Here is a 143,446-nt window from a genome sequence, read left to right as displayed (position 1 = left end):
GTAGGCAGCATTTTAGTAACATCAGTGTCTTTTTATATAAACCAACAGAGCTGAGTGCTTCATATCTTTTTGTTACTGTAGTCTGGACATTGATACCGAGTACAAGGAACTCTTTTTATCCGTGAATTGTACGTCATATCACTGAGCATGCATGAGCACAGTATGTCCAATCTCTATCATAAGTTCTGCTGAGAAACCAGACCAACAAGTAGGTCTGATCTAGCTGTACCCACAAACATAGCAGGTATGTAACAAAAAATTCTGCTTTTAATTGTGTCCAGCAGCCTCCAGTGTTATTTTACAGGGATAATCAAACACGGAATTTGGCCTACAGCAATTTGCTTTTAAGTTGCATTCAAACATCAAGATTAATAGGTACCACAAAAAAATAATCATAACCCTAAACTCTGGACTAGTATTTTATGTCTTCCAAAATTATCTCAGATACATTGCTAAAAATCATTGCATTCAGTTCTTGCTCTCCACTTTCCCCCCTTTAGACTGGCTCTATTCTTTCACTCTTTAAAGGACACCCGGCTACATCACTCATCCATCCTCTTTGCTGGTATTTCCTATGTAAGCAGCACAGCAGCAGCAAAACAGGAAACCACAAACCCAGGCTGTGTAAGAAGGGAAGCTGATTTCATTTTAAAACAAAACTAATTTCATTCACTCACACCCTCATATCCACATACTCACAGGCACCTAGATATGCGTGTCCAAGTAGTATGTGCAAAATTCAGGTGCCAGATTCCTGAATCCAGGAGATCTGTATAAGACTCCTTGTGACAACACAGAGAAAAAGGGACACCAGCCTTTGAGTTCTTACCATGTTGGGCTCCTCTGAGGTTGGCAACTGCATGCTGGTTTTGGCCAGGCCTTTTTGTAACTTTTAGGAACTGTCAATAATCAGTCTGTCCATCTTGTCCTGCCTCCAAGAGTCATCAGGATTTTCCCATTTGCTCAGGTCCTTTGCCTCCTGATCACCTGCACGTAGACACATTAGGATTTTGATGACCTGCTAATCTAAGTGACTTCAAACGCATGCCATTCTTATAGCCCTACTGCTGCTTTTGTTCCTTCTGGTATGTCCAACCTCCAGACATTCCCATTCATGCAGGCCTTAACATATCTATTACAAATCCCCAAAATTTCAGTGATCACCAACCATGGAAGAGAACTATATAAATCCTAACCCTCCACAGAGAAAAGCAGAGAAACAGTTTCAGTGCACAGCAGAATTGCACAGTTTTTTAAGGAAAGCAGTGAACTAACCAAAATTTGGCCAAGGTTATAGGCAGGTTGTCTTCCATAGAATCATACAATCAACTAGGTTGGAAAAGATCTTTAAGATCATCAGGTCCAAACGTTCTCTCTCGAGGGATTACTATACAATGAAAAATGTTATAGAAAATAAATTTAGAAGAGATTTATTTCTAAGTATCACAAAAAAAAAAATCCATAATTCTCATCTGCTTTACTCACTAGCTCATCTTCCTGCCTTAATAATGCTTTTTAGAAAAATAAAATAACTAAACATTTGGGCTAGCAGTATGTTGTATTTCATGCAACTGACCAAAACTGATCAAAAACTGATCAATTAAAAAATAATATACGCTATCTGGAAACCACAATGCCCACTGATGCCTTTCATCCTCCTCCTCCATTTCAATATTCTGAACATTAGCCAAGTACCTGAAGCATTGAGCCTAGTACAAATTAGCTGGGACATCACAAATACCACATTTCTGAAAGAGAAAACAAAGGGCATTGTCCATTTGCTTCTAGTCTAGTAGAATTCCACCACAAAGAGGATATAGTTAATTCAACATATGGAAAGATGAAGTTTCTTGTTCTGCAGATAACTGCAACATATGAAAGCTCTGGTCTTTGTGCTATCCTCAGGAAACCACAGGTTACCTCAACAGTCTAAAATAAATACATGACCAGATGAATAAATTCCTTACCCCTTGTGGGTCTTAATTGTAGTGGCTGTTTAAGAGAATGATTTTTGGGCACCTCAGGGCAAGTCTTCATCTTCATAACAGAATTTATATATAAATTCTCTTGAGAATTACAAGATGCAAAATCAATATCTGAAGTTTTCAGTTTAATACTAATTTAAGAAAAAAAAAAAAGTACTGCTAAAAATGACTGCACCTCTAAATCAGTAAAAGAATCACTATGGTAAGAAAAGAGGTTTTTTTTTTCAAGTTCTATTTTGAAACTTACACCACTTTTGAAAGTTAGGTCACTTTGGAAGAAGGCCTTGAGCCTCACTTTCTCAGGTGGTTAGCACGCACCCTCATGTCCAGATTAGAATCAAACATTTTTCAGTTAAGCAAACAAATATTTGGTTTGTTCAAAGTAAAGCATGTTCAATGACATACTTAGAGAACATCAGTTTCACCATGCAACAGCTCTGCTGCCATGAGACTGAATTCCTTTTGTACGACAGTAAAAGTATGGGTTTGCAAAGAGGGTCTTATTTCCTATACTAGGTCCTAAGTTGTTATTTTCTTTTTCTCATTAAGAATAGGCTCACTCTAAGAGATAGGGCTCCTGGTGAGAACTGTAAGAACTAAAGCTGACAAGATTCTTTACTTTATCCTCTAGGTCAAGTAGAGGAACTGCAAAAAAACACCCAGTCTTCTGATTCACAGGAGCAGGCTGCGATTGTCCAATTAGAGCTGTAAAACTGCCAGCTAGGAGCAGTAGCCATATAATACCGCCTGGGGGAAGAATGTCAGAACTCCCACGCTACCTTTATATCCCATTACAACTTACTGCAGCCCTGAACTTTGCTGGCAACCAACGGTCTCCAGAATGATTTGTTAGCAGCTCTATTACTTACCCTAAAGGTATAGTTGAATGCATTTTGTTTGCTTACAAGTGGGATTTCTTCTCTTCTACTTCCAGAGATGGTGCTGTGGTTTGTTTTTTTTTTCTTAGAATTCCTCCACAGTGGAATCTCCATAGAGATACCTATGTCATTTTGCATCTGTCTCCTTGAAACTCACCCTCTGACAGCTCCTTTCACCCCCTCTCCTCATTCATATGCATTCTCCTTATTGGTTGTTATGAAGTGATCTCTGGTGAAGTCTTCCCCTCTCCTAAATGTTCTTGTTATTACTACCATTGCTCCATGGCACAAGCTAAACCAGCTCTTCCCCCCTAAACCAGTTTGTGAAGCAAGAAATTAGTCACAACTCCAAAAGCAACAGCCAGCTTGGTGTAGCAAGAGATCTTCTTAGATAATACTGTAGTATATAACAAGATACAAAGACAACTCTACAGATATTAAATACAGGCCACAGAAACTTACTAAACAATTATGACATATTGTCATATGTCAAGGCTTACATATGGGCTTCAAGCTTTATCAAGTACGTTTTTCAAAGCCAAGCAGCATCAGGAGCAACCGCAGGTATTGTTACAAAAATATACACCCCTTCTCCCTCCTGCAAAGCAAAACAGTTAACTAAAACAAGCTTTTGTTCACTATTTCTCTCCATCCATCTTTTTGCTCAGCTGAAGTCATTTATGAAGGCAGGTGCGTGCAATGAAATACATCTGTGTAAGTAGGAGACAAAAGTACCATGGCATGCCCAGGCTGTGAAGTTAAACAGCACCAAGTGCTGAAAGACCAAAGAAAAAACTCGGCAATGTGGCAAGTTTTGAAACCCTAGAGATCAGTCAGAAAAGGCATTGACAAGAGATCTGGAAAAGGGATTACACAAGGTGAACAGCAGAAAATAAAAGCTGACCAAGATCTTCTGAAAAACTAGAAATGCCACATACAAAACAGGTAGACATTAAAAAAGAGGCATCAGTAAATGACTCTTAGAAGACCTAAAGATTAGTATGACAAACACTATATTGTGTACATACTTGATGAGAACATACAAGTTCTTTTGCGTACAAAACAGCCAAGGAAGAATGAGTACTCCCAGCAGAAAAAGGCTTACTTAAGCATTAAAAAAAAGTCAGCATTAAAAAAAAAAGACGATGAAGAGATCAAAGCAGCAAGTGAAATCATTGCATCCAGACACCACCAAAATCCTGAAAAACTTCTAGATCAAGTATTTCCCATCACCCTTTTGAAAACAGATCCATAAGCACACTACAGACACATTTATTATTACAGAAATCTGGAAGAAAATACAAATAATTTTGACAGAAGGATCAACAATGTGATCAGAAGCACTGACCTAAACTAGTGCAATCGTATAATGTCACTGTGAAATGCACAAAGTGCACATGCACTTATCGCAGCCAGAAACAAAAGTTCCATTGATTCAAGTATATACAAGACTGGACTAGAAAGATGCATAACCACCTTAACAAGATTTCTGAAGGGCATGCCCCTGTGGCATGGACACACCTGCTATCAACACAAATTCAGAAACAATAGTGGGCAGGAGAGATCTGATTTCTATATGCCCATGGGCTAAAACTGCTCAGCAGAAAGCACACCAGAACAATCGTTTCCAAGCACTGTAGTGTGACAATTTTTAAAGTTAGGTCAGAAGAAATAGTTTCCTGGAAGGACACAAGGCCAGGCTTAAGCTGAGTGGGTTTTGTTCTAGCTGCAATTTCTCATCAAGAGTAACTGCTCTATGAAGAAAGCCCACAGCACTTTTGAATGGGCATTTCTGCTCCTTCTGTCCTACAGCTTTTCATTGTGCCTTCAACCTTCAGCATCTGTTAGATGAGAACACTGAACAGCAAGCAGATGAAAAATGAAAAAATAAGAAGTCTCAGAACTGAACAGCTTTGTTTACAAGGATCTTCCTCAAACAGTCCAAAACCTTCACAAGTCCACTTTAAAAACCAGTAACTTTAAAATGGCATATTTCAAAACAGGACAAAGATGGCAAGCCTGGTATATGACCTCTGCAATGCCAAACAGCAATTTCAGATTTCTTTATTTATGAAATACAGAATGTAGCATATGCATAAGACCTGGTCCTCTTCACAGATAGAAAGTACACTCACTGTTTTGAGGGAAGATCACACATTTAGCAGCAATTATTAATTTAAAGAGATGAGTTTTGAGTAAGTGAAGACTGACAGCTAGTAGGGAAGAGAACATTTTAAATTACTAAATGCTGTTTCTAGCTGCTACTACTTAACACTCCATCATTCCTACAGAAATTAGCAAGCAACACGATCATGCTGAAGTCTATGCATGACAAACAAAGCTACATCAGAATAAAAAAAAATATACTCTGTTGTAACTTTAAATTTTGTTGTCTAACTAGTCTTATGCTGATCTGAAAGCTTGTTAGTCATACTCTTAAATTTCAGCTCTACAGGAAGCTTCTGTACCCATTACTAGAACATGAAGTCTGAAAGAAAAGAATTCAGTTCTGAATTTTGTTGTTTTTAACATACAAGTTCATTTTATCTTAACAGTATTCAGGACTGAATAAGTTAACTACAAAAAACATCATTTGGTATTTCTTTTTCTCCTCATCTATAAAAAACTGTAAATGGAAAAGCCCCTCAAGGAAATTCAGTTCATACCAAACCATGTGCCAGACAAAAAAAAAAGGTCAGATAAGTGCACTCTAGAACACAGTCTTAGCTGAGAATCAACACAGAACTCTGACGCACAACATCCTACTACAGCTGCTTGAGTAGGTACAGGGTACATCATCTGAACAGCTTGAAGTTAGGTTACAGTCTTGTCCCTTTCCCAAAATAAAAGCCTATGTCAAGGATCCAGACTTGATTCACGTTCTTCAGTTTCATCAGGTAGTTCTTCAGCAGATGCACCACACACGTTGTCCTGGTTATCTGCAGACTGATTTAGCTCATCAGGTTCCCCAGCTGCAGTCTGAGTTGTTTCTTCTTCCTCTTCTTCCTCAGCTTCTCCATCATCTTCCACATCCATCTCAAACACCCTCACATGACGGAGATTTGAACTTAGCTATGGAGACATTAAGAAGTTTCCATTAATAAATATTTTCTTTAAAAAAGCACCAATATCATCTTAAATGTCAGCCATGAAAATGTCCTTTCTTTGAAACAGAAGTACTGAGGAAATTAGCAACTTTTTAATTGCTCTGCAGGGTGAAAAGTAAAGCAAACAGATACATCAACTTCTGTTAGTCTTCCATGCTGTGTTACAAGAGAGGTATGACTGTATCCCAATACACTTATAACAGAACATAAGAGAATAACCTATTTATAAATATTTTAGTATTCATTTACTATTTTATTAATTATAAAATATTATTGGTTATTTATTATAAAGAAATGTTTTCTTTTTCTTTGCTAATTCTTACTAAATTAGCAGACACAGGTTATCACTCTCTCCAGTCATAACATCTTTTGTTTAACAGTTTACAAGCTGTTTCTCAGATACTGTACTTACCACACAGGAAACTTTCCTAATGCCATTTACAGAAACATACTGAGCTTTCATATTCTCAAGTACTCTCCACTGATTCTCCAAGATGACAGTACATGTGGGTATCTCACCACTTTGCTCATCCAGCCTGCACACACGAAGAAGGAAACACAAAGCTAGTACATAAGAAACCATTCCAGTACTAAGACAAATCTCAGTCCAGGGTTTTTTTTATGTCTAAGTTTTATTATACCATATGCAACAAGCAGATTATCATTTGAAACCACTCTAATGCTGCTATGGATATTCTAAAGAGGGGGATCCAACTGCAAAGACACAATGTATTTCATCTGAAGTAAAAGACTACAGCAGGTGAGAAGGGAGCTGTAAAGCCTGATCTTCCCACAAGTAACAGCTACCGCAGGAGGATGAGGATGGCATCCTTCAAAAGTTTCTTCTGCAAGAGAAGGCGTTTCTGAACAAAGTCCTGTAGGCAATGCCTTCACTTACACAAAAGTTTAGCCTCCATGACCTTTCGAAGATGTTTTATTCCAGTTTCTTCCCATTCAGAGAGCCTGTGTGAAGGGCCTCCTGCCTACTACAGTGGCCAGGATTAGTGCGAACTTACTTTTAGTATTTTCTGTTAATTCTTCAATACACAACTTCTTTGTGGCATAAAAAGAAATATTTACAGTTCAGTATGTCTCTTTGTTTTGAAGTAAAAATGTCTTTTAAGCAATCCACCAGATACGCATAGCGAGAAAAAAGAAAAAGCAAGTGAGGCTCAACAACTAAAAGATCGGATTCACCACTTGAACAACACTGGTCTTTTTTTAGGTGTGTGTCAGTTCACTTCCCCCAGATGCTCTTCTCTCCCTAAGCCAACACAGGCATCAGTTTTTATCTTTTGGGGCTAAGACGACAATAGTTGTATGTGTGACTACCAGGGAAAGGATGAAGAAATATTTGCATATCCTTATTACAAGGCAGAAATATATGAGCAAATAGGCTGAAAACACCCTAAATTCAAGTATTCTAACTAGCAAAGTTAGCATCCTCTAAAGAAAATATTACCTCTGAATCTACAGGATGTCTTCATTTGGTTCTCCCATTTCACAAAAGCCATATGCACATGTAGTATTCAGTCTCAAAAAAAGCAAAACCAATCCCAACCCCCAAAAACCACAAACCAAATTTTTAGGAAGCTTCCATCTCTGCATCCCACTCCCCTGGCACACAACTTTTGTCTTTAAAATGCTTACACACAAGGCATGAGCAATTGTACACGATTAGAATAGTTCTTTAATCTGCTTTTCAGTTCTACATTTTCAGACTTGCTCAAAGTTTTTCAGTACCTTCTAGCAGAATCCCAGATTAATTCCCTATCTTGGTCCTCATCAGTGTATACTGAAGATAAAGGCAACTGAGCCAACACTCTCTCCTTCCCTTCTTGTTCCATGCTCTCCTTCAGAACTACAGTTACAGTTTCATCATCATAGAAGTGTGCATCTAAACAACTGTAGCATCTATAGGAAAATAATTTAGAAAGGAATAAAGTCAGAACTAAAATATTTTAAGTTACACAGCATTCATGTTAAAAATTATTCAGTAGCTAACAGTGCCCTTTACTGTAAATGGTAAAAAGGTCAGTCATGCAGCTAAGACACTGAAAGACAGTTATAAACATGTCAGACTCCTATGTGATGCAGGAAAAAATATTCTGAAGGGAAAAAAAACCCAAACGAACAAAAAAACCACCCCAAACCAACACATAACCTCCTCCCCCAAAAATAGAAGAATTACTAGTAATCTTATTTTGTCTCTGTTCAGGTGAAGTGTAAGGAACAGTAAACGCAAACACCAAAGAAAATTTAGAAACACATCTGAAGACACTGAGGGCAATCACATCTGACCTTTCTACATGAAAAGGATGAGCTTAGTCTGCCATGCCTTTTAGGATGCTTTCATTTGGGCATATCAAGTGTCTCTCCATCTTACTTAAAGAATACCACAGATAGAAGCAAAATATGTTTCCAGCTAGCTCACTTTCTTGTATGTGTGCTAAAAACTCTAGTTTTCAGATAGAAAACTAAAATATACTTGATCTTGTGATGAAATGCAATTTCACAAATGACTCTCAAAATCCTGCACCTTCATGCACCTGTGCCATCTCCTACAGCCCAACTCACCCAAGGATTACAAGGTGGTCAAGCAACTAAAGTAGTAATTGCAGGATAAAACCCAAACTATAATGTCTCAGAAGTTAACTTAATGTGAAGGAACATAAGAAAACATGGTTCTGCAAGAAAAATCAATATACTGACCTGGAGTCTGAGCTCTCATGTATACTGTTGCTCAAGAAGTTTCCAAACTCTACTGCAAGAATTCCATTACTGACAGACCTAAAATAATAGTGTTCATTATCTCAGTTGATAATTTCTTTTCCATTCATAGAGAATCCAAAATCTCTAAAGGCAACTGTCATAAGAGATGGTGTAAGCCTAGCTAAGGTTAGCACAATACCAGTCTACAACCCAAAATGATGCAACTGGTGGATAAGAACCTTTTGATTTCCTCTGCCTTCACCAAAATACGATTAATGGAGTCAAACAGGAAACTTGAGTCTGGCTTGTGGGATACAGTTCTTCTCTGCTGAACTCGTTTCAATTGTCCTAGTCTCAGGTCTGTTGAGTTACTTGATATTCAAATCTACAGAAAACGAGTTTAGACTGTTTTAGGTAGGGAGGGAGGAAACAGGATAGGAACTACACTACAAAGCTGTAATTTTGTCATCATCATCTCTCAACTGAAAACACAGAAGATAACTTCACCATGCATTTTCTTCAGCAGTAAATTTGCTTTTAAAATTCCCACCCCTACCACAGTTCATTATCTCCTCAAATTAAATGACATGGATTATAATAATCAGTATTTTATGAAGGAGGAATTTCTGCTGTTTTCTAAACCCAGATCATTTCAGTGATCCCACTGGCAGAATGCATCTTAAAGAGGTGTATCAGTACAACTAAGCAGTGACAAACTGCATCTTGGACACGGAAGCTCTAGAAGGTCCACAGAACTACACCCCAAAGACGTATTTTATTTGCTGCACTACCTCCCATTTTCCCTAGAGTACTGAAAGGTGTTAAAGGTTGCAAGTGGTTAATTAAAAAAAAACCAACATTGACAGTAAGACAAAGCAACCCTGAAAGCACGATTCCCTGTAATTTTCCACAAGTTTGCATAGGTAATTCTGTGAGGAGCAAAACTAAGGGAGTCTGATTTCTTTTCCTAAGCCTAAAACCATCTTCGGTCTTATAAGATTTTCTGTGTCTAACACAATACAAACTCCTGCTGCGGATTCCTACTGTACTTCCCAATGTCTTCCTCATTTTCTCTAGTAACCACGAAAAATTGTATTCATGCTGCTTATTCCTTCTTTTTACAAATAAATTTGAGTTGTGATTGCCTGTGTACATAGGTACCAAACTTCACAAACCAATTTTACCCTCTTACCTAGAAGTATCAGTATGTCTTCTCAAAATGTATATTTTAGAAATAGAATCTTCTAACATGGTGAAGAGAACATAATGTATATTGGATGTTTTATCATTCCACCTGTAATGTGAGGGAAGGAAATGAAAATGCAGATTAAGTTTTAATAACTGGTAAATAACATAGGACAAGGAATAGCAGCATACTTACAGAAATGGTAATTTAAATAACTGAGGTGTGGAATCTTCACTGAAAAGAAAAAAACAAACTAGTTTATTAAAACTTGCTGTAATTTTGTGCAATTGAGCATTAGAAATAATGTAAATAAATACCTTTGAGAAGTTTTGTAAAGAGACATGCAGAATGCTTGATGCACTGACTTTCCAATTACATCCTAACAAAACCAATGAAAATAGGCAAAAAAATGCAGCCAGTTATTCATAATTGTATACAATTTTAAAGAAAAGGAAAAAAAACAAACCCAACCAACCAAAAACCAACCAACCAAAACCACCTGAGTACATCTGAAAAAATCCACCAATATTTATGCTGGAATAAACATCCCTATTGTAAACACTACTGTCCCTTGATACACTAGGCGTTGATTAACATCTTTGCTGGTGACACAAACAGCAGGATTGAGTGTGCCCTCAGCAAGTTTGCCAACCACACTAAGCTGTGTGGTTCAGTGGATACTCTAGACGGAAGGGATGCCATCCAGAGGGACCTTGATACACTTGAGAGGGGGGCCAATGCAAACCTTATGAAGTTCAACAAGGCCAAGTGCAAGGTTTCTGCATAATGGTTGGGGCAATCCCAAACACAAGTCTGGGCAGAGAACAGATTAAGAGCAGCCCTGAGGAGAAGGACTTGGGGGTGTTGGTTAATGACAAGCTCAACACTGACCTCAACAACACCAACACCCGCTCGCAGCCCAGAAAACCAATTGTATCCTGGCCTGCATCAAAAAAAGCGTGACAAGAAGGTCAAAGGAGGCAATCCTGCCCCTCTACTCTACTCTTGTGAGACCTCACTTGAAGTACTGTATGCAGTTCTGGTGTCCTCAACATAAGAAGGACGTGGACATGTTGGAGGGGCCTCTGAGCAACTTGACCTAGTGGAAGGTGCCCCCACCCATGACAGGGGGATTGAAACTAGATGATCTTTAAGGTCCCTTCCAACCCAACACATTCTATGACCCTATGATTCTTCATAATGTACAAATTAATGTATTGCCAACTAATACATTTATCTAGTACACAGCACATACACCAAGTTGATTAACATTCAAAATAGACCCCAACAATGTGGGAACGTAAGACATGAAACAAAAAATCCCCAATTATGGTCTACCCGGCCAAAGGCTTGAGACATCCTGGCAGCAATGAAGCTGAGCTGCATACTACCACCTAAATCGCAGGCACTCAAAGGCAAAGATTAAAACTTTAGGCCTTACTAAGCACGACTACTACCTTCAGTTGACTGCTAACCCTAGAATAAAGTTCTAATTCATATAAATTGAACTTACCGCTGGCTTTAGTAAACACTGATCAATGATCCCTTCCATTTGCCTTTTGACAAAATGCAGTGATTTCTCAGGATAGTGGGGAAACAGAAGTGGACTTTCTGTAAACAGATAAAGCTCATGTGAAAAATGCCTGTATCTCTGTAAAAACTGTAATACACTACTATTAAAGTGACAAATTGGAATGACCCCAGTGGAGGGTCAAAGAAGATGGTCACAGGGCTAGAGAGCACATGCTTTATAAGAAGTTGAGGAAGCTGGGTTCATTCAGCCTAGAAAAGCAAGGGCTATCAAGGAGGAACCCACTGGTCTCTTCAGCTGCCTAAAGGAGGCATTACAAAAGACATCATCTTCAAACTTAGGGAGAGGAGAACATACAACAGCCATAAGCTCCAGCATAGGATATTCCGGTCAGATATAAGGAGAAGAGTTTTGACAATGACTGGTTAGTGCTCATGAAAGGGCAGCGTGCCCAGAGAGGTTACAGAGTCTACCCCTGCAGATGCAGAGGACCTGATTGCATAAAGCCTTGAGCAACCCACTTTAGCTTCAAAATTAGCCCTTCTTTGGTTGGATTAGGTGACTGTCTAAACTATTCCCTGATTATAAATTCTAACTCAAGTAACCAACTGGATTAGAAAACAAATTTGCAAAAAGAAGGAACTGCATTTACTTGAGATCTAGAAACTGAGTTTTCATAAAGTATCTTGTTTAAGCAAAACTATTTCCATATTTTTCACAGTAGCCCTGATTTGGCTTTTATAGGGATGATTCATTCTTACAAAATGAATAATTTCGTAAGAAGACATTTAGCTTTGGAGATAATCTCACAATTTATTTTAGGTACATAACTTGTTTTTTTTCCAATGTTTAGCTGGAAAAATGACATAAATTACATCAAAGAAAGGTAGAAGGTGTCAACAACAGAAGCATTACTTGTCCTATAATCATCTAAATACTTGCCAAATTAATACCAAGAAAACCACTTTGAATTAAATAGGCAGAAAAAGGCAGCTCTAGCAAATTTTATTACAAGACAGCTTATGCTGTATAAGTTTCACAGTCTATGGTTTCTAAAGTTAAACAAGAAATATTTTGCCATCAGCTTGTTAGTCTCTTACTTCTTTTTCACAACTATTAACAAAAAAGCCTCAGACTCCAGTGAGAGAGAACACATAAGGACAATTCCCCCATGTATGACCTAAGCATAATTATTACTTCCTTGAACTGGAATTAAGATCTCCTAAACGAGGCTTCTCCTGGGATACCTTCCAAGCAACATTTCTGAGACTGGTACATAAGAAGGTAGGAAACTCCTCATACCCAGAAAATGGCTAATTGACTGGGTAAGCCACTACATAAAAACTGTAAAATAACAAGGACCATTTATTTTATTCTGCTCAGATGAAGACCGATGACCAACACTATAGAAATAGAAATAACTCATAAGCATGAAAAAACAGATTATTCTTCCTCATTGGTTACATTCTACATGAATCTTTGTTAAACTTTTTACTAAAGCACAGGTTACCTTTAAGATGAGTAGTGTTTTTAAGAAAGTTAAACCACTGGTTTCCCTCTGTATTAGGTGGTGATACAAGGTCATCATCTTCATCTTTCAAGTACTAGAAAAGAAGCAGACATTTATTTGATTGCATTTTAAGAATAAGGGACATTAGAATTCACTCCAACATCACCCCTCACAAGTCTGGTAAACATTTCATCTTAATTTAATATTAAGTCTTTACTTAGTCTTAAGTGTAGTCTTTAAACTACTTAAACTCAACCCCTTTTAGAAACAGTGAGAAAAATCAACTATTGTCTGAGATCACAGAGTGATAGTTCCATAGGAAACTGATTTTTGAATCAAGTGTTTTGAAATACAGCGATTAACGGCATAAAGACAAACACATTTCAGTTTTATGTTACTATTGCTGGCTGTAAAGAAGCTTCACTTTCCCTAAAAATACAGTATGTGTAAGGTAAAAATATAGGATATGGTTTTAAACACTACTTTTCCTAATAATAGGTGAAAACAATTAAAATACTCTCCATTACCATTACTGGAATATGCAACACAGAGCAAAAGGGACAAAGATGAAAACTGGACACAGCTTTAAATCTTCTTAATCTAAGGATTTTCTCATTTATTCTTTTGCCATTTATTCCCTAGTTCTTTACCTGGCCAACTCTCTCCACATTGAAATATTTTCCCTTACGATTGTAAAGTTCTGGTGCCTGAAAAAATAATACAAACAAACCCATTATTTAAACTCAAAGTTACTGAGAAGTAATGTACAAAAAGGTGATTGTGTAATTTTATTACAAGATTTTTCAGCTGGAAAAAAAAATACAGTCAGATGCTGTACCTGGCAAACCAGTAACTTACCTCATTAAAGTGTTCAGTAAGAAAATCAGCAACAAACGTGATATCTTTCTGAGTCATCTTAAAGGAAAAAAAAAAAAACAAACAGTGAGAAAAGCATAGGATAAGAAATACACAAGAACACACAAGGTTCCCCCGCCTGTCCTCAAAGAACACATGCTTCAGGCTCCAACCTGCTTGGGAGCCCTCTGCTGAACTCACTCTAGTTTATTCATGTCTGTCTTACATAGGAGGGCCTCAAGCCAGAGAAAGTATTCCAGATGCAATCTGATGCGTGCTAAGTAAGGAGGGTCCTGTCCATGCTCCTGTTAGTACAGCCCTGTTTACTTGGCCACCTTTGCTGCCAGGGCACACTGCTGGCTCATGCCCTAGGTCCATCCCAGCAGAGCTGCTCCTCAGCCAATTGGGGCTCTGCTGTGCAATTGCAGGTGGTCACTCTTACCCAGGACAAAACCTTGCATTTGTCCTTGCTTGTCCCCACCTGTGCATTCCTCCAGCCTATTTATCTGTTTTCCCTCTGGAAGGCACCTCTGCCTTCGAGTGTATTAACTGGTTCGCCTACTGTGATGGTGTCTGCAAACCTGATGTACCTGTATTCCACCTCCCCTAAAAGGGCACTGGTAAAGATGTTAAAATTGTATTCCGATTATGTTAGTCATTCAGAGCATATAAAGAGCTGCTGTACAGAGGTCTCAAATTCATGCAGCGTACTAAAAAAAAGAGTAGTATTTGCAATGAAAACAGAAAAAGTAATTCATGTGAGACAGCATATTAGTGTGAATCTACAGGCATCAACTTTCTCAAAGAAATGACAGACACTATCCTTTAAGTTTAGGAACAAAAATAAACCTTTAACCTTGCACTCAAGGCAAGCAGAATACAGAATATGCCACCATTTATTAGAAAAAATTACTACTACCTTGTTCAGCTCTGGAAGCACATGATCTTCTGACATCCTCAACATGGCTGAGGGAAAAATTATATTTTTACTGCATTAATATTAATATGTTTTCTTAATATTCTTAATTTTCCATGGCTATGTAATAAACCACTGTTAATAAAATAGGAAAGATTAATACATCAGAAGCAAAAGTCTGGAAGGAAGAATTTGTAAAACTGAGACTGAAATTAAGCCTCACTTGCTCCACTAGCTTACAATACAAGTCTTGGCAAATATTTATCTTTAATGTTTTCCAACTGCACTGTAGCCTGTACAAGACTGAAAATATTAGAAAAGGGGTTCATAAGAATGTATTCATGTACATAGAGTAGTAAAACAGACATAAAACACATGAACAGTGTCACACCCAGAATAATGTGTTTTAAAATTTTAAATCAGTGAGGCTTAGATAAACAGTTCTCTGTTTAGTTTCAACACAAACAAACACAGTGAACATTTAAATAATGAAAGTTCTAACATTATGACAGAGAACTCTGATAGTTCTACTTTCTGCAATTTTAAAAAATTAATTATTTCATTCTTGCTATTAAGTGCTAACATGGCATTCCTGGTGCTTTTACAGTATCTGCTAAGACTGCTTAAGTTTTTTGTAAAGTAGCTCTAAAAAGATCAATTAAACATTATAAACCTATTCATAACCACTTAACAAGAATAGGCTGGCTAATATATAGCAATTTCTGCTGACATCTTACCTACAGCTACTCAGCTACAACTGGAAGTGACTATTAAGTGTATCCCAACATTCAGAGACTGTTTACATGTATGCATAACCATATGGTTAACTAGGTCTCCCCAGGAGAAAACAGCAAGTGACAGAGTCAGGAGAGTTAGACTATACTTCAAATATGGTGTAATCTATATATCAGTTTAATTTCTCCAAGTCAAGACCAGCAAATCGCTCACGAAACAGACAACAGTCTGGAGCATCATTACAGCATAAGTATATATTTAATACCCACTGTTCACACAGTAAGTTTAATTGAGAATTATCAAATTCCAATAATAATAATGATAAAGGAAATAACAAGGGAAGAGAATACAACACCTTAGCACCAGCTGACCAATAACTCGCCCCACCAGCCCAACCAAGTACCAACCGATACCTCATCGCACCCTGCCCAGTCCTAGCCCTTCTGATAACTCACCCCCCCAGCCCATGGTCTACCGACTGAGCTAGCCAGGCCACCCTGGATTCCCAGGCAGTCTCCGGCCCCGCTCAACCCTTCAAGCCCTTATTTCCTTTATCATTATTATCATTGGTGGTAGCAGTAGTGATCTGTGTTATACCTTAATTACTAAACTGTTCTTATCTCAACCCGTGGGAGTTGCATTTTCGATTCTCCTCTATGACCCTTCAGGAGTAGGGGGAGGGCAAGAAGGGGGGGAGTGAGTGAATGAACTGGCTGGCTGGGTTTAAACCATGACATACGTATTATGCAATATTATAATTATTTGACTGTAACCTTTTAGACATTCAGAAATTTTGTATGATAGAAATAAACAGATGATCATATCTAAGGCTGGTTTAATTACTTGCCAACATTTCAATGCTTACAGTACAAAACAGATACTGGATGCTTACTGTGTCATCAAGCTTACCAACATACAGCCATCGAAAAAATGCTTTGAAGTTTTTCATACTACTGTCGATAACCCTGAATAAGAAGCGAGAAAAGAAATTACCAAATGTCATAAGCTGCTCCAGGCTTAAGCCCCATCTTTACTACAGAAAGGTCTGCAAGCACTAGCAGGGTTTTTAAGTGCCCAGTGCAACCTTCCAAGTAAGACTGCTCTTGGGGTGTGAATCATTGAGTTGCAGTGAGACAAGATATAAGCTCACCACCAACAGAGAAGCCTTGGTCTCTCAACCTCCTGTATTCCCAGCCACATGCTTTTCCTTAGATACAAGACTCAATAAGCATATTTTATAAACTCTCCAGACATTATACTTACTGTAGCAGCTCATTTGCTTTCAGGATGAAAGAACCAACAGCAGTGATAGCCTCTGCAAGAAGAGCTAACCATTATTATTAAGCTTTCAAAAGTGAAATCAGGGTTGGTTAAGTAGCACACACATTACTGTACCTTCAATTCCAGACGCATCCAATCCCAGAGACTCATATTTTTGTTTCCATAAAGCCATTCCTTTCAATTCACTCAAGTGGTATAACAGTGCCTCAGAGCCACTAGGAATGCAGAAGAAAGAATAATCATCTTTTAGCACCCTTTGGAAATTCACTGCTTCACTACATGCTATGTTTTCATCATTTATTGTGCAAAGAGGAGAGCTTTGCAGAGAGTGGTGGTCGGGCACGTAAAATTACCACTTCACAGAAAAGCAAATACTGTCCTAATGATTTTAGCTACCACACAAAGTTGGTGTGAATATTTTGCACATGTCCTGTAAGCACACCAGGCAGTGACATACAGGAGACATGGCATGAAGATTGTTCAAAATACTTCAATAGTTCTCCATGGCTATGTCCTTTTCAGGAAAGACAGGCCAGCCAGGAAGGGTGGTGGGGTTGCTCTTTATGTGCGGGAGGAACTACAATGCACCGAGTTCTGTCCAGGGACAGATGACGAGCGAGTTGAGAGTCTGTGGGTGAGAATTATGGGGCAGGCTGGCAGGGGGGATACTGTTGTAGGTGTCTGTTACAGACTACCGGATCAGGGTGAGGAAGTTGACAAGGCCTTCTACAGGCAGCTGAGAGCGGCCTCACAGTCACAGGCTGTGGTCATCGTGGGGGATTTTAACTTCCCTGATGTTTGCTGGAAGGACCACTCGGCAACCCAGCCGCGGTCCAGGAGGCTCCTCCAGTGTATGGATGATAACTTCCTCCTGCAAATGGTGGATGAGCCGACCAGGAGAGGAGCGCTGCTGGATCTCATCCTCACTAACAAGGAGGATCTGGTTGAAGCAGTAAGGGTTGAGGGCTGCCTTGGTTGCAGCGACCACGAGATGGTGGAGTTCAGGATCTTGTGTGGTAGGACTAGTAGAATACCAAGTAGAATTGCAACCCTGGACTTTAGCAGGGCAAACTTTGGCCTTTTCAAGCAATTGCTAGGGGAAATCCCATGGGCAAGGCTGCTTGAAGGTAAAGGGGCCCAAGATAGTTGGTTGACATTCAAGGACTGCTTTTTCCGTGCTCAAGATCGGAGCATCCCGACACGTAGGAAGTCAAGGAAGAGGGCCAAGAGACCTGCGTGGCTAAATAGGGAATTGCTGGGTATGCTCAAGTGGAAGAGGAGAGTTTACAGGTCATGGAAGGAGGGGCTGGCCACTTGGGAGGAATATAAGGCTGCTGCTAGAGGATGTAGGAAGGCAGCTAGGAGGACTAAGACATCCTTAGAATTAAACCTGGCAAGAAGGGTCAAGGACAGCAAAAAGAGCTTTTTCAAATACATGGCAGACAAAACTAACACCAGAGGCAATGTAGGCCCACTGATGAACGGGATGGGTGCCCTGGTGACAGAAGATACAGAGATGGCAGAGTTACTGAATGCCTTCTTTGTCTCTGTCTACTCTGCTGCAGGCAGTCCTGAAGAGCCCTGTACCCCTGAGACCTTAGATGAAGTCAGGTCAACGGAGCGGTTTGCCTTAGTCGATGAGGAATGGGTTAGAGACCAGTTGAGCAATCTGGACATCCAGAAATCCATGGGTCCAGATGGGATGCACCCGCGGGTGCTGAGGGAACTGGCGGAAGTCATTGGTAGACCACTCTCCATCATCTTTACCAAGTCTTGGGAAACGGGAGAGGTGCCTGAGGACTGGAGGAAAGCAAATGTCACTCCAGTCTTCAAAAAGGGCAAGGAGGACCCGGGTAACTATAGACCGGTCAGCCTCACCTCCATCCATGGGAAAGTGATGGAACACCTTATCCTTGGTGCCATCTTAAGGCATATCAAGGATAAGAAGGTTATGAGGGGCAGTCAACATGGCTTCACCAGGGGGAAATCATGTTTGACCAATCTCTTAGCCTTTTATGAGGAAATAACACGGTGGATGGATGATGGCAGAGCGGTGGATGTGGTCTACCTTGACTTCAGCAAAGCATTTGACACAGTCTCCCACAGCATCCTCACGGCTAAAATGAGGAAGTGTGGACTGGATGATCAGGTAGTGAGGTGGACTGCGAACTGGCTGAAGAAGAGAAGCCAGAGAGTTGTAGTCTATGGGGCGGAGTCTAGTTGGAGGCCTGTAACTAGTGGAGTGCCTCAAGGGTCAGTACTGGGACCAGTATTATTTAATATATTCATCAATGATTTAGATGAGGGAATTGAGTGTACTATCAGCAAGTTTGCTGATGACACTAAGCTGGGAGGAGTGGCTGACACGCCAGAAGGCTGTGCTGCTATCCAGCGAGACCTGGACAGGCTGGAGAGTTGGGCAGGGAGTAACTTGATGAAATATAACAAGGGAAAGTGTAGAGTCCTGCATCTGGGCAGGAACAACCCCAGGTTCCAGTATAGGTTGGGGAACGACCTGTTAGAGAGCAGTGTAGGGGAGAGGGACCTGGGGGTCCTAGTGGACGACAGGATGACCATGAGCCAACACTGTGCCCTTGTGGCTAAGAAGGCCAATGGCATCCTGGGGTGTATTAGAAGGGCGGTGGTTAGTAGGTCGAGAGAGGTCCTCCTTCCCCTCTACTCTGCCCTGGTGAGACCGCATCTGGAATATTGTGTCCAGTTCTGGGCCCCTCAGGTCAAGAACGACAGGGAGCTGCTGGAGAGAGTCCAGCGCAGGGCAACGAAGATGATTAAGGGAGTGGAGCATCTCCCTTATGAGGAAAGACTGAGGGAGCTGGGTCTCTATAGTTTGGAGGAGACTGAGGGGTGACCTTATAAGTGTCTATAAATATATAAAGGGGGAGTGTCACGAGGATGGAGCCAGGCTCTACTCAGTGGCAAACAATGATAGGACAAGGGGTAATGGGTACAAACTAGAACACAAGAGGTTCCACTTAAACTTGAGAAGAAACTTCTTCTCAGTGAGGGTGATGGAACACTGGAACAGGCTGCCCAGGGAGGTTGTGGAGTCTCCTTCCCTGGAGACATTCAAAACCCGCCTGGACACATTCCTGTGTAACATTATTTAGGTGTTCCTGCTCCGGCAGGGGGATTGGACTAGATGATCTTTCGAGGTCCCTTCCAATCTCTAGCATACTGTGATACTGTGATTACCCAAAAGTAAAACAGCACATTTTGTCACAATCATGGTCTCTGCACCAGCACACCTACTTACAAAGAACCACCAATATGCATACTGTTTTTCAGCAAGGCAGATAATATGCCATTTTGTCTATAATTCATTGGATAATCTGTGACCTACCTCTGCAAATGACTTATAACCAACTTTTGTATACTGGAATAGGAAGACTCTATGGACTGACCAAGTTTTTTTAAGCCCTGTTACAAAAAGAAACACAAACACATAGTAACGTTATGTTAATTTAACAGAATAGTGATTAAAATATATTGAACTAATTATCTGAATATGTTAAATATTAACATACCTTTACCGTCAGTTGGTTCATTAGTAACGCCTGAAGCTCCAGACTGTACGGGGTGGGAGACAGAACCAAATATGCATTCCTTTTGTATTTCAATATCAAATGCAAATGCATACTCAGATAAAACAACAGTAACTACCTTGCTTTGCCCCATAACAACAGCTGCATAAATTCATCCTGAACAGAAGTGGTTGTATTCTTTTCCTGTCAGTCAAAATGATTGAAATAGATTGGTGAAGAGATTAAATCCAGGCTACCAAATAATCTCACAAACACTTGAATTAAAGTATATTGGAATACCCAGCCCACATCCTTGAATGCCGAAATCAGACTACTGATCTCTGGAGATTTTCTAGTATTTTAAGTTATTTTCAATTGTATTACCCAGTAAAAATTCTAAGAGGTTTGCCACCACCAATAATCTGCTCTTAAGAAAATAAAGAAATTATTTGATTCTATTATTTGATAGCCACAGTACCTGGACGAACTTTGTTAGTCGTGAGTCCATCTGCATCAGTATTTCTTCCCATGCTTCACACATGCATGTCAACGACAACTTTATATACTGTAATACAGATACAGACATCAGTGTTATTCCCTTTTTCCTCCCTTAATACACATGCAAGAACTGGATGTTATTATACCAAGTGAAGCTATACTATAACATTAATTACCAAATTCCAAGTTAGAAGTCTACATTTACTTAAAATCAACTTAAGCTTCCTACTAGAAAACATTTATTTTACTTGCATTAAGAATACTGAGGCTGGTAGGAACTGTGATATTAAGAGGATACTGTAACACAACTGTACCTGTAACAGAGTTGAAATATGAGTAAATTTCCGGGCCATTCGAGTTACCTCAGGTAAGTAACTTGATAACAGACTAGTGTCCAGCTATAACAAATGAGATAAACAACAGTTTACAGATGATTATTTGTCTTTCAAGAAATTTTAGATCACAGAAATTAAAAGACAGATAGGGAGAAGCAGCAGAAAACCTGCTATTTCTCATTTCCTAAAGTTTAAGAGAGAAATAAATTTAATTCGAAGCGACAATCTATAAAAAACTCTTGATAAGGTTCATCATTTTGGAGTTGTAAGAGTTATAGTTTCAAGGATGACTGTTCTGGGTAGACTAGATAATCAACAGAACTACTGATATGCCTTTGTATGCAGAATGAAGAAAATCTGAGTAACTGTAATTGAATAAATGAATGTCTAATTTAAACTAATATTGTAAAAGAATGCCTCAGATCAGCAGCATCAGGCTCACTGGTGAAGCTGCAGGTTTACATGATAAATCCAAAAGCTAAATTGTGAATTTCAGGAAGGCTGGAAATAGTAGTTAGGGTTTTTTTTTCCCCACAAATAATGAGAAAGCAATAAAGATACCAGAAAGTAATTAGAAAAGCAGTTTCACTTATAAAGAACATTTTAAAGTTACTTTACTTGCCTGAAAATATGTTATCTCAGCTTCACTGTCTGAAGAGTCTCGAATCTCTGTAATAACTGACAGTGATTTCAAATCACTAGACAAACATAGTCCACGACAAGAACCTGCCACCTGAAGGATTCCAGTTTAAAAGTTAATGAAATATTGCATTTCCTCTAAGATGTGTGTACTGCTCTCACACATACAAAGACAACTGTGGTCAACAACATGCAAAAACAAAGCAGAATTTTCAGCTACTGTTCAGGAGCAAAAACACTCATTACTGTGGCCTAACACTGAACTTCGTTTCATTTGAAACAAGATGTCAAAACCACCAGGGATCTTTCCAACAATAGCCACACAACCCAATCAAGAGAAACAACTATTCTTTCCTTTAAAACTCAGCAACCTGCTTTCACTTATATGTAAGCATAAACATGTATTTTTTTTCATTCAGTTCAGCTATAGTCTGGTGTATTATGAAACACAGATACAGAAAGGAATGTAATATACCCCAGTTACTGTAGCAATCTTGAACATTCCATAAGCATAAATCTCAATAAATCCACAGCTGCCACCAAGGACCAGAGCATTAAGCCTATAAAAATAGAAGAATGTGTTGATGAGCACAGTGAAACAAATTATAATGCATACAAACATAATTCTTTACACTTAAATTCCATCCCTTTACTAAAGATCCTCTAAAGAATCTCTGAACAGAAAGAAACACTGTGCTAATGTCAAGAAGTTTAAAAACAAAACAAGTTTCAGTGCCATTGATAAGACCTCCTCTAACATTTACAGAATGAGTAACTACTAAATTAACTGATACAATAGGGAGAAAAAAAAACAAAAAAACAAAAAACCATACAGGCAGACAAGTCCTTCTTCACTAATGTTACATCTTCCAAAAGAAAAAAAGTAGCAGTTTCTAGCAGCAGCTCACCTATCAATACAGTCTTAAGGAATAACTGGCGATAGACAGATGCCATTATTTTTTTATTTTTATTTTAATAAGGAGGATGCTTCTCAGTGGTGAGACTGTAAAGAACAGTGAAAAAAGCAAATGGAAAAACAAGTTACTCCTCAAAAATGCACCGCAAACATGCCACAAAACCAGTCTCGGCCTGCTAAGCTACACTTTCTCCAGCTTCTCCTGTTTCCCAGTAAGCGACATTTACCTTAAAGTAACCCTAATACAGCTGATTTCAGAGCTAATTTTAACTTTGTCACACTCGTGCAAACTCACAGGAATTTGCCATCTGTAACAAGATTTTACTAATGTCTCGAAGACCAGCTTAAGTAACACAACATAGCCTTCAAATGCAGCCCAAGAAACTTCTCCGAAGGAAAAGAATATATGGCACCAACAGCAGCTGCTGATAAAGCGCCTTATAATCCCTCTAAATTGAAGAGGGAAAGTATAAACTGATAGAGGCTTTAATATATTTTTGAACTATACCTTTGTACATGAAAAAAAGAGACATTACATAACCTTTCTCCAGGACCCTTAAATACAGATTATGAATAACATAAAAGTAACCCCACTAGTATCCATTATTTTATAGCTTTAAATAAAAAACCCCAACAACAAAACAACCCCACAACCCACATACAGAATTTACCTTGCATCACCCAGAAGCTTCATAATCTCATCCGACTTTTCTTCACTGAAAACACAAAATGTATGATTAGGGTTTATGCAGCTTGTCTCAACACCAGAAAAAATAAAACAAAAAAATAGGGAGATAAAATGCCAATTTCTTACCTGAAAATTTTTGCAGTAGTACTGTAACTGAAAATAAAATAAATATTTTCAGTAACAGTGAGCAAACCTCTAATCCAAAGCATTCATACTCATTAGAGACGAATAACCAAAACAAAGACAAGGAACAACAAATTGTATTTTCCCAGACTTATTAGTATAATGCTTACTTTTTTGGTAGTGCTGGCAATTTAGGCAAAAGGAGATTTGACTCATCCTCAGCATTGTAAAAGGAAGTGAGAACACTGAAAAAGAAGTAAGACTGTCTTTATCACCCAAGCTGTAAAATGGGGGGAAAGAGAATTTCTAACTTCAGCATTACAGTATATAGTCATTAGGTCGTATATATTAGTTACAAATATCAGAGGACGATTCCTTATGGAACCTTTAGTAATTTATCAAACGATCAAACTAATAAAAGAAGTCTGAAAATCTCTTTTTTATTTCCACCAAAGAAGAATATAAAGTTTGTATCTGCTGACTCAGTAGCTTGCCATCAAATCCTTCTCTCCTGTAACACAGTTACTGACCAAGGCTTTCTGTTTAAACCCTGTACAACCCTGCAGTATAACCCACCTATACTTCAGAAAAGCTATAGGCATATTACAGTGAGAGGAAGACTACACTGCAATACTAAATACCATAACCTCGGACATGCCAGAAGGATGAGATTCTGCATAAGGAGATAAGTCTAGTCCCATCAGGAGAAGAATGACTTAAGATGCAGTTATTTCCCTGACATTTTAAGACTGGTGTTTTCTGGAGGATGGTGGGATCTAACATTACCTCCCTTTTTAAAATCAATGTTTTACTTAATTATTGTCTAGTACTGCAACAAGGTGCTTATCAGAGGTTTTTGTAAGGCCACAGAAACAGGGACCATGAATGCCACAGAGCTCATGGTCACTAATGGCAGTCTGACTTCCTGAAGCAAGTAAACCCACAACAGAATTGCCAGTGGGGTTGAATGCAACACCAAAGGCACACTGTGAAAGATACAGCACCAAACTAAAGATCTTGAAAACACAAGTGAAGAAAGATTTCAGTATAATACTTATTCTAACGAAACAGATTAACATTATTATTATTAATTATCTTAATAAATTAATTGGTACTGAAGCAAAATGGATGTACAAGCTAACACTAGAATGAGGTGGACACTCAAGATCATACTGCAAATTTTGTGTATAACTTAATGAACTGTAAGACTAAGATATCAACACTAAAAATAAGTGTACGAAAATTTCTAGTCTAACAAAAAGGAAAATTTTTAGCCAAATGGTAAAAAAAAGCCAGAGCTATGTAACATAGTATTATATGACTGCTTGTAACATTCCAAGCACAAACTATTAGCAAGGTGGCACTACATAGCCCATAATCTACTTCAAGGGTTTTTCAGACTCACCTGCTTTCCTCAGTTACTTCCATCCAATGCATGTATGTAATAGATGAGTCCACAGAGAAAGAGTGCAAGCTTTCAGGTTTTTCTACATCACACAGAATAATCCGCTTGGTATCAGTAAGGCCAAAAGCCAGAACTAGAGAAAGACAAGTAAAATGTATAAATAACCAATGTGCAAAATTTAGTGCTTCATACTGAGCTAGAAAATGAAGCGTCTTCAAAGCCAACTTATGGGCAGAATTTTCTTTGTCTATGTACAGTCCTTCCAAATTCTCATTTGAAACCTACTTACTAGAATGGAAGTTTGAACTCTTATCATATTTTAGGTGATAAATTTAAGTCCAAGGCCTGATTTCACAATTATCTATCTACACGTTGAACAGGCTGAGGAAGTTGGGGCTGTTCAGCCTGGAGAAGAGAAGGCTGCGTGGAGACCTCATAGCAGCCTTCCAGTATCTGAAAGGGGGCCTATAGGGATGCTCATTAGGGACTCTTCATTAAAGACTGTAGTGATAGGACAAGGGGCAATGGGTTAAAACTTAAACAGGGGAAGTTTAGATTGGATATAAGGAGGAAATTCTTTCCTGTTAGGGTGGTGAGGCACTGGAATAGGTTGCCCAGGGAGGTTGTGAATGCTCCATCCCTGGCAGTGTTCAAGGCCAGGTTGGACGAGGCCTTGGGTGATACGATTTAGCGTAAGGTGTCCCTGCCCACGGCAGGGGGGTTGGAACTAGATGATCTTAAGGTCCTTTCCAACCCTAATTATTCTATGATTCTATGAACCTGCTTCTAAGACTTCTAACAGCTGTTCTGACACAGCAGAAGCTTCAGGTTTTTGCAAATTTACATAATTACATATAAAGACTGTCCACCAAGAAGGTTTGGGGTTTATTACAACAGAATAAAATTTTAAGACTTGCTAAGCAACTTGTGCATCACCTTCTTCTTAACTTTATTCATCTGTAAAGCATATGGCAGGCATAGGTTTCTGTGCTTGCTTCCTTGTAATCACAGACAACTAGCTTAAAAACAAGTTTCTTAAACTCCACATATTCCATCATAAAACAATATGAGTAGTTTTCACCCACATCACAGAAGATTGTTCCCAATCTCCCATCAATATTGTGTCAAAAAAAAAAAAAACAACCACGATTTCCCCCTAATAATTTTAGCATTATTTCTGTTGATAAGGAAAAGGGCTTTTTTTTTTCCTTCTTCTGGTTTATTTTTAGAGCAATTGTAGCCTCTGCAGTTCAGCCCATGTTAAATAAGCTAAGCTCTCCAGTCAATCCTGACCAGCCTCTTGCTCTCACAATGAATTTTGTACTACATACAAAAATATTCTGCTTAGTCAGGACCTCGAAGTTTTCCTGCTCTTTGAAACCACGTAAATCCACCTTGCAAATCTGTTTTGCAATTGATTTCAACAGTGTAAACCTGTTACTTTGAATAAACCTACATAAAATTAAGCCATCATTCCCTTCAAACACAAGTTTACTTAAAAATTTCCTTCACAGACAGGAGGCATCATCACCACAACTTTCACTGATTTCCAGTGGGATTTTTATTGCCTCGTATCACCTCATATACTTGACATTACTTTTGCCATCTGGTCTCCAAGCAAGAGTAGTCACTTCTTTTCCAGTATTTTCATTTGGAGGCAAACTCCACACTCGTTGAAAGTTTGCAAGCCGATGGAGTAAAACCTACAAAGCAAACACATTCAAGACAAGACTAGTCCACATTCTTCCACTAATATCAGTCTGTAAATCAGTTCAAGATGCACTTCTTTTACCACTTCTTACACCTGTGGCTTAAATATTGTGTGCTCCTCTAGTAGAGTCACTCCTATGTGGTTTTGGAGGGCAGTATACTGTTTACAGCAACAGAGAGAAACAAGATGTACCAAGCTGTACCTGTAACCAACAGGGGTTTATCCACACCTCCCTAGCCGAGGACAACTGAAAGCACACTCTTGTCTTCATGCATGAACAGCAGTTCCAGGGGGAATAAAAGAAATATAACTGAAAATAGATTTAATCTAAATAGGAAATTTCATGTGCTTTAAAACCCCAGTGCTGCAGACAAAGCATCAGTGAATTTGTTTGGAAACAAGGAAGTAAAAACGGAAGGTAAAGTATCGAGAAGCTTGATAAAAAAATCTACTATTCCCAGCACCTAGCTTATCTCCCAGCACTATGACACAGCAGAAGCAGCTCTTTCCTCCTCATCCCCCTCAGTGCCTCCCCTCAGCTCGGTCGCCATGCACTCACCTCGCCCGCCCTATTGGCCAGGGCGATGAGGTCCCTTTTGGGGGACCAGGCCATGAAGACCACCTCCTGCGGCAGCTGTTTCTCCCCGACCTGCCGGAAGGCGGGCATTGCGGCGGGGCGCTCCGGCCGTGCTCCAAGCGGCTATCGAGCCCCTTCCCCTCCAATAGGCGCCCCTGACCCCCGCAAACCCGCCGGTCTCCGGCTTCCGGAGGCGGTGCTTCCCGCCCCGGCGCGGATTGGGCCTGGTTACCCTCAGCAGCGTACTGCGGTGCTTCCCGCCCCGCCCTCACGGCCGTGGCACCCGCCTGCTGTGGGCCCCTCGCTCCCCGCATCGGAGCGGCGGTGCGGTCCCAGGCGGGCCAGGGCCCAGCTAGGTGTGGCTGTGTGGGGGAAGCCCAGCCTGTCCTCCCTGCAGTGCAAAGCAACGCTGCTCCTACTTCAACTAACAGCACAGGAGGTTCCTCCCCTTCTACTGCAACACAAAACCTCGTTTTTCTTACGCTTACACCCAAAATAGCCTGCACTGGCACCCAGTCCATTTTTACAACATACCCTACCTCTGCCAGCAGTGACACCCCCTAACACCTCACCACTCAGCAGAACTCCTCCCTTAACTTCAGATTCCCAGTAAATCAGGCAGCTAACCCTGAACATACACATTTATTACACAAACACATGGTAAGTGTACAGGTTACTTAGCACTTTTTTTTTTTTATGCCAGTAATGATGTACAATGAAAGAACTGTCACTTTTAATTGGTTTTATTTTATTTTGGATGTTAATATTAACATTATTAGAAAAAGGAATCAAAGGCTGGCCATAATAAAAAGTAACTGTGTCAGCAAGCAAAGTCAGGCTTTTGGGGTTTTTGTTTTGTTGTTTGTTTTTTTTTTTTACTTTTTTTCCTGGAGAATATGGCATGCTTCACAGCATATTTACCCTCTTCAGAGTTCTCTGCCTTTGCTTTTTTGTCAGCTCTGTAAAGCAAAAAAGGAACATATAGATTAAAATGTAGAACGTACCTCTACATTTGCTAGCATTTTAAATAATCTGTCCATGGACGTGTATGACCCGAGAAGCTCACAGACTCACAGAAAGTACAAGGAACATTACATCTTACAATGTTATGACATCTAATCCTCCTAAAACTGTCCATTTTACTGCCATTTTTCACTTACATATTTATTCAGCGTTTTACCTTTAAGCCAATATGAAAACAGTAAGAAATGACACTCACCAATACAAAAAAGCACATACAGACTTTCATACTCAATATATAATGCACAGATATATAACAGAAAGGCTTAGAAAAAAGTACAGAGAGCTTAACTTTATAAAGACACCTGCAAAAAATACAGGACCTAAATCTAAGTAGCAAGTGGATTGTTTTCAGCTTCTGAGTTTCCCTTTCCCCTTTTGAGTTAGTTCCATCTGAAGACCATCACACACTATTTTTTTGGTCCTTTGATACATACAACTGTGTGCTTGTGTTTGTTACAGAGGCACAATCACGGCAGAATAAAAGCATTTAATGTGACCCTCATTAATACAGATTTTATATGGTGGGGATTTAGACTGTACAACGAGAGCACCTGAAATATCACAAAAAATACCCCCAAAAGATGCCATAACAAAGCAAAAGAACAGGAAGCAATGAAAAGAGCATAGTAGTGACTCTTTTCTCTGCCCTTTCATGAGGAATCTAATGAAGGGGATAAAAGTGTTTCATTAATTTTGAATCTTCTTGACAGAGCTATCCCATGCACCATACACCAAATTTGGGATCTGTATACATCAGCTTTGGAAGAAAAGCCACGGTTAAGGAATTGGGAGACACAGTAAGTGACTCGCCTTTTTTATCATCCTTTCAGTATATACACCCCAGAGATACAGCAAATGGGCAATGGTGAAAGCTGTCACCAGCACCCAAAGGCAAAAGTCATCTCTTTCTAGATCATTTGTATGAAACAGGATCTAATCTCATTTGAATGCTATCTTTATTATATTAATGCAGTACCACACTTACTGACAAGCTCTTCTGGTGTGGAAAAGACTAGGACAGGTACTGCGTTTGTGACCTGCCTTGCCACAAACAAAACAACCAGCATCAGTCTTCTCACAAGTGTGGTTTTGAAGAGCACAGCAGTTGCAACTGTTGCAGTGAAACCAAGCTGCAAAGTAAAGTAACATGATTTTTAGAATGATCATTCTGAAACTAAGCTTTAGATATAGGCTATATTGCCAGGTTTTTAATTCTGTTTTAGTTTTACAGAGATGGATGCAGTCAGTTTCTGGTCCCTTATTACATTTTGTAAGGCAGCCAAGTAGACAAATACACTGTATGACTATTCCAATATAACTGAATTATTTTGCCATTAGAACTATTATCCTGTATGCAATTTTAAATGAAAAAAAAAATCCAGATGTTAAAATGGACTTATATGTTGCAATTTCTGTACCAGTAACAAAAATGATTGCTTCAGCTACTTAAACACAGCTATAAATACAACTGTATGTAATTTGATCATGCCCTCTCAAACTTTTTAATAGTTGCCTATTTGTTTATGAAATTCTAAAGGAAAAGTTAACAACATCAGGAAACAAAAAAAAAAATCAAAATATTTAAGTTTTCCTATAACAAGTATGAATGGGATTTAGTACGGCTTGACAAAAAAATTTATCACATTCCCACGTGGTACAAGTGTACCTTAGTTACTGAGTGGCAACTCGTGTGAAATTGAGATTTTTCCTTTACTCTGTGTCTTCTGAGAAATTACATTTGATTTCTTTTACAGAGTATTTTCTGGTTTGCAATCTCAGTTTCTTTGGTCTATAGCTTAAACAAGAAGTGTACTTTTATTTAGAAAAGTGTTTTTCTATACTTACAGGGTTTTACACATTTTTTGCAAAGAACACAATGTTTCCATCGTCTACCATCCTACAAAAGATGAATACAGTGTTTATTTCTTTGTTTCATGTTTAACACCCCCACCCCCACCACCCCACCCCCCCGCCCCGACTGTAGCTTAAAACTGAACTACTGACATATGATCCCCATTATTTACAGAAACAGGTCCTCCGCAGGAAGGACTGTAACTTGGAAACAACAGTCCTGAGAATCTGTGACAACTGCAGCATTTTGAAATTAACAAGTTCTACAACTTCCGAAACATAAGAAATGTATGTGTCAACAGACCACTGATGAATAAGGTATGGTGTAAGTCCCAAACTTTTCCTGTCCTTTTTCCAACACAAAGGAACTGGGGAAAGAGAAATTAATTCCCAGTGGACTATGAATGATGTCCTGTGAAGTCAGAAAGCCTAGGAAACTGAACTGTTTGGGGTTTCCCAAGGAAGTCAGAATCAGAATAAGTTTTTACCAGAGCAAATATAACAGAAGTTACTATATGACTACTGCTAAAACTGCTACACAGAAAGAAGTCAAAATACCTACCTTTGATGTACATGAATTGCATATCTCACAGTGCTGGTTACCAGAACTAACATAGCGCTGACATACAGCGCAAAACCTGAAAAAAAATTTAAATGTACTAGTCCACTATTTGCTCACAAAGCAATATAAATTAATTTTATACAAGCTCAACAATAAATATAAAGACTGCATAATCATTCTGCTAAATTAAAGATGATGTTTTTGATGCATAAAATCATCACTTCGGCCATTTAAACACAGTACATCCAAATAATAAAATTCAGGTGTTTGAATCCACATTAGCCACACTATTAGCAGTAAATCAAACCAAATCTATTCCTTTGTCCTTGATGCTTCTCTAAATGCTCATTTTATTAACTACTGTCTCAACCAAGATGATAATCAGGCACGGCTCTAATACCTCTCGTAGGTGTACACATAATTTCCTACAGACAAGCTGAGGAATCTCATCATTCCACACTTGAAAATATAAACTTCCTTTTAGGTTCCCAGCTCTCTTACATGCTGTTTACAGAACACGGAACCTTAAAAATGAGTGACAGAAATGTGCTCTTCAGCCTGACATCCAAAAGTCAGGCAAGAAAATACTGAACAGTACCACGTCCCTTGAGTGTTAATACATCTTACCTATAACCCTCTTCCACAGGAAGTACAATCATACTTGGGGTGAGGTTTGTGAAGATACGGACAGGAGACTGTCTACGACCTGTCTTGCCATGTTTATAAAGTGCATGATTATCATAGTCTACCTAGAAATAGAAAACCACAGAGTCTTAAAGTGAATACTAAGCACAGGCAGAACTATTTACATATTTATTATCTTTATATGTGCCTTATGAAATTTTCATTTTTATACAAAATACTCTAACCCCAAATTAGATTACAAGTATTTTGTCTCATTTACTTTTAAATTTGTGCAAACACAGCATCAGGCTAGATTCAAGAAATTAAGTTCCCAGTACTACAATAATCCTAGTCTACCTTTTTGCTCTTTTGCATGGAGTATCTAAGATAACGTTGCAGATGTTCTACAAAAGAGCAGCCCATTTAAGAACATGGAACTACACAATTTGGTCACTCTGGCAATACCAGCTGACCTGCATTTTACCGGATCTCAGAATAATAATAAAGTTGCAAATTCGATCAGCACTGCTTTTTCCAGCACAAAAATTCTCATCTCTTAACATGAGGCAGGAATGTGGAGTCTAGCCTAGCAGGAGTTTCCATTTTTTTTCCACAAATTTCCATTCTACAAGATACAAATATGTTGTTCGGAACACCATGTCAGATTTTACATAGAGTTGTTATATGAGAAAACAAAACTCTAACGTCACGAATACCCATGGCTGAGCTCTCAGAAGTCACCGATGTGCACACTGACATAACTAACGGATACAATACTGGAGAAGCTGATGCCAGATTACGGCTTTATCACCGACAGCTTGATTTATTATGTAATTCCAAAAACCTCCATTGTTGTGATTCTACTTTGGTCCTGGCAGTTTTGGAGATGACAGACCTTATTTATTTATTATTTATTTAATTTTCAATCTTTTTTTACCAGGGATGGGCATTAACCACTAAGCTACTGATATTTCAACAGCTGGGAAAAATGACACACTCTTCTCCAAGCTACCACTCACTTCTGAAATATGCACCTGTCAAAATTAGTGCAAATTCTGTCACACTGAAAACACTGCAGAAGAAATGAGTTAATCCACAGATGACAGGTAAGTTGAAGGTACCTAATAAACTGTAGGAGGGAAACAAAAATTATCAAAAGTATGACTAATAGAAATACAGAATCTGGACTTCACATGATGAGAACCACAGGGTTTGCAGCAGTGCCTCCAACGCTGTCAAAACTAAAGTCCAAGAAGGTGGCCCACCTCCAGACAAGTGCTACCACTGTATCTGCTTTCATCTCCTGTTCACAATGCACACGTCTGAAATTTGGCAGATTCACTGGGTTCAGTCATACCTGGTAATCCATCATACTAAAGCTTGGGAAGAACTCCAGAATACGAGACTCAAAGAAGTATGGAAATATCCAGAACATGGGCATCTCTTGGTTGTTATGACCTAGTAACGAAAAGACTTAGATGTACATTAAAGAAAAACGAGGTACACGAAGCATGAAAAATGCTTCATGTATATTCTGAGTATACATGAAAAAAGCATTCTGAATACATCTATGTCATGCTGGGCATAAGAACTAGCTCTTTCAGGCCACAGATAGTTTTGGCATGTCTTATGTATGTGGAGCTGTAAGCTCCACTTCACTAATTCCAACCCCCCTAGGTTGGTAAGAAATAGTATTGGTTTGATAGCAGCTTCTTCTCTACCTTTAAAGTCCATTTTAATTGCTAAGAAGATTTATAAAAAACCTGTTGGTTTTTAAGACAGACTTAAAAGAATTAGGTATTATTAAACTGTAAGTATCAGGAGAGTAAGTTAGATCTATAGTAGTTTATCTTTAGAAACTATAACATGAGTGTGTTCACATTCATCTGAGCAGCAAGAATCAGAGACTTTTAAATAGGTACTTTTTCTTCCAGTGATGTTACATCTCAACCCACTTATCTGGCTGCAATACCTACCTCCTTTTTCTGTCTCCTTCCACATTGCCATTAGTTTTTTAAAACTAGAAGCCAGTGCTTCCACTAACCCTCCAAATGGGGGATCAGTCACCATAATGACTCTTTCACCATTGTCTTGATACAAGAATTTCCTACAAGTTTCACATGCAGCCTGTAAGAAACAGAGGTTAATTTCCAGAAATATACATTCAAGAACTGCAACAGTACTGTCTTTAGCAATAAAATGATTATTTTAGAAAGGTTACCTTTAAAGACAAAAGTTATTTCCTCTTGGGTAGTAATGAAAAAAAGAAACAACCCAAACAAAAAACTATACTTGGAAATCTGAAAACAAGTGCCCTGTTCAGCTAGAGATAATGTACCACGGGCAGATGCAATTCAAGCTTCTTAAGGTAGTCTTCCTCCTAAGGGTATTAAATTTAACTGGGAAAAAAGATGTTATAGCAAAAAAGCAACTTTCAGGCTTAAAATATATTTTATTTGTACCTTTTAAGTTGTTTTATTTGGTAAAGCATTTTCAAAGTAATGGGAACAATTCAGTCCACTGAAAACCAATTCAATCCATACTGCTTATGAAAACTGTTCAAATTTTAGCAATCCAGCCTGGACTCTATTATGAAAGTAAATGTAAAAAGCTATGTCTTCCCTGCCATTTCACAGTGTGAAACAGATCTTCTCTCATCTGTTACTTAGATTCTATTGCATTCCAAACACAGATTTCTAACATCAATATGCATTCAAGAGTGCTGCATTCAGTCCCTGAATACACGGCAATAAGGTGTCATTAGAGGTGTCACTTTTTCACACCTTGAAAAGAACAGCACAGTGTTTACAATGCAGAGGAACAGATTTTTTTCCTTTAATTGAAAAGCACAAAACTTGAGTACAGTGACAGATTAAAAACCTCAAAAGTAAGGCTTTTAGACCAAATTCGCATTTAAACCTAGGTGATCATTTTTCAAGATCCCATTCAAAATTAGCTTCTGGAATGGAAAAGATCTTAAAATTATCTACGTAGTATGAAAAGTATTGCAATAAATCAGTTTATGCAAATCAGTAGTGGCTTACTAATAATGGCAGAAGAAGAACTAAGAGTGAATGACTATACTATAGGGATAAATGTTTGAAACTAACGTTTGGAACTGAATTACACTGTGACTGTACAAAGCTACAATAAATGTCCTACTACAACTGCAGGTTTTTTAATAAAGTCAAAATTAAGCACATAATGTAACATTCAAAAAGCATCAAGAAGCACAGCATTTTCTTTAACCATTATACTAATCCAATTTCATTTTATGACAACAAGGTTAACCTTTTGACACTGCTTGCCTTGAATAAAGCAGAAAAACCTCCTTTTTCCTCCCACCTCAATTACCAGTGAACAAGACTTATGGCACCCACTGGGCTTATAAGGGCTGTTGTAGCAACAGAAGAACAGTGCTAACGAATACAACAACTCACACCAAACTGTCATTTTAATAAAAGCAGCAGTTATAATGTGTAAGTAACATTAGTTAGCATAAATTCAACAGGCAACTTTATCTTTGCATCAAGTCAGAAAGAATTACTGAAGAGGCACTGTTATTCTTTCATTTCCAGTACTGTTGACCATTTTTATCTCACGACAGACGTTTTCCTTTAGTCTAGCCATGACCTTATTACAAAATTCTGTATCAACAACATGTACTTGTTTACAAAGCACTCAAGAAATACTTGGCCTTACCTCTCCACCAAAAAAATAATGATTAAACATGTTGTAGTGGCAGAATTCATCCTCTGTGTAAAACTGTGAATACCTGTAAAATAAGTTTTAAGGGCAGTAGGAAAATATAACCAACTTCTTGTCTGCACTTACGGGCATTTACATTGAAAACAAGACCTTAAGAAAAACAACTGGGCTATGATTACTGACAACACATACCAATACTAGGAATTATTATGTATTATTACTTTTCTCATAAACTGGATGTTACTTGTGTATGTGTGTTAAGAACAGACATGCAGAGACAGGAAAGGGAAACTAAGCACCAATTTATCTTTAAAGCAGTAGGAACACAAGCCTCGCACATACTCTTCAGACAGACAGACATTTGTCAAAACCTACCTGAAATCAATATCTAGCAGAAGGCTTCTAACCCTGAAATCTTCTCGTGATGCTTTTGACTGGATCATTTCATGAAGCCTGAAGTACAATTGGAGCAAAGAAATTTAACACATAATCAGTGGCTTCAAAAATTATCTTGCAAGACAAGACAAGAATGCCTGGTATTTTACTAAACCTAAAACCAAACAGATAAGAGAAAATGGAGTAATCTGAATCTGGATGATTCTGTGTGGCTAATATTCAAAGTTAGAAAAATTAGTCTTAAAAGATGAAAAGTCAGTGAAGCCTACAGGATCACCATGAACAAACAAACAAAAACCCCAAACATAAGCAAACAAATTCACTGTCACTTCTGTAAGAAACAACACAGAACATTTAAAGTGTGTGTGTTATTTGCAGAGCAGCTATAGTCTTCTGTATCTTATAAGCTCAAAGCAAGATCCCACTAGATGCTTAGATAATTCCAACCAATTTAAGCACAGAGAACCTCTTACGATGGCACAATCCTTGATGATTTAAATCTTAATAACCTGCATGGCTTCCAGGGAAATATATTATTTGAAAGTGTAACAATTCTCACTGACGTACCTGGGTGTTCCAACAGAGAGCACTCGTCTGAATCCTAAATCAGTAATAAGATCCAGTAGGAACTGACAACTTCTGTCTGCAAATAAGTACTGTGCATTTGTTTTTTTATTCTCGAGAGGATACAGAAGTTGACTGGGGCTTTTTAACTGGGCAGTGGAGATATCACACAGGAACTGGTGAGCCGAGTGTTTTTCCCATTCAGCTGGCAGTAGCAATTGCTGGCATTCCTGGCAAAACCTCCTCTTTGATAACGGCAACAGAACAAAATCCTTGTACCTTTAAGACGATAGGCAACAAACATGAATGGGGCTATGAAGGAGGGTTCATTTTTTTTTAGTTCAGACGTTTAAAGAGGCAATGTAGCATAAACCGCTCTTGAAAAAACTCCACTACCTACATATGAATGAAGTTGTATTTATGAAAAGATGTTCAAAGGACACTTTAAAAAGCTTATAATATACGAGCCAAACATATTGAGAGTGCCCACAAAATAACTGGATTAGAAAGTGAAGACTCCGTATCAACTACCAGCAAGCAGTCCGGTATGTTTATGCACAGAACTAGGATGTCATTTATCACACTATCACCTTTGCTTCTTTTCACAATGTTAAGCCTGTTACTTTTGCACCCTAGAGTCAGGAATAATTTTTTGAACTGAAGTTGCTACTGACCTGTTGTTAGCACATTATGAGCACTAATGTAAGAAGAAGTACATATAAAAAAAAGATAGATACAGTTCCTGGGTTGAAAATACCATGCTCTAATTACAGATTTCATGCTATTTCCCTCTTGCAAGTCAACTAATTCTTATTTTTCAAAATCCCTCTGGCATGTTTTCATATTTTAAAGATTCCTGAAATACTATCTCTGCATTCAAAGTACTTAAAGCTGTATTACTTGATTTTTACTGAAGAAAATAGCCATTAACAATACCTTTCCACATTCTGTCTGTGTGTAAAAGAAGGCTGGTGATTTCTATTGTATACTTCACGTGCTGCGAGCCTAGTTTCTGACACCTGTAAAATTTATAAAACGTTACAAATCCAACAGATATTGTTCTGTATTAAATCTCAGTTATTAAACAAAAAGGGTGCATCAAAGGTCTCATGCTTTAGTTACTCTGCATAGCAAATTATCACATTGTTTGGGTTGTTGCAAAAGAACAAGCATGACTGCAGAACAGAGGAATGCTGCAAAACACTACAAGTCTCTCCTTGTGAATTTAAACCGTAAAAAAATAGAAACATTTCATTCTTCTACCACATGTGATACTCAGGGGGAAAACTCAAAACTTGGTTATGATGAAGACAGAAAGAGGTATACTCTTCATTAATGCGTGACAGCAGTTGCACTCTCTATGAAGAACTATGATCTGATCCTGAACAACTGATGACAGCAGAAACGTTGCCCAAGTCTTTCATGTGTGATTATTTTAAAGGCATAACAGCTCTTCTCTGAGTCTTCTACTTTGTTCCCACAAAACATATAGTTTCACAGTGCTTCAAGACATCTACACAAAACTTAAGGAACTGAGTTCTTTAATGGGGGAGGACAGGAAAATTCAATAGAAAAAAAACCACCATTATACCAGTGACATTCAAAATACCATTTAAATCTACACAAGCAAGTGATTAACTACCTTATTTTCTCTTTATATAACTTTTCAGTAGCAATCAGCACAGCAATGAGCTGCTAATGAACACAATTAAACTCCAGCCTGACAAGCCGCTGAGGACAATGACAGCAACACAAGAAACATTTACGAAACAGAAAAAGCAACATAAAATGCAGCGGACAAAAACCACAGCAAGCTCTCCGTGAATACATATCAATCCCTGTTTTGTCACCCTACAATTATCTGCCCAAAGTTTTGTAGACAAATTGCTGCAGATGTTCTACTGAGCATCATGCTAATCCCCACCATCTGTTTTACATATCCCATTGTTTGCCTGTATCCACCAGATTTCCTGTCTTAATTGTGGAAGATGAGGACATCTTGAGATCAGAACTACCCTATTTTGGTCAACATTGCATGGCATTTACAAACATCGTAACTTGAATACACAAGTGTTTTGGCAATACAGTAACAAATGCCGGATTTACTCACAAATTATTTTAACTTTCTTTTAAATAGAAAGATTATCCCCAATATTTACCATAGTCCTAAAGAGCGCCCTCTTACCTTCTCATCCTCCCACTGGAAAAAGTTACAATCTTTTCTATCCCTACAGGCTGAACAAGCATAAAACCTTCTTCCTTCCTCTCCTCCTTGGTTGGTCTTTACAAATAGAAGAGCAGGACCTGAAGGACAAACATCACCATACATGACACACGGGACACCAAGAGACGCGTGCAAGTGTCAAGCTTCCAGAACACGTTAACACAACTCCTGGCGGGGGCCGGGAAAGGGGCTGGGAACGAACAGAGACGCTGTGGGAAGTGTCACACCCCACCCCCACCCCCCTCCACGGAAACCGCGGCCACCCCAATCCCGGCTTGTCAGAGACCCCCCCTGCCGCTCACCGTGCGGGCAGAGGGGCGCGCCGGGCACCAGCCCGAGCAGGGCCAAACCGCAGACATCCACCCCGCGCCCGCCCTCCCGGCCGCCTGCGCCGCCACCCGCCATGGCACCGCCTGCTTCCCGACAGCCCCCGCCACCCGACAAGCTAAGGGAGGACAGGGCAGCCAAAGCTGCGGCTCCCCCCAGCGGCGCGGCGGCCCCAGCGCCGAGGGAGAACACGCTCCTTCGCGTGGAACTCCGAAACAGGGTCTATCGATAGACCACCACCGACAGCCGAGCCCGAACCCTGTGCGGTTTAGACCGTGACATTTGTTTTCTTCAGTGGGTATGTCTGGTACATAAACACCATCTTAATTTTTTTTAAATAAACTGTTTGGATAAAAACATTCATGGAATGTTTATAACGGTGATCATTTCAACTCAATTTTAACTCCACCATACAGTGAACTTTACCGTTAAGACTTAAACATTTTAGTTAGGCATGCGAAGTGCTGACAAGCTACATTAACATTTAAATCCACTCAAAATTACATAAAATACAAGCATTTTATTATTTTTGTCCACAGTATTGCTTAGAATTACAAAATACAGCAATGACTGAAATACTGAAGCTTCCATAAAAGCATTTTTTTTTTTCCTTTTCCTGGTCTTAACTGTCCAGAAAATTACTAAAATAAAAATATTTTCCATTTTACATAAGCCACAAATCTTGAAACATGACAATCAAGTCCTAAATCATGTAACTTATGCATAAAAGCAAATGGCAAAAGCACATGACACTGCTAAGGGCACGGTAAGAAGTTTCTGTGCTCTCTGTATCACAGTTTTTGTCCTTTTTTTTTTTCCAGTAAAAAACAAAAACAACTGTGTGTTTACATATAAATCTAGAAGGCAGACTGGCTTCGTGCTGAACACATCAGTGCTCCCATCATTCATAGTGCAGAACCACTTTGGTGACTACTGATGAACACAGTTATAGGCATATGGCAAAGCAAACCTGCAACAACATGCTGCAATTCCTTCGCTGTGAGGGATCTATAAAGAAATATCACAGTTTTCCCTAATGTGCTTAAATACACTAGTTCTAAAAGCTACACATGAAATTTCAACCTCTGAAACGTACATTCAGTTTATTCTGTCACTAGGAGCTGTGAGTACTTCACTCAGTTTGAACTTCACTGTAATGCAACTGTTTAGCTATTTTTGGTCCCAGTGTGCAAAAAACCTACTTGAAGCATTTCCCCCCCTCCTCTCCCTCCCTCCATTTTTTATTTAAAGTGCGTGACTTCTCAAGTAACTAGCCTACAAAAATCTAACAGCTTAAAATACCAGCAAGAAATTCCAGGGAAAAGCATTTGCACAATCAAAGATAACATTCTGCAATTTTTAAAGACCATATAAAAGAAGTCAATAGTGTACAGGTTCTCACATTTATATGAAACAAAAAAAATTCCTGTTGTATTCAAAAGTAGTTTCTCAGCATACGCAAACTGTGTATCTTCCCTTATTCAGAATACATTAATTTAGCCTATAAAAATACAGTATGGACAAGTTCTTCTCATCCCCGACATAAGAATTCACAAAATTTTGACACTAAAATTGTAAACTTTTATTACATTCAAAATACATTTCTTAAGTCTTCAGAATTTAAGTTTTGAGGTGGTGGCAGTCAGAGCTCTTGTTGTACAGCAGAAGTATATTATTGCAGAGCTTTTACACAGAAGTAGCTTTCTGAACTCGAGAAACTTACTCTTCCCATGTACTTTTGTTGCTACCAGGAGGAAAAGAAAGGCTTCCTGCTATGAAAGGTCTGCGTGAATGCATTACTCAGCTGAACAATTCGGCCCTGACCTCCAGTGCTACTTCGCTCCACAATCACACGTGGCATCTGAACAAGCTGAATGGGACTCTTTTCATCTTTTAACGCCTGAGTAAGATTTAATATCTAAAAGCGCAAAAGCATACAAATAAAACTGTGGTTAATGGGTTTATAAATTTTAGATATCACTGAAATAAATTCTGTCCCTACAGATGTGATGTCAAATAAATTATTTTTTAAGCATACTCTATTGCAAGTAGAAATACTTTATTCATTTGGTAACATAACATCCCACCGCTGACCACCCTTCTGGTCTTTTCTTGACTATTTCATGCAATGTTCTCTGAAATGTTGGAAAATGTTAAGAGATAAAAATCTGAGAGCATTTTCAATTTAGCACATCTCTTACGAGCGCTGCATACTTAATTAAAAAAAAAAACCAAACAAACTACAAGAAAGCAATCAACATGTATTTAACATAGGATCTACCAGGAGTTGTAGCTACAAGTTATTTTCATATCAGAAGATACAAAGCAATATCATTAACCCACACCAGATACAGTGCCAAGACCTTAGCTCCCAGAAGTATGTTATCTCCTTCCAAAACCTCAGTGCTCATGAACTGCCCCAGTCATTTACTCCACATTCAATGTTAACCTGCTGAAAACTGAGGCAAGTGTTCAATTTGCAGCAATCCAGTTTCCAGCAATTCCCTACACAAAAGTATTACATTTCCAACAATTCAAACCTGACTGCATGTAAACAAGTGTGACCAGCAGGTAGGGGGAGGTGATTCTCCCCCTCTGCTTTGCTCTCATGAGACCCCCACATTAACTAGTGTGTCCAGCTCTGAAGCCCCCAACACAACAGGGATGTGGACCCTGTTGGAGTGAGTCCAAAGGAAGGCCATGAAGATGCTCAAGAGGGCTGGAGCACCAGTCATATGAAGACCAGCTGAGTGTTGGGCTTGTTCAGCCTGGAGAAGAGAAACCTCTGGGGAGACCTTAGAGCAGCCTCCAGTGCCTAAAGGGGGCCTACAGGAAATCTGGAGAGGGACTTTTGACAAGGGCATGTAGCAACAGGACGAGGGCAAAGGAATTAAGCCAAAAGTGGGAAGATTTAGACTGGATATGAGAAAGACATTCTATATTGCAAGGGTGGTAAGACACTGGAACAGGTTGCCCAGAGAAGTTGTGGATGCCCCATCCCTGGCAGTGTCCAAGCCAGGGTTGGATGGGGCTTTGAGCAATCTCTGCCCATACAGATGCAGACTGGAAATGCCTTCCAACCCAAACCATTCTACCATTCTATGAATTTAGTTCTGGTGACACACTTCAATTACCCTTAGTACTGTATTTTTTCCCTGCACAATGCCCCTTTCTTCCTTGTGAACTTACTGATCCCCTGCTCATTCTGCACTTCCATGGCTGAAGAACCCTGATAGTCTTTTGCATGGCTTACTGCAATTCAGCTCTTCCAGCAATTCCACTGAACATTTACATTTTCTAAGTTCTAAGGCAATCCCCCTTGTAGATCTGCATTACCTGGCTTCTTAGTCTCCATATTCTTGAGAGAACAGCTTATCTTGGGTTTGAAACCCTTTCCAGTATTTCACACACACACACACACACACACACACACACACACTTCACAAAAATATGCAAACTACTTTTGGTATCTTAAAGATCTCACCCCTAACATGGAAGATGCATTTCTCTTCAGCCTCTATCCACTAGGTTCTTAATTTTCAAATCAAGTTTTTATTTTTAAGGATGCATGTACAGATGTTTTGGCTACCCTGCAAATTCATCTTAATTCTTCTATAATGCCCTTGTAACATGCTTTGGCTTTACACCAAAAGCAAGTCTAAAATCAGTGCTAAAACGCACAATTTGCGGATGTATTTCCAGTCACATCCAAGAATAACTCATCATCCTTATTTCTTCCCTAAACCCATGCCTGAAAACCTGACATCTCCCACAGTGAAACCATTCTCATTCAGCTACAGAAACATTTAAAATAAATTTTCTGCTGAAATTCACTTCAGGGAAAGGGTGTGAAGAAAACATCCAGTTGCAGCCTTTATAATAGGAAATCTATTTAGACAACTTTAGCTAGATCTCTCTGTTACATAGATGAGTTTTTCCTTAAACTTCTCATTAACTGATTCCCTGTAGCCAATTGTCTCATCACAAAAAAGCTATTTAACACAGATTAAGATGGATGAATCCTTAAGAATTGATCTTCCAGTGACTGCACATACTTCTCAGAAATGTTTTCAGAAATAATTCCTATAATTTAATTCAAGTAAGGATTGTTGGCTTTTAGCCACCACACCTAGTGTTAACTGGGATTATGCTTTGACTAAGCAGAGCTGCAATCTTGTGCAAGGTACTACTGACACACAAAACTCTACAGACAAAAGGTATGATTAAGCTGCTCTAAGAAGTGTGAATACTGGGGTTTAAACTATCCATCTTGAATTTATGAACACAGAAATCAGTTTCAATAAGATCAGTGCAAATGGGACTATTAATTTATCTAGCCCAATTCCCTTGCATGTTCATAAATCACTATTTTATGCCTATAATGAGCTAAATAACTTGTTCTTAGCTAAAGCTTGCTTTCCATTATCTCACACCAGTCTTAAATTTTAAAACAGCAAAGAAGATGATGAAACCCTTCTCCTCCCTTGCTTCACTGTGAGGAAAAAAAACCAACAAAAACCCAAAGAAACCAACCTAAATCAACAAACCAACGTTTAATCATCATCAACTTTCAAATCTGAAAACGACTGGATTGGTTCCAAGTATGGCTCTGATACTTGCTAAGATGAAGAAATTTTATTACCTAATATTGTTTCTTGTGAGAAGCATTTCAATAATCAAGTTAACTCTCCAAAATAAAGTCAATAACATAATGAAATTACCCACCAAACCTTCTATTCGAGTTTATGACTCTTCTCCAGTGTTTCATTTTTTAAATACCTTCTATGAACATACAAGTATTATGTGAACAAACTCCAAGAAGAAGTTTAGTCTTCTCAGATGAAAATACCTTTAAGTGTCTTCCAGTTCAATGGGAGTCAGTTTTTGTAGCTCTAAAAGAAATAGCTGACAAGCACTGGCAAATTAAATACATAAATGAAAATGTAAAAAAGCAGTCTTACCTGCCCCCTCATAACAGACATTTGGTTTTCAAAAGTAGCCTTGTCAAATCCTTTATCAGTCTTTAATAAAGAAAATAGTTATTATAAGAAATGACCCATTAATTTCTAGCTATATATTCAGTATGCAAATTCAGCAACTTAATGCATGCATAGTCATGCTTACAGATATCATAAATTTTGGATGCTTTAAATAGTCACAGTATGACACACGAAGGTCTGTTTACTGTAGCAAATTTATATATGTGGAAATGAAGGATGCTCCACATCATAAAGTACATCAGTAGATATACTTTATCAGTAGATACTACTTTAGAACACTGATAGGTATGCCTAATACTGTCACATCATGTTACACTGCTCTCTCACCTTTACTGACAAAAGAATACTTCCTCCTTCAGATTTATTAAATAATCAACTTCCACCGGGTTTAACAGACAACCCAAAGTCACTTTGAATACAGCTGAGTCAAAGACCAAACAGTGCAAGTGTGTTTCAGGATCTAGTTTTAACATTACAGCTGCATTTTCATTACAAGTTTAAAATTTCCATTTCTTTCCATCCCGATCATTTGGATTATTTCACTTGAACATCCAATAGAATTGTTTACAGAATGTTTCAGAGAAGGACACTTCTTTATATCTCAATATTGTAGCACAGTTTCAGTATCTTTAAGGTAAGTTTGACTTAAACAGGGTCAAGATTTCAGCACCAATTTCACATGCTATATATATATATATATATCTAAAATTAAGTCTATGAAAGGTATGCAGGTCTTCAAGTTAAATACATGATTTCCTCAGGTTGCTACAGTTTATCTTCAGTTATACATACCACACAGGTATGTTAACTTGAGCTTTTTTCACAGACCTGCGCTATGAAAGTTAACTAGCTTTAACTGATCATGTGAAACTTAGGTATTTAAAAGGTAATTCTGTTTTCAAATAAGCTACTATCAATTAGCCACATTAGTGACAGAATCCTCTTTATCATATATTCCCTTTCTACCCTGCCAATGTTAAAGCTAAAAGAGAACAGTATCATGACATACAGAAGTTAAACTCATCTAACTGTTCCATTAAATGTATTAGCTATTGCAGTAATGCTTAATTCAAAGAAGCATCCAATTCACCTTAAATAGTTCATGAAGATCTTCACAAAGATCCTGTACAAAGTTCATATCAGAAATGCGAGGAAGAACTAGGTCTCTGGTCTCCTGGGAGAAAGGAACTTTTGCTTGTGAAAGCCAAGCCCAGTGAAAGGGATCTAATGCAGAAAAACAGTACACAACGATTAACAACAGGCAAAAATACATTCTCAAGTGCTTATCACTGACACAATACTCTGCTGCCTACTAATTTCTCAGTAACACACCATTTTTCTCAGCATTGTTACCCCATATACTTCTTGTGGCTACAGTTACAAAAGCAGCTTTACAGCTACTGAGCGTTTTATCTAAAAGGTGAAAATAATATTTTAAATAACAAATATTTAGTTGAAGCAGTAGGTAAATTACATATATAAATACTGTAAGCACCAGTAGCGGCCTTCTCCTAGTTTAGTAATGCAGTTTCCTTTGGAATAAAATAATGGCTGCAATCAAATAGAAATCTTTCAGATGTCTGACACCTATTGAAGAATTAACAAAAAAGTAGCTACTATTTTTTAACATTATTTTTCATTAAAATGCCTTCTAAGCATGCTGAGACAAAACACTCTCAACTTCTCCCATAATTGCTATTAAACAGCTTTTTCAAGAGATATTGTTAAGATTATTACCAGATGCTAAAGACACCAAACAGTATCAGTTGCAGGAACTCAGCAACACCTGCAGCAGGCCGCCCACTGAAACTTCCTAACAGGGCTCACAGCCCTTCGCACCTGACAGCCCAGGCAGTTTTCCACTCAGCTCAGCCTGTTTGTCTAGTTCATCTCTCAACATTTCTCTACAACACTATGAGAGACTACACAGGTGGCCTCACAGAAGTCAAGGAAAAAAAAAATCAGTATTCACTGCCTCATCCACTAAGCAAGTCAGCATTAAAAGCTGTCTAGTCAGTTAAGCAGTTTGTCCTTGCTGGTTTCCCAATCACCTCCTTGTTCTTCATGTGCTTGTACACGGCTTCCAGAAGGATTCATTCTACAGTCTTCATGGGGACTGTGGTTAGGCTGGCTACCCTATGATTCCTTCTACTCTACATCTTGCCCTTCTTGAAGATGCATGTGATACATTTTCCTACTCATCAACAACCTCCCACATTAACTACAGTGTTTCCTGAGTGCTGAGCAAACAGGTTCACATCACACAGCTCCCATTGTGTTTTCAATGCACCCTATCTACTCCTATAAACTTCTGTTTTGCTTTGCGTAATTGTCCTTCCCAGAGGCTCTGCTTATGAGCTCTGAGACCCAAGAGCCAAAAGATCAAATCTTACAGGTGAGAACTGAGAAAAAGTAAGCAGTAACTTGTTCTTTCTTACGCCTTTTGCCTTTAAGTCTTTGGTGCACTTTTCTTCAGTCCCACTCTCACTTCTAACTTACTTAACCCTTCTGCCCTTTATGTCCTCTGCTAGCTTTATACAGCTGAGCTCTGACTTTCCAGACTCCATCCTTGCACTACAACAACCTAAGCAAAAAAGAAATACTTAATTTGGAAGTTACTTTCCCAATAGGAAGATGACTGAAGAATGTAATACTTACATGCCCTCCACTCATCAGGATGCTTAAAAGGAAATGCTAAACCATTGTCAATTGCAGCAATCTTAATAGTAGATTCCTTAGTTACAGTCCATTGGCTACCCTATAGAAGGAATATTTCAAAAACAAGTGATACCTATGTGCTTACGAAACTAGTGAAATACATTAAAAACACTAAATAATATACTATCTTCACACTTAAAGTCAACTTAAACAATATAAAGGAGTACCCAAATCAACTCCAGCATGTGTAATTCTTACTCTACCATCATTAAAGAGGAGCCCTTGCCCCAAATACAAGACAAGAAGAGCATATAAACAGCTGAAGAAATGTGCTTGAGCAATAGTGGGCAGTTTCATTATTACTATAGCTCAAGCTGGTAAAGAAAAAAATACAGAATAATAAAAATACCTTTTAGCACTCTTTTATCCAGACTAACCTAATCCAAATACCTTTTCCATTCACTTCCCCTAGAATAATTTGAAATTATATTTCTTGAGACCATACACCATTATTAAAGCCATGCACTTAACCCCCTGCAAGATCAAGCTACAAAACTGAACAATTTAAGCAATATAACTTTCAGAGTACAATTTTCTTACCTTATCTGACAGATCAAGTCCATCATGTTGTTTTTCATACCTGACTAACCAGTTATCGTTACCTCTGTCTTTAAACAGGAAAATGCATGTCACAACATGTCATCTATAAAGAAATCATCATCTAAAGTGATAGACAATGACTAATATTGTAAATTTACAGAGAATTTACCAAAAGAGTCAGGCAAAACTGTTCAAAGAGTTTTCTCCATCACAATATGTTTTAGCTTTACTGAAATGTATGAGGCAACTGGAAAGACCAAAAATCTACCAAGTGTTCTTAGGTATTTATTACTGCTTTAATCTCCCCAGCTGGCTGAATATACAGCAAAATACCAGGTAAGCTAAGAGAAATTATTTTCATCCATTTTATGCAGAAAAGACTGGCTGTAGTTTGCACTTCTCCTGGGGAAAAACTAGCAGCAGCAGTACCACGATGACTTAATTTTAAAGCTTATTTTACTGCTGACAGGGTAAAAGAGAGGCCCTGCAAAATTATATACAGTGTGATGTTCAACTACATGGAGAAAACAGACTCTTCAAAGATTGGGAGCAGGCGAAGGAGGGGAATGAAGAGCTTTTCAGAAGCTGAAAATGTCTGCACCATTTACACAAAATTGAGACACTGGAGGCTTTGACAAGGTCTTTCAGATAGAAAATGACTGCATGGATTTCTAGGTCATCTTGAGGTGCTCCCCTAACTTTAGTTAAACATCCATCAGAAGTTTTTCATGTTCTATCATCATTAAATATAGTAGATGAAGATAAAACCATTCACATAGTGATGTTCTGCATTTTGAGTATTTTCCTTACAATTTTAAGAACATCACAGGACACACTAATTGTTTGGAAACATTGGTATCTATTTGATAAAGCTGACAGACCACAGCTGTGGCTAGAGAGTATTAAGTACTTATGAAACTTCAGTTTGTTTCTAAAAAGCCACAGGTTAAGTGACCTATTTTCAGCTGGATTCCTTTATAATAAGTGAATTTAAGAAAAATTAACTAGGGCCGATATATGTCTGAAGAAGAGTAAAGATGCCCACCTCAGACAAAGCAGCAAAGGAGTGTATTTCAAATATAAATCTGCCTTTGGAACACCTACATAGGCAACAGACAAATCCTAGCTTCTGAGTGGAAGAAACAAGAATGCAGGAGAACCAAGATTCACACACCACAGTTGTACTTCAACGCCTAGTCAGAATGAATATGAACTATTTTGTACTGATGCAAAACTGTGCTGTTCTCAACTCCAGCTTAGCATAAAAGGAATGGTAGTCATGGCTTGTCCTACGGTTCCTGAAACCTCACCATCCCTTACCCTAATCAGGGGAAGCAGTTAGTTAATAGCCTACTTACAGCATTAAAGCATTAAGGGAAGTATTTGTTCTTGAATTCTTCCATTGCTTAAAAATATCAAGTAACAGCCAAAAAGGGTTGTTTGGATTTTGCAATATTTAATGCTTGAATCTGAAGTAATTTTTTTTTTAAGTTTTAAATGCAACATTCTGGCCTTCAATCATGAGAAAAGTATCTGAAATACATTAAAAGCATTCAGCAGCAGCAGCTTGCAGCAAGCACTGCTTACCATTTCTGCCTCATTAAAGTAGGTAAGTATCAAGACATTAACAAATACCTGTATTTCTGATGACATAATCCAAAATAACCAATCTTTCAAACTGTGACTGAAATTCTTTCCTTGTATTCTCAGGTAAAGGATCAGTTTCAAACTTCCTGAGCCAGTAGTCAGCTTCCTTATATCCTTCAACAAACAGCTGGAAGGAGCCAACCTGAAACATTAAGTAACGGTATTTGGAAAATGCACTTGGCCTGGTCACATAACTAATCTTAACAGAAAAACTTATTATGTACTTTCAAAATACACAGGAAATATGACATAAAAAAAGATTACTAAGTGGTTTTCTTACATTCCCAAATTATAAAAAAAGGAAGGGTCAAATCATGAGGGCTTTTTCTGTTTAGTTTTGGGGGAGAGGGAATCTTTGGTTGTGATTGTTTTGGTTTTTTTAGTATTTGTTTAAGCATTCACTGAGTTTACCAGAAACAAAACATAGCCCGGCAGCTCAGCATAAGTGAACACTCAATATTATGAGTAATACTTGAAACAGAGAAAAAGAAGTAACATAGAATCACAGAATGGTTTGGGTTGGAAAGGACCTTAGGATCATGTAGTTTCATCCCCCCTGCCATGGACAAGGATGCCCCACACCAGACCATGTTGTCCAAGGCTCTTCTGTCCAACCTGGCCTTGAACACTGCCAGGGATGGAACATTTGCCACTTGGGGCAACCCATTCCAGTGCCTCACCACCCTCACAGTAAAGAACTTCTTCCTTGTATCTAACCTGAACTTCCCCTGTTGAAGTTTAAACCCATTCCACCTTATCACTACAGTGCCTGATGAAAAGCCCCTCTCCAGCATGCTTGTAGGCGCCCTTCAAATATTGGAAGGCTGCTATGAGGTTTCCATGCAGCCTTCTCATCTATTTTTTTTTTCCATTGGTTCAACAGCCCATAGGAAACTCACCAAAAAAAAAAAAAAACCAAAAAAAAAAAACGTATACTGGAGCACTTCCTGTATGAAGACAGGCTGAGAAAGTTGGGGCTGTTCAGCCTGGAGAAGAGAAGGCTGCATGGAGACCTTATAGCAGCCTTCCAGTATCTGAAGGGGGCCCATAGGGATGGTGGGTAGGGACTCTTCCTTAGGGACTGTAGTGACAGAACAAGGGGTAACGGGTTAAAATTTAAATAGAGGAAGTTTAGATTGGATATAAGGAAGAAGTTCTTTACCGTAAGGGTGGTGAGGCACTGGAATGTGTTGCCCAGGGAGGTTGTGCATGCTCCGTCCCTAGCGGTGTTCAAGGCCAGGTTGGACAGAGCCTTGGGTGACATGGTTTAGTGTGAGGTGTCCCCGCCCATGGCAGGGGGGTTGGAACTAGGTGATCTTAAGGTCCTTTCCAACCCTAACTATTGTGCGATTTTACGATTCTATGATTCTATGAAAAGTTCCTGTTTCCTTGATGAGAAAAGCAGCATTAGCCATTTTTTCAAGACAAACGCTTTTCACATGAAAATGGCTGAAATACATTTCTCAAAAGAGTCCAAGGAAGAAAACTACAGATGGCATCAGCTCTGTACGTGTGGACAACAGGGAAGATCCTCAAGATTAAAATCCAAACGGAGACTTATATTTGAGAAGTAAAATGCAAATACATGCACATGTGCAGAGACATGGATAAACACAGAGCATGTGGAATAGCCATGCTGATACAAGCTTGCATAACACATGTCACATGGATCAAAACTGCTGAGAACTGACACAGTGAATTACCCAAGCTGTATGTAACTTTTTTAAGTTCAGGAGAACACCACTGTGGTGGTATTTGGTGCTTTCTTAGCTTGCTAGCCAAGAAGGATGTGGGGTTTTCGTCACTGGAGTACTGCACACAAGATAAAAGCAAGGTAAGATACCTAAAATAATAAAACAAATAGAAAGGAAAAAAACCCACAAGTGTTTAGGAAAAATTATGTAACTAGATAAATTACAGGGGAGAAAATGTGACAAAAGAAAATGTGAGCGAAATGAACTAAACAGTTAAGAAAAAGGAAAAGGCCAAAACAGTGAGAGATGCACAACACTAACATATTACTCCTCCAGCAGAAAGCTAGACTACAAACTGAAACAAAAAGCGGCAAGATTATTAAAGCAGTTCAAATGAAGAAACAATGAGTGGACAGATTTGCATATAAACAGTCATATTTATCAAACTTCAGTTATCCAGAGATAGTTTTCAGCAAGCAACAAGGTTTTTCTTCTCCTGTTGAAGTTTATAAATTTTTTTTTTTTTTAATTGAGAGGTTTGTGTAAGAATCAGCAAATGCACAAATTACTTTTTCCCATCTTACCTTAGGAGGTAGTCCAATTCGATTAAATTTTTTAGCAACTTTTGGCACTTTCTCTAAAGCGTATTTTTTTCCTCTGGACTTTGCGCGATCTATTGCACTGTAATTAAAGGTCTCACTGACAAGCCAGACAACCTTCAAATATGAAAATCAAAAACACAGCTCAGAATTCCTTATTATTTCAATTATAAATTTACAATTAAATTTATGCTTGGCTGTCAAAAAAGCAAAAAGGAAGCATGAGGCATTTCCAACAGAAAGTTTACATAAAGTAGCAAATATTCACTTTTTCATGTATCTCAAAAGAAAAATGGGAATCCTTATATGCCAATTTTTGCAATTTTGCTTCTCACCAAAAGCCAAGGAAATGAAAGTGTCAGGAAATGATAGAAACTGAAGTGGTTCCAAAGAAGAAATTCAATTCAGATCTGAAACTTATCCTTTAAACCAAAAATCACAGTCACTATAACAAACTGTGCCTTCGGATTTGTAACAGTTTATACATGAATTGGGGATAATGATATACAAGCATGTCACCACAAGTACAGTCCAGAGACTGACAAATCTGCCACTATTATTTTTCATTTAATAATTTATGTATTTTAACTTTTACCTTGGTTTTAGGTACAACTCCTAGCCCCAGCTTGTCATCCACAAGATAGGCACCAGCTTCAGAGAGGTATCCCTGATTTGGAACGAGGCAGCCTCTGCCAAAGCAGCAAGGACAACAAACTTTGTGAAAATATTTGGTCCATTTTGGATTTAGATGTCCATAAGGCTCTTCAGATTTTGGTTTGAACACTCCAATAGTTTTCTACAATAAGTAATATAAAATGAAAACATGAATACTTTTGAGTGGCAAAAGATTAAATTTATTTTGAAAATTAGTTATTTGAAAGTATTGGTTAGATACTATACATTGCACTTTACAGTTGATCTTTTTGGATGATGAAATACTAAAACTAACAAACTGATATTCCAAATAAATTTACTGGACAATGCTTGTCTAGAAGAAATTCAAAATAAACTATTCATAAGAGAAAAATCAAACCCAGCTAACATGCACTACCTTTTCAAAATTAATGAGGACTGCATTTTAGAATCATTTGGTTTCTATTCTAAGTTTTCAAATAAGGAGGTTTTAAAAGTAGCTTTAAAAATCATTTTCAGCCCACCATTATACTTCAGACAAAGAGATATAATGGTTCCAGAAAAGTGATAAACATACAGAAAGCTAATAATCCAACGTTACCCTTTTTCTATCTACTTTATTTACTGCTTTAAGTTTAAATGGATCAAAATGCATCAAAATGAAAATCGCATTTTGCAGTTCCAAGAAGTGGTGTCATTTACCACTGCTGTAGAATCCTCAAATGAGAGCTGACAATGGCTCACAGTGTCAGCCACCATTTACACTGGAGACATGTAGCAAAGCTTAAAAGTACTCAGAATACTGTGTTCCAACTTTGGGCGCTATGCTTCAAGAAATCTGTTAATGAACTGAAGAAAGCTGAAAAAAAACAATGAGAATAAACACAAGAAAAAGTGGATAATGAAAGACTGTATGAACAGGGATTGTTTAGCCTAAGAGAAAATGAGGCAAAAGGAACTACACAATTGGTTGCTATAGAGAAAAAAGGAACAGCAGTTACTGTTAATGAGCCGAGAAACTATAGGCTTGAATCACAGCAGATGAATTACAAAGAAAAAATCCTTTTGAATCTTAAGAGCAGCTCAAGACCAGAACAGACTGCCAGGTTCAAGAGTCTCCAAAACAGGATGCCACTAACAACTAGTTAGACAGACATTCATCAGGAATCATGTTAAAACAATCCTGCTCCTCACCACAGGCACTAAAATAGATGATTTCTCAAGGTGCCTTTCTTACACGTGATTCCGTATTTGTTAACCTCAAAACACAGATTGTTACCACAATAAAATATACAACCTTCCACTGATAAACTTCAGCCTACTGCATGAAGTCCATGTAATGACTCTTCTCTAGCTCAAGTGAAGTGCTGTATTTTTCATTCCTTCTCACAGAATCATAGCAAGTAAATAAAATTCTAATAAATATCTAAGAAAACTATTTAAGAAGCACTTTCACACAGTACTTTCCTGAATCCTTATCAAAAAAGAGAATATCTCAATAAGGTAAAAATTGCCTGCTGCTCACCAACACTCATACCTAATTTACACTCAAGTCATGAACGATTTTGCTGACAGTCAGAAACCAGCATTCTGCGTCAGTAACTGCCAATTCAGCCAGATTAGGGAGAGGACACAAGTAGGTGACCTTCAAGCTTATGGAGAACTTTAACCCACTGTGTCCAAGACAACCCAACTACTCCAAGATTGTTCAAGAGAAACCAAATACAGAGAACTTACTTCATGCAGTTTGTAAAGAGATTACACAAGACACCAGGCATTAGTAGCATCACCTGTCTTGTTCCATCAACTACCAGGAAAAATAAGTTACAAACCATTACTATTTCATTCATCCTAGAAAATAAATTTCCTATCAGCAGGACAAAACCAAATTGACAAAAATTCTCTTGTTTTCGGTATGCTGTTAGCTGTGATTCTAAAGTTACATTCAAAATCATGAACAAGTTCTATGCAACTGCACATACACAATTCAATTCAGACCTACACAAAAAGTACAATGGATATATTATGCAACATGAAAGCCAGGATGTTCTCTTGCCCTACTTTTTTTCTTTTTTACATCACACCGCTTTGAAAGCTGAATTCACTTTGTGCACCAAAATTCTCACATTATGTTTAGAGTTGTTAAAAAGTTACTTACTTTCTTCCTATTGGAATCACAGGTACCTGACTGCTCGGAACAAATCCAGCAGCTTTTCATTTCCCAGAAATGTCATGGTGTATTAGTACTATATTTTAATATCACTGTATTATTAATGCCAAGCCATTAACTGTTTCTTTTCTTTGGATAATACTTCCTACAAACTGTCCCATTTTAAAAAAGAGCTTAGCTCCTTACATTGCTTGCCCAGGCTGTACTGTACTATAGTATCAAATCTAGATATGGTTTTTAAGTTTTCACTGAAGCTAGAAGCTTGCCAAATTTTGCAGCGCCACTGCTGTTGAGGACCAGAGTAGAACTAGAAAGCTCAATTTGTAGACAAGGCCAGTCTTAATTTTGCAGGACTCCACTAGCATTACCAATCAGCCAACAGCTAAACTGTCAAAAACATGTTGCAGAACAGTCTGTAACAGACACAATGTCTTTTGCTTTTCTGGTTACACAATGAAGAGAAAATGCAGAAATATTCGACACTTCAGCAATAGTACTGCTTAAGTACTGAACTGCTTTATATCAGTATACAACTACAGCAATAAGCACAAAAAGTTAATTTTTATTAGACAACTTTAATCTTTCTGATATACCCAAATTAGCAAATAAGATGACCTAGCAGTAGCAGGCTGTTTTACCTATAACTTGGCATTAGTGTGGGTAAACACTTCAGAAGCTGACCAGCAAGACAGCTTAGCATGTCTTTAATAATCTCCTCCTCCTTATGCCGGGAAAGAGCTTACGTAAGAAATGCAGGAGACAGCAAGTCACAAAACTGGTCTGAAGTAGAATGATGCAATACTCTGTCCAGCAGGATGTGAAATCCATTCTACAAATGGGAGCTGCACTACTGACAAAATAGGTTTCATCAGACCTTTAATGTGGAAACCAAGTTTAGATAAGCTCTAAATTTAGTGCACAGAACAAAAGCAAAATTCAGAGTCAGCTAAGAACTCAGTATCATTATTCTCAGTCCCATATTGGCAAACACCTTCGTGTATTTTGCAATTAATATTTTCTGGAACCCACAAAAAAAGGAATTTAGATCTTCCTTTCTCCTAAACAAATTCAAATCAATGATCTGCATAAAGGGGGAGTGCAAGTCACTATCACAAACTTAACTAGGAACAAAACCACCTCACACAAAACAGAAGTAAAACCAACAGAAAAATCACCACATAAGAAATAAGGAAATAAGGTGCTCCATCCAAAATACTGTAGTTGCAAAAATGGTGTGTAAGTAATTTCTCATTAGTCCCAGGGTAAAATGAGTCTCTCAGGCATTTGCCAGTCACCAAAAAAACCTGCAAAATCAGTCTGCAAAGGCTTCAAACAAAATAGATTTGCACATATTGAAATCAAGAACAAGTATGTTTTTTTTGTAGTAACTTTCTAAAAATAAGAGACCCCGATTGCACAGCATTAAGAAGAACTCTCCCCGCAAAAAAAAACCAAACACCTAGTTTTAAAGCATTTGGGCGTAACATTGTACTCTTTAGACATATCATGCCTTAGATTTTTGAGAAAGTATTCATTTAAACCAGTACTCTGTTACTCAGATTTTTTTCTACTGCATATTAAATATCATCCTAATTTAAAGTACATCTTTAAAAACACTATAAAGTTTGAGTATCCATATATAAGCATAAACCCTGAAAACCCCCAGAGAACTAAACTACTGGAGTAGGGAAGTGACTTGAAGTTTAAAAAAGTCTGCAGACACTGTGAACAGGTTTTCACATTAACAGCATTAGATGTGACAGCAAGAATCTCAAAAAACAGTTAAGAGAAGATTTTCTACTACCAGTTTGAAACAGATACACCTTCCTTCCCAACCTACTTTGGCTCTCCTCCACTAGAATGAAGTGGGTCATTACTAACAACTACTCCTGGAACACCACAGTATGAACTGTGATGTGCAGCTCTTGGAAGATTCTGAAGGGATAGTTCTGCCACTTTCCATTTTAGAAATAAATTAATAAATTAATATATTTGTTTGTATTGAGTCAGGCAGCTATTCTAAAAATCACTCGTTCAATAAAGTATAAAAACTATCAACAGAAAAGCAGCATTAAAACAAAATAAACACCCATGAAAATTAACTGACAAAACAGTAATACATGCTGTAATGATCGGTAACGCAAATAAAAGCTAAACAAAACCCATAACACTTGCTAAACAAATGGAAAATTACCATTTTGGGGATGTTGGGAGGAACAACAGTCTTGAATATGTTCCAAAAACATAGGCACTTGAAGTGTTACAACTTCTACATCAAATATAACTGGGGTCTTCAGGATTAACAAACACCTACAACTACCTAAAACCAGAAGACTGCTGACTTACCTTAAATACCAGATATGACAAGTTAACAAAGGTGTGGAGGTTTGGAGTCTTCTGGAATAGGTTGCTAATCGAACAAAGTACTTCTAATTTAAAGAAAACAATGTGCAAGTATGTCTTTAACTAAACAATGCTAACCAAATGTTACTTTCCAAGCAAGATATTCAGGTGGCTGGATGATGCTAGAGCGGTAGATGCGTTTTTTCTTGACTTCAGTAAGGCATTTGATACTGTCTTCCACAGCATCCTCACAGATAAGCTAAGGAAGTATGGGCTTGATGATCAGGTAGTGAGGTGGATCAAGAACTGGTTGGAAGGAAGAAGGCAGAGAGTTGTGGTCAATGGGGCAGAATCTAGCTGGAGGTCTGTGACTAGTGGAGTCCCTCAGGGGTCAGTGCTGGGACCAGTGCTGTTTAATATTTTCATCAACGACCTGGATGAGGGAACTGAATGTACCCTCAGCAAGTTCACTGATGATAATAAACTGGGAGGAGTGGCTGACACACCAGAGGGCTGTGTTGCCATTCAGTGAGACCTGGACAGGCTGGAGAGTTGGGTGGGGAGAAACTTGATGAAATTCAACAAGGGCAGGTGTAGAGTCTTGCATCTGGGGAAGAACAACCCCATGTACCAGTACAGGTTGGGGGTTGACCTGATGGACAGTAGTGAAGGGGAAAGGGACCTGGGGGTCCTGGTGGACAGGAGGATGACCATGAGCCAGCAATGTGCCCTTGTGGCCAAGAAGGCCAATGGCATCCTTGGGTACATTAGAAAGAGTGTGGTTAGTAAGTCAAGAGAGGTTCTCCTTCCCCTCTACTCTGCCTTGGTGAGGCCGCATCTGGATTACTGTGTCCAGTTCTGGGACCCTCAGTTCAAGAAGGACACGGAATTGCTTGAAAGAGTCCAGCGCAGAGCCACAAAGATGATTAAGGGAGTGGAACATCTCCCTTATGAGGGGAGGCTGAGGGAGCTGGGACTCTTCAGCTTGGAGGAGACTGAGGGGTGACCTCATCAATGTTTACAAATATGTAAAGGGTGAGTGTCAGGATGATGGTGCTAGTTTTTTCTCAGTGATGTCCAGTGACAGAACAAGGGGCAATGGGTATAAACTGGAGCATAGGAGGTTCCATGTGAACATCAGGAAAAATTTCTTTACTGTGAGAGTGACAGAGCACTGGAACAGGTTGCCCAGGGGGGTTGTGGAGTCTCCTATGTTGGAGATATCCAAGGCCCGCCTGGACAAGTTCCTGTATGATGTACTCTAGGTTACCCTGCTCTTGCAGGGGGGGTTGGACTAGATGATCTTTTGAGGTCCCTTCCAACCCTTGGGATTCTGTGATTCTCTGCCTCAGGGTAACCTTAGGGTTACTTCTTTGATGATCACAACTCAAGGTAGCATTTACCACTAAAGAAGGGGAAAACAAGTCTTCTAGTTATGATTCAGCAGACAAGTACAAAGGTAGATCTGTTTATATCACTCTTTTTGCCTGTCAACCAATTATATCAGAGGAAGAAGTCATGACCTAAATAAAAGACTATCAAAACAAGATGAGAGATAAAAATACAGGAGGCTTGGCTAAAGAAAGCTAAACAGTACCCAGATCAGAAGCTCTGTTGGGTGAAAAATCAATTAAACATAGAAGGTACAAAATGTCAGATTCTGCAGAAGGGAATTCCTGAATTGTTTTCAGATGTTAAAGAGGCCCTTTTATTTTCTCCATATTCCTTTGGAGCAGATAATTCAAAACATGGTAAACTGCAACAGAGAAATAATTCTCGCATTTTTGGCTTAGCTTATGCTGCAAGACATAATTAGAAATTTAAGTATTACCTGCATGGATTTTTCACAACAAAGATTTTCCCATACCATAAATTATTAAACAACTCATTTAAATGAATTTCCATTTAAATAGAACTTTAAAATTTCCATTTTAATCTCACTGCTGATAGAGTCTCTGACTTTGCAATAATATGCTCACCCCTTTTTGATCCTTGGCAAAGTAACTCCCACTGGATCCTTGAGAGATTCTTTCTGGAAAAACTCCACACTCTATAGCTTGTTCTGCTCTCAGAATAATCTCTGCAAATTCTGGATCATCTAAAAATATATTCATATCAGCAGTATGTCCTGTATGCCCTGAAAAATAAAAAAACAAGCAATCTTAAATGTAATTTGTACTCTTAATTAACAGCCTATGTACACACACTGAAAAGCTCACAGCTTTGCCTGCTAAACTGGTAATTTGTAAAGACCACATCCCACTGGATCAGAATCTGTTAGACTACTTCGTCAATACGCAAAACCCAACCCACAATAACCCTTATTTTTATGGACTTTTACCTCTCGAATCAGTGGTTCTTATTCCATAACAAAACCTTAACTACCTCTACAGAAGAAACATCACACCACACAGCTGAGCTGCAACTATTACACATATTTTGTCAGTGAAAGCCAAATCAGAGTTATGCATTATATTGTTACCAAACAAAATGCAACACCCATATTAAGTTGCTCTGCACATTAATCTTCCAGATGAAGAGGATCTACAAGTGAACTTCCTATCACTGAAGCTGTCCATGCAGAGAAGACAACTGAGAGGTCAGGTTTTAATTTCTAGGCATTCATTCCATAACCTAAACCCGTAAGAAGTCTTACTGCCTTGAGGAAATTCTTCAGCTGTGTCTTTTGTAATGTAAGAGATAACTGCAAGAAAAACATATTCCACTAAAAATCAAATTCAAATCAAACAAACCACATTATGCTGTATGCTCAAGGAAGAGAAAAATAATTTGGGAAACTTATTTCAGTATTACTACTGTGCTGCTAGAAAGCCTTCTGTTGCTACAGTGACATAGCCATAGAAAACACACAGGCTGAAAACAAGAAAACTCGCAGTTTTAAAAAGTTTTCTTTCAGTTTATCAACACTAGCCAGAGGAAAATAAGCCATTTTCATTGAAGCTAGTATTAGCTGAATGTGGCAGGGTTTCCTAGGTTGGTTTCTTCTTCAAAAATTACTTTAATCAAGTTTTTCACTATGAAAGCATGTTATGGTCACAACTCACTCCCTATAGAGACTCTAAACTTACAGTTAGAACTAACCCAGTGTTTTCTTGCAACCACTCTTGCGAGCTACTTTTCTCCTTAAACTCCCATCCAGGAAACTAGAGCTCACACACACATAGTTCTAACTACCAAGCTCTGTAAGCTTTTTCAAAATCATGTGGACAAGGCCTAAGGGTTGTGAAGCTGCTATATATGGATGTATAGGAATGTATACACGTATACAGGAACAACGAGATTGTGCCAAAGAAGATACGAATACTACCATCCATGTATATACCTCAACCTGTTCTTCTGTCAGGTTAACATGACATAAGCTAAACAAATACACTCTACAAGAGTAACATGTATGAACTCTTCCACTACTAAACTAGCTTTATACTATTTAACATTAACATGATTAACCAGTTCCATCTCTTTCTATACAGTCTCATACTCCGACCATAATTCCATTAGGAAACCTCCGCGTTGCAATAAAATGCATTAATAATATCTGCTGCATGCTTGTTCCACCTGACACATGAAACAATCCTTCAAGTGCTAGACACACAGAAAAGAGTACGGACAAGGAAACAAGAGCGAGATGAGATGCTGCAATCAACCACAGTTCTGAGATTTTCTTACACTCTCCTGGGGCAGATCCCAAGTGTTAACTCTGTGTTCACCACTCTCACTGCCCCAGTGTGGCAGACCCAGGCCTTTAGTCTCCACTCTGAAGCATTAACTACTGTTTTGCCAGAAGCAGTGTCTCATTAACACATCTTGCGGGAACAAGACAAGAAAACTCCAACATTATAACGGCATGTTTGCACTACCAGTCTGGTCTACACTTGGAATCACTGGGTTTTTTCTTATGGGTAATCACAGTACAGTAGGAAAAGCCTCCTGTGGCTATAGATAAAAGTTACTAGCATAGCTTTTGTTGCTCAAACTGATGAGTGTTTTGTTCAGATTTTTTGGTTTTTTTTTAGTATCTTATTATTGCAAAAGGAACGATTTTTACCAGCCTTTGACAAGAAATCCTGTGGTATAATTGCAACAGCAAACACTATTATGTGATAGAAGTCCATGTATTTCCATTACTGAACCTTTCCCAGATGAACATCTATTTACAAAGTTGCACAGAATCAGAAAGCTTGTAAGTCTAAAGAAAAAAAGTAAGCAATAAATATTTCATAGTTTACCATATATGTATCTAGTTATGCAGTTATATATATAATAGCTTATAATGAATCCTATATAGTTTATATTTAGAATCAGATAGTTGCCACACTTACACTTCTTTTCAAATTGATAATTGAATTTTTGCATTTCTAATTTTTCAAATCATATTTTTCTCTAAGTCTGGATTTCAAAACATAGAAAGCAGATCTTTGTTTATGAACACCAAAAATATGACAGAAGAGTCCACATGTAAAACTGTTAATATATGTGAAAAAAATGGCTGGAGCAAGAACTAAAGCAAAGTAAAATTTTTTCAAAGAATAAGAAGATGCGGGTCACAAGCAAGTAATTGGTAGGCCAGTTGAGACAAACAGAAAACCTGGCAGAGTTTGCCAAGCGTTCAGAAAGCAACAACTGAAGCCACCACAGAACACAGTCTGTAAAACACGCAAAGCCGTTAAGATTAAAAAACCGTGACAGAAACAAAGCAAAACCCAACGAAACAGAAGACAGAGAACAAGGAGAGTAACAGTGGAGACACTCATGAAGATGCAAATGATTTCATGCAGCCCTGCGCATAAACCATTAGAATTTCGAGCCATTCACAGGACTCTTTCCCTTCGAAGGCTGTTACGTCTGCGAGCCCGTGAGCTGAGCAAGGTACCCCGCACCTCGCTGAGCCTCTGGGCTGCAGACAAAAGCTGCCATCAAGCTTCTTGTGAAGCAGGGACACCTCAAGCAGACACCAGGCGCGGCACTTCAGGCGTACTTCAGTCCTACAGGTAGTTTCCCAGCCTGGCCAGCAGGAGAGCGCGCAGGCTCTCTCCCACATGCGCACCCCTGCAGCTCTCCCCGCGTTCACCCCGGCCCGGCGGGGCGGCGGCGGCCCTGGGCCGTACCTGCGGCGACACGGGACTCCTTATCCCAGGCGGCACCCGCTCGGCGGCCGCGACCAGCGCCCGGCGCCCGCAGGAGAGGCTCGTCCTCTCCATCGCCCTCGGGCCCCGAGTCCTCCTCACCCTCCTCCTCGAGCCCGAGCTCCCCACACAGCCTCACAGCCGCGCCGGGGGCAGCTTTTACCACCTGCGGCCCCCGCCAGGGTGGCCCTGCCTGAGGAGCCGGATCCGCGAGGAACAACAGCCGCTCATCAGGCTCTCCGGCACCCAGCTCCGCCATGGGCTGAGTGCTGTGGGAGGTGCCCCCGGGCGGGCTCAGGCCCCTCGGCCGCAGCCCATGGTGCGCCCAGCCGACACAACTAGCTCCACCGCTCCCATCGGAGCCCTGCGCATGCGCGGACACCGACTGCCCGCCCCTGGCGCCGCTACCTGCCTTAAAGGGGCCGCGGTCCCGAGCGCCCCTGCGGGGCGTTACAGCGCTCGGGGGCCGTTCGGACGAGCTTGGGAGTGCGGGTAGCGCTCTACAGCGTCCTGCGGTGGGGCCAGAGGGTTTGAGAGCCTCCTCCAGGCTAGCTGCGGGGTACGTCAGCTTTGCAAAGAATTCACGCCTCTCGGGGAACGGGGAGCTTGTGCAGTGGAGGTCCCGTTGCCGGTCCCGGCCGGCTGCACCAGTTGTACCAGTCCGCGGATAGCTGAGGGCAGCCTAAGAGATCTGCTCAGTGGTCCTCCGGGAATAATCACACCTACAGGCCTCCATGCTTGCACTGTTGTCACTGCTAGTCATTTAACAGAACTCTTCCCCCCACACACACCCCCCTGTCCCCGCGAAGCTTGGGTTACTTCTGCAGCCGAAACATGCTTATCCCCTGGCCACCACTTCCGCCAGCCAGCTGCAATCCCTTCCAGTGCTTTAAAGGGCATTCTACACCATCACGGCAATTCCCACAATGAACCAACATAAGTAAAACCAACACAAACATACTTCCATTATGTCCCATGTTCCCATAACCATCCTTTTGTTTTTAACGGGAAGAAAGAGAATACAACTACAACCCCAACACACTGCACCAGACTTCCGCAGGGATGCCTTCTTCCCACCCCTCTCTACAAGAGAGGGTGTTTCCTTAGTGTGGTACTCAGAGACTCTGGTAAAATATGGGAGAGACACGCATGACGCACTTGTGTAGAATCGTGATTCTGGATTATACTAGGAACAAATCAGTTCCCAGCTAAAATAGTAATTGCACATATTTATTATTCATTATTCTCATAATTATTCATAATATAAGGATTCATTCTGTACATAACCTGGATCACAGGAGGAAAATTGCTTTGCTTGGTTACCGACAACTGATTTTGTTTTGTCTTGGTTTACCTGTCAGCCAGTGGACTTTGGAACTAAGTTGAGTGTCATTTATTTATGTAACTATGAATATCTGTAGCATTTGATAAAATCCGTTCACACTCCCATTTCTGTTTTGAAGAATGGGGTTGATTGAAGAATAGGGTTGTAAATAAGTAACCTCAAGAACGTCAGGCTTTTTTAGCAGCTACAGAGAAAAGGAAATTACTAAAATAAGCTTTGCCAGAAGGTTACTGATACGACAATGATCCTAAAACAACGTGATGAAGAAATAACCACCAGGGGTCCAAAAGCCCACTACCACATTTTTCTACGCATACAGGAAGCATTCTCTAAGAAGTATGATGTAATGTATGTAACCTACTGAATATGTATGTTTAAGGACAATATAATCACAGCCTTGTTGATGCTTGGGAGAGACACGCTTGGAGGAGCTATCCCCCATGTCTGCCGGCGCCGCAATACAGAATACCTGCTTGTCAACTTAAAACTTTGTTGGTGAGTTTCTGGAGATTTCTCCAAACCAATCTGGCACCCCAAATGGGACACTCTCTGCTTGGCTGCAGGACCTGCTGAGAACAGGGCTCCCTAGGGCCCTTGGGATTTTTTTCCGGGGGGACCTCTCAACTCATTCGGATCACTGTGGCAGCAGACAAGGACCATCTTCATAAAAGGTATTATTTTCTTTTATATAGTCTGTAAGATGCATGGGGCATCCTGTTTGGTAAATTGGTTTGGTAAGTGTATGCAAGGTTTGAAAGCCTTCCATAAATCGAGATAGGAAATCTCGTGGGCAAAGGCGTATACCCGGCTGCTAGTGTTCATTTGGTATACACCCACAAGAAGCAGGGGGCATCTTGTGGTTTGGGTCCTAAAAGATGCAGTGGGCATCTTGTAAAAAAGGGTTTGGATTTTACTGGTTTTGGTATACACCCACAAGAAGCAGGGGGCATCTTGTGGTTTGGGTCCTACAAGACACAGGGGGCGTCTTGTAGAAAAGGTTTTGGATTTTACTGGTATTTGACTTATGTTGTGGCTTGTTATAGTTACGATTTTGGTCCTGTGATTTTGGTATTGGTGACAGACTGTTATAACTGCATTATTAATTGTTGTCTCTGTTTCAAGTGCTGTAACTGTGTGGAGTATGTCTGTTTTGTGGCTTGTTATAGTGATGATTTGGTCTTGTGATTTTGGTATTGGTGACAGACTGTTATAACTGTTAATTGTTGTTTGTTCGATACAATTTCAGTCTCTGTCTCAAGTGTTGTAACTGTGTGGAGTCTGTCTGTGGGATCCCATGTGTGCGTGTGAATGCAAGATTGATAATGGGAAATTGGCAAAGTGGAGAGATCTTGAAAAAGAGTCCTTTAGGGTGCATTTTGACACACTGGAAAGAACTGGGAGGGTTTCCTGGGGGCTTGGTAAATGAGAAAACATTGATAAAATATTGTAACCAATGGTGGCCTTTGTATACTTTGGAAGATCAGGAAAAATGGCCTAAAAATGGAACTTTGAACTATGATACATTGTTACAATTAATGTTGGTTTTGAGGTGGCAAGGAAAATGGAATGAAATAATGTATGCAGATATATTTTTCACTTTAAGAAACCACTCAGAGTGACACACGGATTGCAAAATTGATATAGCTCTGCCAGATCCTTTAATTTTGGCTTTGGAAAAGGACAGGGAAAAACTGAAAGCTAACCTGGAGAGATGTTGTTCAGACTGTGATACTAGGGAAAGACGCTTAAAGTTAAGGAAAACCAAGGGGGAAAGGAGGGGAGCTTGGGCAGCTCCTGTGTTTGAGTGTGGGATGAGTGCTGGGGAAGCAGAGGTGGAGGGATGTCGGGCGGAGGTGGGGGAGTGGGTTCTTCTCCTGTGGGACCGGATTGGTGTGCGTGCTGTGGGGAGTTTGGACATTGGAAGTGAGACTGCCCTGGCGAGGGAGTGCCATGGGGTGGCTCCAGGGACTGAATTGGAACTAGACTGACAGAGACCTGGGGAATCTACCCCAGAAGATCCACTGGTTAAATTAAAGCTAGGAACTCTAGGAAATAAAGTGGAATTTTAGTGGATACAGGAGCAACTTATTTGGTGTTAAATCAGAGGGAAAAGGATTTGTTACAGATGTGGGAGCTACTGGCCACCAATAAAAAAAAAAGGGGGGGGAGGGAAGAGGTATTCTTTCTGAAACTTTTAAAGTACATATTGGGAAAACAAATAGGAATGCATAAATTTTTATACATGCCAAATTCTCTAAAATCTTTATTAGGGTGAGAAGCAAAATTTAAAGAAGTCAAAATCGAATTAAGAGTTAAAAAAATCAATTAATTGCAGTTTTGAGTTTATCTTTAATTCAACAAAAAAGCAAACAGGAGGACCTCCCTGAAATAGAAGAAATCCTTAATCAGGTATATCTGGGAGTATGGGCATCTGAAGTTCCAGGTAAGGTAAAAAATGCTTTGCCTGTTAAAGTAGAAATAAAAGGGGGGCCCTGCCCAATTAGAATAAAAAATATCCCTTAAAATTAGAAGATCAAAGGGAATCAAATAAATCATTGATAAATTTTAAAATATAATTAATTGAATGTGAATTGAAATATAATACTATCTTGACAGTAAAGAAATAAAGTTGCAGATTGGTTCAGTATCTCAGAGCAATCAACAAATTTGCAGAAGATATTCATCCAGTAGTAGCTAATCCATATACCTTATTGACTAAATTGAATAATAATCAGAAATGGTTTGACATCTTGGATTTAAAGGAACTCTTTCTTTTGCTTACCATTGGCCAGTGAAAACCAGAATTTATCTGCTTTTGAATGGGAAAATCCTGACACAGGAAAGAAAACCCAATTAACTTGGACACTATTACCTCAAGGGTTTAAAAACAGTCCAACAATTTTTGGAAATCAGTTAGCACTGGAACTAGAATCATGGGAACCACCCACTCACACAGGGACTCTGTTACAGTATGTGGATGACCTATTAATTGCCACAGAAACAAAGGAAGAATGTGTCCAGTGAATGGTGGGATTATTGAATTTTCTGGGACTGAATGGTTATCAGGTATCCAAACAAAAGGCCCAACTAATTCAAACCTGAGTTTCCTACCTAGGATATGAAATAACAGGAGGACAGAGAGAACTTGGAACCGCTAGAAAAGAAGCTATTTGTCAAACTCCATGACTGTCGACCATCAAGGAGCTCCGGACGTTCCTGGGAATGATTGGATGATGCAGACTTTGGATGCATTATTATCGTGTTCTGAGACTGTGTATTTGAGCCCACCAGACTTGAAAGAAAAACCTCTGGAACATGCTGAATGAGAGCCCTGGAACCGGCTAAAGACAAAAGGATAAATATTTGAACTGATTCTAAATACGCATTTGGCATGGTCCATGCACATGGTGCCATCTGAAAGAACGAGGACTTTTGAACACAGGGGAAACAGATTAAACATGCTACAGAAATTCTATGACTACTGGAAGCTGTTCAGCTACTTGAGGAAGTAGCTATTATGTATTGTCGAGGGCATCAACAAGGTGACTCTGATCAGGAAACTGGAAATAATTTGGCTGATTCTGAAGCCAAACAAGAAGCTGAACAATCTAAAATCATTCCCTTAATCCCTGACAGCAAACTAACAAATGAGAAATCTAAACCTAGATATTAAAAGGAGGGTACAAAATTGAAGATCTCAAAGGACAGGAAAACAAGGAAGGTTGGGTTCAGATACCTTATGGGCAAATCTAATTCCCTATAATCAACTCTGGGAGCTAGTTCAGGAAGAACATAATAAAACTCATTGGGGTAGCAACTCTTTGTATAAATACTTAAGACAAACAAATTGTAGGAAGGAATCTATGTACCATAGTTCAATTAGTGACAATGTCAGCTCTGTCTCAAGAATAATCCTAAAATTGAAAATAGTAATCAAATTTGTACAACTGGGGGAGGAAATTATCTGGGACAGCAGTGGCAAACAGACTTCTCTAAATTACCGAGAAAAGGTAATATATCAATATTTGTTGGTATTAACGGATACTTTTTCAGGGTGGCCAGAAACATTCCCTTGTACAAGAAATAATGCAAGACAAGTAATTAAAACATTATTAAATGATATAATACCTTGTTTTGGAGTACTAGCGGCAATTTCTTCTGACCAAGGCTAACACTTTAGTGCAAAATTGTTACAAGAAATTAGAAAAAAATTAGAAATTGATTGGCAACTACATGTTCCATACAGGCCTCAGGCCAGTGGGCAAGTAGAAAAGATGAACCATCTGATCAAACAACAGATTAATAAAATATGTCAGGTTATATTGGTACCAAGCCTTACCACTGTCTCTATTAAGAATTCGAACTAAACCTCAGTCGAAAGAAGAGGCTGGCCCATGCAAAATTTTATATGGAAGACCATATCAGTCCTAGTTTAAAGGAGAAAGTCTTCAGGAAGTGGGAGAAGGCTATCTCTGAGAGTTTCTGATCAATCTGGGAAAACAATTAGAAGAAATAAATAAGAGAATATTAGGGACAAAAGTGAGAGGTTTGGATTATCCGATTCACCCTTTTAGATCCAGAGACTGGGTTTATGTTAGGAATTTTTCAGGAGACCCTCTACAGGAGAAGTGGAGCAGACTATACCAGGTATTACTGACTGCCTTTACAGCAGTGCAGATAAAGGAACAGCCTGCTTGGATACATTACTCAATAGTCAAGAAGGAGCCAGAACCAGAAACACATCAGAACTGAGAAAAAGTATGGTGCGTTGAGTCTTCAGGACCCACACATACGAGACTACATCGATCATAATTTGGACTTGTATAATAATAGGTGTAGAAACATGGAATCAAAATCTGTATGTGAGATTGATACAAAATGTTACTAGTGTTTTAAACAAGAGTGATTGTTGGATCTGTACTCAGCTACCTAAATCAGGAGAGAGACCTTTAATTGGCATCCCCTATCCCCTTTAAGACAAATTGGAATAGATTATGGAGAGCTCCTGTTTATACCGACAAGAGCCATACAAATGTACAGGTTTTAAGGATACAAGCCTTAAATATGTCAGAAGTTAAATGTGTAACCACTAACAAAACTCTTAATCAAGGCAACATGTCAGTAGGAAATTACCCATATTGCAGCCGGGCAATGCAACTTCACCTTTGAAAACCTTTAACTGGTTACTGGAATGTTCCTGAAGGGAAAGGGTGGTATTGGTTATGTGGAGAAAATGCCTGTAAGTCTTTACCTCCTAACTGGAAAGGGACATGTACACTAGGAGTAGTGGTTCCCAACTTTACAGTAATTGACATTCATCCCTCTGGAACCTGGGTTCGGAGTTTTATTAAAAGAATCAAAAGAGGATATAATCTCATAGCAGAATGAAACATTGTTTTCTATAGCTTTGCTAGATGGCTTATTCCATCTCTAAAATTGAATGGCATTAGATACACTGTTAGCATCCCAAGGAGGAGTTTGTTCTGTAATCAATGCTAGCTGTTGTTCCTATATAGATCAAAGTGGAAGAATTACTACTGATCTAAAGGAGATGTGGAAACAAGGTAAAATATTTCATGAGGTGGCGCAGGACAACACCTCATGGGGATTTGAGGAAATTTGGGGAAAATTAACATTATGGGTACCCAATCTCTCCTGGTTGAGACAGTTGTTTTTTACTGTATTGTAGGAATGGTTGTGATTACATGTATAACGGTCCAATGCTCCTTTTGGTGTTGCAAACAAACCATGATGAACTATAACAAACGGAAGAGAAACAAAATTAAGCATAAAGCAGAAACAGGAAAATACTTCAGGAAACTTGAAATAAAAATGAAATAACTCAGTTGCAAAACAATTTGCAATAGGACAAGAAAAGGGGGGATTGAAGGATAGGGTTGATTGAAGAATAGGGTTGTAAATAAGTAACCTCAAGAACGTCAGGCTTTGTTAGCAGCTACAGAGAAAAGGAAATTACTAAAACAAGCTTTGCCAGAACCACCTGGTGGTTACTGATATGACTGATATGACCATGATCCTAAAACAAAGTGATGAAGAAATAACCACCAGGTGTCCAAAAGCCCACTACTACATTTTTGTATGCATACAGGAGGCATTCTCTAAGAAGTATGATGTAATGTATGTAACCTAATGAATATGTATGTTTAAGGACAATATAATCACAGCCTGGTTGATGCTTGGGAGAGACATGCTTGTAGGAGCTATCCCCCGTGTCTGCCGGCACCGCAATACAGAATACCTGCTTGTCAACTTAAAACTTTGTTGGCGAGTTCCTGGAGATTTCTCTGAATCAGTTTCCATTCGTTTCTATTAAAAGCAAACGTATTCAGTCAGCTGTGAGTCCAGATGAATAGTCATTTAATGCCTAGTGTGAAGTGTACAAAGTTTATAGCAACTGGATATAATTTTTCTGCACAGAAGATTATGTTGATATTAATTCCTGCGTGAAGCAAACAAAAAGATCAGACTAAGGTAGGAGCAGCCTGACGTTCTTCCCAGCAGAGCATGAAGGAAGGCTGCATCTCCCTTTAGCTACTTATCAGTGAGTCGTGGCTGTTTCAGTAACATTCTGTCCATGGGTTTAGAAACCACCCATGGGTTTCTGAAAAGTCTGAAAGCTCTTTCTTTTGAAAAAGCTAAGAAAGAGATAACTCATTAGTTATTTCTTCTGGTTCAGGGATTCATCTGCACATGCTAGTGCATGTCTAAACACAGTCAACTTAGTTTTCACCTTCCACTGCAATGAGAATTCTGTTAACAGGCTCACAGGTCTTGATCTAACAAATTCTTAATGCTTCCTCAGTCTTCAGCAGTGTCGAATTCAAACACTACGACAACTCATAATTAAACACAATACACATCACCATCACAGTTATTAACAAACTATCAACTGTAATTCTGAGTAGCTAATACTCTCAATTAGCCACCTGGATTAAAATTACTTACAATTAAATCATGCAAATAAGTTAAATCGTTTTCTTCATGGTAACACGTCTGTCTCTATTTTGCTAATCCACACGGCATACTTTGCCATCTGATTATAATGTATATCTGAGAACTATGTCGAAACTGGAGTGGGGAAACGCGAAAAAAAGAAAAAAAACCACATCCATGCGCAACCCCGCACCTTCAGCTTTAGGTGAGCGCCCTCTTGTGATACTTAAAGTAAAGAACAAGTTGAATAGCTGCTCTGTATTTCTAAAGGCACAGCAACACAGCACGTCCTAACAATCCAGATGCAGCGTGACTACGAGGACTAAGAACGAGGAGAACTGAACTTGAAAAACTCCTCCCCATTCAGGATAAGAAACCGTGTTAATTATAATCTGAACCAACAGTTCTAACAGGTGTGTAAAATTACTCTGTCAGAAAGCCTGAAAGATCCTAATCAGGCTAATTAAATTTACAAAAACAGGGCCATCACTATGTGCTTTTCTTATGCTAATTAGCCACCTGAGCTTGAAACTGTAAAACAGAAGAATCAGATAAGCCTTCATAAACAAATTCAGTTGACCAGGTGCAGGCTGGTTGAAACCAATCATTGGAACAAGCATACTGTGTACTTAACGCACCTTTTTACGTTACTGGGAGTGAGTGAGCAAGTTGCCTGACTGGGTTTAAACCACGACAGCTTGCTACTGGTTATTTTAGGAAGGCAAACGGCAACCTGCTAGCCCCCACTGCTGCCGGAGTGCAAAACCCACGAGAGGCAACCACTCCAGCGCCCCAGGTAAGGCTCCACCTGATGAGGCTTCACTGGGGATTCCTTATAAAGGTGCAATGACTGTCCCTGATGTCCTGATGGCGTGTCTTTTCCCAAGAAAAGATAAGGGGGGGTATATGGGCCTAAAAAAAGTAAGCAAATTAGTTCTCCCACAGTACCATGCTTTTCTCCCTGTAATGCAGTTTTCAGTCCTGGCAGTCAGGCTCGGGTGCAGACTGCCATTGCTTGACGAGGACAATCCCACAAAACCACCTTTGCCGCCAGAAACGCTGTGAGGAGCAGAAAAGGCTCTGACAGGAACCTTCAGGGAACAAATGTGGCTGTCCTCAACAGCCTAATACTAAACTTTGCAGGGGAGTGGAGAGAAAACCAACCCACGAGCAGGCTCTTCACAACCAGGAACTCCGGTTTCTGCTGGCTGTACCCACTGCTGTCCCCTCACGGACACAGGAGCCCGTGCTGCCTGTGGATGCCCAGCTCCGAAAGCTGGAAATGAAGGCACCCAGCCGCGCCTCCTGGCAAGGCCGCCGCGTGCTGGCGCAGCCCCTACCCCTGCAGCAGGAGGCGGCCTGGCGCTCCACCTGGCGGCCGAGGCTGCTGTTGACCGCGCTGGGCGGAGACGGCCCCGGCAGGGAGCGGCTCCCAGTGTGGCTGGGCGGGCGCTGTCCGGCCCTCGTGAGGGACGGCGCTCCTTGCCGTTCTCGGCCGCGCATGCGCAACACCCCAACGGCCCTCATCCGGCGGGAGTTGAGCTACCGACAGCTTTGCAGACACCGCCGTGTCGCGCCGGTGCTGAGCGGGAGAGGCGGCTGAGGCCGCAGAGGCCGCTGCCGCCCGGAGCCGAGCTGCCGCCCGCCCCTCCCTCCCTCCCTCAGCCATGAACGCGGAGAACTTCAGCGTCAGCGAGCGGCTGGTGACGGCGGCCTATGTGCGCCAGGGGGCGCAGGGCCGCCGAGCGCACGAGCTGTGCCTGCGGGCCCTGCTGGAGCAGGTAACAGGGTCGGGCAGCCCCACCGTGGGGCTGCAGGGCGCTGGGTCAGGGACAGCAGCACCAGCCCGGCACGGGGCTCCGCGGGGGAGCTGATCCCGCCTCTTCTCCGGCCAGTTCGGGCGTGGCCGGAGCATCCGGCACGGCCCGGCGAGCTCGGAGGTGTGCCGGGCCCCTCGGGCACACGCTGGGCCGTTCTGTCTCTGCGGCCCCCACGCCGGTGTTACGAACCTCTGACCCCCGTGCCGGTGGGCAGGGACACGGCCTAGGCTCGGAGGCTCGGCAGAGAGCTGAGCGCCCTGTATTTGGTGGCAGAGATCTGGCCGAGCCCCGGGGTGAAAGTCCGCGACTGGGACAAAAAATGCTGTCTCTGGGTGTGCGTGTGAGAAAGGCAAAGAGGTACAAACGGTTTTTAAAACAGTAAGATACAAACATACTGGTACATGAGATGCAAAATGATACTTGTGCCAAAACAGTCTTATTTTTGGTCTCCAATGTTTAGAAATAATCAGTGATTTCTCAAATGTTTAAGTTCTTGAACAATCAGTCACATCATCCACTGCATCACACTTAACTTTAAAACACACTTTAGAAACTAGGAAGTTTTACTGAATTCATATTAGTGTTATTAGAGCATGTAAAAAGAGCCTGTGAGCTATTAAACCGCTATAGTAATGTGTCATGGGTATATGGGTAACTTTCTCTGAGGGTCTCTTCTGCAGTTTGCAAAGACGAGAGTGCAGTTCTTAACACAGTAGAGAGCGTGTATCTGGTTGCAGGTTTTGATGTGTTATATTAAATGCTTTCCTTGCCTATTAGATGATAAGGGTTTGGTCAGCCTGAAGAAGAGAAGGTGCCAGGAAGACTTTAGAGCAGCTTCCAGTGCCTAAAGGAGGCCTGCAAGAAATGTGGAGAGGGACTTTTTACAAGGGCATGTAGGGACAATTCAAGGAGGAATTGAAATAGAGATTTAGATTAGACATTAGGAAGAAGCTCTTCACTGTGAGGGTGGCGAGACACTGAACAGATTGCCCAGAGAAGCTGTGGCTGCCCTGGAAGTGTTCAAGACCAAGTTGGACAGGACTTTGAGCAGCCTGGTCTAGTGGAAGGTGTCTATACCTGTGGCAGAGGAGTTGGAACTGGATGATCATCAAGGTCCCTTCCAACCCAAACAGTTCTATGATTCTGTAACTAGAAAGGAAAATATGCAGATAGGAAGATGTGTTGGAAGTGAAACTGTATTTCCCGTCTGCTCATAAGTAATAGTTTTGGTTCTGTAATAACCAGTTATCTCCCTTTCATCCTGTTTTCTCTGTTGAGTTCCTGTAGTAGTAGATTCTTGTCTCTAGAATACATCAAATAATGTATAGTCTTCTAGGGAGTGATTAACATGTATGTGCTGCAGTGGTTTTATGTGTACCTTAAAGAACACTTGAAAGTGAAAAATATCCTGACTGTTTTAAATACCAGGATATGGTAGTGTAATTGCACATAATATGTGGAAAAATTGTTACTAACTTTTCTTTGAATACAGGTTTGTAACATTAGATAATATAAAACAGTGTAACAAAAATAGAAACTGCTGTTCAGTGTGGGAAAGAAGGGTAATGTTAATCAAACAAGTTGCATGAAGCTTTGTTCATGTTTAATTTCCATGTTTCCAAGTTACCTGTATGTTGGTTGTTAAGGGAAAATGCCCTGAAGATGGATGGGATGAAAGCACCATTGAACTGTTTCTTCATGAACTTGCTATAATGGACAGCAATAACTTCCTGGGCAACTGTGGTGTGGGTGAGAGGGAAGGAAGAGTGGCGTCAGGACTCGTTGCCCGAAGGCATTACAGGTACAAGTTATTGTCAATTTGAATTATTCAGATTTATTATTGATGCTTTCAAATGGCATATTTTATTGTTTCTTGTTATCTGAGACCTTGGTAGCATTTTAGAAAAACAGTGTAATGCAATACTGAATTGGTACAACTTTCTGTATTAAATTTTCATTAATAACTCACTGGGAAGTCTTGAATAAAATGAAAATGTTTTGTCAGGGTTATGTCCTGTATGCTGCACTGGTGGAAGTTTAAGACATTGAGTTGACTGCGCATAAGAAAGCAGAGATCTTCCTGTTTTAAAACAATCTACGTGTTACTTGCTGTTTATTAATGCTGTGCAGGTTTTCATCTGCATATTATCCAAAACTACTGTCCACTGTAGTTGTAAAGTATCAGACGTTCCTAGTGAACAGCTATTTGTATTTGGTTTATTCATTAATGTCTTTATAATAGGATTAGCTGATAATGCACATGAAAACCCAGTCCAATCTATAATGGATTTTATATGAAGTAAGGAGATCTATAAAGACAAGAAATGCTTTAAATAGCTTGTAGCCCTTCTGACACTTAATGGGTAAGGTGCTGGAATTCTAGAGGCTCTGCCTTTATTTATTAGTATACTTTTGTGTGTGTATGTAGTGTGTGCTGAGTTCCTTGCTGTGGTGTTTTATCTAACAGGAATGAAACAAAGTGAAATTTCCTGCAATGTTTCTTCTTGAAAGATTGACACAAAAGCATATTAGAGACCAGAAATTTTAGTAAGGTTTTACCCAAGGAAGGGGATAGAGCCGTCCTCCCCTCCACTTATTTCTGCAATAAGTTTTACAGGTAATTTTGAAAGTGATGGAGGTAGGAGGAGATGGGTCTCAGGCTTTCTTTTCAGCTTAATAAATTTTAAGTGCTAGTCTTAGGGAGGATTGCTTCTTAGGAGAGAAAGAAAAAGTGGTAGTATGAGAAAGCTCTTAAGAACAAAACAGCAGGAATGAAAAAAGAAAATATTTTTGATGGAGTGAGGATTATGAACAAGTTTCAATTAATTATCAAGCTATTGATTTCAACCTATAGCTTGAAATGGAGAAAAAAAAAAGTCTAATTTTTAAAACTATGCTCCAAGTTCTAAGTTCCTTACACTCATCATACAGCATTTTAGTCTATTCCCAAGACAAAAACAGAATTAAAGCAATAAATAGATGTGTATTGTTACTAGCTTTCTTGAGCAGCTGCTCTGTTTTAGCCATAGGTAAAGTTAGTTCTGTAAGCTTAGATTTTATAAGCAATTTCAGGATCCTCCACTCTGGATGGTGCTAAATAATATCCAGCATTTCTAAACAGAGTTTATAAACATAATTTATAAACAGACTGCAGAGAGAGAGGTGGTATTGCGTGGTATATAATATTGAATAGTAGAATGAAATAGAGGAAGTTGAAGATGGAGAAGAAGATGGGTAAAGTGATACGTTAACCTAAGTGTCTTTCAGGACATTTTGTCACAGCATATGTTATTTCTTTGCCCTATGGAGATGAAGCATTTGTCAGGGGAGTATCTGTATAATACCACTATGCCTATGGTATGCTACACTAGAGGCAACTGATTTTTGTTTTCTTTGGAGTTGTGTGTCTGAACATGTCAGCATTTATAATGCTTGTTCAGCAGATATCAAAGAAGTGCTGAGGTGCACTTAAAAGGAAGCCTGCCAGATGCTAAAGGTGTTGCTGCTATGGGTCTTCTTGAAGTTTTTACTTGCATATTGGAACAGTGTAATCTACTGTTAACAAAACCAAAACCAAAAAACAACCCCCCCCAAAACACACCTAAAAAGATTTCATACAAATATATATTGTTCATTATAGTGGAACTCATTATGGTAGATACTGATGCTGCATTGGATACAGCATTTTCCACAATTGATTATCAAATTAAATTATTTTCAGTCAGCCAGAATTACTGCTTTGGGATGTGAAAAAACCATGATGTATGTTTTCAATTTTTTTTTTTTTTCTGTAGGTTGATCCATGGAATTGGAAGGTCAGGTGATATTTCTGCAGTGCAGCCTAAGGCTGCAGGGTCCAGCCTTTTGAACAAACTTACCAATTCATTAGTTATGGATATTATAAAGCTGGCTGGTAGGTGTAAATCTGAAAATATCTCTCATTTGATCAGGCATGTTGCGAGTTCTTCACATTAATTGCCAACTTGCTTTTTTATGTGCAGGTGTCCGGACAGTGACCAGTTGCTTTGTGGTTCCTATGGCAACTGGCATGAGTCTAACTCTGTGTTTTTTAACGTTGCGGCACAAGAGACCAAAGGCAAAGTACATTATCTGGCCACGTATAGACCAAAAATCTTGCTTTAAATCAATGATAACTGCAGGTAAGAAGGAGCTGACTGATTACACAGCGTATTCTTTTAACAGGTACAGAGCTTCATCTGGCAGAGGTATCAATTCATATGCTTGCACTAAGATCCAGGAAATAGTTAATGGATAGTAGTTCTAAGTGCTTTATTTCCACAGTCCTGATTTCTAACATGTGATCACATGTATGGGCTGTCTTCCTAATGCCTTGAAAAATGTAGGTATACAGAGGTGTATGACATAGTCAATAGAGAACACAATACTAAGGAATTTCCAGATCACTCTCAGACTTAGATGTCTAATTTGCTGTCCTGATAATTATATCAAACAAAGGCTTATGGTTCAAATCTCTTAAATTTATGCAAAGTATCTTTGTGTCCTAGGAATTGTGATTAGAAGGTGACAAGCTGTCTGACATGCACATTATTTTATTTCAGAACCTGGGAAGTATTAGCTGCCCTGTTTGGGTTTAATATTTCAGCATCATTCAGCTCACTGAGGACATGGGCTTGGTGCCTTTCTTAGCTCAAACTTTAATTTCTCTGAAATGGAGTTCCTTATTTACTCGTCTGTAAGTACACTAAGGGTTGAAGTGTGTTCTTCCACTGAAGCAGTCCTCTTTTGCAGACAGATGCTTGGGATCAAGGAAAGGGCAAGTAAGAGAGACTATAATTTTCCATCTCAGTGCACATACCTGCAGGTGGTGGCATAGATTCTGGTCCTATTTCCTAGGACACTTTTATTCTTTGCAAGAAAGAATAATTAGATAAAAATGACTAAACAGTTGGAAGCAGAGACTGGATTCTGTCCAGGTAAGCTGCAGAGGTGTGTAAAAGGAATTGGATGAGAACGAATAGAACGTGTCTATAGGAAAAGTGGGAGTGTTGTTGGGATATTATGCTTAATTTAGAACATCAAGCTAAGGAAATTTATAATGGAGAAGGTTCTGAGGAAATAAGATCAATCTGTGATTTTTCTGAAGAACTAAGACAGCTATCACAGAATTACTTAAAAGAATTGTCAGCCAAAAATAAGAGAGAAGCAGGTATCAGAAATCTCACAACTAAGTATTAAATGGAATCTCTGCCTTCCACATCACTAAATGAAAACCAGACTAGGGTTAACAATGCCAGTAAATCATTCTAGCCTAAGTACTTCTACAGGGTTTGGGCCTTACGTGTCAGCTTTAAGGCATAGTGTCAAGCCATGAAGGAAAAATTGACAGAGCTGCTGCCATGTTACAGTACTTTGAAAATCACTCTTTACCCCCACCTCCTTCTCCTTGACTTTCATCAGTAAACTGAATATCTGTCTGCTTTTTAAGAAAGTAATAGTAATAGTTGCTTCATGGTCAGGTATGCCATGCCCATGCCACACCTGTTTGGGGAAGAGACTATAGTCCCCAGTTCCAGTGTTTTATTCTGTAAACAAAACCTTTGTGATTTATTTATTTGTAAGCAAGAAATTTGAGCAACTACCATGACAGGCTTCTCTCTATAAGAAAGAAAACTCTTTAAGCGGTAGGTTAGGACAGCCATGCATTTGTCTAGCTGGATCTTGAAAATCTTTAAGAATAGAGGTTCCCTAACTTCTCTGGATAGCAGTTCCAGTGCTGTGCTATTCTCTGAATGCAAATTAGTTTTTCTTGCTGTTTATTCTGAACATCTGAAGCCAAAGTTTGTTGCTACTGCATCTTACTATATCATACCAAAGAGAGTTTGTCTGTCTTGTCTTAGTAATTCCGTTTTAGATTGTTGGGGGCTGCTATGAGATACTGTCCTTAGCCTCTTCAGCCTTGAAAAGTCTAGCTCTTACACCTTTCTTGTTGTATGCAGTATACTGCACCTTGGTAGCCCTTTGATGAGCTCTGTTTTTAAAACATCCTTCCTGAGCAGCTGTTCCAAACCTGTAAACATTCCAGTATTTAGAAGAAGGGGATAACTTCCTTTTTTTCAACCGTTTCTCCTTGTGTCCTTGAGAAACAACCTTACAAGGTTCAGCTGTTGTACATCTTAAATACAAACTTAGACTGGAAATTTAAAAAATATAAAAGACCTGGGAAATAGCTTGGATTTTGAAATGACAGAGTTCACTTTCGAAATGAGGTCACATGGAATTTTTATCTTTTAAGAAGTAATTTGGGAGCTTATCAGTTGCATAAGGCAGAGGCGTATGATGAAAGCCAATTCATAATGATGATTATTGCAATGCTACATCTAATGGCATCCTTTTTTAGAGAGGCGATTTCGTTGTGCTGTTATTTTGAAAGAATGCCACTCAACCACTTTCTTTGTAATTGGGAGGGAAGGAGTTAATGTTTTTAAAACAGTCTTCAAACCTGTTGCTGTTGCATGCAACAGGTTCTGTATCTATGTAATACAGGTTCTGTATCTATGTTCTTAATCCAAGACTGAAAGAATCTGTTAAAACAACAGAAGCAAGAAGATTTATCAGATTTATACTGGAACTAAAACCCCACAATTAGTCGGATTTCATGATCTACATTTAGATCTTGGGTTTTTTTGCTCAGGTTTTGAGCCTGTGGTTATAGAAAATGTATTAGAAGGCGATGAGCTACGGACAGACATTGAAGCAGTGGAGGCTAAAATCAAGGCTCTTGGTGCTGAAAATATTCTTTGTGTGCATTCTACGACATCCTGCTTTGCTCCAAGGGTACCTGATAGGTAAGTAGGCTTTGAAAGAAGTTATTTTTTCCAGTTACAAAAAAAAAACAACAAAAAACCTCCATGTTTTGAATGTCAGTTTTCCTAAAATTGGTCAATTACCACCAGCAATTAGTGAAGATACTTTACTCCCCTTGATTAAGGAAAGTGGCAGGTTGAAACAATGTTCCACTTTGAGAAAAGTGTATTAGGAGAGTGAGAATAATGCAGAAGGTTTCCTTCTGTCATATAACTGAGGTTAATGGTGATCTGCTGTGGTGAAATGAATGTCATTTTGGCAGTGGTTTTCTTGTCATTTCATGGAAGTACTAAAGTAGACTTCCACAGAAACATAGCCCAGGGAAATGTAGTTCCAAAGCTAATGCCATGTTTTAATACTACTCTTGCCTTTTCTGCTCGTCTCCTTTAGCCAGCTGTGAATTTTCAGAGGCTGCTAAACCAGTTGAAAAAAAAGCTATAGCTAAATTTTAAATCTTTGCTTGCATTATTCTGTCTTCTGTTATACTGATGTTTATAGGGCTTATTAACTGATACAAGCAAACACTTGGAAGCATCTAGGGCAGATATGCTGGGTGAGTGTAATGTATGATTTGCCATCCTGTAACTTGCCATGTTTTGAACATTTGCTGCCTGATTGTATGATGCTACTTCTTACAATTTCCAGCTGTTAAATCACCATTAAAAGAAGCTTAAAATACATTGCATTCTTTGCTAATACTATCATACAGACAGAATGGTTTGGGTTGGAAAGGACCTTCAAGATCATTAATTCCAACCCTCCTACCATGGCTGGGGCCACCTTCCACTAGACCAGGTTGCTCAAAGGCCTGTCCAGCTTGGCCTTAAACACTGCCAGGGATGGGGCAGCCACAGCTTCTGTGAGCAGCCTGTTCTAGTGTCTTACCACCCTCATAGTAAAGAACTTCTATATCTAAACTAAATCTACACTCTTTAAGCTTAACGCCATGCCTCCTTGTCCTGTCACTACGTGCCCTTGTAAAAAGTCCCTTGTCAGCGTTCTTGTAGGCCCCCATTAGGTACTGGCAGACTGCTATCAGATCTCCCCAGAGGCTTCTCTTCTCCAGGCTGAATAAGCCCAACTCTCTCAGCCTGTATTCATAGGATAGGTGCACCAGTCCTCTGAGCATCTTCGTAGCCCTCCTCTGGAATTGCTTCAGCAGCTCCACGTCCTTATGTTGGGGGCCTCAGAGCTGAAAACAGTGCTCCAGGTCAGGTTTTCTGAGAGTAGAGGGCTACAATAGCTTCCCTCAACCTGCTGGTCACACTCCTTTTGATGCCGCCCAGCATATGGTTGGCTTTCTGAGCTGCAAGCTCACATTGCTAAGTCATATTGGGCTTCTCATCCACTAACACGCACAAGTCCTTCTCCTCAGGGCTGCTTGCAATCTGTTCTCCTTCCAGGCTGCATTTGTGCTTGAGATTTCCCCAACCCCCATCCAGGGCCTTGCATTTCACTTTGTTGAACTTCATGAGGTTAGCATTGGCCCACCTTTCCAGCCTGTCAAGGTCCCTCTGGATGGCATCTCTTCCCTCCTGTGCACCACGCAGTTTGGCGTCTTTGTCAAGCTTGCTGAGGGCGCGCTCAATCGCACTGTCCATGTTGCTGACAAAAACACTGGACAGCACCAGTCCCTATACTGATCCCTGAGGGACACCACTTGTCTCCAAAGTCTGGAGGGACATTGAACCATTGACTGCAACTCAGATGTGTCCATTTACACAACTTCCATAGTTGCTATGAAGATGTCATTCAAGCGCTTGCTGAAGCTGAGATGAACACACGGTTATGAATGAGAAATAGAGTATCTGAGACATTATTTCAGCTTGTAGTTTGGTTATGTTGTAGTTTGGTTATGAAATACTTGAAAAACTCAATCTGAAAATGACGTGTCGGAGTAGAGATGTCTGAAATACGTGGTATATTGAGTTATTTATGCAAAAAGGAGCACCACTGTTGCTTGCAAAACCTGCTTTCTCCGTATGATGAAAATAAGTATAAAGAAGCAAATTTCTTAAGTTTTACAATTGATAGGCATATTTTATGGGCCTCTATGTAGTACACTGAAATACGAGGTATTAGTAAAAAGTCTTACTTTTTACATGATTTTAAATACATTGTCTCAGTAGTGCAGCTGGTTTGAATTTATCACAAAATTGAAAACACTCAGAGTTCCTTTGCAGTGCATGCTTTTTGTTAATTGTTTTGTTATCTGGAAAATTTAGTTGACTATTTGTAAGTGTAGGAAAGAAACATTGACTCTGAAACATGGCAAGTAAAGGCATGTTTCACTCTGTTCTCCTACCTTTAAAAAAGCTCAGTATTATAGGCTAACCTAGTTGCTGGGGGCAAGTTAAAAACGTACAATTCTGTAAGAATACTATGAACATTGCTTGAGGTTGACTTGCCGATTTATTGGCTAACTTAAATCACAGCTATAAAAATTGAGTGGTCTATTTTACAGCTTGGGTAAAGGAATGTTTTCCTTATCTGCTTCCCTTTTTTGACATGCAGTTGTTTTGTCCTCTGCAACTAAGAGATGAATTATTAGATAGTGGCCCTGTGGCCTGATATACCACAGATATAGGAGGATTTGAATACACTTTCTATTTAAAGGATACTGTCAACTGTTGAAGGCCATAACATTCATCTTCCTGCAGGAAGGAAAATCCCATACAGCGCTTCTGGAGGCTACCATTTTAAATGTCTATTTTTAGATATCTTGCATTTGTAAGGCTTTGTTTGGTTGTGGTGGTGTTTTAAAATTTTAAGTGGTTTAGGATTGTTTAAAGGTCGGGGTAAGAGTTTTATGCCTGTATACCTATAGCTTTCCTTCCAAGTATTGTTTAACTTTATGGAAATGATTCACCAGTGCATAAACCCCATTTGAGAGGCATCAATTCTCACAGTCTTTTACCAGCTGCTGCTATAGAGTTGTTTCTAAAACTACTGTATTTAAGTGTCTTTTTCAGTTAATGTACTTAGCAGTACTCTGTATCTTGTTGCTTTCATTAATATTAGAAGAAAATTCAAAGCTTTCATAAACAAGAGAGAAAGAATAAATTGGAAAATATTTGTGTAAGTCCTGTTGGTGACTTTTAAGAACTTGAGTAGTAGCTAAACTTACATTAATGCTTTGTTTTTCTGATACGACTAACAGCCCTTTTAATGGTTCATTTTAAGCCTTGGAAGTGGACAAGTGCTATGCATGATCGTTTGGTTCCCTTACATAATCCATATTCGTTTGAAACTGTAGCACACTCATCCTGTGCTGTAATGTGGATCTAATTCTTCAGTATAATATCTTTAGGAAAAAGAAACTTTTCTGCTAGCAGTACTTGAAGAAGCTAGCTTAGCTTATTGCTACTGTAAGTCTCAGAAAGTGAGAAAGACAAACACCTGTAGCAGGACACCCTCTATGTTTCCAGTTTGGTGAAATTCTCCTCTTGCACTTGAAAAGAAGTCTCTAAGAGGGGAACTGTTTTCCTTTGAGTCTCTATGGAAGGTGAGGAATGACTGATTAAAATCAGCAGATGAGAAGACAAAAACTTTGCCCTCTGTAGTGTTAGAGTTTCCTGAAGTATTCTGGTAACATTACATCGTTCAGGATGTTGATAAATGTGAAAAATTATTTGACATGCAGCTGTTGACAAATATCTCGACTGTAGAAGATCAAGGCATACATTATACTACTGGTGTTTCCTAATCATTAAATACTTGTGATTTCTTTAGGGATAATACAGTGGTGGTGATGCTCTCATCACCTCAGGATTGAGGTTCATAAAATTTAATCTGAATTTTGCAGCTGAATTTTGCATTAGAAGATGACACTAGGCAGTGTAATAGAAATAGAATGCAAAGGAATGTCACCTCCTGGAAAATGTTTTCATACTCTGTCACATTTTATATGAATGTGGGTAAAATATAGTGAGAGGCTGTACAGAAGGAGATAGAGTAAAAATGCATGGGAAGTTCAGAGTTTCCAGATTATTTTTTTATATTATCTTTATCATCACTTGAAATTATTATATATTACCTTATTTTTTTTTCAAATAGATTTAATTTCTAAAATATATTCACAAATTTGGGGAATATCAGGAGGGGTTGTTTGGTTTTTTTTTTGTGTTCTTTTTTTCTAATAACTCATGACTGGAGTGCTTCACAAAAGTGTACAAAGTACATGTCTGTTTAAAATGCTGAATTCAGGCTCTTACCCAAAATTACCTATGCACCCATTTAAATCCCATTTGACTGAAAAATCAATCCAGGCTGAGTTTACTGTTATTTCAGGGATTTCTAAAGGCAAGTGAAGAGTAAAGGGAACAAAGTTTTAGTCTGTTGATCTCCACATTCAGACATTTTAGGGCTTTCCATTCCTTTGAAGAATATCTATTAATCAGTTTATCTGAAATGTGCAAGCGAAGTTTCAAATATTAATTCTTTGAAATAAACGGAAGCAAGTAAAACTTCCTGTTGTATAATGATTTTGATTCCAAGATCTTGAAATTTCCATTAGGTCATTTTCAAGTAGAGTATTAGAAGAAAATTAAGACAAAAAAGTGTGAATAGCTAATCATTAGTTATCATTAAAGTAGTATAAATAATGCTTATATCTGAAACAATGATTTGGGATCTGTTTACTGGTTTCCAGACAAAACTTTCAGTGAAGCATGAAAAATTTCAGGTGTGGTCAACAATTTGTAGTACATGTAAAAGCTATAACAGAGTTTTCTTCGTAATGTTTATAACTTAAGGTGACAAGTGCTGCCTTGAGGTACTAATCAAGAAAGTTTCTTTTCTCATTCTGACCTCTTTGTAGACCTTTTGGTTTTTAATGGTCTGATCTGTAACGTGAGTTACAATTATCAATGCTTCTCTAAAGTACAATTTTATGCTCATAGACTGGAGGAACTGGCTGTGATTTGTGCTAATTATGACATTCCTCATATTGTCAACAATGCGTATGGAGTTCAGTCTTCAAAATGTATGCATCTTATCCAGCAGGTAGGAGCTGTGTATTTCCAATAGCTTTTTTTTTTAATGACAAGTATAAGTAAATTTGACTGTAGACAACACTAGCAGATTTTATCGGATGTTTCACAGCTTTGAGACTAATCCTATGTGTGTGGTATTTGGACAACTTTCTAAGAGAGCAGAGCAGAGGGAAATGGAACTTTAAAATAGCATTTGTTATTTCTGTTATGTGCTTTTATGTAATAAATGCAAATTTATTTAGGTTTTGTTTATGTTTGTCTTTCATAATTTCTTAAAATAGTTCCTAAACTTGATTAAAAAATAATGGATCATACTTTAATAGGGATTAAGCCTTCAGCAGAACGTGAGACATAGTTTCAACTGAAAATACAAGATTCTACAGCAACACTTTCTAGATGATGTCATTTCAAATGTTGGCGCAGAAAACAGCTGAGGAAACTGGGTTAAGCTCAGTGTTACGCTTGAAAACATTTAATTTCTGCTGCTCTTCATTTTGAAGATGAGGTTGCTTAATATCTGACGTCAACCATGAAACAGAATTTTTGTGGTTTTCTTCATTGCAATGTACATGCAGTGTTTAAGTATTTCTCTTTTCTCTTGGTGCCCATAACAAAAGAATAGGGGGTAATTTTTTAACAGGATACAAGACTGTATTTAGCTTGCACAGGTTTAGTGAAGTTTCAACATAAAGGGGGCTGTGGAATTGCTGAGGTTTACTGCATGAAATGTACCTAGTGATAATTTTTCAGACTATGAAGCTGCAAATGGAACCATTACTGTGTGGTTTTCTGATTTTGGGGGTTTGTTTGTTTTCTTGGCTTCTTGGTCGGTTATTTAGGTTTTTTTTGTTGGTTCTTTGGTTATGCAAATGTATACATTTGAGCTCTGATTTGGTTTACATTTATTTACAAAATTGTATGCCATGGAAAATGTACTGTCTGTGAGGAAGTAGTTATTAATGAAGGAAATGTACATGCTGAGCACAGTGTCAAAAGAACATGCAAGAATATCACAGGAAAGAGCTTTTGAGACCATTTCATCCGTCATGCTTTTCCTCTGGTGGTCTCCTGTCAATTAAATCAAATGATAGCTGCTGGCATTCTTCTTCCCATCAAAAAGCTGACAAACTCGGAATGCTTCTTCGTATCTCCCAAGCACTAAGCTATTGAAACAGAGAAATAAGAGGTTTAGATGAATTTGCTTTTATCACTCTTTTTGCCATAGGTATGAATTCTGTTTTATTTCTTGGGTTTAGTTTGTAGTACTTTATTATGTATTTAAATATACTTTTAATATGTATGTTCTTTAATATGCTTTTCAGGTTCTGTTATGCTGCATACTTTTTAATTGTAGATTCTGCAGTACATCTTCAATTTGAGTAATATGCTACTGTGAACTGTATTTTTTTTCCTTTAAGAATATGTGAGGGGCTAGGTATACAGACATTTTGTTTTCTAGGAAGTGAGGAAACCTGCTGTAGGACGTTATCTGGATCTTGATTTTGCAAGCAGCCTTATTAGGAGTGCTGTCACAGCCCACTTGGTTTAATGCAAATTTATACACGTATCAAGAAAAATCTCCTTCTTTGCTAATGAAGCATTAACCTGTATCCCTTTACTGTGAGAATCTGTGAAATACTTTGAGTTGTGCAGTTTTAACTGTGCAAGTACCATTAAATTCCAAGGGTTTTCTTTTTGGTTGCTGAAAATAAACTACACTTAAACTTGCAAGAAGTAAAATCAATATTTTAAATCACAGCAGAATAAGAATTTGTAAGGTACTATGTAAGAAGACAATGGTAATAATAGTGAGCAATGCTAAGAAAAGGTCATATTAAGATTTTTAATTTTTCATCACAAATAAAGTATGTGAGAGTGTTTTGGGACTTGTGTTTAGTTACATTGCTGCTGCATAGTTATGATGCTGTCACTTTTCCTATTTCCTAACGTATGCTGTGAATTTTATTTTTCTCTTTTTCCTTTTTGATGAAGGGTGCTCGAGTAGGCAGATTAGATGCTTTTGTTCAGAGCTTGGACAAAAATTTTATGGTTCCAGTAGGTGGTGCTATCATTGCTGGCTTCAATGAATCCTTCATTCAGGAGATCAGCAAAATGTATCCAGGTAATTAGGTCATGGGTTGATTTCATCCATACAAAATAACTGTTGAAAACTTGATTGCTTGCTTTCACATAAAATTTATTTCTGCTAATTTAATCTGTTTATTTTTTCATTTTGCTTTGTTTGGTGGTGGTTGTTTTTTTTTTTTGTTTGGTGGTGGTTGTTTTGTTGTTTGTTTTTTTTCTCCAGGAAGAGCATCTGCGACTCCTTCTTTAGATGTCCTCATTACACTTCTGTCTCTAGGTGCCAGTGGCTACAAACAGTTACTGAAAGAGAGAAAGGTAAGGTTTTTGGCAAGCAGCATGTTCTTGAAGTCAGCTGTTAACAAAGTCTTGTTGCAGAGTTGCTTTGTGTAGTAAATTCAGTTTCTGTCTCAAAACATACTGAACTTCTGAGCCCACAGCTCTGAATCTGGAAAGACAGTATGATAAAATGACTTCTTGTATAAATAGTGCTTATGAGTACGTATGATTTCGATGTTGTTTTCCAGACTAGAAAGCTAAACTGAGGTACTGCACTATCTTGTACAGTATTCATACTTGTTTTAAAGTGTGATTAATACAGTAGAATTTTGCCCACAAAAGCTGTGTCTGAGAAGTACTGTGCTGTGTTATCATGGTCACACTGCTTCCATGTCTGAAGCATGAGACTGGACACTCCGAGGCAAACCAGGGGTCTCTGCTCTTCTTAATTTGGCCCTATTGTGCCTTTGTGCTACAATCGTGCTTAATTAAATGCTTGTATACCACATTCTCTGGAGAGTCACAGCTTCTGGCTAGGTTATAAGCACTGTGCATGCCACAAAAAGAGGAAAAATACTGGAACTTAAGAGTGTTCATCTAGATACATAGTTAGGTTTCTTCTCTGCCTGTCACAGACTGTGTTTTATGTTGAGTATATCTGCATTGCACAAACAGGTAGTGGTCTAAGCTTGGAAACTACTTCTTCAGTTGTCCTTAATTCTGGACATATACACCTGATTTTGTTATGTAGTATCACAGAATATGTGATATTATATAAATAGAATACATTCTGTAGAGGGAAATGCTGAGAGTTAAGTACTGTTAATAGTAAAATCATGCATTATATGTTCCATTATTTTATTTAGAAACTAAGTTTCAGTTGTTTCCTACTGACAGCTTGCTAATGTGTCTGATTATCTGGCGGGGCAATAGTGCTGGATGCTCTGACTTGTTTCTAGCTACTTGTGGATGCATCCAGAAATTCTGTGCTGGAACTGAAATCCCATGGGAATAACTAGACTATAGAAAAAACAAACCTGCTTTAATGGCCTTACAACAACTAAGAAGCGATCTATACAACTGAATGGCTTACGAAATACTAAAAGCAATTGCCACTTTTGCCACTGTTGCAATACAGTTCCTAATGTTTTATTCCCTACTGTTGTATGTATTGCCATGTATGGTTTGTGTCTTCATTAAAATAGAATTCTATTTTTCTACCACTTCACTCTCATCTACAAAAGAATCCCAAGTGAACTGATCATGTTTTCTGCAAAGCTAATTTTGCTGTTAGATCTACACTGGTAGCAGAGATATAATGGGCAGTATACATATTCTCTAAGTCATAAATCATAATTATTTTGTAAATAAAATGTCCTAATAAATAGCTGCATATATTGACTTGTGATTTTCTTGGAAATAGAAGTCTAAAGTGAATAAAGCATTATATTTTTACAACTTCAGGTCTTTTTATTTCAAATATAAGTATACTCTATAAACACAGCCTTATTTGTGACATAAATACGTTTCTTTTATTTGATTTTCTTATAAAGAGAAACTTTTTTCTTTTTTTTGCTAAAATTTGTTTGTTCCTGAGTTATAAAAACGTAATAGTGGTATTTTATTGCCTGTGCTGTGTGAAAGCAACGGCAGAGCTATTAGGCTCCCAGCAGGAGCTATTTATAGCTTGACATTGAGTACTCCTTTCTATATCGGTGCAGCTGCACCTACTTGCACAAAAAGTCAGCTATAAAAAAACTTCAATGTTTTTCATTTTTACCATATCCTTACTGACATGGATGTTACTTCAGGTTATTTGAGTTTAAGCCAGAGAGGGCAGAATATTGCTGAGAAGAGTTTAATCTTGCAGAACCAAGAGAAGAGAGAGCCTGCACGGTTTTTCTTTTACACAGATGAATGGTTTAATACAGGCAGGGAAGATACCATACAAGGGAGAGGAGCATGCACATGGAAAAGGATTTTCTGACAAGCTGGCAGTTGTGGGGTGCGCAGTTGTCCAAGAGCATGAGATTGTATGTTATGATATGAAGGAGTAAAATGGTGCCATGGATCTGAGGAACCAGAGAAGGGAAGTAACACACATGCTGTCCAGGTGTCTGAATAAAGGTGGCCATATATAAAAGCATAATAAGAAATATTTTCAACAGTTGTATTTAGCCTCGCTGTTTTCAGAGAAAGGATGGAAAGCAACCACCAACAGTAATATTTTCTTGCTTATTCTATATTTTCAGCATTCCTTTTTATAGAACAATAGTTTTCTGATCTCAGTAGGAAATTCTAGGTCCTTCAGTAATGCAGATAATGACAGCTGATTCATAGTCAAATATGTTAATATCTTTGCTTTTAAAGAACTCATAATATTATGTAAATGTTATGGTTTTGTAGCAACAACTTTGATTTCCTCAGCACAGGCTCTGTTGTGTCCCATATTCTGCATACCTGGGTCTTCAAACTCTCTGGTTTTGAACATGTATGTGTGTGAGGGAACCAGGCCACATGTAGTGGATTTAGTGGTTACATTGTATTGCATAAACACTAGAATTCAATTGCTACCTCAGAATTGCTGGAGAGCAAGGACAAGGACACTACGTTCAGGATTTATGTTCAGGACCTTACGTATCAGTTTTGATTCTGATAGGAATAAATTGTTTGTACAGTTCAGTGTGAGTTTATATTGCTGCTCTATTTATGATTGAAGAGAAGAGAAAAGCTATTTAATGCTGGATATTAAAAATGTAAGATTTTAAATATTCTTACAAGACAGACATTTGTTACTACTCTTTGTCTAGTCAGTTTGCTGTGCTGTAGTTTGTCAGATGTGGGAATATTGCAGGATTTTCCTTGTGTGAAATATGTGGAACCATATTTAAATTTTAAAGTGGCTGAAGGCAAGATAGTTTAACTGAATGTAACCATTATCTTAAATGGTGTTGTGTAGTTAAGCAAGTGCCAAGTGTGAATGGAAGTTTCAAAGAGGCCTGTGTATCTAAGGTGTGCATTGGAGAGGTATGGCCCCTAAAGAGCCTGATCTCAAGGTCTTGCAGGTGCTGATGAGAAAATATGTTGATTGGTGTTGTTAAAGACCTTTAGAAGGGGGGAAAAAGAAGCATGGTGATTGTCAACATTAGTGTTACCTTATCAGGTTGCCAAGACTTGCTGAGCGGTTTTTGTTAGATTACTTACATAAGATACAAAGATTTAAAGGTTCCATAATTAACTTTGTATTTTAAAAACTTTCCAGTATGTTATAAATTCAGAACAAAATTTTTGATCTTGCAATGCAAAAGAATCTCAGTATGAGGGTATGTGGTATTTGTAGGTATCACACATGTACACGTACAGTGTCTATCATGTGTTTGGCTGCATTTCAAGAAGGTAAGCCTGCTACCGGGGTTTCTGGGGCATGTACTAACATGTCTCCATGCTCAGCACTGCAGCCTCTCTTTGCATGAGGTGGTGTGGTCTGATCAGCTCACAGATCAGATGCAGCTGGTCAGTCTGGTATGCAAAGCAGAAGAGAGGTTATGATGGTTGCATTATAAACAGCTGCTGCAGTAAACTAATTTAAGATGGGACCAGACCAGTCTCAGGTACAGGATATGTGAGTTGACAGTCTGCATCTAGTGCACAGAGGTAGTTAAATTGCTCTTCTGCAGTGTTGTCCTCAGCACCATATGCAACTGTATGGCTGTTCCAGGACAACTCTTTTCGGGTGAGAGTGAACAGGGGGGAGGGTGGAATGTTACAGACTCAGAGTGTAAGCAAGTGGGGTGCTTACAACCAGGTAGGATAGCTTCAGCCATGCACAGAAAGCTTTCTGGCCTTCACCAGTTCTCTGTCACCTGATATAGGACTAATGGCATATTTAGTATCCCTGTGTCCTACTTTTTCTCTGGAGTTACTGGCTTTTCCTGTAGTGATTTCCCTCTAGTTATTTTCATTTGGACGAGCAATGCCTATCACATGAACAAATGAATGAATAATGAATACTCACCCATAGTTAGTGTATATTCTATTAAAAAATAGATTTACAATGTAAATACATTACGATACAAATATTTTTAGTAACTGGTATGAAAGTCCTTGAAAATATTTTTGTAGATTATATAATTTTGTAGATTCTTATAACTTTATGTATTATTATATATTATATATGGAAGTAAGCCATTTTTATATGGAAGCTATTTATATATATATAATCCATACATACATATAAGTAAACCATTTATATATAATGGAAGTAAACCATTTTTTCTCAATAATTGAGTTGTTTGGCATGTCTGATGCACACACCATTGTTGACTTGTTCTTTGTATTTTTTGAGGTCATTTATTGGTTTAAGTGCTAGAAGGGCCAGAAAAAGTGCAAGACATTTTCATATAGTTTAGCATTCATTTCACTAGCCTGGTGAGGTTGCTTTGTGATAAGTTTCTAAGGGGAAAGAGTGAATTAAATCATGAAACTTAACTGACATTTAGTGCTTGGGCTGTTCAATGCAAGTTTAGCATGATAGTTAACTTCATTGGAGAAAACTTGAGTGCCTACCACAGAAAATCGATTATGTAGGAGTTCATTTGTATGTAATTGCTGAGGGTGCTTATGCATTTTCCACGTAACAGAAATATTTTGTAATAGAGGTTGGTTATAGATTTGACCTCACAAAAATATATTGCTTTTTTGCTTTTTTTATTTAAAGGCCATTAATCTATTTTGCAACAAACTGCTTAACTTCTGAAACTATGAAATATCTAGAGGGCTTCCAATCCAAAGGTGCAAAATAATGTCTTTCATAAAAACAAGAAGTTTTGAATTTGTGTTCAGGTAGTTTCAATCAAACCAATTAGAATGCATACTTGGATCTTTTGGAGGGTTTTTTGGCCATCAATCCAATCCATTCTCCCTTGTTTTAACACATTTCTATGTATGCAAAGGCTCATCTTCTACTAACTTAGATATTTAATCTTAATACATTTATACAGTGGGTAGCTGGTTATACAGACTGGCAGTTCTTTTGGTAATAAATACTGCAAGAAATGCAACTGAGAATTCCCTAGGTACATCACACAAAAAATAATTACTTGGGATTTTTTTTTTTCTAGTACAGATTTTTCTCAATACTAATTTCACAAATTATATCTCCATAGTAGACACAGTTTATGTATATTTCCATAAGGCTTTGCTTCAGTTGTAGAATAGCCAGCAGAGGGAGCACAAATTAATGTATGATTTGGATTTTTAAAAAATACTGATAAAATGGTTAATAAATTGGTGATGCTTATTGTGGAAAGCGAGTAAGAAGAGAGTAATGTGTTTATATCAGTGGGGGACCAGAAAGGAGCCAAAAGTATGAACATTTGAAACATAAATATTTTTCAACTTGTGCTAGTGAACTGTAAATAAACTTTGAATTGAAGCCACAAAATCACTTCATTTACACATGCCTCTGAAAAATGGTTCCTCATAAATTTCAAGTTCTGCGAATTAACCATAGATGCCTCTCAAAATTTTTGTTGTTGTTCCAAGTATTACAGAAGCTTTATGCTCATGTTGATAGTGGAATCAACAGCCTAATTCAGTTAGACTGTAAGATGGTCCTTTTTCCTCTCTGGCTGAATTCATTCCGTGGTGTTAGGAAGAACAGAGCAGGAGCTGTGTTCATTTGGTCACACATGAAGTGAGACTAGGTTCACTGCAGTGGCTCAAAAAGAGCAGCTGTAACATTCTTTTAAACTTAGCTACCGCAAAGGTTATTTGGTTTCGTAAGATCTTTGGGAGGTTCTGCTCAGAAACATACTTTTGATCACAAGCTCTAATTTGTATCTGTCAGAGTCCACAGGTCCGAACAGGATAATGGTCTACAAACAGCATAGGCAAGTCTGTTTATAGAATGACAAATCACTTGTCCAGAAGTTGATGAGAATGCTTAAATGGTCAGTCATATTGAAGCAGATGAGCAGCACAATCTTTATGGCCAGAAAGAGGAAAAATCTGGTGTTCAGTATCTTTTAAAAAGACTACCCAGTATCTGTATCTTTTTTGCTAGTTTTTATGACAGTCTAAGTATTAAGAAGGATAGAAAAGAAGCCAAAGAATGCAGCAAGAAGAATAGTGTTTAATCTCACTCTGTCCATAAGTGTTTTGAGCTGATATGTGAAAAGGAAGATATTAAACTGAGAAAGACCATCAGCAATTATCATAGATTACCACTGGGGAACAGGGAGGAAATAAAATATAGATGAAGAGAAGCAGCCTTTTATGTGCAGCATGACTTGTATCTGAGCCAAAACATTTATGAATCTCAGCTTTATGACACTTTCACAACAAAGGTGCAGTCTAATCAAGTGATAGCAGAAATCCAGGTAACTCCATCCTTTTAGTAAGCCTGAACAGGAAGGGCTGATTCCAGAAAGAGGGCTGGCTAGACAACAGAACTGAGTATTCAGGAGAGTACGTATTGTGTGAAACGAAATACCTTCAAGTGTGTTCTCATAGCCTTCCCTTAAGAGGCTGTATTGCCATTCTCATACAGAAAAAGAAATCTATGCACTAGTGGCAATTGTAATTGTGTGATATGTGATAACAGCATGCACTGTTTTTAGTCTGGAATGTATTAATAGAGGAAAAAGTAAGGAGCAATTTGCCATAATGTGGTCATCTGTTCATGCTCTATGGCTCAAGTGGCTGGGGTGGGGGAAGCTCTTGCAGGGGTGTGGGGGCTGGGACCTGCTGTGCAGTGGCAGTCTCCTGAAGATTTTACCTGAATAGGTTTCAGGGCTGCAGAGAGAATGACTGACATCCCAAGCACTTAGATTAGACCAGATAGAGAGCTTTGTAAGCAGCTTGAGGGGGAAAAATAGTGTTCAGGAAATGGAGCTGTTCCTTTATAGAGTGATTTCAGAGAATTGTCTGGCCCACTTATTTGGTACACATGAAAAGAGGATCAGCTGTACACCTGTAGGATATAATGGAGACTTAACAGTTTTGTGAAATAGGAGCTGTATTCTCTGTTTCATATCTAATAATGAAAATACTGCATTTTTTTTTTTTTCAGGAGATGTTTTCCTATCTTTCAAGCGAGCTGAAGAAGCTGGCAGATAACCACAATGAGAGACTGTTAGACACACCACATAATCCCATTTCCTTAGGTAATTGCTGGGGTTTATCTTTTACAAAAATTTTAATATGATGTGCATTCATAATGCACTTTCACATACAGTTCCAGTATATTAAGCATAGTTCACTGCCCTCCATTGAATTGTTCTTAGACTGATACGAAACTATTGAACCTACTATAAAAGTAGAGGAGTGACTTGGGCCCTGTATTATTTTACAAAATTACTCCTGTCCAACGTACTCATTTATTGATGATCAAGGCAGGCAGAAGATGTTAGCATTAGTAATAGTTTATAGAAAAGTAGATTTAAAAATAAATTATGGTATAATTATTTTACCAATCATCTTATAGTGCTGTAAAAGAGATTATGGAATTCCTACTCAAGGTATTTGTTCTAATCAAAAATTCTGCTGAACACAAAAGTAATATTGCCTACCTGTGCTGCATCTACCTTACATACAGGCAGTCTAACCAAAGAAGTAATCTATGACAACCTGTGGGAAAATTAAAAATGATTAAACGTAGCATTTGTATTTCTTTTTGTATCTGAGCACAGATATTTGGCTAGATTTTTATTGTTGGAAAACAGCTTGTCCTCTGTGGTTCTTTGGAGAATATAAGCTTTGTAGTAGTTTTGACCTGACCTTTTGTTATTTTAGCCATGTCACTGAAGAATCTAGATGAAAATAATGATGCTGCTGTTACCCAGCTTGGATCTATGCTTTTCACAAGACAAGTTTCTGGAGCAAGGTGAGGATGCTATGAATTTGAAAGAATTGAGGGGTTGTATTAGCATATATTTCCTGAAATCCTATAATATTTGTTTTGCACCAGTTCTCTCATGATTACAGATTACTGTTTGACAATAACCAGTCACAGAGTAATACCCTCTTCTAATCACTGTTATCTACTAGTAATGTCTACCTGCCTGAGCTAGCAGCAAGGGCCCCTTTGTTAGCTTTGGTAGGCTAAATAGATAATCTATGCCCATTTAATTTAGTGTCATTATTCCGTAGTACCCCTTGGTTTCATTTAGTTTCCAGCTGTTGTCTGATCTTACAGTTAAGTTGTAACCTACTTAGGGAAGATCTTTGTTTTGTTTATTGCAGCACACATACGGTTGTGCTGGATGCTGGGGAATAAGCTTTTAATACCCTACATAGCTTTTTGTCATAAGGAAGAAAATCCTGCTTTCTGTAACTAACTGTGCTAAAAAAGAAAAAGAAATAAAAAAGTCTACAACCAGCGCCAATCTGAGATGAAATTATTCTTAGAGGCACTGGTACATGGAAATGCAAGCCAAATAATTTTTAATGGTTTTGGTTTAAACCTTTTAGAAGAAGAGAATGATTTAAAATTTGTTTTGGCAGGATTCCTTAATCTGAATATTATTGCTGCCATGCTAACTTCTGCCATAGACTTAATGTCATTTTTTTGTAGCAGAGCCGAGTGTTTCCACATCAGAAGGTATGCTTCATTAGCTTGGATTATTCCACTTCCTGCACAAATGAATGACAGTAAATCTATATGTACTGTAGTTAGATGCTCTTTTTAATTTGCCTGTCCTAACTGTGCCTTGTTCTGCAATTTCAGCCATCTTTGGCAAAAATGATTCAAGAAATTCAATTTTGGAAGTTAAAACGCTCCAGTTCTTTGCCTGATACAAATAAGGGTTTCAGGTTTTTCCTTTTTTGATCTAAACCAACTAGTTCTCTTGTAGTATATACAGTTTGACCTGGCATTTCAACAGATTTTAAATGTTGTGCTGAATGTCAGTGGTAGGAATATCCACTCCCTACTTTGGCAGCATACAGGTTTTTGCATAACCTGTGGGCAGAGCCCTTGGACAGAGGAAGGATCTGCTAATCCTAGTGGTATTTGTTTGAATACAATTTCTTTTATGAACTGCAGGGAATGTCTCTGTAGAGGTATCTCTGTAGAGGTAGTAAATTCTTATCCATTGATTGTTAACTTCTTGTGTAGGCTTTAACTATAGCCACAAGGCAAGTTGTTCCTTTAACAAGTAAGGATGTGGATTTATCAGGAAATGGATATGTACTGGAAGTGTGGAGAAATAGGGTGTAATACGTAGAGGCTCTTAGTATGAGGAAGAGGTAAAAGCGGTGACAAAAAGTATCTGTGACAAGGGAAGGAATGAATATGAGGTTAACATCATAGGCTGGGGAAAAAGATCTGATGGAGAGGAAGGAGTGGGATGAAGTTGGGATCCTGAGTGCTCTGAATCACATGAACTCAAGACATTTTGGACTGCCAAGTCAGACGTCTGCACTAAAGCTGCTGTCAGTATGGTGATCCCAAGGAGCTCAGGGTCACCACATTGCCTAAGGAGCAGTGAACTGATGCAGGTCAGAGACAAGAGCGGGTCAGATAGTTAGGGCTTGTTATGGATTAAGAAGGTTTGCTGAAGGTGTATCTTACCCCTCTACGCTGGGAAGTTCATAAATACCAGTACCAAAGACCTTAATTTAACTGAAGAGGGGAAGGTGCATGCACATACGCATACAGACTTGAGCTAAGTCAGGATCTACTACTACTGTCAATTCACAGTGATGCTTGGGCACTGATTTGGACAATGCCTGATGTAAGCCTGCTTACATTGATATGTTTAGAGTTAACAGATACTACACTGTATAGGAACTTGTTAAAATGTGTCCATCATAGTATATCACATATGCTATCCAAGGCATCTTTAACTGAATCACATTTTTGTTTGTTTCAGGGTTGTTCCCTGTGGGTCTGTACAAACAGTGAATAACTACACTTTTAAAGGCTTTATGTCACATGCAAATGACTATCCCTGTGCTTACCTCAATGCTGCCTCAGCAATTGGAATAAAAAAGCAAGATGTAGATGTATTCCTAAAAAGACTCGACAAGTGTTTGAAGACTTCTAGAAAAGAAGGAAAGAAAGAAAACACTGTAAATGAAACAAGTAATTCTGATACAGGCACAGAACAACTTGAAGAGTAGAAGATACTGATTTAGTAACGGAGGAAAATATGCCCTTGTTTGAAGTATGTCAGGTTTGTAATGGGTTAGCATTATGAATCTGCAGTGCAGAAAATTTGTTCCTGGTCTGAAAACAACAACAACAAAAAGTTGGGCAAAACTCAGCTTTAAAAAAATGACGTGATTCTCTAAGGCAGAGGGCCAGACACAAGTTTTTTCGCAACATATCAATGCGCTTAGTATCTGTCAAAGTAAAGCTTTACATTCATAAAGACCTTGAGCTGACTCTTCAGTCTGTGAGTGACTGGCCCAGTGTTCAGCAAATTCTAGAATGCTTATTTACATGTTTTTGATTAGGAAGATTTTCTGTAGCAGTTCTTGAATTCCTTCCTAGGTGTAGACCATCCAGCAAGAAACATTTCATTGCTCTCAAAATAACTTTGTTTTGCATCAGCACACTTCTTAAATTTCATTTTTCAAACTTACTTAAGTTTTAGGATAGTCCTTAATGAATACAGTGTTGAAACTGCTTGAGGAAGTGATGGAGTTAGAATAGTAGTGTTCTCAGCTCATGAACTACCTAGAACAAAGCAGCCCTCAGTGGCAAAGAAAAACCTAGAATACCTCATATCCTGTCAGCACTCAGCTCTTGGAAGTATTTGCATAGTTCAGCAACCCACAGGAATTCTGATAATGAAAGCAAGGTGTTGTGGAGTCTGGGTTTTTTTTAACTTTTTATTTTTTCCTATTTCATCTTTTCTTTGGTAGGGTGATCAGGTCAGAGACCCACTGAAAAGCAGGAATGCCTTGTGGGATTAATACAGGTGTTTCAAGAGCCAGTGATATCTGAGGGTATTTTGGCATTTTCAGTCCTTCATTGTTAAAATTTATAGACTTCCAGTTCTGAAGTGCCTCGTGCCATTTGGTACTGTTGCTCCTGAGTCTGTGTGCAGTTGCTGATTTCAGTTAATTAAGCAGACAATAGATTCAGAGTCTGTTCCTGAAACAAAGGTTCCGTATCCCTGGGGTGACAGTGCTGTAGCTTGCAAAACTAGTAAAACTAGTTATTCTTAAATGCAGTTACTACATTGTATATAATTTCTGTCATTTTCTGTTCAAAGTGAGCCTCATGTTCAAAGACATTTCCTTTGTCTGTAATATAGTGATGCTTGGGATACCACAGTTAATGAGTTCTAAATATCAGGAAGTATTCACGTTACTTTGTTTGGTGGGATCTGAGGCATGTATCCTTCAGGGCCCTCTCTGTAAATTGCTTAATCAAAATCTTGGTGCTCTTAAAAGGATTGTATGTCCAGCGTGTTCAAATGAATTGACACAAGAGGTCATGTTAATATGCAGAAGTTAATGATATGCTAATTGTCGTGAAGGTGCTCTCGCTTAGTGAGGTCCATCGTATCTTAAGCTTAAATTGAACTGCTGGTTCTACATGGTTATTGCTACAGTTACACATTAGATTGCTTAAGCTTGTGAAGGTATGGCTCCCTGGACTACAGTCACAGTTGTTATTTGCTGTGCAAACACATCCTCGGAGAAATGTAATATAACTTGGCCACTGAGTCCTAGTGCCTATAAGGAGGTGTAAATGTATTTTTCTTTTCTTTCTCCCTCTCACTCTTCCCCCCGCCCTTTTTGTATTTAATTTGAGATCATGTTATACCTCAGCTTTTCCAGTCAGTAAAACTCTTGCACAAGCTTGAGAGCCAAAACTCTGCAGCTCACTGCCTCAGTATTCAGTATACTGGAGTAGCCAGTGAAAACCACAAAGCCTTAGTGATACCTTTCTTCCTGGTTTTTGATATTGCTGTTCTGTGCCTAAATGAGTAGAAATTACCAGTCTAGATGACTAGTCCCAGAATGCAAACATTAGAACTGTTGTTACAAGAGTTTATGGAGGTGCACAGTAGCAGCTAAAATAAGCATTTGATGGATGATATCCAGAAAACAAAACAGCAGTTACCTCCTCTGAGAGGAAGAAACCTCTCCCTTTTGCGGTCTCATGCTGCAAATAATCCAGTCACATAGATTGAACTGCTTTCTCAGGTAGTGATTTCTGGTCTTTGAAATGTTTCTCATTTGAAATCAAAGCTGAAAATTTCAACAAATCTCTATAAACAAGTACCCAGGGAAAGAATTAAGTGGTTTGTTTTGATTTTGACCTTTTAAACCTTTTTGTTATTTAAACAAATAATATGATTATTTTAATGTAAAAATAAATTAATTTGTGTGTCATTAATTTTTTTCACAAATCTTAGTCACCTGAAGTCAGGAAATTGAAAGTATTTTGAGAAATGTGCCCCACCATAGTGTGTAAACTCTTGAATTAAATATTCGTGTATGTATTACTTTGGTAAACTGTTGTACGAGTTTGCAGTTTTATTTGCTTGCTTTGTCCCTGTAAATGCCTTCAGTTTTAATTAATACTCATTTTTTAGAGATAGAAGCAGTATATAATGTCACTATAAATATAATGAAATTTTAATTCAAATGGCAATATACTTTTAAATAAATGGAGAAGACCTGGTTATTTATGGCATATTTGAAACAGGAGATTCAGTACATGATAAAAATATTTTTCAAGGAAAAGCATAAATCACTTACTCTCGATTCACCAGTAGCTGTAATAATGTGGTAAAATAACACTGGAACATACACCCATGAGCAGAGTTTTCATTTCCTTTGTATAACAGATAGAGGGAGATTTCATGACTCTGCCAGGTCTCTCACTAAAAGTAGTGCTGTGAAAATGGTAGTAACATGGGGATAGGTTTGCCAAAATACATAGAGTAAAACAAATATATTAACAGTATTTGCCTTCTGTGAAGATCCTTCAAAGTTTGTGCAGTGAAGTAAGAAACCTGTTAATTAACTGTGCAGCCCTTTTCCTAATCTCTACATAGGCATGTGTCAATAAAGGCTTCTACATACTTCAGTCTCCATGAGTACGTGCTGTCTCCAGCATCCATATTACTAGCGAGACACCTAGGAGAGCTCCCTGGGCTTCAGAACATGGTTGGAGTTCACACAGCAAGAATCTCTAGTGTAAACACCAAGAACGGATGCCCATTCAGTAGAGCTGTCTCGCAGCTACTATTCATGTAGCACCTATCTCTGTCATCTGGGTCACAGCATGTGCTTTCCAGCTATGAAAGAGGAATGGGCAGGCACTTGACACACTCCAGAAAAGCTGAGGATTCAGAAAGATAAGTTTAGGGGGTTACCATTCTTGCTACCTAGTCTGCTGCTCTAAGTTACTGCCCTGTAGCAGAGGTGGCAAGATTAATAGATACTGAAATGGGGGGTGTCTGAGCATTGCAAGTAGTAGCATGAGAAGTAGTGGCTGAAGAGCTAGCACATCTCCCATTCTGCTTCTGCAGAACGTATGTTCTACAGCTACTTGCTTACTGAAGACAGTAACCTTTGACAGTGGGTAGGGTGCATGAATAGGCAAGGACCCCTCAAACTGCTGCAGTCTGAATCACCAAAGTGACTTTTCCCCCCTCATGGTGCCTGTAACTGTTCTGTGAGATGCTTTCCTTTCCCTGTGATGTTGCATCTTGCGCTGTCTGGATCTATATAGGTGGAAGAAATGAAGGAGCAGATGGATGTACCTTATAAAAATAGCACTGGAATAATATAGTGCAGGCAAACTGACACAGAATGACCCATCTCACAGGCCCACTCTTGGTTTACTTCTTTTGTAGTATCTAAGATAATGAACAAAATGCAGGGCTGTTTGAGCAATAATACTGCCTATCGCACTTTGTGCGTAACGATTGCTTAAGATACAAAGCAAATAAAATCTACCAGATGCAGCAAATTCTCTTGAGCCTAAGAAAGCAAAAATCAAATGTTGCAAATGTAAATGCTGGCATTGCAGCTTAATACACATATAAACTGAGCAATCTTTATTGTGCGATCATCATTTTTTCAGAAAGGCTGGAGCCCAGAGACTAGCAAATGTTCCCATCTGCAGTGTATCAGCAGTTCTCAGTCTTCAGCTGCTGTATAGATAATAATTCTAATTGAAGAATCATTACATGAATCCATATGTGAGTGATAGATAGGCTATAGCCTTTTGTTCATGATGCTTTAAAAATTGAGTTGCTTTTTTCACTTTTATAAGGGGTGATTAGGTTGCTTTTTTTTGTTTCCTTTTTCTAAGTGCAACATTTTAATCAACCTGGCCTGACGGAGTTTGGCATCTGAAGAAAAAACAATTTCTGTAGCTGACAGTTTTCTTAAACAATAGCTATTTAAAGGCTTGAATTGGTTACGAAGTGACTCTCCGCAGAGAGAACCTTTGTTCAGATGTTTTTAATTCTGAAACCAGCTTGGAAAAATGTGCTCTCTGTGCTCTGTAATAATTTTTTAATGTATACTTTTTTTCCCTTAAAGATAGCAGCATACACTTTACTGCAGCTTAATAATTTGTTTTAAAAATCATAGTTAAAAAGGCATTTGCTCTGTTACTCATCAGGCATCTGTCGTATCAAAGAACAGTAATATATTTATCTTGATGGATAAGCTTCAGTGTTCTGGACCAAATTCAGTGTAAGTGGACCAAGCTTTCAATACTCCTCTGGGGATCCTAAAGTCAAGTTCAGGATCTAATTAAGATCGGTGTGATAATTATATCTCCTGCTGAACAGGAGTCTTTCATCATAGCAATAAAGAATTTCAACGAAATTCTTTACCATGGCATCAAAGCTGATCCCGTTCAGAAGCTGAATTGCTCCTTAGTGTGGATGGTGAAATTTAATTTGCCTTTAGATGCTGGATTCAAATCCAGTCTGAGTCAGCTGTAGCAAAATTGTAACTGCTTGGGTTTTGACCTAGTGTGAATAGAAAGAATGCACTGTTTTCAGCTGGATGATACCCTTCCTATTGGCTGTTCTCAAATTGCTGCAAACATTAGGCCATCATCTTACTACTGGCTGGGGGGGGGAGGTTGGTCTTGTACAAATAGCATGGCAGCAACAGAGATGTGCGTGTTATTAATCTTCTAGGCATCCCAAGCATGAACACACCACTTCACTGGGAATTACACATGAACACGTAGTGTTTTTACTGATCCGTTCTCTCCAAAAGCTGCTTCTTGGGTGCACTGCTTGTGATCAAAGTGTACCAGAGGAGCATGTGGCCAAAAGATGGGAGAGGAACAAGGCCTCCAACATTTTGGAAGGTTTCTAGATGGTTGTGTTTGGCTTTTGCTATGTATAAAGCTCATATTGCTGTGTAAACTCTTGAACAAAATGTTTGCAGCCATTCTCATCACTTACCTAAAATGTTTCTGAACTGAATTCGTGCAGTGGCACCTCTGCAAGCCCTGGGACAGGGTATGTTGCTCTGGCAGTGCAGCTGATGGACCATGAATACATTCATGAGCTCTGGCTACAGGAGGAGAATTTGGTGCCCAAGTAGGGGACGTGTTCCCTCTTTGCTGTGATATTCAGCTGCCAAGCAGATGTGACAAGTAGAACTAGTTTGCAGACACAAATGCTGCTGAGCTGTTAATCCTGTAACTAGGATTCTCAAGTCTGAGGAACTGCAGAACTAAAAGTGCTTAGTTTGGTCTGTAATATGTCGAACAAGGAATGTAGCTATTGAGGAAAGAAGAAACCGTCAAACATAACTAAATAGAAGCATCTTTTAAAATATCTGCAACATATTCTATAGACTCTCGATTAAAGAGTCTATACAATAAGTAAGATTACTACTAGTCTTATTGTCATCTTCTGGATCCCTCTGTAATGAAGCTACAATGCAGATTCTGGCTTCACATTCTACACAGCGTCTACTTCAATAGTGGGGGAATTGCAAATGGCTTAGTGGGTGGAGGAGCATGGGATACAGTTAAAAATACATCTTTAAATGGGAGATGAGGAAAGTGTCTAGGAAGTTTATAAAAATAGAAATCACCTGAAATGCTTGCCATGCAGCTGAGGTGGTCCTGAGTCTCCAGCAGGATCTGAGTGCACATAGTAAAGTCTTGACCTGCTGTACAGTGCAAGCACCAGAGAATGCTGTCAAAATACAGTTCTCATTTTATGCAGCAGTAGCCTGCCCTCTAATAGTATTCATTTCCAGTACTCTGTTCTCCCCTCACCCCACTGAGTAATTTTGGGTGGTTCTTTCAGCAGCCTCTGCTGTACTAGTGCATCCGAAGAAGGGTGGGCAGGGGGAAGGACGTTACCAGTGTATTGCTGTACCAGCAATGCAGAACTGCACATGCACCAAGTCAGCTGGAGCACACAAAAGCAGCAGGTGCAAGTGCACATGCCACAGGTGGTTTTTGTTGAACGGTTTATCGTCAGTAAATGGTTTGAATATAAAACCACTCATTAATAATGATGTAACCGATGCTGTTAAAACTCAGGCATATGTTCCATGCACAAACAGTCACACTCTGGTTTTCTCTTTGGTTTTGTTTCTAAAAATTCCAGCTAAATGTTAAATCTCTGCCAGAGGAGCCCTTCAGGTTTCAGAAAAGACTCACCGTGTTGGTCTTCCAGCAGTAGGTGGTTTTGTTAGGCCACTCTCTGAAGGCATGCTTGGGCATTTCAGTCTCACTGGCTCCAAGGCCTTTTGAAATGAGGTATTTCTCAGTGACTGTATCTTCAGAAAAAATCTGTTGTGGCTGCTGGAGGTCTTTGCAGGCTACATGCACTCTTCACGGTCCCTCGTGGTGACTTCAGGCAGTGACTCTGGATCCACACACTCATTTTCAGGTAAATAGTTTTTGCCCTCTGTTGGCACTGAGGTGGGCAGGACAAGCACTTCTTTATTGCTTGCACACCTTTATCACTATTAAAAGTTGTGGCGAATGAAACACTACTGCTGCCTTCAGCAAGGCTGTAAGGCATGTGTGAGTTTGCTAATGGAGTGGACTAGGGCTGAGGGTTTTAGCTCCAGTGGTGCCGTGCCCTGTGCTCCCAATAATGAAATGCTGTTGCTTGGCTGAGTGAGATGGGCTGCATGACCCTTCTGCAGGTGTAAGCTAGGCAGAAGTGACCTGTGCAGCTGGCCAGGGGTAATTTGGTCTTCTGATCCAGGAGGGTGTTGTGTTTTCCTTTGCTAGATGCAATGGCTCTGCAGCAAGCTTGGGAAGAGGCAGTAACAATGTGTTTTTGTCACAGAAGCAACTAGCTGTGACTCACAAGGCTCCTGGGGCACCACTTAGCGCAGTTAAAAGATGCTATTTTCACTTAGTCTCTATATGACTGCATTTCTGAGTCTCCGTGTTCACTTCATTCTTGCATAAGCCACTCTTCCTGCATTTCCAGGCCCTAATTTTCCCCTACCTTGCAATTTGTGTAGATTTTTGCATCTGTGCAAGTGGTGGTAAAACTCAGCTCTTTCCTTGCGAGAGCATTTAGCATATATGCTGCATTTATTTGGCACAAGCGTAGGAGGCCATAGCAGGGGCAAGGCAGTGGGGAATCAAGCCAGTTGTTTACATCTTCCTTCAAAGTACTGGTAGGTCAAACATCCTTCTCCTGTCCACAATGCTCTCCCATTAACAGCTGTTCATGAGTGTTAGCGCATCACATTTTCTCCCCTGGAGGCTGAGCACGTTATCTCTACAACACTCCAGCACCTTGCTGGGAACATGCCACAGTTGTGTTTTCAGAGTGTTTTGTTAACGCCAGTGACCTTGGTGGTGTGACCACAACACCTGCTTTACCTGATAACATCATTAATTTTTTTCTCTGCAGCCTTTGTGTTGAGCATAAGCAAATCTTTATTTGTACCTGAAAATATGACCCCAGCATCAGCTTACAGAGCACTGACCTGTATCTCCTGGTATTTTTTAAGGTGTTAAGTAGGCAATTAGAAGAAATCACTTCAATAAAAGCAGAATGAACACAAGCCTCTCCTTAGCTGCAATGGAGCAAGACCTATTGGAATCAATAGCGTGGCTTTTCAGCTGTCACTGCTGCAGCAGCAGCTGTCTGTCAGTCGAGGTGACAGCAGAGAGCTGATCTATACTTTTCTCTGAGCTGCAGAGATAAGCTGTACATGCACAATGACTGTGTTCCCAAAATAAACACATCAGGAAAAGCAGGGTATTTTTTTAAGGATAAATCTTTTCACCCTTCTAACAGTTCCTCCTTCCTTCTTTGTTAGCTTACCAGGTTTTTTATTTGGAGGGGCTGTGTTCTCCTTCTGCTTTTTACCTTACAGCTTTGGTTTTTGGTTTTCTGCATGCTGCTGCTTTGTATTTCTGCAGCTGCACCCACCTTCTGCATCCCACCTTCTGCATCCCACCTTCTGCATCCCACCTTCGGTGAGGTGGGCCCATTGCGGAGGAGGCTCAGGTGCTGCTGCCTCCTAAGCCAGTGTGACCATGGCTGGCAGTGCCACAGCTGCAGTTGGGAGCTGTGAAGAGCTCATTGGAATTGTTTGGAGAAGGTTTAAATGGGTCTGAAACCCATGTGGAGTAGAGGAGCTGTAGCTCCGGAGCCTGTGAAAGGGCTAGCCCAACTTCAGGTCTTACCCTAGCCCTGTGTGCAGGCAGGACTCCACAGGTTTTGTAGAAAGCCAGCCATATCCTGGGCTGCATCAAAAGGAGCGTGACCAGCAGGTCGAAGGAGGTGATCCTGCCCCTCTACTCTGCTCTCGTGAGACCTCACTTGGAGTATTGTGTGCAGTTCTGGTGTCCTCAACATAAAAAGGACATGGAACTGCTGGAAAAAGTCCAGAGGAGGGCCACGAGGATGATCAGGGGGCTGGAGCATCTCCTGTATGAAGATAGGCTGAGAAAGTTGGGGCTGTTCAGCCTGGAGAAGAGAAGGCTGCGTGGAGACCTCATAGCAGCCTTCCAGTATCTGAAGGGGGCCTATAGGGATGCTGGGGATGGACTATTCATTAGGGACTGTAGTGACAGGACAAGGAGTAACAGGCTAAAGTTTAGATTGGCTATAAGGAAGAAGTTCTTTCCTGTTAGGGTGGTGAGGCACTGCAATGGGTTGCCCAGGGAAGTTGTGAATGCTCCATCCCTGGCACTGTTCAAGGCCAGGTTGGACAGCCTTGTGTGACATGGTTTAGTGTGAGGTGTCCCTGCCCATGGCAGGGGGGTTGGAACTAGATGATCTTAAGGTCCTTTCCAACCTTAACTATTCTGTGATTTTATGATTCTATGATTTGGTTTCGCTCCTTTACTGCTCAGGGGTGAGGTTTTTTAAATGATAAGGTGGCTTCAACTTTGCCCTCCACACTGTTTGCTCCAGTTTTGTTGTTCCCCTGCAGCAGTGTTGACATTATTTGCACGTACAGGTGGTCCTGCAGCTCTTGTCTCTCTTGCTTACCCCTGCGCTGGATGCAGACAACAGAATTGCTTGGCAGAAATCCAGTGCCATGGGTCTTGCTACATAGCTGTGTGCACAACTATACCCTGACTGTGTGTCCTGCGTGACAAGGCTGTTCAGGCTGCTTTGCTCTCCAGTCACACTGGGGTTGAGGTTGTTGCTGGTTTTCTGCCTTGCTGTACAGTAACAGTCGTTTGCATTTACGACTCTCTGAGTCTTGGGTGACCTCATTTCCTCAGTAAAATATAGCAGTGTAAGCACTGTGTTGTGAAAGTGCAGAGGCTGATGGAGGCTCAGATGATTGATCATGTCACTGGTCCAGACTAAAAGCATATACGTCATGAGGGACTTGCTCCAAGGCCTTCCAAAAAGACCAGCAGAAACTAGCAGCTGGCATAAAAAGGGGGAAAGATGATCCCAGAGAAACCTTTACATGTATTAAAAAAAACCGAAAAAACCAACAAAATGCAAAGCCCTAAACATTTTAGTTTAAAAAATCAGTTTCAGTCTTTATTTTATGGTCTTGGTTGTACAACACTTGTGTATATTTTTCAGTTTTGCCTGAGGTCTACAAAGCCTGAAATGGGAAGCATGGATTTCTCTATCATTCTGCTAGGTGGAGGTTAAGTAAGTAGCCTTCCCATTTCATGGGTCAGAAAGCAAAGACGGATCACTGCCGAGAGCCAATTGGCTTTCATGTAGCTGTGCTGGTGAAAGCTGGTTGTACTCTTTGGTTCTGTCTCAGAAAGCCCAAAGTAGCAGGTCACAATCTGATGCCCAGTACAGATAGCTCAGGACACATGCTGTCCCTGTCTTTGCATCTCTTTCTTTAAGGTCAGATTACTTCAAGTCTTCCATTTTTAACTGTTCTCTACTTAAACAAGGAGAAAAACATTTTTGCCTGAATAAGATTTCCTAAAGAATTCACCAGACCAAATACCGCATCATGGCATATACAGGGGTAAAATCAGCAGCTTCCACTTTCCAGGGTAGTGGTTTTGACTAGCTAGTTCCTTCAGTAATTTCAAAGGGCCTTAGATAAAAGGAGCTTAAAAAATACAAAGATCTCTGATTTCCTTCCAGAAGTACAGTGGTGGAGCAGGGATGTAACACTGAGCTGTCACTGTCTCTGTAGCTCTCAGGTTACTGAATATGCACTGCCAGAAAATGGCAGTTTTCAGGCCTGTCAACAGATATTTTTCTTAAGTATTTGAAATATCTCAGCATTAACAGTTGCACACGCTCTTGCTCTCTGCCAATCCTACCTATGAAGTGTATGGTTTTAGGAAAGTTTAATACCTCTTGCTTAAAGTTAAGCAAACAACTTCCCCATGTGCAATGGAAGTCTGGTCATATTATAAAACCATTTTTTTCTAAGGTGTTATTTACAGCTTTCCAGAAAACAATGTGTCTAAAATAAGGTTTTGACAGGAAAAAATTCAGCACTGTCAGTTAGTTGGAAACATTAATTCTCTTTCCGGTTCTATCTCAGACCTTCTTTGAATTTTAAGGCATAGTGAATACAGAACAATGGCAGCATACACTGCAGCTATGCCCAGAGAGCTGGTTTGTTTTCCTATGAGGTTATAATTTCTGTCCAAATTTAGGGGATTGCTGAACTCGGCTTTCAATTTTACTGCAAAGTCTCAACAATAAAATAAATAGAAAGCATGCAAAAAATGCCTAAAATTAAAGGCAAAGCACAACAAAACCAGACATTTCTAAAGCATGTTTAAAAACCCACACTAAACTAATAATTTAATTTAAATTGTTCTCATAGTAAAAAATAAGTGCTATAAATCCTGGCCACCTAAGCCCCACTTAACCTATGCCTACTCAAAGATTCCCTTATGATTTCACACTTTACATGGATGCTTTCAGTACCTTTCCAAGATTTTTGTGGAATCCAGATAATTTCAGTAGTTAATAGAAATAACAGCTTCATTCAGAAATATCAAACGTAAATAATTAAGTTGCTTTTCCTTCTCACTACCATGCACGTGCAGTAGACAGAGACATGAGCGCGCTCTGCGTTTCAGGCTAACTCATGTTTGTGTGAGGGCTGGACCATCAGTTGGTTATGGAACGGTACCACAAAGGTGGGGCAAGCGCAGGCAGAGCCCAGCAGAATTGTTCCCTCTTCCCCATGCCCTTTATTTAAGCAATTGTTAAATGCAATAAAGATTACCAAGGCATGAGGTAAAACAGTGCTGTTCAGGAGCGCCTTTGAAAAATCCAATTAGATGTTAGTAGAGCTTGCAGGAGCAGGGCCTTATTCAATCAGCAAATGAACTTCAGGGAAAGCTGAGGCTTTCACTGGTACTTGGCATCAGCCTGGGCAATGACCACAGGTCCTGATGGCCCTTAATCAAGTGCCCCTACATAGGCTTTCCCACTAATGTCTGAACTGCACACAGGTCTGGTTGCTCTGAGTGCAGGCCTCTAGCTAACAGGCTAGTCATAAAAGAAAAATTAAAAAAAAACCAAACCCAACAACAAACCCAAACAAACAAAGAAGGGCAAATAAAAGAAGATGGGTAGAGGGAATAGAAAATCAATGCATTTAAATTGTAGGCTTACTAGGGCAACAACCATATTGTTCCACGTCAAACTTGTACATGCCATTATAGAAATCCCTTTGCTGTTGGTAACCATTCAGTAACCATTCCTATATCAATGACAAGTGCTAACTAAAAGCCCCCAGAGCAACCCAAGAAGTCCCAGCTTGTTTCTGAGCAGCTCCGAAGAGTGCTGATGCTATGATGGATGGCGCCTTACTTTGAAATATTCTTTCCCGAAAAGCACAAGACTGCCAATATATGTAAGCTTTACTTGCACAGGTCAGCAAATATAATAGGCAAATACACAGAGCAGAATACATTTTGATTGATTAGATGGGCTTTGGAGAGAAGGCACCAAGTTCTTTATTACAGATATTTATCTTGCAGTCTTTTCCACTCTGCTGCTTGGTACTGCATACGGAGTTTTTTCCATGTATTTTTAAATACTAGTAAGTGTGAGAGACAAGGGAAAGGCTTTTCAGTGGATTTTCTCTTAAGTGAAATGAGGTCAGATATAATGCTGGCCTGATCATATCTTGCCAAGCTCAAACTTGTGTATTTCTCAACTACTTAGGGTATTATTGAGAATCAACCTAAATTATGTCATAAGTGCAACTAAGAATCCCATTTTTATAAATACTTCAAGTGTCCGTTAGAAAAACAAACAGCATAGTAGCAATAATGGCTTTAATGTCCAGAAGTGTACTTTGGAATACGCCAGCATTTTCCCAACTAAAATGGCCATCGATAGGTGGTGCTATTTCCAAATTCAATACCAGGTTGTTCCCGTTTGCTCTAATTCTCCTGCCTGCCTCATCTTCCTGGCAGATCTTCCTCAAAGCCTATTTGTGATAAATATGCAATTCCCAACAGACCAATCTCGTCTTTTCATATTCCTTCTTTGCTGCTATGACCTTTAGATGCTCTTGCATGCCAGTCTTTGGGTTTTCCCCATGCTCCAGTTGGTTGCAGCCAACTGTCAAGCAGGAACTTCTGGGAACATGATTCCCACACCTGGAGCTTTGGCTGCACTCCCGAAGAGCTTACCTTTGTCTTTGTTTAAAGTTCTTTCATCTTGACTGTATTTTTCCATTCTTTCTGGAAAAGGGTCTTATCATTGCTCTGAAACACATGAATCATTTTCACTGAATTTTATCTTTAATAGAATTTTTTTTTTTTTTTTTAATTCTGCTTTTGAAAGTAAAAGGGAAAATGTAAAGAAATTAAAAGGTCATACCAATATAAAGCAAAGTCAGTTGAATGGTATAGCATAACTCTGGTGACTTCAGTCTTCTGTCTTAAGCAAGAATATTCTCTTAGCTCATTGATACAGAATTCAAACTGTTTTCTGTTTTCAGTGACTGTCTAGTTCAGAGCAATACCCCGTTACTCCAGCTAGTAGATACTGTAGTGCTAATTCTCCTGGTGCAGGTCAGGACATTGGATTTGCCCTCATGGGAGAACCAAGCTCACTGCTGTCCGGCTGTCACCATTGCAGGTTACGTTGTCCTGAGCCCTGTGCCAGAGCCAAGACGTGCCAGTGACTGCTGGATCAGAGATGGACTGCGTGAACCAAGCCTCCACACCGGAGATCAACGTGCCTCCTTTTGTAGCTATGATACTCAGGGCATATATTTGCATTTGTAATGGATTTCTTAAGCCCCTTTCATCCAGTGCTGCCTATAAAAAACAACAGGCTTGACACTGAGGATATGCTAACTGGGGTACTTCTGGGTTGTGTCTGGAGTGGGGCATAACCTGTACGAGGAGGAAAGCTGCCATCTCCAGCACCTGTGTGGTACAGTATGGCTAATCCACATCCCTCAGCTCCCTCTTGATTCCTGCTAGAGGGTATGTCTAGGCGAGAACACTTTTAGTAAGAGACTGCCTCCTTGGAGGCTAATTTCCTAATGGTCAGAAACTAAAGAAGACATGAGTATTTCCAACACGATGCTCTGCAATCTAACCCCTTCAAATGGCATCCACAGCCCCCAGAGTGTTTGTAAGGAAGCTGCCAGAAGTCCATTTGACCTAAAAAGCATAGAAGCTCTGAGCCCTGCACCATGGACCTGGGTGTTTCACTTGGAGGTGCGGACTGGACCTTGGCTGGGGCAGCTAGACTACTCACTTGACGAGCACTGGCATCCTCAGGGCACTGACCCTTCCTTCCTGGGCTATGAGGCCATAGGCTGTCAACCTATTTGTTCCTTCTGCTCAGTTTAATGAACAATGAGTGGATTTTTTGTTTGTTTTTCTTCTTGGCACACCTGGAAGGATGAAGTACACCCCTCTTCTCCTCCTCCAGAAGACTGTAAGCCTCAGGCTATGACTCTTTCCCCAAGGCTTAGAGAATCCCCTTGAGGAAAGACTAAGAATAGATTTGTCATTTCCTAGACAAATGATGATCAGAAATCTGGTGTGGGAAGGTGGAAGGTGGTGCTTGTAATGATATTTTAAAACTGTTACTGGCTGTAACTGCATTTCATTGAAGGCCTTGGTCCTATGGTATGTTAAGATGATCTAAGAAAGAACAGTGGCTCAAGGTTTTCCTAGGGACAGAGACAAATAACAATTTAAGTATGCCTGATCTTGAGCCCTAAGTCTGGGCAGTTTTGGCCATGGGCAACTTTTGAACTTAGGACCTACCAGGGTTAGTGAACAGCCAAGCTGTTTCAGAGAAGGCCACCTCGCTACTGATGCAAGTGATGCTCAGATTCCCAAGCTATGCAGCCAGTGTTTGACTTCAGGCAAGGCACAAGAAGGGATGCCTCAGTCATTTAATCTCACACCTCTACATCAGGTTTTCTTCTTTTATTTCCCTCCAGCCCACCCTGAGTTAGCTGTTGTTATTGATCCATCCTCCTGCCTGTGGGAGGAAATAGTTTTGTGCCCCCCTCATGTGGCCTTCCAGGTCCATCTGATACTTTACTGAAGTTTCAGTGCTCTGCACCTAGACCTTGTTCAAAGAGCTATTAGATTACTTTCCCAGCCTGCCTTTTCTTCTTGAACTGAAAGGTACAACTCCTAAACTGCAGCTTCTAACTTGTGTGCATTGCTCCAGGTTAAGATCTTGCTGACCCTGTAAGAGACTTCACAATAAAAGAAATTATTTTGTTACATGAGTATGATTTATGAGTATTGAAATGCAGACAAGGATCCTAGCAAGGGAAATTGAAATCTGATATGAGAAATAGAGATGTTGTTTGGTACACAAATTGGAAGCATTGACGTCTGTGCTACAGCTCTGGTGAAACCAGATCAGGTTAACCATACGATCCAAAACATAACAGAGCATGTGCATTAATTTTAAAGAACTCAGTAAATTAGTAAGTGTCTTGAAGGGTGAAATAGATGTCCTGGGCTTTAATATTAATCTGTCTCCAATAGGTTTTGCACTAATCTAGCTGTGCTATAGACGTTGGTATCAGCGCCAGCCACAATATATGGCATATCTAAATTCACTAAAGAAACTAAATCATCTGGGAAAAGGAATTTCTCTGATCCTTGACTACAGATGTAAGGGAAGAGAAAAACAGAACTCAGCAGAAAGTCAGATCTATTCTAAATAAGTGTGATCCTGAGAAGAAGCCCGGAGAGGCAGGTTTGGAAATACACGGCCTGGAACAGACGTGGTAGAAGCACAGAAACTTTGTTTTCTTAATCCCTTCAATGCCCGAAGGATCAGGGCTCAGAATTTTTGTAAGAAGCAGCATTGCGTTGATTTCTCCTAAGCAGTAACTTGCAAGGCCTCCACAGTTTTGGCCAGAGTCTTGCATTTGCTGGTTTTCAGCTGCTTCAGTTTTTTAAACATTTTATAACTGCACCCTTTTTCCCCAGTTTGTTCCAGAAAACAGATTCAAGAAAATACCTCATCAAACTACATGCAGCCAACAGCACCTCATGGCTCCTGCTGCACAGCCTCCAGTGCTGTTCCAGCCTTCTGTTTGCTGTTTGTAAATCACTGGCATGGACTGACCACTACATGTTTAGTTATTTATTTAGCCTTGGTAGAGGTTGGAGGGAATGAAGGTTAAAATAGAGATGTGCAAAAGATTGCTGAGTACCATTAAATTTAATATCTTTTCTACTAATAGGTAAGACAATTTCTGCCAAAAATATTTTTGCTCAGCTGTAGGTGATGACAGCAGAAAGATGTTTTTATGTCTTGTTTCCCAGTTCAGATGCTTTCTTATAGTCGTTGGTTTATTTCTTTGTATTGGATGGTTCCAACATTTTCTCCTTTTTCATGTTTCTGAATGTTCCTGATAAAAATTCCGCCAATAAAAGATCAATAAAAAAAATAAATTCACATTTCCCCTGTGATTTTATCATGTATTTTTCTTGCATTCCCAAATCCCTATCCCCAAAATCCACAAATAGGAAATAATGATTTAAGCCAAGGAATCATAGCAGAAGGTGCAGCTGATGGTATCTCCCAGCCTCCACTCACATCCTTGCCAAATGGGAATAATATTTGGAATCAGCTACATAGGTGATTATTTTCTAAGCTTCTTGCAAAAATTGAGATATATTTGGTTACTTTACTGTGGAACGACTAAACAACCATATTTTTGCTCCAGTCCATAAGTGTTATTGCACAGCCTTAATGTTACTCATAAAACTATATGAGCCACACACACAAGGAGGGCTGAGTATACATAACAAAATCAGAGCCTTAAAATGTCACTTTAAAAATAGTTCTCTATTCTTACCTATTCATTCAAAGACAGAGGGCAGGTGCTCTGTGAGATGGATGGCAGAGACAATAGCATGGGTGCTGTGTTTGGTGTCTTGGGGAGTGGACGGGTGAGCAAGTGCCAGCAGCAACACCAGACAATGGGGGCTTGGCTTGACCTGCTTCTTCCTCTGCCAGTGTAGCTGGTTTGACATGAGCGTGGTGCACAAGAGTCCTTTAAGAGGCCATCACAGTCACCTCCTTGGTTCCCTTGAACAAAGCTGAAGCATTTTGGCCAAACTGTGCCAGTATCCACTGTGGCGCAGGGGGCTTTTCCCCCGTGCCGGTGGGCATCGTGCCTGAGCGCACCAAGGCTGCACCATCATGAACAGAGCCCACGGCTGGTACACGCACACCAAGGGAGATGTGGTCAGCTGCTGTTCTGATTGGCAAGCCTCTGTCCTGCACTGAACAGACTTCAGCCAATCAATCCAGAGGTCCCGGGAGTTAAATGCAGATATAATTCTTTCTTTCATAGCAGGCTGGGGATCTGCGGGCAGGGTTCAGCCAAGATGCTAAAATCCCATTCAAGCCAAAATGTCACGTTATTTACTTACTAAAACAATGCTCTTATTACAAAGACATGTAAGGATGAAAATATGACAGCATCTATTTTAGGTTGTCATTGATCTTTAATTTGCTGTGACCTGAAGGTTTCCTATGTAGTCAGTGCTTTTTGGCCAAAATATATGACTGCAGGGAAATGAGTAAATGAATGCCAGAGATGTTCTTTTTTTCCTATGAAAAGACTGAAATTGCTTTGTGTAAATGTGTGGAAAATGCTGATATTTTGTTTCTATAAATACTTTGCCTCCTGCATGCTGTATTTCATTTGTGCTGTTTCCTAGGAGTATTTGGCTTCTTATCACTTTTACACAGGGTGCTGAATACAAATGAGCCACAGTTTACCCAGCAACCAAGCTGTGGAGCATTTGTGACTGTTGTGCATTTCCTGAGCAAGAGTTACTACTGAATGAAGCAGATTACCCTGTAGCCTTGCAAAACACTGAGGATTATAAAACATGCATTTACTGGATAAATACACACAGGAAAATGCACAGACACTCTCTTGTTTCTATATATATACTGATGTATGTGTATATGAATATATCTGGGTGATGCAAAAAATCCCCTGAAATAATCCATCATCTTTAATGAGAATTTAAATATAGGGAAGGCGAAGAATCTCAGAGTTGCGTTTCTTATTCTCAGTGGCACCACCTACAACGGGGCTCCTTGTTTATGGAGCCTATAAACCAGGCTCCATTACCACAGACTCCTGTGATCACAAGATGATTCAGGTTGGAAGAAACCTCACGAGGCCGCTAGTCCAACCTCTCTTCAGAGCAGGGCCAGCTCTGGGGTCAGATCAGGTTTCTCAGGGCTTTATACCTTGAAACTCCCAAGGATGGAGACTGCACAGCTCCTCAGAGCAGCTATCCCACCCTCTGACTGTCCTCCTGGGGAAAACCTTTGTCCATATACTCAGTCTGAACCTCTCTTGCAGCCATCTGTTGTCCCTCATTCTCCTACCATGCAGCTCTGTGAATGAAGACCCTGGCCCTGCTTCCTCTGTGACCTCCCTGTAGATGCTGGGGTGCCGCTGTTAGGTGCCTCCAAAGCCATCTCTTCTCCAGCCTGGTCAAGCCCAGTTTACTTAGCCTGTCCTCACAGGGAAGTGCTCCAGACTCCGTCCCAGTCTGAGGCCCTCTGCTGAACCCACCACAGTTCATCATCCTTGTTCTTTTACTTGAGAGGGGCAAAACTGGGCACAGGACTGCAGACGTGATCTCATTACTGCTGAGTAAAGGGGTTTAGTTACTCCCTTGCACCTCCTGTCCATGCTCCTGTTAGTACAGCCCTGTTTACTTGGCCACCTTTGCTGCCAGGGCACACTGCTGGCTCATGCCCCGGGTCCATCCCAGCAGAGCTGCTCCTCAGCCAGTTGGACCCCCCATTTGTGTTGTTGCAAGGGACTTTTCCTTCAAGTTCATATTGTCACTGATGAAGATGTTAAACTGAACACGTCCCAGGACATACGCCTGCCATTCTCCACTCGTTACTGGTCTACTTTCCAGATAGAGTATGGTCCACTTACTGCTACCTGCTGAGCTTGACCATCCAAGCAGCTTTTACACACTAGTTGTCCACATATCCAGACCATAATGTTCTCACTTTGATGCAAGAAGGAGACAATGTCAAATGCTTTGATGAAGTTGATGTAAATATTATCCACTGAAGAAGAGTGTTCCTGGAGGAATTGCTCCATGATTTTCCCAAGAACCAAAGTCACACTAACTGGCTTGTGTTCCCCAGGTAATGATTTTGGCCTCTTCTGAAGACATGTACAAGATTTGCCTTCCTCCAGTTCTAGCGACCTATCCTGCTCACCAAACCCTTTCAAAGGTGACAAAGAGTGCTCTTACAAGAGCAGCAGCCAGTGCTGTGAGGAGCCCATTAGGTCCCATTGACAGCTTTGGGCCAAGTTCTCTTAGTATCCCTGACTCAGTATGCATCCACTGCTGGTCATCTCCTCCTCCCACCCTGCTGAAGCCTGCCATGATGGTGGCAGGTGGCAAGCACCAGGACTGGGCTTGATGCGCTTTGTTGGAGTAAAAGGGGGAGTAGGCACATTGAGGTCACTCCTGGTGCATAGTGGCAGTGTGTGAACCAAGAGGGCAGACTCCCTTTGCTGTCAAGCCTTTTAGAGCCAAGAGGAAAACCCCAAGTTTTGTCAAGCACATGGGGGTAAGAAAACAGGAGAACTTTTAGAAGTCTTTTAGAACAATGGCAGGAAGCTCCCCCCCCCCCCCCCCAGTTGGGTAATTAGCCATGGGCAGGGGAGGGGTGGGAGAAGTGCACTTGGAGTTACACACCTGAAATCCAGCTTTTGCTCAAAGCCTGAGGAAGGGCTTTGCCTTGCCTTCAGAGTACAAAAGCAGTGCAAGCACTGAGGTCCTCACCCCTGCCCGTGAGTGTGCCACTTCTTCAGTTGCTAAAATACACACGTGGATATGCCTGATCTTTTTACATGGAATGTTTGTACTGTCTCAAATCAATTTAAATGAGGCTTGTTCAACTGGTTGGCAAATGTAATATAGATTACTTGGCAATTTTATCCTTTGCTTAAATTAAACTGTAGTCTGAGAGATAGTTTGCCAAGTTAGGCAAAATGATGTTATGATTATTGTAAGCTCTGTATCATGATTTCCACCTATTTAATACTTGCAGTTTTAAACCTGCCTCCTTTGCTGTCATACAATGGGATAAGCTTTTCAGTGAACTGTGTTAGGTTGTGCATGGTCATAAAATATAAACATATTTTATAAAGGATATTTTAACATAATGTAACATCACTAAACACAGAACATAGTGAAAATACTACTTACACCCTGTGCACAGTGATTACCACACATGATTTTCATAGAACTGGGATAAGAGAAAATGAAGGGAGGGACTCTAGCATGGAAATGAGTATGAACAGCAATGGAGGAGCCTCCTTCTATCCTGATGCTGTCCACATGGGCTAGCCAGGTGAGCCGGCATCCAGCAGTGAGCAACCCACCTCCACAAGTTGCTTTATGAAGAAAGAGCTGTCAGGGAACCAGAAACATCTACATGTATTTCAGTGCATATTTCATGATAAGGGCCCCTGCACCTTCACACTTCTAGCAGCATTTAGCATGCCCAGGCTGCACAATGGACCAAACCCACACAGAAATTAAGAGGAAGATGAGAAAAATCTAGCCAAATGCTATGCTGCCAATACAGCCAAGGTGCTCCTCATCTCTTTGGGTAATCTTGGACTGTTCTGCCTGTCCTTCCTCACTGAAGAAATGGTGTTTGGCATTCCTGAAATTCAGAAAATATCATAGTACTTTCTAGCATAAATAAAACTGTGTCAGATTGAGTCTAACTGGCATTCGCAACCTCACAGCTGAGCAGTGCCTGTGGTGTGATGGACATTAGCTTCATCTCAAATGTGCAGAAGGCAATTTGGGATAATTTTCAGGGAAATTGGGACTGCAGAGAATTGGTGCTCTTCTATAATGTAGCGACGGTTTGTTCTATAAGGGTGCTGTACCCAGCAATCCTGGCTTGAATGGCAAGGTTTGAAGTAGTTCAGTGAGCAGGAAATCAATAAGTGGAATTGGGGTGAAATGGTCAGGGAACTGCAGTTGATCAAGCGGCATTAGAATTCATTAGCTGATTGTACAATTTGTCAGTAAATAGGTATATACAAGACAAAATTTAGCTTTCGGTATCTTAATAGTCCCCTGCCATGATACCCACAGAGTCTGATTTCCTTCTCCCGCAGCCTCCCTGTTTCTTTTTGTGGGTTACTTGAAATTACGGGTTATCTAAGGATTTATTTTCAAGTGCCTATGCTTTTGAGGGACTGCAGGTTATCTGAACTTTGGCCATATATGTTAAAAAATGCAGTAATTCTGTTTAATTGGTTTCAAAGGACATAAACCACCCACAAGTGGACCACTTTTTCTGCAGCCAATACTATAGCTATTCTGTCTTTAAGAATATAAAGGATGAATTTTACTTTCATTTACAAGTCTAATTTAGAAATAGTTTTTCCAAGTTTAAGGTGGAAAGAGAAAAATTAAAACTCCTTATTCATTTTTAGGAGGTTCTGTAGCACACCAAATCGCACATAATGAAATGCAGTCATCCTGCAAACATGAAAATCTTTTTCTTGTAGAATTGTCACGCTGTCTATAGGGTTTTTCTTTGCCTGGTGTCCTAAAGAAATGAGAGTTCTGTTATTGCACTATCATCTGTTTGCATTTGTGCCTGTTTGCCAGAACCCTTTGATAACTTTGAGCTCATTCAGTTTGAACCAGTTTGGAGAGCAGGATGGAGGACACAGAGACCCTGAGTTCCCACTGACAGCCAGAGGGAAGAAGAGATGAGGAACACACAAGGAGAGTGACCATTGCAGGAGGTTGCTGAAACTGGAGTAGTGGGGAAGTGCAGATCCCAGGTGAGTGAGGATGTTGCAGGGAGGGGAGGCGTGGAGGGATATGGACTTAGCCTTAACTAAGACTCCATTCATTTTGTTCTTCAATTAATAACTTGCAGCTCCTTTGGTGTCTTAGGCATTCACAAGTGAAGAAAGAGAAAGGCATGTGGATTGTTATGTCTATTAAGTTTTTATTACATACATGGTGCTAATATGCTACTAATACCTTTTCTCAAGAAGATTTATTGCAGGGTAGGACCCTATGTGAAACTACATGTGAAAATCTCTGGGGCGCCCAAACTTGTTCTGCCTGTTCCTCTTTCCACAGTGAGTCCTTTCCAGATCTGGGGGTTTGGAGCCACCATGAACTCATGTTTAGGGGCCTTTTGGAAAACAAGGACAGTACACGTGACTAAGTCCTCTTTTTCTGGTGTCATGTGAATAACCACCTCCACCACACACACGGCACACAGCAGGGTGTCACTGCAGAAGACTTGCCAGCATTCCCAAAGAAGGATTTGGCAAGCTGTACTTTGTTTGATTTCTGGCAATATGTTTTTTTTTTTGAAATAGGTTTCATAAAAGCCTACCTTGTAGAGCATTTCAGCAAAGAAAACTGCTTTTGTGCTTCTTTAACGGGAAACTGCAGCAACGTACCAGGTGTGCAGTCTGCATCAGAAATGTTCAGAAGTCAAAAGCAAAGGACATTTAATCCTGACCAAGCAGACTAAACATTTGGTATGAAAGCTGCAGAATGTTCAAGATAACAATAATGTACTCTGCGTGTTGCAGTATATCTCCTCTAGCGGTTGGAGTCCAAAAAGGTCACATCAACCATGACTGAAGAAAGAAAGGAAAACACTCAGCAAGATGAATATTGCTCAGAGAATTAATTTTCCCATACCTTCTTCCACAGCAGGGTCACAAGCAATTAAGAATCCTCATAGTGGGAACACTTCCACTGACAGACTTGCCTCTCACTCACAATTTTTTCCATATTTCTTCCTTTGGGCAGGTGGTTGATCGTGATCCAACAAAAATCATTTTTATTTGCAAATTAACCTGGAAATTAAGTTTTCTCAGACAAAAGGTTGAAGTGTTCTTCCCTTCTATACTTCACACGTCGTATGGGGTGAGCTGATCAGCACCTTCCTGTCCACTCCTGTCCACTTCTGGCAAGCTACAGGAAAAAAACAGTTAAAGCATTTATGTTAATATTTACTCAATAAAGCAGGAGCTTGTGAGCAATGGACTGAGAAGCAAAAAAGAGAACACGTGGGGAATACCTTCCTGATCTTAAACGAAACAGAGCTGACAACTTTCACATCAGGGTATTTATTTTTATATTTATGTGGTCCTAAATGTTTGTCTGATTCCATTTCTTTTTGCAATTCCAGATAAATATCTGAGATTCTGGAAAAGAGAAAGAGTCATTGTGTTGGAAGAAGTGACAGTGGTAACATAATGTCTGAGCCATACTTACCAGGGAATTGGGATATTTTCCATTTAACTTAAAGATTCACTTAAGGGATCATGTACACCACTGTAGATGTCTGATTGGGGGCACAAACAGTGTCCCACGGGACCTGCATGTTCCTCTGCATGCTTGGTTACAGTGACTGTTTGAAGACATGGCATGTGCTTTCCACCTCACATATCTGTTCAGGTTTTTATATCGTGCCATTGACATGCTGTCTGAATGTTTCTTTGCTTGTGTTACCCATTTGAAGTGCCATTTTATCTATGGGTGTCTGATAGCACAATCATTTATGTACAGTTGACTGCATTTATTTGTAGCATGACTTAAATGGATGCACCTGCAAGTCTACATAAAAAATCACCTCAGCCTATGAACTAGAATGTGAAGGAAAGAAACAGAACACACATTCCAGTGTTATTTCTCATTCCTTTGGCTTTCTTTCAATGTATTTTTGTCTTCTCAAAGAAGAAAGAGGATTTCGTTTTTATGCAGGGCTATTGCATAAATCATATGCATATCGTGTGGATACCATAGACATCACTTTTTAAGACAAGCAGATTTTTAATGTTCTTCTAAGGAAATTTACATGTGTGTATGTATATGCACATTTATCTTTCTACCCAGCTCCCCCCCCTCCCCCGTTTTCTGCCATGTGAATGCTCCAAAGCAATCATTCATTTTTAATTTCATCAAGACAGGGCCGTCTGCTGTGTCCTGCTGGCACTCCAGGCTGTCCTCAGCCTCCAACAAAGCCCTCAATCTCCACACTGGCTCCCTCCCGCACAGTATCCCAGCCCTGATGCACCTGCAATTCTTCCACCTTATTTTCCTCTGACTTGCAAGGAAGGCTCCTTGGCACCTCCAAGACCCCCAGAAAGGGTCTGTGCCTGGCAGCCCCCCACTGAGTGAAGCAGGGCCGCTGCAAGTGAAGCTGCACAAAACACCCCACGTGGGAAGAGCAGAGGAAAATCCAAAATCCTCCTTCCTCTTCCCAGTGAGGGGAAGATGATTGCCAAATAAATTGCTTTTAAATCAGTTGATTCAGAAAACACCTTGTATGCAAAATTAATTGTGAGCAGTGACAGCAGCTTTCCTGTTTGAAGTGTCCTGGGATTTTTAGAGGTTGCCATGAAACAGCTTAGCATGAGTGAAAGTGGTGGAATTGGGGTCCTAAACTCTTTGGGGTGAAATAGGTGTGTATCTTTTAGAGAAGGTGCTTTCCACACCAATACAGCATTTGCCATATTTGCCATATTTTGGTTTAAAACCTTGTAGTGATGCCAAACCCTGAAACCCTGTTTTCTGGCAGTGTGTTGAGTGCCTCTTGGAAAGGGTGGCTACATCAAAGGCTTCCCAAAGCGGCATCCCTTGATGGCCACAGCAGCTGTACTTTATGGAGAAATGTCTTGTCTGGTTCAAAGGAACATCACAACTTTGCTGCTGCTTTGGGAAGTTACTGTTGTGCCTTTATTTCATAGAATCATAGAATATCTCAAGTTGGAAGGCACACAAGGATCACTGAGTCCAACTCTCTGCTCCTTGCAGGACCACCTAAAACTAAACTACATGACTATGATCATTGTCCAGATGCACCTGAAACTCTGACAGTCCTGGTGCAATGACCCTGAGGAGGCCCTGAGGAGCCTGTTCAAGTGACTGACCATCCCCTCAGTGAAGAACCTTTTCCAATGGCCAGGCTGAACTTCCCCTGACAGCTTCATTCCATTTCCTCCTGTCCTATCGCTGGTCACCAGTGAGTGGAGATCAGCACCTCCCCCTCCACTGACCCTCTTGAGGAAGCTGTAGACTGCAATGAGGCAACCCCTTGGCCTTCTCTTCTCCAAGCTGAACAAACCAAGTAACCTCAGCCTTTTGGCTGCCAGGGCACACTGCTGACTCTTATTCAACTTGCCACCAACCCAAACCCCCAGATCTCTTTCTGAGGGGCTGCTCTCCAGCCTCTCATCCCTTATTTTCTATGTGTAACCAGGATTACCCTGTCCCAGTTGGAGAATCCAGCACTTGCTCTTGTTAACTTACATACAGTTGGTAATTGCTCAACTCTAGCCTATCCAGATCTCTCTGTAAAGCCTCTCTATCCTCGAGGGACTCCACAGTCCTTCCTAGTCCAGTATTACCTGCAAACTTACTTAAGGTACATATGACTCATATGTCCAGGTCACTTATAAAAACATTAAAGAGCATTGGCCCTAAACTGAACTCTGGGGAACCCCACTGGTGACTGGCTGCCAGACTGATGTAACTCCATATACTATAACCCTTTGAGGCAATTACTCACTCAACATATTATGGACTTCTGTAGCTGTGTGCAGGACATTTTGTCCAGCAGGATTCCATGAAAGACAGCATCAAAAGCTTTTGATTTCTGGTAGTGTTCTTGTATTTATTTCTGGGGGGCTTAACAGTGACCCCAGGATAAAGCACCCATGACTCAGTTGGAAAGGAATCACAGGAAAACCCAACAGGGCTCACAAATCACAACAATTTCTGTCTGCTTACCAAGGAAATAAGCACCCTAAGACTATTGTGGTTGTTGAATTAAGATGCTGTAATAGCTCCTGCAAAGAGGTGTACTACATGAATCATTAAAATCACTGAAAAGATAAAACCAAGGAAAGAAAACTGGGGATAACACTGACCTCAAATAATTTCTCTGTCTTGTTTCCACCTAATGAAATGACAAAAGGATTGTCCTGATAACTCAGGTGTTGCTCACACATTCTGATTTTCTTCCTGCTGGAGGGATTATGTATGGGTGGAGGTGATGAGACCCGGGTCAGCTCAGCACACAGAAAAGGAGTCTCACTGCTGTTTTCAACAACCTGGGGGAGGCTGTCCTGGAGCAATGCAGTCAATGGTGAGAAGCAGCAAACACAAGCTGAGCAGCAGAAATTGCCACAAAATCCTTGCAACTGGCCCATGTGGACCAAGGGAAGAGGCTCGGATACTAAGGACAGAGTTAAAAGAGTGATTATTTCATTCATGTACATGAGGCATCCCAGTCAAATTGGGGCACCAGAATGTGGTTTCAGAACACACAGCTCTGATACCTTTCAAGCATTCAGATACATCATGATTTGATCACTCACTACTTAACACACAAATTACTACTGCAAAGCAGCTATAATTCTACAGTGTTATCATCCATCTGCTTCTTTCTTGACTAGACATCCCTGGAGTTGGTCTTGCTACAGTTAGAATCATGCAATCAACCAGGTTGGAAAAGGCCTTTAAAATCACAAAGTCCATTACCTCAGGACTGCCAAGTCCACGACTAAGCCGTATCATTGAGGGCCTCATCCACACAGTTTCTGAACACTTCCAGGGACAGTGATTCCACCAGTGCCCTGGGCAGCCTGTTCCAATGCCTGAGCACCCTTTTGGTGAAGATTTTTTTCCTAATACCCAATCTAAACCTCCCCTGGCGCAGCTTGAGGCCGTTACCTCTTGTCCTATTGCTTGTTACTTGGGGGAAGAGACTGACCCTCACCTCACTACACCCTCCAACCTGGCCTTGAGCGCGCAACCAGCAGCAAGGGCTGGGGGACAGCGACGTCCTCTGCCTCCCGGCGGGGCAGCAGCACGCATCCACCTCGCCTGGAGGCAGCGGGCGACGCGATCCCCCGCCTCGCACCGCCCCTCGCACCGCCCGGCCCGGCCCGGGACCCCCCTTTCCCCGCCCGCCCCGGGGCGGTGCCGCGCTGATGTCAGGGCGCGGGAGGCGGTGGCGGTGCCGGTGGTGCGGGCATGGCGGTGTCGCTGCGGCTGCTGCCGCTCTGCGCGATGCTGCTGCTGCCGCTGCCCCTGCCCGGGGCTCCGCGCAGGCCGCCGCGCTGCGGGCCGCCCTGCAGCTGCTGGCGAGAGTCGGCGCTGTGCGTCGGGGCAGCGGGGGCCCCCCGCGGGCTGCCCGCCGGCCTGGGGTCCTTGTGAGTGCGGGGCAAGGAGCGGGGAGAGAGGTGAGGCGGTGTTGGATGCGGGGCGGTCCCGCTTCATGGGTGGTTTCTCTCCTGACAGGAGCCTGGTAAACGGGACGTTCGCCGAAGTCAAGGACAGGATGTTTTCCCACCTGCCCTCCCTGCAGCTGCTGTAAGTATGGCACTGGAAAGGGCAGCGGCCAGCTAGCACTTTGTCTGCGCCTCCTAAACTGAGTTACGGGTGCCCTTGTAGGAACGGGGGGGAAACAGGGACGTTCCCAGCTTGTGCAGCATCCCGTGATGTAGCTGCTGCTTCATAACAGAGGGATGCATTTTCCGTTCATAAACCACTTCATAAAATGTGTGCTTAGTTGCTGAAGGAGGACAAAATGTTTTATGATACCCTGAGTTCCCTGTTATATAAACCCTCCCACGCCACCAGCTTTAATAAGTTTATAGTGCTGAGTTTTCATGTGGTGCCTCACTGGCTCACTTTGTGCCCAGGAGTCTCACATTGGCTCTGGGACGTTGCAGGAGCTACGGGGGTAAGCAGAGGCTGCTGGGACACTCCTTGGAGGAAAGCAAGCCTTTGTGCAAAGCCTCCATGCATGAAGTGCTGGTGGTGTCTGCAGCATGACTCTGAGCTTCGGTGTCCAACTTGGAGGCTTGCCCCTCCAATGGATGCCTTCTGACCTGGTGGGCCTCTGTCCCGGGGGCCAGCAGTCCAGCTCTGGCACTCTGCAGCGCTCCCTCCTTCCTGACCTTGGGCACCTCGCATGGTCATGCCCGTTGCAGTTAGGTGTGTGCCTGCAGCTCGGGCAGCTTACCCAAACTTGCCTTAATTTAGCTGTCCTGGAAGGCAGTAGTGGAAAGGCACAGAGACACAGAGTGCGGTACAATCCCCTTGGGAGCCTGGGTGCCTGTTTCTCTGATAGTTGCTTCATCTGTGCCCTGCGTAGACTGGTTCAGCCTGCCTGTGATGCCCGATACCAGGCAGACCCTCTATACCTCCCACATCAAGGACCGGCTTCCTCCCTAAGGCACACTGCAAAGAAAATTGAAGCAGAAAGATGCGAGGCACCCAGGCTAAGCTCTCACCACAGGGCTAGGTGTTAAAATTGGTCTGAGCAAGAGGTAGTCCCTGAAGGCCTCTGCTAGTGTTACGGTCTGTCTTTGGGCACCCCTCCTCGTTTGACTCAAAGGCCTGTCTCACTATCTGGAGGAGCAGCATCCTATCGAGAAAACTGGGGAGAAGTGGGTGGAGCAAGGAATGCAGGCTTGCACCTTCTTTAGCATGACACCAGTCCCAAACCCAAATGCCTGTGGGCCTTGGGGCCCAGCACAGAGCCCCAGGAAGAGGGTAGAGGGACTTTGCCCACTGGGGAATGGGGGCAACCAGCTGACCTATGCCAGCTGGGAAGGGGTGAACCCAAGGTGGGCTGAGAGAAACCATGGGTGGAAAACTCAAGATGAGGAGAATCTGGCTTGTTTTAGGTAGCGGTACTGGGAAGAGGGAGGAAGAGCACATGAAGGTTATTCCTATTCCTTAGCTGTAGCAGATACTCAGGAGGAGACATTGGGCTGTGTGGGGTGGTGGGGCAGAGGTTGAGAAAATCAGAAGTTGCCATTGTCACTTTATGGGGTAGATCAGGCATGGGAGCCAGAAGGGTTTGGCACCACCACCTTGAGCCCTGACAGATTTTGTTGGTGCAATTTGTGACTTTCCTTCAAGCATGAGAAAAAAGAATGATTAAATGGCACAAGAGATGAGATACATGCATAATTGATCACTTGGGTACTTCCTGTGTCCTCTGTGGCAGTAGCCATGGTAAAAGAGTAACGTAAGGATTTATTTTTAATGGCAGCCTGCATCTTTGTCAGATTTCTTTAGGATAATTTAGCAAGTATTTGTCTAGCATTAGCATAATAACCAAGGATCACAGGGAAAGTTTGCATTTCATGTTCATTAGTCTTCTAAATTAATTTTAGTAAAATGCCTAAAACCAGACAAAAAGGGGATTAATAAGTTTCTCTAATAAAGTGATTAATGTAGACATATTCACTTGGAAAATTCATAGATTTTCCAAAAATGACTTCTTTTGAGTAGTGTTTGATTTTTAGACCAAATAAGAAGTTTTGCTATTTCCTGTCCTTTTCAGGGGATCAGATTGTTGAGGGTCAGGTTGCATTTAACCGTGTGGATGGCACAGTGAGCATTTTTCCTGGGGAGCAGTGGACATTAACTAGCATCACATTATGCCTTTGGTTTGTTTTTTCCTTTTAATAGGCCATTCCACAGAGGTTTATATCTGCTACACTGGTGGGGCAATATGGGCTTGAGTCAGTAAGATTAGTTTGGTCATGGGCAATAAACACAACAGGCATAATCCAGCGTGTCAAGTTTTAATGTGCTTTCCTAACGCCTGCTCTCCATTTTCAGCTTGCTAAACTCCAATTCCTTCACTGTTATACGAGATGACGCCTTTGCTGGTCTCTTCCATCTAGAATACCTGTGAGTCTGGTATTTTATGTCTTCCCCTGTCCTTTATAAATCAAGATGTTTTGATAAGTTGCCAAGATTCCTGCTGTGGAGCCTTATTCTTTAGTGTGATTCCCAGGAGCAGGGGGGATGAAGGATTTATGTTCTGCTCCGTGCAAGTGTTCTTTACAGTGGCTCACCCTTTCTCAGAGGTTGCAAGTGGATTTTTAAAGTAAGCCGCGAATGCAAGGTGGCAATCACAGTACACTGAAAGGCATTGGCTTAGCTTTCCAGAACAGTGCCATGGCTGTTGAGGGGCTTTGAACCTTAGGAAAGAGGTGGGAAAGCCTCTCCTGGCTTGCTGGCAGCCTGAAGAGGAGTCGCAGGGTATCTGTGTACTGCCCAGAGCAGCCCTGATTGCCTGGCTCATTCTCCCAACTTTCTTTTCCAACTTCACCTTTTTTCTGCTATCCCATTTAATGCCCGTGGCATTTATCTTTATGTTATAAATAATTATAAATATATGAATATATAAATATATATTTCATATAATATACATTGTTGCAATTATTTATTATTTATATTCATTTAACTCTCCTGTACTTTGTTCACTTACTTGATTTTTACAGTATCCTCATTTCCCAATTTTTATTTTTTTTTTTTAGGTCACCCTTTTTAATTTTTAAAAAAGTATTATCCCTGGTACCAGGTTGTCCTCACTTCATACTCCAAAGGACTGCCATTTCTCTGTGTTACCGGACACGAGCTGGTATGTTTGAAACTTGGAATATGATCTGAAAGAAATTCCTCTTTCCACCCACCTTTTCATGCTGAAAGGTAGCTGTGGAAAACATTTCTGTATTTTTCCAGAGGAAGACCAATGCTCATAAAATTGAGTACAGACAAATAGGTGTTAAAGTGGGATGTATTCAAGTTTACTAGTCTGATACATGTGAAGCAGCCAACACTGGAATTTGCAGACCAAGAAATAGAGGATAATGGTAAATGGTATACTCTAAAATCCATGATTCGGTTATTTTAGAGGATTTTTCAGAAACAGTGAACTCCCTAATCATTCTCTTTTCCGTGTGTCTACAGGGAAAAAAGTAATTTTCAATATGTTTGTAAAAAGGAAGAAAACCATTTTAGTGTCATTTCATGAATTACTTGCTTTCAAGTGCTGATGAGCTTGTCCCAGCAGCATACTTGGCTGTCCTGGTTGCATTGGTGAGTGCAGAGAGACCCCAGTCTGAAAGAAGAAAGTCCTGCCCCTCCTCAGTTGGTCAAAGGGGCAATCTCTTTCCCTGGTTGTCATCTGCAAGCCAGGGAACAGCATGAAGACTGCTAAAGCCATACAGTTTGAGTTTCCTTTAGCAGCAGCTGAACAAGTGGCCTCAGTTAATGGCTGTGGTCACCCTCCCTGCCAAGTCCACAGAGTGCTTCCTATTCCCAGCAAATCACACCTCCACCTTTTGGGAATCGGGTGTGAGTGGCCTTTCTCTGGGCTTTTGTGGCCATGGAGCCAGTAACAGCATTACAGCTTCTGTAACTCGTGTCTCTCAGTTACCGGTGATCAGACCTTACAGAGAATAAGAAAACCTCTCTGACAAACAAGAATAACAAGTTTCTTTATGTACAAAGCTAAGTCTCCAAACAAAGAGCTGCTGGGGAGTGCCTGCAGCAGATACTTATATATATATATATATGTATATAGATAATATACATATTATCTATATGTATATGTCAGAGCTTGCAGCACTGACAATGGCATTCAGTGCACCTTTAAACTACCTGGCTCCATGTACAGTCTGGATAAGACAGGTATAATAAAGATGGTAGTTTTGCTGGTGAACAGAGTGGCATTCCCAGGGTAGCATCCCTTTGAGGCCAGGTTTGGTGACTCAGGAATCCATCAAATTACAGAGTCCCAGCCTAAATTTGCATGATCTTGCTGCAGTGTGTGCAGTGAAGCCGTGTTTATTTGCACAGACTGGTGAGTTGGCACTGTGCAGGGATGCCAGGTGCTGATGAGAGTATCAGGAGGCAGTTTGGCTCTCTGCTTTGTGATTTGAATTCATGTCCCCAGGCAGCCTTGGAACAGTTGAACCTCTTCTGACACCTGTGTACATATAACACTTTCTTATCTGCACCTTTTGCATGCAGTCAGGGTCCCAGTCACTTCATGAAGGATTTTGGCTACATCTAAACAGCAGAACCAAGAGCACATGGCATCTCCCACATAGAATCATAGAATAATTAGGGTTGGAAAGGGCCTTAAGATCATCAAGTTCCAACCCCCTTGCCATGGGCAGGGACACCTCACGCTACACCGTATCACCCAAGGCTTCGTCCAGCCTGGTCTTGAAGACTTCCAGGGATGGAGCATTCACAACCTCCCTGGGCAACCTATTCCAGTGCCTCACCACCTTGACTTTCTTTTGAAGAGACCTTGGCTCATAGCATTTTTCCTCTATTTCTCTGGAAGGCAAACAAGGATGTATAGAAGAAGTGAGACATTTATATCTCGTGAAACCTTTTATAAAGTCAGCATGCAGTTATCTTCATCCAGGTACTGCTGTACCATGCAATATCTTGATGGCCACCTGGCTGCAATTGCTTTGCAGGGCTGATGATGTATTTAGGGATGTGTCCTTGTCCTGGGTTCAGCAGTATGTGACTGCTACTGCTGAACCCAGGACAGTCCTCAAGTGCTCAGGGGTCAAAATGCTCAAATATCAACGCTGTCCTTAAATGCTGACATGCAGTCAGGAGGAGCAGCATGCTCCTGGAATCGATACGTGCCTGTGATTATTCCCCCAGTGCACGGGGCCGTGGCTTGTGTGCAGGTGATCACCCTGCAGAGGTGGTGTCCTGGCTGGAGGGAGCTGCAGCAGGAACAAGACACTGGTCTTGCCATTTACCCAGGCTTTGTATGTGTACGGTTCATGTCACGGCTCTGTGGGTGCCGAGGTGGGACAGTGCGTGCAGCCACAGGAGCTGCCCATCAGAGTGTCTGTCTTCAGCCCAGGCAGCCCTGGCACTTCTGTGCTGCCATGTGGTGTTACAGTGCAGGTGATTTGTGAGAGGAATGTAGGACCTCAGCTTTCAAAGGCCACCTCAGAAACCTCTCCTACACAGGTCTTTTGCCTCACACAACACACCCTGAGAGGATTAACTAACAGAGGAGTAATGTTTTTTGCTATGTCTGTTTTGTTCCTCTTCTGCTGGATGTTTGTGTCACATGCTGCTGTCCCTTTTGCTGCCTGGTACTTTCGTCGTTCCTTGCAGTCCACCGAAGGAAGTGGTAAAGGGAAAACGAGCTCCACAGAGACTTCCCCACCTTTAAGTCTGAAGGGGCTGCCACTGCTGAATTTGGAGGCCATATCTTAAAGCACTGGTGATGCTAATAATAAAGTCTTTTAAAAGACTTTTTTTTGGTTTGTTTTCCTAGATTCATTGAAGGAAATAAAATTGAAACCATTTCAAGAAACGCTTTTCGTGGCCTTCGAGACCTGACTCACCTGTAAGTTATTCACACTAGATAGAGTAATTTCTGCTTGAACAAAACTCTTTAGGGGGAACCACTGTTTTTTCTGCTACAGAGAAAACCTCTCTTCCCCTCCATGCATCAGCTTCCTCCTGCTGTCAGCAGCATGCCTCCCTCAAGTTAAAAACTGGCCTTAAAAGAACTCCTGCTGGGGCAGCCCTGTGGCCTGTTGGGCTGCCTGTGCACACTCACAGCTTGTGCTGAGATGCAGCTGCTGTCCGCGGATGCTGAACCGTTACCACCTTCGCACTGTGTATTAGTGATTATCGGTCCTGGTTCTTCAGCATGCTCAGTGATTGGTCTGTGTGTTGCATTTGCACCTGAGCAATAAAAAAGTTCTGCGTATTTTACTTTTACATGATCAAGCAATCTTCATTCTTGAGTAAGAATAATTAATACGTGCCTGTTCCTTATAACTATTAACAATGTCAGTGGCTGGACAGTTCTAACAACTGTAGGTGAGCTCAGACTTAATGAATCAGCCAGACAACAGAAAGCAGTGGTACTAAGCTCTGACTTTCTTTCCTAGTTCTTTGGCCAATAACCATCTCAAAGCTCTGCCGAGGGATGTCTTCAGTGATTTAGATTCTTTAATTGAACTGTAAGTAATGAGAATCTTTCTACCGTCTGCCTAAATCTGTCATGCTGTTACTCTTGAGTTTTACATTCTGGGTTTATGTGGTGCTGTACCTGATATCTGCACACAAAAGAAGTGTGCCTTTTATTGTGCTAGCTTTCCTAATTTTAAAATTATTTACTTGCTAGACTCCTCTAAAATAACTGCTGTTTCTCAAATCACTCTAGTTTCTCATGCTGAGGTACATAGCTTGCATTACTGTACTTCTTTTTGATGTTTCATATAAATTGTTTTTTAGGGAAAGGGACACAACAAACTTTAAAACTACAATTTCTCTGAACATTTTTCCCTGTTATTGTGCATGCATCCCCTGAGATTATATTAGTGAAAGACATTAATTTAAAAAAGCCACCTTTTTTCTTATTTTTATGTAGTTGTGCCACATTGTTGACTTACTATCAGTGTTGTCTTGTATAATTGAGCTGATAGTCAGCTTCCCCTATTTTTGGCCTAGCCCTCCCAGACAGCAAAGTATAATTGTAAACAACAAAAATTGCCAGGAGATCGAAGAACAAGTACAGTGCTGAAATTGCACATACATTAGTAGGGGAAGGTTAAATTGACCAGACATCAGCAGCGACTCAGAAAATACAAGCCTTACATCTGTATTTTAATGTAACACAGAAATGGTGCCAGCAAGGCCACTCTGTCAACCAGCAGTACTGGAGTAGTTTAGTGAAGGAATGGGATTTATCAGTGTCAGCAGTAGATGGAGGGAAGGAGGCTTGCAGCAGACAACCAGGCTGTCAGGATTTATTACATTACAGTCCTAATCCTATGAAAATTTATAAATGTGAGTGACTTTACACAGGAATCACACATTACTATGATTATATGTGAGCATATTTCCTAGATAGAAACAGTCTTTCCAAGGACAACACTTAGTGAAGGAGAGTTCATAGTAAGAGAGTCCAAATAAAACTGAAGCAACTTTCCTGTTCTCAGTTCAGAAACAATTCAAGGCTGCTCAGGTATTTTTAAATTCAGCATGTCAAGGTGATAACAGTTCTGTAGTATTCGTATTGCTATCAACCTTTTCAAATATGTTTATTTCTGTGTGTTTTTTTAGAGATTTAAGGGGAAATAAATTTGAGTGTGACTGCAAAGCCAAGTGGTTGTTTTTGTGGTTAAAGATGACAAATTCCACTGTTTCTGATGTCCTGTGTATTGGTCCAGCAGAATATCAGGATAAGAAGTTAAATGATGTGACAAGTTTTGATTATGAATGCACCACTACAGGTATTCAGAATGTATATTTCTAAGCACACTACAAATGGTTAAATATCAGAAGTTTAGACTATACCTTTTTGCTTCTGTGAGCATGACCTGGGGGGAGGAAAGGGTTACATACAAAGCACTACCAAGTACAAGAACAAGCATAAAATGGGAAAATTACATTTTGAAGTCAAAGTAAGTACTGAGCTTTTATTTGGATTAAATGATAATGGAAGAAGAGCTCTGACTATTCGTATTCCAAGACTTGATTATGACTCCCTTTGCGTCTTTTCATCACAGAATGCTTTCTGTTATCTGGAATAAGGCCATATAGTTATGGCATATGAGCTTCCCAAAATCTCTGTATTTCACAGAAAGCAATGAAAAGAGGTTTAAATAATGTGGCTATATCTGTTATCTTTATTCAATAGGCCACGATTTAATAGCATCAAAAGTGGTGGCAATACTGCCAGCTGTTCTTCATGGAACTCCATTAAGTTGTGGGAAATGTCCAATAATATTCTCACTACTGTCTTGTTTAGGATCTTGATTTTTATTTTAGGTAATGTAAAGCATGCTAAAGGAAGTGAAGAGAAACTTGCATGTGGTTATGCTCATGTTTTACAACTGAACAGCCACAGTTACCTATCTTTAAATGTAGTCACATCATATAACTGAGTATATCAGCTGTGAGTATTGTTTTTCATCTTTCATGTATATGATGTCAGCACTCTGCCTTTTTTCTGTACAGTAATACCAGAGGCATTCAAGTTCTCATGTCATCAAGTCATCGCTATTAAAAGACAATAGGAAAGTTGATTACTAGTAATGTAAAACGAAGTTTCATGACAGGGAATGGTAATCCAAGGGCAATATGTAAGGGAAAAGAGAATTAACTCAAAATTCAGCAATACATCAGAATAGTAGCAGGTGTAAAGCACGGTAATCTGCTACATAAAGGATGTCAAAACCAGGAGAGCAGTGTAGCTTCGAATGGTACCTAAGGTACGTTCCTGTGTCTGCCAAGTCACTGAGATGCCAAAGTACAAAGTAAGCACCGCTTTATTTCACTGCAGTCTGGTTTAAGCAATTGCACAGCACTAATGGTGCGGATGAGCAAGCCTTATCTACCTAGTCCTCACACCTGTACTGACCTACCTGCCCTCTGTCATCTCTTTGTACCTAGGACCCTAACTATGAGGTTGCAACAGGCAAAATTCACCCTTAATGTTAGTTCCTTGGTCTGCTGTAGGTGAAATTACTTGAAGCATGAATGTAATTTCACATGCTGTAGTTTGCTGGGGAGCTAAGACGTTAACGTGGTGCAAGGATTGCCCAGCTGAGTATTTGTTCAGATGCCATCAGAGGAATGCTCTTGCAGCACAGCATGTAGCTGTAATACACTTCAGATAGCAGAGGGCATTTTCAGACCAGTCATTCTCTGCGAAGGCTGTGTGCCAAACCCCTCTGGCCTGGGGGCAGGCAGCAGTAGGCTTCGCAGAGCTCCAATGCAGAGCGAAGGTGAAGAGTGTGGAAGACATGGATCTCTGGCATCCTTACAAAGTGCCAAGAGGTACATGCAGGAATTACCTGTAAAAGACAAAACAGGTCAGTAGAGCAGAAATGCAGATCTTCAGGAATGTGTCATGTTTAAGCCACCATCATGTCCCCTGCACTGAACTGGAAGTTACCTTGCTCAGGCTATAACCCTCTGGTGTCCTTGGTGGTCTGCGGTATCAGGCCATAGCTGCTTTTTCCTTCTCTGCCTTTGCTTTCCCCAGATCCAAAGGGATCATAAATATGTCTGTATTCATTCCTTGTGGACTGATTAGTCACAGGCTCAGGCTTGTACCATATTCTGTGTGTAGTCTCCTTTCCCAGTCGATGATGAGCAGTGCTCTGCAAACCTCTTTCATTCATGTTAGTCTTCAGTATTGTATTTCCCTCCTTTGCCAGATGTGATGAGACTTTCCATTATTTCTGGTCTCTGGTACCCTGTGTGGAGCATGACTGGTTGTAGGATATGGTAACAAAGCCATCTGCTTGGTAAAACATGCATCTCATTGGCTTCATTGGTTCATTGCATCCACTGAACTGGTACAGTGGTAACAGGAGGAGAAATGGAAAGAGGGGCTGCCAATTAAAAAAACAAATCAAAACAAGACAAAGAACAAAATGCTCCTATTGCTTCTTCACAGAGAAAGCAATTCACAGTGTTGGTGATCTGCCCTTGTAATTCTTTTTGTGATAGCATCCCTCTTTCCCATGTCTCATGGCTTACATCACGGAAGCAGGTCAAGCTGTTTCATTTCGTTTCTTGTTGTTGTCCCATAGCAGTGTGCAAGGGGGCTGTGCTGTGGCTATAAGCACAGTGGGGGACATGTAACTTATGTTCAGGAGGCTGGGAAGTGGGCCTCACGCTCCCACAGTCACTGAGAACAGGTTGTGTGCATGCCTGGGACCTGCTTTGCCCAGGCCTACAGGCAGAGATCATCTCACTGAGCTCTGAAAGCTTGGTTTCCCCTTTCTTTAGCCAGCTGGGATTGTCTTCTCTCTTTCCCCACAGGCTGGGAGGAAGGTAGTTTGCAAATTAAGAGTTACCTGCTCTGTACTCACTCCTGTGTGTGAGATCACCTGTGCTGCTGTGGTGGGAGATGGGAATGGATGGCTAATGCTCCCTGACAGCACACCCAGGTCCTGGTAGAAGTCTCTGCTGTGGGGAACAAAGGATGTGAGGAGAGGGGGACCAAGTCACAGGGTGCAGTTTAGGAGCTGCTGCCCAAACAGATCATTGCTCCCCTTTCTCTTTAGCATCCTCCAGCATTCTCTGGGCACCCCACCTCTGCTCTGCCAGCATCAGCACTCCTGTGTGCTGGGATCAGACAGAGCGGTGGAAGGGAAATCAGTCCAGCAACAAGAGAGCTGGGTCTCTCATCCATGATGGCTAATGCCAGTTCAGCAGCAGGAGCAGACACAGAGTTGGTGGCTGGAGGATGGGGGGACACACCACCCCAGCTCCCAGCCAGCAGAAAGCAGTGTTAAAACCATGACAGGGGGAGTAAAATCATGCATCAGGGTTAGAAAGAGAGGGCAGCAGACTGGGCAGCCAGCAGCACAGGGGAAGCGAAGGCTGCATCCTCTTCCCTCTCCTGTGCAGGCTGATCTAGCTTCAAAGAGAGCAATGTTGGGACACCCCCTCCATGCACACACACCATATTTACTGTACAAGCTCTTTCTAGAATTAAAGCAAGGTATGTGGACCTGCCTGTAAAACTAAGTCAAGCCTCCAAGATGTGAATTGCTGGCAATCCTGATGTGGCAGCATCTCTTTACTGTGTAACCTTGTACATTAGAGTCTCGTATTTCCAGCTGGTGCCAAAACCAACATTTATTGCTTTTTACTGATTATGACTGATTTTGTTAGCCATTTTTACTCATCCAGTGATATAAAGAGCCAAATGACAGGTGCAAGTAAAAATAGCTATGTTAACACTGAATCATTTCTAAATGAGCAGTGGGTATCAACACACAGACTGGTTTGTTTTCATTCACAGGGTCCCTCAGAGTGTTTCACAACTGTTCAGGTTTCAAGAGATGTCTTTTTCAGGATTAGGGGTTTGGGTTTTTGTTTTGTTTTGTTTTGTTTTGGCTTGGTTTTTTTTTTCAAGATTTAAAAAATATTTTGATTCTGAGTGACTGTATCTGCTATTGTTCCATCCTTAGCTGCCTTCCTTGATTTATCAGTTACTTTTACTTTCTGCATACTTCAGTGTCAGCTTTCTCCAGTTCTTTTATTTTTCCCAGTGAGTATGAAGACAACTTTCTTGTTTTCCTACCAGCATTTATGAATCAAGCCCAAACTCTATTTATGATAGTCCCTCGAAGAATGGAGTCTGTCATTTCTTTCGCAGCTGTAGAATCTGCTCTGTTTGTTTAATGGCAGTCATCTGTCTTTATTCTCCAGAAGTGTAACTCCTCAAGGGCAAGGCTTTCAAGCATGCAGAGACAGAGGGTTCTTCATTCAAAAGCAATTATTTCATAATGCAACAAAATGAGGGACTCGAGTGAGGACTTAATTACCATTTCACCAAAATCGCTGGATGCTCAGGCCCTTCCAGCATAGGACTGCATGGTGAAAACATGTAACAAACGGAGCTTGAAACAGCGGTGTGTCGCTCTGCAGAGAAACGCCATCGTAGTGGAAGATGCATTTCCTTTTCTACATATCTGTATCCATACATCACTTCTGCCATGTGCTAGACCCAAGTGCTGGCTTTTCTTTGTCAACTCTGTTATACCGCTTTCTTTTTCTGATAATAATGACCTTCCCCAGCTGTCAGGCCAAAGATCAGACCCAAGTCTCCTCACTTTGCCCCAGACTGGCTCTGTGCTGACTGCTGACTTAGCCCTGGGTGAAGTTTATAGTTAAATCTACAAATGCACTTAAATTTTCAGAAAAAAATCTTGAGTTACACTCTTAGTCTTTACAAGTTACTCCAACTCCTCAGTCTTAGTGTCTAGAGTAAGTCTGCTACTGGGTAGTAATTTGCAGGTTAGTTGTATTTTATGCCTAAACTACTTTAAAATGCCCCATAAAACGTTATGTTAACTGAGTTTTTGATTACTCTATTTTGTCTATGGTTTAGCCATAATGGGGTTATCCCCAGGCAAACTTCAGATACCATTTCACTTTCTGCCTGGTTTAACATAACACAAATTCCTAGTGATTAAATTTACATGACTTAAGAAGTTATTGGACTTCAGCTGGAAGTTGCTGTCTCTTAGCTTGACAGTGATTCTAGCAAGGTGATTTCACTTGACGGGAAAGCACCTTCCAGCTGTGGGGAAAGAGACTTCTCTCTCAATACCCTAATTTCATTAATACCAGCCAGCTTAGATGGAAAATCTGATTTCTGCCACTATTTACCTATTTGATCTCCTTTGCAACTGTATTTTCAGAGAGGACAGTTTATGATACCTAAAGCAGGAGACACTTTCCCCTGTTGCTGCATGCCTCATGTGAGCACTGGAACTTCCATGCTAGTGTTACACAAAATCCAGACTGTTTTGCTGATTTTTCAGTGTAAATCGTTATAATCAGTGACCACTTTGTGTTTCCAGTAAAGATGTATTCTAACTTTTGAAAATGTATGTTTCTAGATTTTGTTGTTCACCAGATTTTGCCCTACCAGTCAGTTTCAGTGGATACATTCAACTCAAAGAATGATGTGTTCGTAGCCATTGCACAGCCCAGCATGGAGAACTGCATGGTGCTGGAGTGGGATCACATTGAAATGAATTTCAGGAGTTATGACAACATCACAGGTATATGAACATCTGGATTCCCATTGTTAATGAACTGTTGGCATTTCACAAGGACAAGATTCATACATGGGACCAGTTGATGGTTTTTGTTCCGAATCTGTGTTGAATTTGGCAGATCAAAGCATGTAATGTTTGGACATCAGTGACCTCATGGAGTAGTGCATCTTGTTAATACATGCACGCTTAACTTCGCTGTGGCACACAAACTAGGCATTTTTTGTCTGATCTTGTAAATGGTTCTGAAGGCACAAACACTTGCTGTGAATGTCACACTGTGGCCCAGCTTAGCACTCACTGCCTGAATCACACTGCGGGTTACAGTGCAAGCTGAGGGAGCCCTTGCTCTTGCTAAAGTGCCTACAAAGTAGAATATAAAAATAGTCTACTGCATGTAGAAGGAAATAGCTCTGAAGGATGCTTTTAGGATGGGCTGGCCAGGAAAGCATGTTTTACAGCTGAAGATGACGCAGAAATACTTAAACTGTGTTTTTACCTAGAGAGATGTGCTGTAAAGCTTTCATGTTTACTTTCCATTTACAAACATGCTGAATTAGCATCGTGGCCAGATTACTCTTCAAACAAAAAGTGCATGTGGATGCTGGGTGATTTTCTAATGCTAACAACCGTTCTGTCCCTAACCAATACTCATGATGCTCAGTCACACCATGACAGCAGGAACAGAGTCTTTAGAGCTGTTACACACTGCCCGATTTCCCAGCTACTTCAGGCTATTGGTTCTGGAGACTCAGGAGCTAAATTTCCCTGTGAACTCTCCTTCCCACATGTTCCTTGTTATGTGTAATTATTTTTTACCTTGCATTTTGGGAAACAAAGAGTGAGCTGCATCCCCATCTGGTCTACAAAGGCAGCAAGCACCTACCTCCTCAGGTCAGCTGTGTGTCACTAGTGAAAGTTTACAAGATGCTACCCCTCCTTCAGGAAATATTGGAAATTAAAATTTTGCCTTTTTTATGTTTCATTATGTTTGGTAGATTAGGAGGAAATATGTACCAGTGAATGAAAGCTGAGAAGTTGATGGCCCAGAGAGAGCTAACAGAGCTCTAGGAAAGCTCTGGAAATGAAATAGATTTTGGTCATTTCCAAGTTGTCTCCCAGTCACCTTTCTGTGAATAATGGGATTAGGAGACACTTCTGCTGGGTACCTGTGTCCTAGCTCCACACCCAGTGTGAATGCCCAGACTTGTTTCTTGAACACCCATTCTGTTCCTAGAAGGTCTGAGCTTGAGCTCTGGACTATGAAATGCAAGTGAGACTTTTGCCAGGGAACATGAACATGTAAAGAGCCTCTTGCAGGGCCTAAAGAGTGTTTTGTAGAGCTCAAGAGCCAGATATGTTCTGTAAATATATGCTTGGCATTCGGATATCTGAATTTAGCCTTTTACGACATGGGCTTATAGAGTTCAGCTAGTTGTCAAGGTTGCCTTCATAGTCAACATGCAGATTATAGGTGTTGCTGTCCTCTGCAAAAGGGGACATATACAGGCCAGGTGAAATATCCTCTAGAGTGCTTTTTGATTAAGTTAGACCAGAAAGAGCCTTGATGATCAGCTCAGCCATTCAAGTCTATGCTGCAGATACCTTACAGTATTTGAGATGGATCCCACTTCTCCTACACTGGGCAGGTGGTAGATCATCCCAGGCTGGCTGTGTTTGTTACTTTTTTGGTGTGGTTGTTGTACAGTGACTTGACATTCTCAAGATAGACCATAACCTGATCTGATCTAATCTGGCAATCACAATATTCCTAAATATTTCTAGTTTAACATAACCTCAGGAATAGTTAATAGAAACAACAGAGTCAGATTTATCTTTTTCATCCCGCTGTCAGGTGATATATCCATGAGATGCATCAATATTTCTATTTGCAGTAGAAAAAAGCTGACTTTGGCCCTCTTAGAGCAAGAAAATTAGACTATATTTCATTCTTCTGGTTAAGCTGGAAAGATAGACATTCCAAGAATAAGAGAATTTCAGATTCCTGCTGAGTCATGAGATAACTCTTGTTATTTTGGAATAACAAAATTCAGGCTTAGTAATTGTTTTGAATATTAGGGTGCATGTGTTTGAACAGAGAAATAAAGGGTATTCTGGGTAAAAATAAGCATTTTAGGGTACATAATACTTGCACACCTTGAGGGCTGTGAAATTTTCAATATTTGAAGTCACCTTTCCAGTTCCTAGGGAGAAAAAAAGCATGAAAAGAAGCTCTGGTGGCATGTAGCAGAAGAGAAAATTATCAGATGGTGCAGATATAAAAAGGCAGAGGGGTGATGTGGTAATCTCTCTGTGGTTTAAAGGGTGCTTTGTACTGTGCTAATGTATGTGCTTTCTTTTTTCTTTGGGCAATAGGTCAGTCCATAGTGGGATGTAAAGCCATTCTTGTTGGTGACCAAGTGTTTGTGGTGGTGGCACAGCTCTTTGGTGGCTCACACATTTACAAGTATGATGAAAGCTGGACAAAGTTTGTCAAATTCCAGGATATTGAAGTATCTCGCATTTCCAAGCCCAATGATATAGAGCTTTTTGAGATAGATAGTGAAATGTTTTTTGTCATAGCAGATAGCTCTAAAGCGGGTTTGTCAACAGTGTACAAGTGGAATAACAAAGGATTTTACTCATACCAGTCCCTTCACGAGTGGTTCAGGGACACTGATGCTGAGTTTCTCGATATAGATGGGAAATCACATCTAATCCTCTCTAGCCGTTCTCAGGTTCCCATTATACTCCAGTGGAACAAAGCTTCCAAAAAGTTTGTTCCACACAGTGAAATCCCCAACATGGAAGATGTCTTGGCTGTGAAGAGTTTCAGGATGCAGGATAATCTGTACATCACACTCACGAGATTCATTGGTGACTCCAGAGTTATGAAATGGAATAGCAAGCAGTTTGTGGAGATACAGGCTCTTCCATCCCGAGGAGCCATGACGCTGCAGCCTTTCTCCTTCAAGAACAATTACTACCTAGCTTTGGGAAGTGACTATACCTTCTCCCAGATTTACCAGTGGGATGGTGAAAAGAAGATTTTCAGATTATTTAAGGAAATCTATGTGCAAGCACCACGGTCTTTCACAGCTGTGTCAACGGATCGAAGAGATTTTTTCTTTGCCTCTAGTTTTAAAGGAAACACTCAAATATTTGAACACATCATCATTGACTTGAGTTTATGAAAAGCTGCTGGAGTGAATTTCATGTGCAATGACATTTATACACAGACAAAACAACAGAGACATTTCCAAAACCAGGGTGCACCTATGGAGTGTGATGACATTTTCTGAACTTTTCAAACTTGCGTATTAATCAGGGATTGCATTTACTTGGTTACTGCATGACATGTTCGTTTTATCCTTTTTCAAAGACATTTTGCAATCTGCAGTCATTCAGAGGAGAGTGCAGTGCATCAGGATTAATGTTGACATCTAAGACGATGGTCTCCATCTTACCCAGAAAACTACGTTGAACTGAACATCTCATAAGGAAAATGAAGACTGACCCATACAAAGCATAGAAATTATCTTGACTCTTAAACAAGCATGTTAGTAATGATTTTAAGACTAGAGCCAGTTCTTCATGATTGCTGATGAATTGCAGAATCAAACAGTAACGTTCCAGAGCAGACTTTATTTTGGTTTCTTGAAGCCTATCTTCAAAATCTGTTTTTGTGGTTATAGTAAGTCTAAGGCGTCATTTTAAATCATTGAAGGTTAAAGGCAAGTCAAAATCTATTGCCATTTTTCTTCCATTATTCACTATTTCAGCAACAAATGTATAATAAGTAGCTCAGCCCACAGTAACTGGGTAGCTAGGAAAGGAACAGTTTGTCACTTCTGGACTGTAAAGTCTTAACATAGAAAACAACAGGTCTGCATGGTGCCATGAATGAATGAACTACAAATTCCATCCACTTTCTGTTTTAATGGGTATTCCAGAAATCTATGTCATTTTGCCCTAATTCATGCTTTTTCTGATGATCCCTCTAGATTCTGGGGTGTTTTAACAAGTATGTTGTGATTTCTCAGTCTAGAAAGCGCAGCTGAAGCTTAGCCTGAAGCGTGCATCTACATTCATGCACTCCATGCTGTAGCTCGTCTGCATGCAGTGAGATGATTTACTCTCCAGTGCTCCCCCAGAACAACTCACAAGCAATATATTGAGGTTTGGGTTATCACAAGCTGTATTGGGGGAATCCTCCTGGCTGAGGTCTAGATATGACTTCAGTATTGCTGAGTCTTTTGAAACCAAGGCAGCAGGAACTGTTTCAGGCTAGAGCTATCCTTGCCTCCAAGAAAGACTTTCCTCTTGGTGACTCCAGGCTTTTTCCAGGTTGCCAACCCACTGAAAGTTAAACTGGAGAATTTAAACACACTGTGCCCTATTGGTGTTTTGGGTGGATACAGACTAAGGCATTCAGTCATCCTAAACAGGGCCGTCTTGGCACATCCTCTGTCAGGATAACAGCAAGTGACTGTTTTCCTTGAAGGGCTCTCTACCATTCTTACCCAGCAAAACTGTGTATCAGAGCCCTTGTTTGTTCACTTACACAGTGTGTTTCTTTGAGTTTTCATACCACTTAGCATACTAGGTTGTTTTACTATGTCTTGCTGCTGAATTGCTGCCTTGGATAAATAGGGAGGCTTTGCATAAAGCAGGCAGAGCAAAAGAAACTGTCCTTTATTCCTTCATACTCACGGCTATCTCTGTGCTGAGTGAGGTTTACTTTTTCTCCTTGGACATGTGAAACATGGCTTATTATTACAAATAGAGATGTTCTTATAGGATGTCCAATGTCCAACATGCCTTCCCCAACTTTTGCCTCATTCCTATGAAATAAAATTATTACTTGTCTGTCAGACCCAACTCATTTTATTCTGTTTTTAAATGACATCTTTGGGTTTTCCCTATAGAGATGCTCATCCTGGTTTTATTTTTTATTACGTTGGCAATTTAGCCTATCCAGCCATCTGAAGTACTGAGCACTGGCCTCCGAATCCCAATGTGGTTTCAGCCCTGGTGGTTCAGTCAGACCAGTAAATGCAAACTAAGCCTCTGCAGTAGGTTTTAGCAATACCTCTCCTAGGATTAAGCTAACAAATCCGACAAAACAGGGATGATTCATATGTTTGCCAGTGAATGAGATTTCTTACCCTGTTCCCAGTTTACTTTTTGAAGTGGGTATGCCTGGCAAGCGGTGTTTCTTCAACCTGTGTCGCGGAAGAATTTGTTACTGCTTTTCTGTTGAGCATGCATGTTTGAGTAAGAGTCAGATGTTCTGATGAGGAGGAGCATTTCTCAGCATGCCAGCACTTTCTTTTACGGCTCGCTGTGGGTAGCATTCCCTCAGCAAGGGGCATCAGGCAGAGCTAAAAAGCTAGTTTAGAGAAACTGGATCCTGGCCATTTTTACTTGAAGGGAAGCAAGAGGATGGTGGAAAAAGGCTTGTGTATCAAATACCAATACCAGGAGATTGTACTGTTTCAAGAGCCAAGGGGATTTTGAGACTTGGCTATAGACTTGAATTAAATTAAAATGGTCTCTGCAGAGACAGGCTTAATAAAGAGGATAGAGTGATCCGTAGGAGTCCAGCTCATTCACATGGGACCAGAAAAAGTAAGTGAGGGAAATTAATTCTGTGGGAGGCTGCCACTTCTGCTGAGTAGCTGAGTTGGTTGGCCAGAAGGGCCAGCTCAGCATCCCTCCTGGCTTCAGGAGGAACTTGGAGTCAGGCACTGTCCCTCCTGTTCTGCTGAGTTAGTACAGGAGGTCAGAGCAGCCAAGAGGGAGGGTAAAAAGCGCCAGCTGATGTAGAAAAGGTTATGGTATGCTTCACAGGATTAAACAAAGGCAGGGGCTCAGAAAACATGTTCTGTGCTTCCTGCTCTCAAGGAAAGGTGCAGGATGCAACCATAACAACAGAAATCACTAAGCATCAAGAATACTGCCTTTCCAAATGCAACAATGGTTTTGTCTCCATGCCCTATATTCTATAATAGAAATTGGTTTGAATAGTAAATTAACTATGCATATACATAATTTATTGAAACTGTTAGACCATAAGGACAGTGAGAAAGGATAAAAGAACATGCCACCTGGTAATTTTTAAGGTATTCTAAAATACATGCAACTATGTAAAGAACAGTAGTTTATATAAGCATAGATTTAATACAATGTGATAGCTACAGTGGGAGCTTTTTAAGGCTGTATATACATTGTGCTTTTTTTAGTAAAGAAGAGCTGATGCAGTCAATGCTACTGACATGTGTATGCACTCTTTCAATATATGAATAAAATGTAGTTAATGAGACTAATAGTGGTGTGCTGTGAGTGTTAAAATACCCATGCGGTGAAGATCCACACTTCCAGAGGGTTGGACAAGGTGGGTGAGTGGGTCCTTGTCTATTTACGATTGGTTTTGGCTTTGAAAACGTGGATGAAGCTCTGCTAAGCTTAGTTAAATTGTTTCTGTGTCTGAGGTAGATCGGACCTCCAAGGGTTGCCGTTCCCTGGCTTTCCCCTTCACTCTTTCCTTGCACCCCATCTAGTGTTAGCAGGTATGTAATGCAGCTATTACTGCGATTTTCGGTTCGTGTTAAACTCGGTTGTTTCTCGCCGCAAATCCAAGAGATCTTAACTTTCAAAATAAATTTCAAAAGATACTTAAGACGCTCCAGTGGGTTTCTTACACGCAGAGTTGGTTAGGAGCCAAGCCCTAAAATCAGTTCCTAGATTTTCAGATCTTTGCAGTGGGATCTCTTAAGATTTGTTAAATTTTACTGAATCACTGGCATTTACTCTGAAATTGCAAAAATAAACATCAACAGTGAATACATGTTATTTAAAGCAACCCTTAAGCGTTATCCGTTGATCCTGCTAGTCACTAGCACAGGGAATAATTCTTTTTGCTTCCTCTTCTTTCTTCAGAAATAGCATAAATCTCTGTAACTAATTGTAAGCTTGTGCAATCAAAGACATGTCTGACATACCATAATGGGATGCAGTTGCTCAGGGATCATTGCTTTCCTTTTAGGTATTCCACCTTTTTATGAGTCAGCAGGCCTTGTGGTGTGGTTCACTGAAACTCCATCACAGCTTCAAATCAACACCATCTCTCCCACCTGCCCTCTCCTGGTTCTTTGCCCTTGCTGGGTGAACATGCTTTTCCACCTGTTATCACCTTCATCCTCAGAAAGTTTCCATTGCTCCTTGAAAGTCACAGCAAGAGATAAAGAGAAAAGCATCCCAAAGAGCAATGTGGGGATGGTCACTGCTCTGCAAATTTCAAGGGGAAGACAGAGTAAGGTCTTTTTGAAAGGTGAAGCTGAAGGCATATGTGTAAGAAACAGCTGTAAGAGTCCCACTCCTCCCCTCTAATTCCTATTCACTCCTGAGCTGCTGCCACTGCTCCCTCTTGGCAGCAATGCTCAGAGACAGGAATTACTGAGACTTGTTTTTTCACACCCTAACCCAGAAGAAATGGAGCTGAACTGCTAACGCTGGGGCTTTCCTACCATCTGGAAGCCAGCCCCTTAACCTCTCTTGCATTCCAGATACAGTCCAGCCTCCTTTTTAACAAACCGCTGGCTAGGTGATCTAATGGGCTTCTAAACTGATCCTCACTGGCACTGTATCCCTCAGGTGAGTCAACCACACCACTCAGCTTGGTGTCATCTCCAGACTTGCTGAAGGTGTACTTGATCCCACCGTTTATGTCACTGATGAAGATACTAAACAGCACTGGTCCTAATCTGGACCCCTGAGAGACACCACTTGTCTCCATCTGGACATTGAGCCATTGACCACTACCCTCTGGAGGGGACCATCCAACCCATTCCTTGTCCACCAGACAGTCCATCCATCAAATCCACATCTCTCCATTTTAGAGAGAAGGATGT

The 143,446-nt window shown here is 40.3% G+C and overlaps 5 protein-coding genes and 1 long non-coding RNA gene across 10 annotated transcripts; 3 read left to right on the top strand and 3 right to left on the bottom strand.

Moving 5' to 3' along the window:
* Positions 1–4,758: 4,758 nt before the first annotated feature.
* Positions 4,759–27,247, bottom strand: ANAPC4 (anaphase promoting complex subunit 4). Of its 3 annotated transcripts, none has more exons than XM_061470405.1 (28): positions 27,113–27,241; positions 26,440–26,545; positions 24,843–24,975; positions 23,608–23,682; positions 23,441–23,467; positions 23,298–23,342; positions 22,186–22,270; positions 21,694–21,804; positions 21,051–21,134; positions 20,717–20,803; positions 20,378–20,442; positions 20,242–20,284; positions 20,058–20,134; positions 16,811–16,911; positions 16,679–16,730; positions 16,325–16,380; positions 14,681–14,730; positions 13,768–13,824; positions 13,560–13,616; positions 12,910–13,003; positions 11,382–11,479; positions 10,186–10,247; positions 10,064–10,102; positions 9,875–9,976; positions 8,683–8,760; positions 7,714–7,884; positions 6,383–6,506; positions 4,759–5,935 (listed from the first exon to the last, which is right to left on the bottom strand). In XM_061470405.1, the coding sequence occupies exons 1-28, from the start codon at positions 27,218–27,220 to the stop codon at positions 5,720–5,722; spliced, it is 2,403 nt and encodes an 800-aa protein (XP_061326389.1). In that variant the 5' UTR covers positions 27,221–27,241; the 3' UTR covers positions 4,759–5,719. The 3 variants fall into 3 exon arrangements, with proteins under 3 accessions (XP_061326389.1, XP_061326397.1, XP_061326405.1); XM_061470413.1 differs by having other exon boundaries at positions 14,684–14,730; XM_061470421.1 differs by lacking the exon at positions 26,440–26,545 and having other exon boundaries at positions 27,113–27,247.
* Positions 27,248–27,950: 703 nt separating this feature from the next.
* ZCCHC4 (zinc finger CCHC-type containing 4) lies at positions 27,951–38,487 on the bottom strand. Its single transcript, XM_061445187.1, has 13 exons — positions 38,385–38,487; positions 38,044–38,162; positions 36,795–36,877; positions 35,862–36,137; positions 35,274–35,351; positions 34,893–34,965; positions 33,167–33,317; positions 32,548–32,648; positions 31,194–31,315; positions 30,567–30,642; positions 29,999–30,050; positions 29,139–29,283; positions 27,951–28,089 (listed from the first exon to the last, which is right to left on the bottom strand). The coding sequence occupies exons 1-13, from the start codon at positions 38,485–38,487 to the stop codon at positions 27,951–27,953; spliced, it is 1,518 nt and encodes a 505-aa protein (XP_061301171.1).
* PI4K2B (phosphatidylinositol 4-kinase type 2 beta) lies at positions 38,045–61,270 on the bottom strand. Of its 2 annotated transcripts, XM_061470391.1 has the most exons (11): positions 60,880–61,270; positions 57,733–57,881; positions 51,203–51,403; positions 50,593–50,724; positions 48,303–48,456; positions 46,668–46,735; positions 46,068–46,167; positions 44,500–44,633; positions 43,371–43,430; positions 40,133–40,327; positions 38,045–38,162 (listed from the first exon to the last, which is right to left on the bottom strand). In XM_061470391.1, the coding sequence occupies exons 1-10, from the start codon at positions 61,154–61,156 to the stop codon at positions 40,154–40,156; spliced, it is 1,449 nt and encodes a 482-aa protein (XP_061326375.1). In that variant the 5' UTR covers positions 61,157–61,270; the 3' UTR covers positions 38,045–38,162; positions 40,133–40,153. The 2 variants fall into 2 exon arrangements, with proteins under 2 accessions (XP_061326375.1, XP_061326366.1); XM_061470382.1 differs by lacking the exon at positions 38,045–38,162 and having other exon boundaries at positions 38,672–40,327.
* Positions 61,271–64,563: 3,293 nt separating this feature from the next.
* LOC133275152 (uncharacterized) lies at positions 64,564–67,000 on the top strand. The gene is made up of 2 exons (XR_009745416.1): positions 64,564–64,685; positions 66,912–67,000. It is a non-coding gene; the product is annotated as an uncharacterized LOC133275152 (long non-coding RNA).
* A 3,820-nt stretch (positions 67,001–70,820) lies between these two features.
* SEPSECS (Sep (O-phosphoserine) tRNA:Sec (selenocysteine) tRNA synthase) lies at positions 70,821–95,595 on the top strand. 2 transcript variants are annotated; one of them, XM_061470362.1, is made up of 11 exons: positions 70,821–70,977; positions 72,663–72,817; positions 74,811–74,929; positions 75,018–75,176; positions 77,690–77,843; positions 82,764–82,866; positions 84,849–84,978; positions 85,165–85,256; positions 92,290–92,383; positions 93,012–93,102; positions 95,093–95,595. In XM_061470362.1, the coding sequence occupies exons 1-11, from the start codon at positions 70,864–70,866 to the stop codon at positions 95,340–95,342; spliced, it is 1,461 nt and encodes a 486-aa protein (XP_061326346.1). In that variant the 5' UTR covers positions 70,821–70,863; the 3' UTR covers positions 95,343–95,595. The 2 variants fall into 2 exon arrangements, with proteins under 2 accessions (XP_061326346.1, XP_061326354.1); XM_061470370.1 differs by lacking the exon at positions 70,821–70,977 and adding an exon at positions 71,276–71,348.
* Positions 95,596–122,122: 26,527 nt separating this feature from the next.
* Positions 122,123–141,862, top strand: LGI2 (leucine rich repeat LGI family member 2). The gene is made up of 8 exons (XM_061470350.1): positions 122,123–122,348; positions 122,437–122,508; positions 124,777–124,848; positions 128,267–128,338; positions 128,892–128,963; positions 130,069–130,238; positions 135,375–135,539; positions 137,910–141,862. The coding sequence occupies exons 1-8, from the start codon at positions 122,170–122,172 to the stop codon at positions 138,725–138,727; spliced, it is 1,620 nt and encodes a 539-aa protein (XP_061326334.1). The 5' UTR covers positions 122,123–122,169; the 3' UTR covers positions 138,728–141,862.
* Positions 141,863–143,446: the final 1,584 nt, after the last annotated feature.

Source organism: Pezoporus flaviventris, unplaced genomic scaffold (genome assembly GCF_033815535.1).
Source record: "Pezoporus flaviventris isolate CSIRO_AGI_PZ_B2104156 unplaced genomic scaffold, CSIRO_AGI_Pfla_v1 ptg000002l, whole genome shotgun sequence".
In the NCBI taxonomy this organism is placed as follows: Eukaryota; Metazoa; Chordata; class Aves; order Psittaciformes; family Psittacidae; genus Pezoporus; species Pezoporus flaviventris.
This window is presented reverse-complemented; position numbering and strand designations above follow the sequence as displayed.

Bases quoted from the DNA above. Each gene is read 5' to 3' on its own strand.
- ANAPC4 (XM_061470405.1), bottom strand. From the start codon at position 27,220: ATGCCCGCCTTCCGGCAGGTCGGGGAGAAACAGCTGCCGCAGGAGGTG. The intron at 13,825-14,680 runs GTAGTAATTTTT...TTTTCCTTTAAG, and splicing joins TTCCAGAGCTGAACAAGGTA to ATGACTCAGAAAGATATCAC. The intron at 10,248-11,381 runs GTAAGTTCAATT...TGGTTTTGTTAG, and splicing joins AGTGTTTACTAAAGCCAGCG to GATGTAATTGGAAAGTCAGT.
- ZCCHC4 (XM_061445187.1), bottom strand. From the start codon at position 38,487: ATGGCGGGTGGCGGCGCAGGCGGCCGGGAGGGCGGGCGCGGGGTGGAT. The intron at 36,878-38,043 runs GTAAGAGGGCGC...TAAATTTTACAG, and splicing joins TCCAGTGGGAGGATGAGAAG to GTGTCAGAAACTAGGCTCGC. The intron at 28,090-29,138 runs GTAAGTGTGGTA...TTTGCTTTACAG, and splicing joins CACACCAGAAGAGCTTGTCA to AGCTGACAAAAAAGCAAAGG.
- PI4K2B (XM_061470391.1), bottom strand. From the start codon at position 61,156: ATGGCGGAGCTGGGTGCCGGAGAGCCTGATGAGCGGCTGTTGTTCCTC. The intron at 48,457-50,592 runs GTAAGATGGGAA...TTAATGTTTCAG, and splicing joins GAATTGGACTACCTCCTAAG to GTTGGCTCCTTCCAGCTGTT. The intron at 46,736-48,302 runs GTATTTGTTAAT...TCCTGTTTAAAG, and splicing joins TTATGTCATCAGAAATACAG to ACAGAGGTAACGATAACTGG.
- SEPSECS (XM_061470362.1), top strand. From the start codon at position 70,864: ATGAACGCGGAGAACTTCAGCGTCAGCGAGCGGCTGGTGACGGCGGCC. The intron at 77,844-82,763 runs GTAAGTAGGCTT...TTATGCTCATAG, and splicing joins GCTCCAAGGGTACCTGATAG to ACTGGAGGAACTGGCTGTGA. The intron at 93,103-95,092 runs GTGAGGATGCTA...TGTTTGTTTCAG, and splicing joins AGACAAGTTTCTGGAGCAAG to GGTTGTTCCCTGTGGGTCTG.
- LGI2 (XM_061470350.1), top strand. From the start codon at position 122,170: ATGGCGGTGTCGCTGCGGCTGCTGCCGCTCTGCGCGATGCTGCTGCTG. The intron at 130,239-135,374 runs GTATTCAGAATG...GTATGTTTCTAG, and splicing joins TTATGAATGCACCACTACAG to ATTTTGTTGTTCACCAGATT. The intron at 135,540-137,909 runs GTATATGAACAT...TTTGGGCAATAG, and splicing joins GAGTTATGACAACATCACAG to GTCAGTCCATAGTGGGATGT.